The sequence below is a fragment of the Oryzias latipes genome, chromosome 21 (assembly GCF_053564925.1).
Source record: "Oryzias latipes strain Hd-rR chromosome 21, Olatipes_Hd-rR_3.1".
NCBI lineage: Eukaryota > Metazoa > Chordata > Actinopteri > Beloniformes > Adrianichthyidae > Oryzias > Oryzias latipes.
Genome location: NC_136257.1, coordinates 22,872,455 through 23,016,633, shown reverse-complemented (window position 1 = coordinate 23,016,633; position 144,179 = coordinate 22,872,455). Strand labels below are relative to the sequence as shown.

Here is a 144,179-nt window from a genome sequence, read left to right as displayed (position 1 = left end):
GCAAGGGACATTAATTATCACATTCATCTGCTTGCTGTTCCAAACGGAGCTGTAATGGAATGTGCTGTAATAGAGATTGCTCCTGGGGAGGCACACCGTTTATGAATCGCTAGAGGTAGAGCAGCTGCTTTCCCCCTTGAGAGATAGAAATTTATGCCATATACCCTGCTGATTGTTGAGAAGGTAAAGAACCAATAGCAGCATGTTCAGAGGTTTAATTTAAAGTGTGTTTCTCACTAGGCTGCTCACAACACTTAATTAAACTCTGCTGTTTTGGCAATGACAAATGCTGCGGTGCAGGAGAAAGCTGGGCTGCTGTGACTGAGAGGCTTTTGTAATTTCTTTCATGTGCAGCGATGGCCAGATCCAGGTCAGAAACTTTAGAATTAAAGAACTAAACAAGATTTAGACGTAGGGAATAGGAGGGCAGGGAGGTGGGCGGTTACAGCCATTTCTTTCAGTAGGATACATCTATTTTTCCCTTTTTCTTTATGTCCTCGTTCTCGTTTTTTGGAAAGTTTTGTCATAGATTTATGAGGTTTGAGCTTCTGGGTTCAGTTTTCTGCACTCAGTGCCTTCCACGCTGTCGTTTCCTACGGCATGTGTCTCCTTGATGGAGGCTTCAACATTTTACTGAAATAAAATGAATTGTAGGGTTTTGCACGGCTTATTGCCCCTATCATTTCTTGATTTTTCTGTTAGGTCTCTCACTATGACTCGTGATTTACCTTTTTTTTTCTTCCTTTTTTTTAGCCATCGGAAGCAATACATTTAAAATATGCAACTAACTGTGAAATTTAACTTCAGAAGTCTAACACAAAAAAGTCAAACTCAGAGCAGTCAGCAAACTGACAGGGAGTGACTAATAGCTTTTTTTTTCTGGGTATAAATCCAATTCATTCCAAACAAAAATCTTATTTTGTTTCTGTAATAGTATGACTGTATTACTGTGCATTTCATGAGATTCATTTAAAAAGGTGGAGCCAGTGTAGCACAGAGCCACTGGAAAGCCTTGCTTGCTGATGTGTTATAGAGTGCAGAAGTCTGGCTGTACTAGCAGGAAAATAACCTCATAGATGCCTGCGAGGCATAAACAGGAGCTGGAGCATTTCATTCAATAATGTAATCCATACTTTTAGGTAAAAGACCTAAAGTCTTATGTGATTTTTTATTACTAGAGTGAATGATACCAGACAGGTTTTTCCCTTTCACATGCCAATCTTTTTGCACAGAGCTTACCATAACAACATACAATAAATAAGTCATTATTTCAGGGGCTGTGCAGCCTAAGAAATACAAACTCACTGCTCCTAATCTGAAAAGCTGTTCCCTGCAATTCAATTATACACGATACATTTACAGACTTCTTATTTTATATCAATATTTTTCGTTTCATTTAGCTTTTACTTATTTTGTAAGAATGTAATAAGCATTCCAGATATAGATTAATTACTTTACATTTTATAATAATTTGACAAACCCATAATGTTGTGTTAAGGCACAATATCTGTTTCTTTAAAAATATATATACACAAATAGAATGTATTTTTATCTTGAGTATCTTGTAAGAAAAAAAAAATCTTAAGCAGTAATTATGAATTTAGAACAAATTCTCCCAAAGGTGAAAAATGTTTATGCTGTGTGCCTAATGATGAAAAGCAAAACTATAGGAACATATAGTGCACCTTAAAATATAAAGAAGAAAAAAGGTGTTTATACTGTTTTATATAGGGGATGCAAACAGCTCTGTATGTATTTTGGTGTTCTGTAAATGCCAGGGAGACACAGCATTATCCGTTGGAGTTAACGGTGCAGCACTTTTGTGTTCAGTAGCACAAATCATTAATCATGAGGCCGGCCATATTCTTGTAGTGCCTGTGCTTTCATTACTGGGCCTAATTAAACAGTTCTGTGAACTGGAATCTCAGATTCCTCTGTTACAGATTATCATTAATTATGGTGAAAGTGCTCAGAGATGTTGGACTCAATTATATTCTGCTCAACCCTGGCAGCAGGGTGATTCATTGTTCTGAGCTCTCCACAGCCATACTGTCTCTGCTTATCACCAACCTCCACTTTTGTAAATTGGGCTCTGCCAGCCAACAAACTAAGAATTATGTGCTTCTTTTTTCATTACAAACATGTTGGAGGAGCACAGACCAATTAAGGGTGGGATATTTTGTGTGGAGTGATGAGGCAGGCATTGGTGTAAGGAGTTGGGGGTTTGATGATGGTGCTATGGGAAGGAGCTCACCACCGTGAATATGTTTCCTACCATGAGTGGTGTAGCCCTCCACCAGGTTCACCAATGTGCTCAGAGCACTTCTTCAGTATCTCAAAGCTCAATATTGTAACAGTAAAATTAGAATTTAGAAAGATATTATATTGAGATTTCTCTGCAAGATGTCTATACAAACACAGAATTCCTGTGTTATAGCGGAAGCTTTAAAAGGAGCTCTCTATCATGCTGGCAGCTTGCAGTGTGTGTAGCTCGGAAGAGAGCGTTAACTTTTCATAATATTTGTGTATGACGTGCAACTTTTAATGCAGCGGAACAATGTCAATATTACCAGAATGGGCTTATGTAGGGTATATGGAGGTCTTTGAAAGAAACAGTGTGTGAATGAGATTACTGGTCACCTCTCTTTAGGGTCAGGAAATCGAGAGGAAAATCGGAATTAAAAGAGAAGCAGATATTTCAATAGTAAGCTTAGGCCTTAGTGGTTTGTAAAATTTCATATGCCCTGGAAGACAGGTTTTTTTTTAATATATATGAAAATCAGGCAGAACTGTGTGCATTTGTCTCATAATACCAGCAGTGGGATTCTGCCTTACAAAGGAGGCGTTGCTTTCACCTTCCGCTACAATGTTGGTTTATTTCACCACAAATGTATTGAAAATGGACTAAAACTATCTTAATTCCACTTTCTAATATAGTTTGAAGTTTAAAATAACATGTAAAAGAAACAGCGAAAAGTGGACTGCAAAATTAAAATGATTACTTAAAAAATGTTTTTGTTTGTTTCAATTATTTAACCTACAATTGATCTAATCCCACAATTCAGAGCCAAGGGGGTGGGAGGCAAAAAAATGGGATTTCTCTCCTTCTGGTGACATAGCAGCAGCTCATTGAAAATGTAATGCACCACTTCCTAGTCACAGGTCAGCTGGCAATCTGAATTTTAAAAGGACTGCGAATAATATTCTGTTTTTCTTTTTTCTTTTTTTTTCTTCTAAAAATGAACTTTGTGGCCTCCATCATGAATCCAATATATGTCTTAATCTTCTGTGTTCTTGAAGCCCACATTGCTGGAAGAAGGCCTTTGACTCCTGAACCTAATAAGGAAATCACTTGTTTTCACACATCTGTCTTTCCACAGTCATTTCTTCCTGAAGTATTCAATCGACCATAACATTCTTGTGAAATAATTTTGATGATTCCTAATACAACAAAAGATTCTTTAAAGGATTGAAAGAAAATAAATAGACTGTATATGAAACACCGATACAAATTCTGAATAAGTCAAATGGATGTTTTACACAGTTTTCATCCTGAAGATGAAAGGATTAACATTCATTGTTATTCTGAACTGAACATGGCTGACAGTGGCAGTGAATCTCAGCGTTAATTACGCACTAACCTTTTCAGAATGAATATTTAGACGTGTTGTGTCCTGTGACTCCCAATGTTCCAGAAATGAAAACATCCCGCGACCAATCAGTATCTACTCACATTAGCATAGTCTTTTAAAGCCGAGTGCCCTAAAACATGCCATGGAAATCCTCTCCTATTTATCTTAAAATAGCCACTTAACTTTGACTGACACTAATTCTTACTACATGAAACTGTAGAAACCCCTCCGATTCCCCCTTCTGTTACTGTCAGGAAATTACAAAAGACAGAGTTTGGGATGTCCCCTGTGTGCAAATCCTTTTATTCTGTCAGATTACAGCATTTGATATGACGTAGTGCGGCATTCTGGCTTCACATGCCTGCCAGAAAGAGGAAACCCGTCAGCAGCAGAGGAGAGCAGTGCAGCTCATCACTCTAACTGATCCACGGGTCTCGAGACTGTCATCTCTTCTGACTGTACAAGTCAACACAAATAAAAGCGAGGAAGCAAAAGCCATAATGACTGGGAGAGATCCAGGCTCATTGTGGCCATTACTTTTATTCAAACCTTACAGATGACATGATGTGAAAAATGAGCCTGTGTCTAGTCGGGTGCCCATTAGTGAGTGAGCACATTATCTCCCCTTTTTCACATTGAATCCCTTCCCTGCATGCAGTGGCAGATGCTCCCAAGGAGTCAGTCACTTTTATGGGCTTTTGACTGCAATACTCTTTTAAATACAGGGGCCTGCACCAGCCTGAGATGATGTATGGCTGTCAGTGCTCTTTACCTCACTGACAGATGCCTTCAGTGGATTCCTCTTTAAACCCTCTGTCTAAAATTAAGGGGGACAGCTAACCCCTTCCCTCATGAAGCAGTCAAGGATGTTTCAGATTGATGGCAAAAAATAGGGATTTCTGAAAATCTCTATTGCAAGATGATGAGAAATTAAGTTTATTCTTAAATTTATCAGCTAATTTCCTGTAAAATGTAAGAAGAAACTAAAAAAAATAATAATCTACAGTATATATTTTAGGATGTATTGTCTTTCTAATAGTATTATTATTGTATATATTTTTGGATTTTGCTTTGGAAAAAAAAAACCCGCTCAGAGGTTTTATCCCATTCAAACAACATGAAGTTTTCTGGCATAAAAAAAATAAAGCTCTCTAACTCCCCAAAACAAAGCTCATGTTCTTTCCAGTGTGGTCAGTCAGCCTTTGCTGTGAATTAAACTGCGGTCTAATCTCAGACAAGAAACATGAAACTTGTGAGGCATCTCTCCAGAGCTCTTTTTCTCCTCCAAAAACTGTGAGCAGTTCTGTTCAGACCATTAGATCTACTGTAGCTGTCAAGGGAGTAACATGCTTACATTTACTTTACTTATTTGATTCACTCGTCTCTGTTTTTCTCCCCGTGTTGGCTTCCTCCTGGTTCACATACTCAAAACCTTCTCGAAAAAAGAAAAATACACAACATACTGAATATCATTTGTGACTAAGCTTAGTGCTCTGCAGTCCAAAGAGTATAAAGATGATTTGTTGAATTGAATTCATAGTTAAATAACTTTCCCAAAAGACAGACTTTGCAAGTACAAATGTATTTAAATCAACAACAATGCACAGAAAAAGGTGGGACACTATTAAATGTAGGTTCTGTAGTCTGGGATTCTATTGGTTATGCTGTTTAGCATTTTATAAACTAATAACAGCAAAGAATTAAATGTCAGTTAGTTATCTTTTATCATATACAACCTAACAATTCTGCTGAAAACTACACCACATGTTATAGTTTTAGATCAAAATTAGTTACTTGTACTGGCTGCAGGGTTGTAGTTATGGGTTTTAAAAATCCATGCTGATCATTTTTTTAAATCTATTTTGAAAGTGTTGATTATGCTGTTTTTAGCCAAAATCTAAAACCCTGTGTCATTATCTAGCACATAATTTATGAGAGGCTGCATTCGAAACTTGGAATAGTGGGCAGGACCGTTGCCTCACAGTAACCCCACCCCTCAAGGTCAATTTCTTTCCCTAATCCAAAATTTACAACAATGCAGATAAAAAAAAACACTCAGAAATGCAATTTTGAGCTAAATTGTCTTTATACATGTTGGCCATCATCAGAAAAAAGCCACAACAACATATTGAAAACACAAAAACCACAAGTTTCATCGAAGCGGATCTTTATGGAACATGTATGGTAAATAGCCGACGAAGTGTGCATTATCAGAATTTAACGCACGCTGTGGAAGCCTGAAAAATCTGACGCAAAGTGTAGGATAGTTGCTTCCGCAAAGTGCATTTATTCTGATAATGCACATTTCGAAGGCCATTAACCCGCTTATACCATGGTCACTTACAAAAGAAATAAATATTCAACCAGTTTTTAGAACTTTATTCTTGTTATATTTTCGTTTTAGATTGCTTTTTTTCACAAAAAGCTGTCTATTTGTTACGTGGTGCGGCGCGTTGTCACGGTAACATGAAATGCGCCGCTCCGATCTCGGATCTCGACTGCAGCAGCAAAGGAAAGTAATATATACTGTATATATGCTGGTTGTCACAATGTGTTAGTTGTGCATCAGTTCAGAGAGAAAGTTCACCTCTTACTGCTTGTTTTTGTAAAGATGATGAAGCAAAAGTTTGTTGTAAAGAAGCCTGCACAGTGAAAATTTAAGCTATATGACCCGAACTTCTTTTTTAGGCATGCATGCAACTGTGCATTATCACTTTTTAAAGCACAACCAGCAGCCAATCAGAATCGAGAATTCACCCGGACCATGGTCCAAAAATAATCAGCTTTAGTAAACAACGTTTTTTTTACCTCGAGCTTTTGGAAAACATTTGATCAGTCTGAACAGTGCTCGCCAAAATGTAACATTTTTGCACTAAATAAATAATTAGTTTTAAAACTTTCATTCAAATTTGCAAATACAACTACACAAAGATTTAACTTTATACATTTACTTTAAAACCATACATCTATAGGGAACAAAGACCCTTTAAATTGATTACCAAATAAACTTGACTAGAAAAAAAGTATTATATAATATTTACCCTAAAGTTAAAAAAAAGGAACAAATCTTATCAGCGTGTGATTTTAAGAAACTCAGAAAAAACGGAATATGATTTAAGAAAAACCTGCAAAATGTGTTCAAGACAAACTGCTGATTGTTCACCCAGCTTTTGCTGACAGTTTATCCAAACATACTAAATTCTAGTGATTCCACAAGGATCTGAGGCATGATTGTGTTAATCACCTGCCGCACCTGATTTCCCGTTTCATTTTCTCCATTCATCTTAAGCAAATGTAGCGACAGCTTGCAATCTGTTTATGTAGAGTTGTTAAAAAGGAACTGAAGGCATGTATCAACATGGAATAAGTGCTTCAGCAAGATGTCTTAAGCTGCGCAAGATATGATGAATTACAATCATATGCTAATCAGTTGAAGTTGCTGTAATGGGCCGTTTACTCTGCGTTCCATCACAAATCCTCTTGGACTGTTGTATACTGTAGATATGGATTGGTGAGCAGATAGGACACTGCTGTTTGGAATACTAATGAGCAGACTTAAAATTTTGTGCTGTCTGTTCAGATTTGCTTCTCAGCATCACAAATAAAACTGAAAATTTGATTTATCAAGCTTTTATTTCATCAACTGTCAATTTTCCCATTTACCTCACCATTTTGTGTCAATAGTTTAGCATTACTGTTTGTTAGCAACATCCTATGTCATTAAGAAGGTCCTGGTTCAAATTCTGGTTAGGTCATCTATGTGTGGAGTTTGCATGTCCTCCCCGTGCATGTGTGGGTTTTTTCCAGGCCCTCCAGCTCTTTCCCACGGTGCAAAAACATGCTTCGTGAGTTAAAAATATTATGTTTTTATTATTTTTTTATGTTGAGAGTTTTATGATGATATAGATGTGATTAGTAGGAGTGGATTGTGAAGTGTATCAAAAGCAGGGTGTGGGCTTGAATAGGCTTGGCTCCTAAACTGCTTTGTCAGTCATTAATATTATTATTATATTTTGTTATTTTTTTTGTTTAAACTCTGTTGTTAAGATATTTTTCTTACATTTTAGCTTTTTCATTTGTATGTTGAGAATAAATTATTTTAAAAAGATTTTTAAAAGCGTGTGCTCATCCAACCATAGTATAGGGTAACGTTTATTAGCAATTTCTAAAAACATTATTTTAATATGAAGGACAAAACAGCATTGAAAATTGAGGTTTAAGTCTAGAGAATAAAAAAAATATTTTAATTTATAAGCTACTGTGCATGTAAAGAAATTCACTTAAACAAAACACTAAAAATGAGATTTTTAATCCTTTAAAGGGTAGCATTTATCTCCGCGTGTACTTTTAACCAGGAGTACAATTTAATAAAACAACTTTTAAAAATTGAATGTTGTGCATTTTGATCATTTAATTATTTGTGACTGAAATAACATCATAATGGGTGACATTAGGTTTTGACAAAATATCTATACTTTTTGAGCAATAAAATGCTGCTTCTAGGTGCTTTTTACAACACAAAAAAATTTGCCTTTCAAAAAAAAAACTGTTTTCTCGAACATTTGTGGCTCTTTTGTTCAAGTCTCCTGGCTTCACCATGGTGGCTGTCAATACATCCAATGTAGCTCTGATAACCTAACAAAGGTGATTATTCTTTTCTATCCCTTACTGCATTTCCGATGAACATGCAAGTAATTTTGTCCTGTATGGTTGTGTGTGTGTGTATATGTGTGTACATATACATCTGCAGAAGGTTGGCCACAGAGCAAACAGCAGTGGGTCCAGTAACAAGGTCAATAATAATATAAGAACCTTTTTATTTACCCAACCACCCACTGTGTCGGATCCTGCAGTTTGTCCAGTAAACTTACAAATGACTTTAATGGTCTCACCTCTTCACTACCACTTTTCTTAGCTACAGGTGGGTGAAAAAGGTAGGATTTGTCTGGTTTATGATCCTCACGGTAATAGAAAAACAAATATGAACTCAATTTATAACTTTGAATCAGGTCATAATGGAAAGTTTCTGCTTTCCCCCTTACAATTTTTCTTTTTTGGGGATCAATTACTAAATGTAAAAAAAGTGTAAAGCTTTTTGTATATTTCAAAGCATTTGAACAACAATGAGTTGGGGTTTTCACTCCTGTAATGTAAATACTAAGCAAACCAACAAAAAAAAAGGCCAAAGCACCTTTTTTTGATTGAGGATCATAGTCAATCTCATTCTAAGTGCTTCACGCTAAACACTCAAAGGTCTGCTTTAAGTCTCTGTCCATTGAATGTAGCAGGAGCACAAGCAAAACCAGAAAAACCTTTTATATAAAATCAAAAAAACTATTCATAAAGCAGTTTTCACAAAGCAGCAAAATGTTCTTCAGAGGAAAATTAGTTTTCACACTGTCTGAAACTAAAAAGGTACAAAAGCATGATGAGTAAATACAAATCAACCAAAGTTGAAAATGTTCTGCTCACTGTAGCAGTAGACGGTCTATGATCAGAATGAGTAACTGAGTCTGAAATCAACAACAGCAACAAGAGAAATCTCTTTTCATACTCTTTTTGGAAAAGTAGGAAAAGTCTAAACACAGCAGTAAAGCTTCTCCAAGTCCACAAAAAAGCTGAGTAGATATCGTTCAAGGGTTGTGACCAGTAATTCTGTGCAGCATTCAGGTAAAACCTTTACAAAGGAGATGATAAGTATGGCCGTCCTGTGGCTTAACATTTATGTTGGTTCATCTGGTGAAACACTGAGAATTGCACCATAATCTGATTATCCTGGTTTTGTCTTAAACATCTCACTCACAGACTGATGACCAGGAAAACCAAACAGCCATCCCCATTCTCTATGTCCCCCTGATAGATGTCTCTCAGTAGACTATTACTGGATTCTGAGATGCATCGGACCTTTCAGATGCGTTTACCTCTGACCGGATCCATCGTGTGATTGAAAATACAGCTCTCCTTTGACCAGAATTTTCAAACAAATATTCAGCGATGCAACAACAAAATAAGCGACAAAACATCCAAGGATGTTGTCTTAAAGACCCATTCTGATGAAAATTGTGTTTTTGGTGTTTTTAACAAGTAATTTCAGCATTTTTCTCGTGATGGAAGGGCATATCTTGTAAAAAAAATAAGCTTAAAACTGCATTTCTGAGAGTTTTTTTATATTTTTTATATAAATAAAATAAACTATTGTAAATCATCAATCAGGAGCGGACAATTTTCTTTTTTTGTGTCCAACACTGAACGACTGGATTGCTCCAATCGCCATATTTGTTGGTAACAACAGTCCCACCCATAACTGTCCTAGAAAAAAAAATTTTTTTTGGCAAAAAGAAACTACATAATCATAATTAAAATACCACTTTTAAAATAGATTTTAAAAATGACTGAAGTGGAACTTTATACTCAGCATGTTTTTTTGATGAATATCATTATATTGCTAAATAAATTGAAATGTAATTAAAGCTATAAGCAGACATCAAATGAAAATCAAGAGATAATAGGAAATAGCAAACACATATAGACTTATAAACTACTTTACAACAAAATTGGCTCCGCACTCCTTCCTCACTCAATATGTGATTTAAAGAACCCAGTGGTGGCAATATTCCTCTGGTATGATGTTTAGTTTTAATAGGAACCTTCAGCTCAAATATGAGCTGACAAACACAGAAAGACAAACACAGCCTCTCTCCGGCAATGAAATATACACTATCAAATAGACCCTTTTTGAATCCGCTGTGTGGGAGAAACTAAAGCGCAGAACAAACAGCATCCTGATATGGCTTTGAGGGTGATAACAGCATCTGACAGGGTGGAGAGAGGCGCCTTTGGGCTCGGTGCAAAAAACACAACCTGTGATTGACACGATTCCCTGGCCTCGGAGAAGTTTACCTTTTAATGAGACTCAGAGAGGCCCACCCAAGAAGCTGGTGGAGGCCTGCACTAACAGCAGGGAACGTCCGGGGGTGTGTATTTATGTGTGTTAGGGTTATTTGTGCTCTTGCCTGCATATGTATTGATGCTCTTGTGCAGATGAGCAACCACATCTTTGACCACATGTAACAGATTTCCATCAAGGATTACAGCTACACTCAAACATCCCTTCTCTTTTGGGCCGAGATGTTTGAAGAAAATGAGTGGAATCAGGATCAAAAGCCTTTCTGGAGGAATTTAAGTCTGTTTGAGGATTATGACTTCTTCATCCTGTAAAAAGCCTGCAGAGAGAGCTATATGCTAGTCCGTGGAGGCTGGGTTTAGCAGTGTATCCCAGCCTGCAATGGAGAGTTGATAAAGCCTCAAGAAAACATCACAGTTTTGGATCTTCAAAAAAATAAGTAAATAGAAATGATTTCGAATTTTCTCAAGAGGGTTGATGATAAACTCAAAAAGAAATTCTCTGAGCTCCGCTATACTATTCATAAAAATCTTTTTCTTAAGCCAATAAAAAAGAGTGCCTGCTTGCTTTTAATTGTTTTGCATAATCTATTCAAATTTTTTTACAAATCAGATTTTTTTTCTGTGATCTAGAAACAGCTGCAAACGCCACACCTCCTGTCATCAGACTTATGAATTACAATTAGCACACCAACACATTCCTTGCCAGCCTTGATCTGCATCTTGCGGTTTCAGCCAGGCGTCCAGGGACATTGACCGCAAGCATGATCTGCTGCTGGGGGACACCACCATTGACCTGGCCCCCACAGCCAATCCAAAGTGAGTGCTGTGGCCACTTTCCACACACTTCAGATGATGGGTGAACTCTATCAGCAGCCAGCTCCATCTGCATCATCTTCTGTTTAAATCTGTCATCATTCCCCCTGTTTACAGCATCAGCTGAGAGGGAAAATAAAGAAGAATCAATGGAAATGGGGACAAATTACTGTAAACATCAATATTTAAGACAGCTGAGAAAAACGGCTCTGTGCTTGTTATAGATTCTTTTCATTTACCTTACGCTTATTGAGCAGAAGGTTTGTCAGTTGCTGATAAGCTCATTAGTCTGTTGTTGATAAAACAATTTAGTATAATTATTTCTCTAAAAATAACAAATGAACACTGTTTGTTGATAAAATGTGCACACAACCACACTTCAGTACTTTTCGGAATGTACTTTCTGTCCGATGGAAACGTCAATGTGCAGCTACAAAAACCCAGATATTTAAATTTTTGTCCAGAAAATCTGCTATAATGCTGTTTAAGGTACAAATAAATATTTTCTTTTTTTTCAAACTACAAGGATGTCAATGTTCCATCATCTAAATGTGACCAAAATCATTATTTGCATTGTTTTAGACCAAAAAGTCCTGCAAAAAAAATGGCAAAATGAAATTATTTAATGCTGGTTAATTGCTCACATAATACTGAATAAATTTGGTCTGTCAGCTTCCACTTGTGTTTGTCCGCTCTTTGTTAAGGAGATTGATAAAAAGGTTTGGCTTTACTATAATATCTTTTTTTATTTGTCACCTGGTTCCAAACAAAATGTGCCCAAACAGACGTGGCTGATCTTCCAGGGCAAACGCAGCAACACCAACGAGCAGAATCTCCAGCAGACAGCCGCAGCAGGGAGCGGACTAACTATAGCCACATCAATGACTAGCTCTCACAGCAAGGACACCTCCCTTCACTTTGAAAAGAAAATAAATTAAACAACAAAGGGGGCGTCGCACTGACATTCAGCGCCTTTCAGGATATTGTGCAAAATAAGAGTTTGCCATGCGTCCGGCACAGGATCATTGTTGAGCCAAAGAGGTGTGGGTGAAATGTAAAATCCTTTAAAGAAAGTTTGCTTTGCAGCTCCGGCGATGACTGCTGAAGGAATTCCTAGCTGAAGCAGTTAAAGTTTGATATGGTCATTCCAGCTGAGGAGGACACCTTTCTCTGTTCTTCTTCATGCATCGCACACACAATCAATAATGGAAAAATATACACTGGAAAAGGCCTTCGTCCTGCTGCCTACAAGAAGCATTGATTAATGATTTTGTGCCAGTTATGACAGCAAGGTGCATGCAGTGAGGAGAGTGGAAGGCCTTTTTAATAGCGCAAAGAGAGAATTAAATCAAACCCAGGAGGGCCTCCACTGGAAAGGAGAGATGCTGCATCTCTGCGCTCTAAATCACAGCTCCACTTAAGCCCAGCCTTCTCTTTCCCCATTTTTCTACATTATCAAAGGAAACCTGTCACTGCTGTCTATGAGAAAGTTTACAAATGATGATTTATCAGAGAGAGGATCTTTAAACACCTGTGTGAGCTCATGTCCATCATTATTATTTATAAGCAAAACACTTTTTTGCTTCCTCTATACAACAAGTTAAAAAGGTGTTTGGAATTTTACTATCATTGAGGTTGAAAAAAGTACCTTTTTAAGATGTATTTTGCTGACATGATGATAAAAAGTGAATGCACTTCTTCTTATAATGTCCCCAATTTTTTTCAATAAAGATCATTTATTTTAGATTTTGATTGATTTTAGAAAGGTATATAATGATTTAGATTTTCAGAATTTATTTTATTGTAAAAAAAAAAAAAGGAATCCTGAATCAGAAAGTAATGACAGCAAAATGAGGGTTAATCAAGACTTTCTAGAGTATTATTTTAAACATTGGAGCTTTCAAATTTTCTTTGGAAATCTCTTATCAAAACAAAAACAAAAAAATACTTGACAGGAAACTTTATGACTGAAAAACCATTAAACCACAACCCAGTTTCAAGCAACTTTGTGTAGTCAAAGCTGACAAAGCCACTGCAGCTGGGGAGAGAAAATCCGTCTTACTGGCCGCCGAAGCCAGTCGCTACCGTTTTATCCAGTAATACTGCAGAAGAAAACCACAGAGTGAAAATCATGCAAGGAAAGAAATGAACCCAGAGTGATTGGCATTGGGTTTGCTTTCTTTGTTTATGATGCTGGACTTTTCTGGACAGAAGCTATTTTGTGTTGAATGCAAAACCCAGAACAGTCACAAAGGAGAAAACTGAGGAAAATGTATCAAGAAAAATTCACAGAAAACATCGAAAAAATACAAAACTATAAAATAAACTAGTATCTCCAGACTTGGAAAAAGTAAATCCAGAAATAAAAACCAAAATGAATGAAAACAATCAAACAAAAATATGTAAGTTGAGTAAAACTGATAAGTTATTCAGTGTTTTATTTCAATTTGAAATCTCACATGTCTTACTCCAAAAGTAAGAAACCTGAATGAGTGTCTAAACAAATTCTAAAAAAATAATAATAATAATTTGCGTTTTAAAAGCGAAAAAGAGAAAATAATTGTCAATTGCCAATTGAAAAAATTAGACATATTATTTTGATTAATTTCAATTAAAAGTCAATATTTTTGGTGAAAAAAAAACATTTTTATTTTAATATTAAAATAATAATTAAAAAAACAATGTTTTTTATTATTAAAAAATTGATTAAAATTCAATTTTTATTCGTCCTCAGTAGGATAAACAACAACAACAAAAAAGCCACACAGACGCAGACACCCTGAAACATGCTTAATGCTCTGAGGGAAGTTCAGGCTGTAAATGTGCACAATATTCCACATTATATACATGTCATTTCAGAGTGCACTCTAAGTGACACAGTGTCAAATCTGTGTGACAGATTTAGGTGAACGCTGGTGATGGGAGCCCTGCGCGGAGACAGCAGCTTAGGGGTGACTCAAGAAGCTTGTACAAGATCTCCAGCAGGCAGAAAGGAGCGCTGCTCAGTGCAGAGCTGCTGCTTGTCCAGCCCACCAACACTGACAGCCATGCAGGAACCTGACACCATTGCCATTTTCGCACCACACTCAGTAGTGAGCATTGCATACTCAGACTTGAACACAGAAAAAATAAATAAAAGGAAACATAAAAAAAAATTAATTATCTTTTTTGAGATTCAATTCCTTTTTTTTTTTTGGTGACCAAAATAAGTTAACAGCATTTCCCTCAATACTGACATGCCATGCAAAATTTTAGAACAGAAACATGCTATGTGTTATATGGTACAGCTTGAGTAAGACCAGGCTTGCCATTTTCAGCATTTTAATGCAATATCACCCTCTATTGGTGTACGTGATATCCATACATGTTTTGGAATACTTTAATAAGTCCCATCTTAAAAGAATTAAAGCACTTAAATATTTACATTCAGTGACAATGTATTTTTATTCTGAACAGTCTTTTTCATCATGTGTGTAATGATTTTTGATATTTTAAATGATATTCTAAAACAACAAGAATCATCATTAAGAGGATTTCTTTAAGTTTTTAAATATATGTATTTTTAATTTTCCTGATTTTGGATTGGATTCATGATATTTGAGTTATCTAATTCAAAGATCCAACGTGTGGTTTCCACAGAGAAAAGTGTTTACAAAAGTTTGTAAATGCTGACATCTAGTGGACAAAACATAAACTTGTTCCTGACTCAGATTTTCCAGGACACTAAAAATATTTGTTGACAGCCAAAAAATAGTTACTATGGGTGTGAACCCAACACAGTTTCATAAAATTTAAGATTTTTTTGTACAACCAGCAAAGAGCTTCTTTTTTTTTTACTTATCTGCTTTTTCATGGCTAAGTTGTTTCATGCACAACCAAGCCAGGTTTTTTATGCAAAGATAACCTCTTTTGTTTTGATCTAACTTTTGTGTAATTAAAAACGTTGAATTTCAGCACTAATGTGTTTTTATATTTGTCAGTAATGCAACTATTGTAACTGTATTTATATGATTTGGATGTTTTAGCATTATTTATAGGGGTTTGACAACTAATTAATAATTGATTTCTATTCCTAAGATTAAACCAGATCGATGTTTTTGAGGCAAGTTGCTAATCGAATCAAATTGACCTACACCATTAAAAAATCCATTAAAATTAGATAAATCGATAATCGATATTGAAAAAATTTCATTTGGAATAAGGCACGGTAGGTTTACTTTACTATAATGTAAAAATGACCCAGTGCATCACAGCGGGGACACACCTGTGATGGCAAAAAAAAAATGATCAAGCCATTATTACAGTCTAATGTGTTGAAACACTTAGCAGACATGGATGTGACCATACAGTGTGGTAGAATGTTCTATTAATGTTCCCTTTGGATTTTTTTGATGTGGAAAAATAACTGTGGGCTGAACTTGATGACACTAAAATGTGAACGGATTTCACATTAATTCTTGTTTCATTGTTTGTTTGCACACATATTTAATTTACACTTGATTATCTTGCAAGAAATACAAGTAATCTGTAAAACTCCCAGTAATGTACTTTATTAGATGAATCACTTCAGAAATCAGAAATTATAATATGAATCGAATTGTTAAATTAAAATGTTACACCCCTATATATTTTTCATCAGAGGTATAGACACATTTTTAAGAAAATATTTTACAGTTAAAAAACAGAAATTAGATGCTGTTTTTATAGTTTAATAAGTCAAACTAAAATCAACTATCAAATAAATGTGGGAAGATAATTATAAATCAACCTTATATTTACTTTCAGTAGTAAATAAAAGCAATACGAATTATTCACAAAATAAGTTACCTTAATCACACAAGCAACCTTTTTATACTGTTGAAAGAACTCAGAGTTTGTGATTTGGTAGAATACTGTACAGGTAAAAAAATATTCAAAGCAGAAAACAATTGATCAAACATATCAGTTTGCAACAGGAAGTGATTTCAGCTGTCAGAATTCTTAGGATTTATGTCTAAAGGATTTATGTTTCTAACTTATTTATGTACTTAATAAGTTAAAATCCTGTTTATAATATTTCTAATGAATAAATGTGAATAATTGGCCTGTGGGAGGGGCTAAGCCTTTATAACGGGCATTTTTTTTCCAGTTAGGGAGAGAACCTCAACGCTGTGTGCCATCTGCCATAAAACACCAGAAGAAGAAGTTAAGAAGAGAGCAGTCTTGGTTGCAGTGGTGGCAAAAAACTCTACTCTCTGTATTCTCTCTTTGTTGGTTTGGGAACTCATGTCAAAAGACAGATCTCTGGACGCAGAGAGATATCAGGGAAAGAGCTGGAACATACACAGCACAAAAATGCAAAGCATGTTTAATTTTCAGAAACGGATTGTGCACTAAATTATTGTTTACACTCTATTTTCTGAAATATGCCTTATAGTTCACAATGTGCAAAACCCCAAAACAAATGATTTAACATTCCACCTTTGTTTCAGAAGACTTTCTCTTGTGTATTTAGAAACAAATCTACTTATAACAGTTGGATTTATGATTTTCTTTTTTTTTTTTTAAAGTATTTTTTGAGACCTTTGGTTGAAAAACTGAAAGTTTTACTTATAATTAACAGTTTTTTTATGGAAAAGAGAAAACTGATCGTCCTGTTACTTTTTTCTTTCAATCGCTTTAGTAAAGCTTAAGGATAATTTCAATAAGGAGGATCAATAACACTTCCTAAAATTCCAGGCTGTTGTTAATTCTGCACACCACTCATGATCACTTTTTAATTCTGAACCAAAAGCTAAATTGCCTGCCTTTTCTTCTCAGCAAATCTCCATCACTTTTTTGCCTCATATATGTGGAAGTTTATCTCTCCTGCATTCCAGATGGTTTTGCCAGTCAATCCTCCACGCCGTTATTTACCAGATATAATGCTTTGGAATGATCTGCCCTTTTAACAACCATCAACGTCTAGCTTTGGAGTTTATTCACCTATGATCTGAGCTTATCCCCTGAATCTAAGACATCACAGGTGCAGAGCATAACCCCCAAAGATTTATGGACCAATTCTCTCTATATTTTTATGTGTCAAAAATGAATCATTCTTGTGTTCCTAAGATCTTTCCTTATTGAAATTCATGTTTAACTTTGTTTATGCATTCCATGTTATCTGTCCTGGAAATAAAGACAGACATTTTAAACTGTGAACTGTAGACAGACTATGCAAATGCTACATCATTAACCTGACATTATGAATAAAAACGTTCTAACATTTAAAAGAAAAACTGACAAATATTAACAAAATGAGATCCAGCAAATTTAGAGCTTATATACTAATCCTCAATTGTGAAACTTTTAATTGAAAACATTTCATTTTTTTAACCCCAAGGGTTTTGGCAAAAGATAAAATAATTACTATTACATGAATATATTTGTTATAAAGTTTTACAGAGCAGAGAAAGAAAACATCACAGCTGTTCAAGTCCACATTGCACAGGAGAAAAGGTTGGAAAAGAGAACCAGCAACAACAGAAAAGGATCTCTGTGAAGCAAGCAAAGCTTGTGTTGATGATGATTAAAGTAAATTTGTATTTTTAAATAGCAAAACTAAAAATATGACTCATTTTTATTGCTGTTTTGTTATCATTGTGTTCACTATGAGTGCTTCTTTTTGGACATGTTTTCCTGTTTACTCCTTGTTTTGCAATGACAACAAAAAAAGTGGGTCAGGGTCCCAGATGCTGCCTTTAGACTGTGAAATGCACAAGCGTGTTTTTCCGGGGTTTTTTTTTCCTCCAGCAACGACAAAAACAACTTAAAATAAGAAAACTCAAACATCTGCGACCTTTTTTTTTTTTTTTTACAGCATTTAGGTTGAAAGAAGAGTTTTAAAATGAGACACATTTCTCTGTGCTGTCAACTTTAGTGCAAAGTGAACAAACATAATTTAAAATAAAAACATACCAGAGTCTTAGGTGATCCCAAGTGAAATCAATGTTGTATTTTGAACACTATTTATTGCACACACCAACAACAAAAACCCCTAATGATGTGATAAAAACCCAAGCCACCCCTCATAATTGTACTCCCATCAAATAATCAATAACATCATGATGGACAAAGCAACTAAGTCAATGCATTTTAAGATTGATTTCAACATTCTGTCTTTGTTAGGTTTTCTCCTCCTAACACTATCAAACAATATTCTAATGTCAGATCTTTGAAATTTGTACTTAAAATGTTTTTGCATATACTACAAATACTAAGAAATTGCTAATTTATCGTGTGAATATTGGGAAGCTAAGACTTAAATAAAGATACATTGTTCTGCATGTTACACAAAAATAACTCTCATAATTGGTAGATCTTTAAAATGATTTTCTATGTAAAAGGTCCCATATACAGTAGCTGGTGGCAGGCAAAAGTTGGGTTTATCTTGTGACCACATGATGGCAGTAGAGATTAAGTAAAGAGTAAGTCAACAAATATAGAATCAGATTGGTTTCTACATGAGGTCAAACCAAAAAGGCCTATTCCTATTTAACATTTTCCCCAAATTTATCTAAATCTGCACTAGTGAGCACTTCTACTTTTTTTAGTTTATTTACCCACCATACCTGTATAAGACCCTGCATAGACTTTAGACTATACGGAAGTTTTATATCTTTCAGTTCAGCAACAAGAAAGTGAAGTGTTTGTTTTGTTGTTGCTTATGCACAGATCATTTCTTAAAGAAATAAAACAAAAAAAAGATAACGGTTTGAAACTTAAAAAGAAAAAAGCCTTTTGGATTTTTGGCATTTCATGGAAGCCATCTGGTTTCAATGCTCAATTAAACTTTGGAGAATGTGACAACCTTAAAAATATTTGATTAATTTCTAACTTAGGTATGTTACCTTGGACAATATAAAAACATTAAGAAAAGCATGACAGCACAAGCTTCAAAAACATTTGAACAGATAATAAAAATTTAAAGTTAGAGCAAAACTTGTCATGGCACCTCTGTCAGCCCCGCCCCTCTGCTCTGCTCCTGACTCCACCAGCTGTGACCAATTCATCCTCATCAACTCTGCCCTTCTTAAGGAGACCCAGCTCCACAACTCATCGCCAGATCATTACCCCTTATGGTGACTAACCTGGTCTCAGTCTTGCTTATGTTTATGCATCCTATGCTGATCTTGCAACTAACCTTATTATTCCTGTCTCAGGATTCCTGCTCACCAGTGTCACCTGTGTAGAAGTCAGTTCGAGCCCCCCTGCTGTTCTGGAAACATCACTCTCCGCTAGCCGCGTTACTACCTCCAGCCACGCCTCAATCTTCGCTCCTCTCTGGATCACATTCACGCTAGCACCATCTTCCTGGAAGGAAAGAATAAAAACTAGGGATGGGAATCGAAGCCCCATGAAGCTCTCATGGGGCTTCGTGTAAATGTGCCAGAAAAATGAATGAAGCATTTGGGGCTTCGAAACCACACAGAACAGCGGCATCTGGTGGCAGACAGGACATATATCATCTACTCCACTAAGTTCCTTGCCCTTGTAACACTTCAGTGTGGAAATAAAACAAAGACAATGTTTGAAGATTTGTGAGAAGTGCTTGTGTTACATTGTGAATGCCATGTATAAAGTGAGAATGAGTGATTGTGAACCAGGGTCTAACATGACTGGGTGGGATACATGTTATAGATTTTTATTTAAAAACAGAATTTTCTCCACTGTGCTGGGCTTCAGCCTGTTTCGTCTTTGGCTGACGATTTCGCCAGCCTTGGAGAAGATCCTCTCACAAGGCACAGATGAAGCTGGTGTGCATAAAAACTTCATTGCCAGCTTGTAGAGATGTGGGTATAAAACCTTGTGGGTAACCCAGTATCTCAGTGGGTCCTGAGTCCTTGGGATGTGAGGTTCCTTTAAGTACCTAGAAGGACATTAATAGCCTATTGTCATGCACCAGTCTAAAATGAGCAGAAGTTATGATGAGGATTCTAATCTTTACTGTACCTCTGAACCTCCACTGTTGCACTGGCAGTTGGGCTGGTCACCTGCTGTTGAACCCCCACATGCCTGTCCAGCAGGGCCCAGAGACCACCATCTTCCTGCTGACTTGAAGGACCTTCTCTAGGTGGCGACTGTGGCTGTGCCTCTGGAAGTAGCGCCTGCATTGTTGCAGCACACTCTTTAGTGAGTCGCTCTATGGCCGTGTGGGCAGAGCCTTGGCTGCAGAACCCCAGCTCTTTAAACCTTGGGTCCAACAAGGTTGCCATTGACAGAGCAGTGACCTTCTCCAGAGCTGAAAACCTCTCATGGAGATTGTTCTTCAAGTTAGTGGCCAGTTTTTCACCAAGTGGGTGTGTGATCTGACCACACCTGCTTGAGATGTAATGTTTCAGCATTTTGACCATGGGAATGACTTTGGATGCTGACACTCGTTTTTCTGTCGAAAGCTCAACTGTGGCCTCTTGAAACGGTGAAAGAACGCTCAAGCAGTGGTGTATGGCCTGGTAGTCCTCTGAGGTGAGTGGAGGAAGGTCTGTATGGAGGGTGGCCAGAGCTGCCCCCAGTGGCTCTCTCTCCTTAAACAGCCTTTCCAACATATTAAATGTGCTGTTCCATCTTGTTTCCACCTAAGATAAGACAGCAAGCACATTTTAAAGGAGAGAAGAAAGTAACACAATAAACAACTGCAAAAACATGTAAAATCTTAGATTTAAAAAAAAGAAAATGTTTCACCTCTTATTAATTTGTGCTCTGGCCTGGCCAGCTGTCGCTGCATCTCTGACAGCTTCTCCTTCGCTGTGGTGCTGGATTTTAAAAGACCGACAATCCTACGCCCCTTACTTCGGATATCCTCTAGTTCAGGGGTTTGGGCAAGGGACTTTTTCACCACCAAATTAAGCATATGTGCAAAACACATTATGTGCCGAAGCAGTAATATATTAGCACATGCAACCATGTTGGGAGCACAGTCTGTAACCAGGCCTGTCACCTGGAAGAAAGATTACATGTTCACAAATCATGTATATTAGGTATTGGGAGGCCATATTGATGAATGATTTTGTACTTTATTGATCTGGCTCGCACCTTCCCTTTAATTCTCCATTCTTCCATGAGAAGATTTTTGGCCTCAGCCAAGTGAGCTGCAGTGTGGGTTTGGGGAAACTTCAGAACCCCCAAGACCACAGAGGCCAGCTCCACCTAGAATGAACCAAGTCAAACTGAGATACATAAACCAAAGCATTGCACAAAGCAGGGGATACCTACCTCCTCGGTGATAAAATGGCATGTTACAGCCAAGTAAGAGTCCATGTTAATGGATGTCCACATGTCTGCTGTAAGGCTGACAGCAGAGGCCCTGCTAACCACATCTAAAGCCTTCTCCTTTTTGGCTTTGTACTTCTCCTCCACCATTGTCCTCAAGGCCTTCCTATTAGGAATTATGTAGGATGGGTCCAAAAGGTTGACAAAAGCCTAATAGTGACAAATAAAATACAGCTTATTATGTACACAAAAACATAAATAATGTAAATGCTATATAATATTAGCCACCTTACCTTGAAGCCTTTGTCTTCAACAATTGAAAATGGTTGTGCATCCATTACAATCATATCCACCAATGCAGAATCAAGTTCTTGCTTTCTTGACACTGCAAAATATACATAAGAAAAAAAAAATATTAATTGAAGCTGAGCCTCGAACCCGGAACCTCAGCATTCACATGTCACTGAATTTTCCACTGAGCTATCTGTTTCAGTTCTTAGTATGCCATTAGTTGGATATATTGTTATTACCAATACAAGGTGGATTGAAGGCTTGATTTGCCGACTGCGGAGTTTCAACATGATGAACGGAGCGGAGATGTCGCATCATGGAGGATGTACTATCATTAAATGCAAATTCATGTTTGCAAATCAAACATTGCACCTAAAAAAAAATGGAAAGAATAAAAATGATTCCTTTCAACTGACAGACATACCTATAAAACTGACATAATCAGCAATGGCTACTAATAAAATAACGTTAATAGTGTATTACCTTATTTGGAGAAATCAAGTTGAAATGATCCCAAGCCACAGAACGTTTTTTACCGGGTGCCATGACGTTGATTCTTACGATACACGGGAAACAACAGAACTGGTCGGGAAACGTTGTTTGGGATTCATCTGTATTTATAGACAACAGCGCGCCCTTCTGATCAAACACACCTGCGATTTGAAACCTGGTTCAGGTGAGTGATGCATTTGGCGCGTCATACGTCATCAATCACGTGATCTGCGCTGGTTGACACACGCTTTGAAACATTGTGCCGAAACACTCTGTTTCATGAAGGTGAACCGCGCGCCGAAGCCCCGTGTCAAACGGGCCATCCCTAATAAAAACCCTTTCTTACCTCTCATCTACCTGGGTCCTCATTCTGGGTTCCAGCATCTGGGTCTACCGCTCCTCCGAATCATGACAAAACTACAAATAAGATATTGAAACATTTCCGATTATTACTAAATATTTTAAACAGTTATGTTAATTAGACTAACATTGCATGTTAAAATGTATTTATGCAAATTAGACATATTTATTAATGCAATAATAAAAACATTCAAATGATGTCTAAAAAAAATGTCAAATTGAATAAACAAAGCTTTGCACCTTCAGAATACCTTAGAAGAAACATTTAATTCATTTAACAAATCAATTATAGAGAATTGTAAGTTATTGAAGTGTTGAATTGCCAAGAAGAAAAAATAGCATTTGGGGAGGGGTCAACCAATACACTGACTTATTTATTAAAAGGATTTTTTTTTAAATAATTGAAAGGAAAAACTGTGTTCAATTGTTCAGACTGCTGTACCATGACACAGAATTTTATGTGCGGAGCATAAAAAAGTAGCTAAATTTGTACAACCTCAGGTAAAAAGAAAAATAAACTTCTCTGACAGTTCTCTGGCAAGACCAATAGCCGTGGATCACATCACATCTGAGCCTGGGTGTCCGTGGCCTGCGTTGTAGGCTCTGGTCCCTGCCCCGAAGCGCCGACATTCTCCAAAAGTCCAACTGGGTTAGCCTGGTCGGGCCATGTTTACAATATTCCTTGTGGACCCCCTCTCATGGGTGTCCTCCTCCTGGGCAGGGGTGGCCTGCCCCTGCCTTGCTCTCTCCTGGACCAACCGTGGACTGGGTGGGTGGCTACCTGGAGCGTGGGGTGGGTCTCCCTTGGGACCCCGGCTCGCGCCTGGGGTTGGCGTGGGGGGGGGGGGGGTGCTCATAACTCCTGGGTGGTGGTGGGCTGCTCATCTGGGGCTGGGGGTGCCCTCCCGACGCAGCGAGGGGGGGACTGCTCTTCTGGTTGGGCTGGAGCTTGCACTTTCTGTCCCCCCATGTCTTCCTGCTCTCTGGCGTGGGGGGCCCCTGTGGTGGTTCTGCTGGCCCTAGTCCTGGGTGGCAGATTAGGCTGCCCGTTGGATGGTTTTCCTCTATCTGCCACCGTGTCGGGGGTTGAGGGGGTCCTGGCTGCCGCTGCTGCTGCGGCGGGGGTCTTGGTGTGGGGATGACTGGGTACTCTCCCTCCTTCATTTTACATTCCATCATCCATCCCCGGAGGAACAAGAACACTCACTCGAGCACAGGTGTTAGCTCACCTTTACGCAAATAGTTTGCGTGCTGAATGACATATTTTACGTGTTGGTCTGAATGCATGTGTGAATAGTAGTTGTATTGTGAAGATGTTGACATCTATGTATGTGAACATTTTTTGAGATATGTTATGTTATGTTTGTAACATTTGAGTGTCTGCTTGGACAGGCCCCGCCCCTTTTAGATTTGTCCATCCATCCATCTTCCTTCACTTATCTGGGACTGGGTCGTGGGGGCAGCAGTCTTAGCAAAGATCCCCAGACTTCCCTGGCCTCGGCCACTTCCTCCTCTGGGGGGACCCTGAGACGTTCCCAGACCAACCGAGAGACGTAGTCTCTCCAGCGTGTCCTGGGTCTCCCCCGGGGTCTCCGCCCAGTGGGATATGCCCGGAACACCACGTCCAGGAGGCGTCTGGACTTGATGCCCGAGCCACCACAACCCCCCCCCCCCCCCTTCTATAATCACCCTCCTACCCCCTCCTCTCTAACATCCCTCTCTCTTCTTCCCTCCTTTTCTTCTCCGTCCTCTTAAAAAAGGGGTTTATTCAAATATACCTCTGGTATTTCAGAAGATTCATAGCCCCTGTTCTAACAGTAAAGTATGTCCAAAACAAGAGGCCTTCAGCTCTAGTCTGTTTGCTCAGCTGTTGGACAGGACAAGTAAAAAAAAATATATATATATATATATATATATATATATGTATTTTATTATTTTTTCATAAACAAACTTCATCTGATTCACTTCAAATCTAAATGTTTGATTAAAAGTTTGTGACTTAATTAAGGTGCATTATTACTGCATCATAAAAAGACTGTTCACGTTTGTGTCATAAACTGTGAAAAACGCATCATCATTTCAGCACAAAAGCTTTAGACCACAATAGTGTCAGTCAGCACACAGTTAAAGTTCTCTGCAGCGCCTTCTGCATGACCTTAAGTACATCTGTCAGCATTCAGTATACTTTAACCCTTGTGCTAGCCTAGGAACTTTAACATTGGGAGTTGGGTCATCTAGACCCCACAAGACAGTGCGCTGAACCTTTTTTCTTCCATAATTTGTGATCTTCACTGGTTTCCATGGATTACATGAAATCCTCTTTACCTTTATCCACCTTTGTCATGGTAGGGAGAACACGTCAATGTAAGGGTGAGGTCATAGGATAGCACAAGGGTTAAATCCCTTAATATTTGAAAAAGGTAACTAAAAATACATGCTGAGTTTCACCTAAGTAGACAGCAGAGGAAGAATCCATTAAAATATTGATTGATTTGGTCTATTTTAAGTAATTTCAACATTTAATAAAACAACGAATCAAGACACTAAAAAGAGACCAATTCTGCTTTTGTAAACATGTAGGTACAGAAATACAAATGAAGCTAGACATTAGTTTCCAGTTGACCTTCTCAGGTGACCTTTATTTGATCTGAAATCATTCTTTGAGTTTTAAAAAAGGAGGAAACAGAGTAGAATTTCTGATTCAATTCATCTAAGCCATCTAAGTATGCTAATAAAGTGAATAATTATAAAGGCTGCCAGACAAAACCATATTCTTTTTTTTTAAACTCATGTTATAAAGTTTATACACTAAGAACAAAGTTGTCAATCATCTAACTTATCATGTTGTCTGTAGAATATTATTTTGAGCCATCCCACTGGCTTTAAATCTTTTAGTGCACTGAGAGAGATTTAAGACTGTGGGCTTTATTAACATCGTGCTGATGTCACAAACCGAGTATCTTTAATTAAATTGACTGAGGTTCAGAGGAAGCTTATACTGACAAGAAAAAGACCATTGTTAGTCATTAAAAATGCAGCACATGGCTTGAAGAAAAGATATTTAAAAAATGATTATAATTTAGTTCAAGCAATAAGTTTCAACTCCAAAGTGAAGTTGATTGCTTTTATCTGAACACTAGATGGCACTACTGTTTTTGTAGTAAAGGGAAATTGTGGGATAGTTTGTTCGATTTTCTCAGGTTTTACTAAATCTCAGTGACATGCTTTGTTCATAATAAGGATACAGGGCTTCTGATCTTTTTGCAAACAATGTTTTAGTTATATTCTTTAGGGTTCTGTTTTGAAGGTAAATGACGAAACGTCTTTTTAGAGTTATACTTATTAATGCCTGTTTCATTTACGCAATTCCACACTAATAATGGGAGTATATTATACATAAAATGATAAGACTTTTTAATGTAATCATCAACTTTAAAACTTCAGTAACATTTATATCTTGACAAAACTTGGATAAAAGTTTTCGTTTAAAGACAATTCTATGCATTTATCATCTATAATGATGGCAGATCTAATGTCTCAGAGTTTTAAATTTAAGAAAAACATTCTCATTCAATGATTTTCAATCATTCAATGAATTTACTGCTGGAAAGATATAGCACTCTATCTGTCACCTCTGGCTTTAGGGTTTGAAGTACCCGTGGATTTCTATAACAGAAATGTACAAAGTTGTTTTATTTTTCCCATCAGCATTATGATATATCATAAATAATCTCTTTTTTTATAATGTGCTTTGCTTACTTTTTTGTTGTTATTCACAAAGGAACAAGCTGTGGAAAACACAAAGAACAGCAACCCCAGTTTCTCTCTCAGGTAAAGAGAATTGCAAAAACTGTTTGTTGTGGACAAAGTACCAAAAAAAATGACAAAACTTGAAAAATACATTGACAGTTTTCAGAGAGATTCAAAATGAAAAAGAAGAATCTACAGCGAATAAAATGAAAGGTAAATCATTTACAAGTATAATTTGTGCTCATTTTTATAACTAGATGAAAAAGAAAAACAGTGAAATTATTTTTAAAAATTGAGACTGATTTTTAATGCAAAAAAAAAACGGGAAAAAAAACAGTAGCACTATCATTACTCCTGAGGTTATATGCACACTGTGTCAAAATGAAAAATCTCCTGCACCTGACAGAGCTCATCCGACCTGAGAGCAGAGTGTCATTACGCATGACTCATTATACACTCCAGTTGAAGGTTGTGTGAGGCTTTCCTTGTGCATTAGATCTTCGGTGCGCCTGTGATTGAAACATTTTTCCACTGAGAGCACATTGCAATTACAAAGTCATCATGTTTAATACAAATATATACAATGCAGCCACCAGAAACAAAGTCTGAATCTAACTAATTTTTTGACCTTTACTGTTGTGACAGCTCACGTCCTCACGTGAAATGAAATGATGTCCTTTTACAAATGCTGACAGGTGTACGCCTCACCTGTAATCTTGTCAGATCTCGCCGCGTCTCACGTGTGCTGGTGAAAACTGTTCCCAATCCCCAATCCACCCATTTGAGTAGGTGGCGTGGGAAATAAAAATATAACATTTTTTAGTGGAGTAGCTGTGAGAATCTTGTGAATTAGCATAATTGCGTTGACCATGTGGACTGAGATTACTGTGTGGCTGCTAGGCTGTCTGTTCTATTGTAGCTCCTCTTAGAGCTTGTGGATTGCTCATTGACTCACCCAGCAGTAGCGTTTCCTAGCAACGCCTCTTGAATGTACTGTACAGTACTTCCCCATCTCATGGGCACCTTTAATAATCTGCTATCCTATTTCCATGTAAGCTTTGTAAAAAATGATTTATGTGGCATTCCAAACTGTGCCTGTCTTGCACCTTTTCCTTTGGTGTACAGACGGAAACTGTGTAAATCAATACAAGAAATAAATGGGCATTTCGATGCAGGTCTTTCTCTGAGAGAAAAACACTGATGTAAAAGTATAAAGATGTTACAGAAAAAGAAGTTAAACTCATTTGCATTCATTGCTCAGAAAAAGGAATTAGACGGCACTTACATGTCAAAGAATGTATATGACCTCGCCAATTTCATTAACTGTACCACATGCCTGAATGACAGTTCTAATAAGAGAGGATAATGTCTCTGGAGGAGCTCATTGTCACCATGAAGCTCCCTGAATGCAAACTTCAGCGTTACACAAATGTAACTGTGCTGTTGTGTTAATCGTTTATATTCTACAGCAGAAGTACCACACAATTTAGCTGATAACTAAACGTAATAGACCAGAAAAAAAATGAAAACAAGGGGGTGTCTGAGCTTAGCAGAGAGCAGCAGCAACTGAGAGGAGTAATGGGTTTGTAGGTGATCAATCCTGGCATCAGAAGTATTGTTGCTTTGTGAGTCCAGCTGCAAAATTTATGGCCCATATAAGGCCTCCTCATCATGTTGCTGACAGACAGTATGTATTGTCCATGACAGGAAATCATGACTCTTGCAGCCTTGTGAAATTGCAACTCAGATCCCTCTAAATCATTACAAAACAAATTTGTCCGCATGCATGTAGATGTTTAGACTGTAAGACTTAGCAATTTACATGACATTTCAGCCAGGAGAATTGTACGAGGTTATTTATTAATACATTTCAATCATTATTTATATATATATATATATATATATATATATATATATATATATATATATATATATATATATATATATATGTATAATTTCTCCCCTTATAAGCTAACTTTGCAACATGATGGATGGGTTGATACACTTGAAATCTTTGAGTCATTCAAACCCAGATCCTCTAATTTTGTTATATTTTTTTTTACTCTTCCCCTTCCCTTGTTTTTGTTCGCTGTTTTCCACTGCAGTGATGAAGATGTTGTGTCCCATCTGGCTGACTTTCCAGAAAACACACGAGCTGTTGTATCTTTCAGATAAACAACCAAATCCTCTTATTTATGTGAATTTTTTGTCTTTTTCTAGCCAGATTAAAAATAAAAAAAGCTTTTTCATTCACCCTGGTATTACTAACCTTTAATACTATGTTAAGAAAATTCTTAAGTATTAAAAAATTTCAGAAAGTGCAGAACTGTATTGTTTTGTTTTTTTTTTGTTTTTTTTTTTGCTCTCATCTCACATGTTTAATCCCTCTTTTGCATCAGTAACTGCTGTGAGGAAATCACACACTGATATTAGCCCACTGAGAAAAGATCCTTCGGCAACAGTTATACAAGAGCTTCATGTGAGCAATACATTAGCTGCAGGCATTTAGCTTTAGCAAATGTTTTTCCTAAAATATTCCCCAAACACACTCCTTAAAATGCACTTCTCAATGTTCTCTTTCCATTCAAATGGCATTTTTTTTTTACTTGAGAGCAAATGAACTTAGAAGTGATTGAATTCAAAAGTCTACTGTATGTTTGATGCCTTTAAGCCCACATTGTGACACAATTAGACCAGGAGGTAGCAGGATCCCAGACGTGTTCAAATCTGTCGTAGCACCTCAGCTTCCTGGCGTGCCGGATTTCAGTCTTGTGTGGTTCTCTTTGGACCAGGATCAAATAGAAAACATGACATCTGAGACAGGAAAAATAATTTATTGCCAGGTCATTAAAGATGGTACTGAAGGCCTTTTCTGCAGGGCAAAAGATGAAGAAAATGCTTCATCAAAGCCCTTCTTGTTTGATGTGGACACAACCAGCTGGATGTCCAGAATAACTGTTTCTCTGTCAGGGATCAGAATTCAAAATATCCATTTTAAATAGTTTTTTTATAAGAGCTGTTATCATTAAAGGATAAAAAGAAAGCACACAGAAAGCATTAAAAACTCCAAAATGCTTTTTATTTATGGTCTCATTTAAACCCTTCTGCTATCTTAGATGACCCCCACCCTTACATTGACGAGTTCTCCCTACCATGACAAAGGTGGATAAAGGTGGAAAGATTTCATGTAATCCATGGACACCAGTGAGGATCACAAATCATTGAAGAAAAAAGGTTCAGCGCACTGCCTAGTGGGTCTAGATGACCGAACTCCCAACGTTAAGGTGCCTAGGATAGCACAAGGGTTACGTAAACATGGGGGTTTTTCCAGAGAAGTTGTATTTAGCTAATTTACAACCTTAAGAAGGACATTAATACTATGCTGGACTATAGAACTAAAAGGGCACGCTTTGCTTTAGCTACACCACTGAAAGTGTGGGAGTAAAATGTTACAAGCTTAAAGGCAGATTACCCGTTCCTCTTTCATATGTCACAGACGGTAAAATCTCATAGAGAAAAATTGCATTTGACACACAAAACACAGAAAACCTCTGGGTAACACGATGGATAGGACGATGCAACTGTGTATTAATATATTCATCTATTCATTCATTTGTAAAGTTTTTTGTTTTTTTTTCTGATAAATTTCAGTTCAGCCTTACAGTTTACTGCACAAGGAAGATGCTCCAATTTCCGATAAACATGAACCACAAATTGGACACCAGGATAGCATGAAACAGATGGTAAGCATATTTTGAGCAGAGCCGGACTGGAGAATTTCCTCCAATGATATCATAACATTGCCAGCTACATCTTTCTAAATGCCCAAAACATTAAAGGACCTTTTCAAATGACAGAGTTTAAAATTTGTTTTTAAGAGGCAAAACAAGAGCAGTACTATGTTAAAGCATACTTCTTGTTTAAGTTCTTTGTTTATTTCTTATCATAGAAATTGTTGATCTTGGGTCTAAATTTAGTTAATGAGATGTTTGTGTCTGTGACATTCAACTTTTACGGACGTTCCTTAGTCCTTGAGGGGACAGCTGCTCTTAGACCTTCTTGTCAATTTCAATAAGAGCTGATGTCTTGTCTGTAGTGCATACAGTAAACAATGTACTTCTTAAACTTTTATTTTAACTCTTTCTGTTTTTTTTGGTACATTATTTTAGTACATTACCAGACACATGTTTCTGTTGATTTAAAACGAAATAAGCATTATTTTTAAATCCCCCTTTAAAACACATGTGATTTAAAAGGTTAACCCAACCCGTCTCGATCACTGAAAAAACAACGTTTTTCAAATCAGAACATAAGAGCCATGTAGCATGAGAGCCTAACATATTTTATTATATATTTTTATTTAAACAGTAGACAAAATAAACTTAATATTTGATTAAACAACCAAAACAGATTTTTTTCCCCCAAAAGCAAAAAAAGATCTAGTGTTGCTTTCTCGATCAAACAGTAAAAAAGGTACATTACTGGACAACTCCAACAGAATCTTCAATAATATCTTTTCTGTTATAGTGATGCTTGTTTCTACATCCTCTTTACATTTACTGCAATGGGAAAGTGGGTGTTGAACGTTTGCTTCAGTCTCTACAGATGTTCGCTTGAAAAATTGTATGCAAAACAAAAAAGAAACCACGCCATACAATGTTTTCCAAACTATTTAAGGATAAATGATTAGCGTTAAAGCTGATATATAATGGTGTGTTCTAAGATCTGCTCAAAGTATTTTGGTTCAACTGTGTATTTTGAGACATTTAAGTTGATGTTTCCTTCTGACTTGTTGATTTTCTTCCTGCGTGTGTAATTTCTGACTCAGCAGCGTTCCATTTCAATGAATGAACCAAAACGTCTGCTTTGGTTTCAGACTCCTCACATTTCAAATCAGGTCAATAGAGAGACCTGCTTTTTTTTAACTTTCATTGTACTACGTTCTGTCAACAAACAATCTTTAAAGAAGAAGAAGAAGAAAAAAAAGCAGGATAAGAGCATTAAGATCTTTTGTGCTTTAAAGACCACCACCAGAGGAGGACAAAAGGGAAAAAAAACTAATTCAGCAAGTCATTTAGTGCAATCAGTTTCCTGAGTCTGAACTCCAAGGAAGACTGCACCTGTGCTAGTGGAAAGTGGACACTTGTACTTCAACACTGAAGTAGACTATGAATTACATGCAAGGGTGCACCCAACAGATTCATACAGTCTTGGCACAAGAATCTGGAAAACACATTTTTCACTGTGACTATAACACTTTACAATATACTAATGCTTCATTCAGTCAGGTGTGAAAAAAAGCAAAGTAGATAGACTGTCTTTATTTTTATGTGGTCCAAAAAAGAAATGCTAGCATAAAATATCCCAAATGTATAACATGATTCTGAGATTCTTCTGCTGTACGTCTGATTTACACGAAAAACTGCTTAAAGTCCCACTCTGATTGTTTTTGGTTCTATTGCAAAAGCTTCCCGGTGGTCTTTTAATTATGGTTATACAATTTTCAGGCAGAATCAAAAAACGCGTTGTTTCCTAGGACAGTGTTTTTCAACCAGTGTGCCACGGTAGTGTGCCGTGGGAGATGGTCAGGTGTGCCGTGGGAAATTGCCCTCATTAACTGATCCAAAAACATACCATCTCCAGGATATCAGCTCTTTGTTCATCCAAACTGGTCCTGATAAAACACTGAGTAGTTAGGAATATGAAAGATCGTAAAATACTTTTTCCTTTGTGTTTATTTGATTCTATTAAATACACTTTGATAAAAATGACGGTACCGCAATTTAGCTGCAGCTACAGCTGTTTTAAGAAAAGTCCCGCCCCTTTAACTGTCTCCACCAATCATTCTTGGAGGTTTAATCACATTTCTGACCAATCAAAAGTGGTTAAAGTCTTCACTTCCTTGTTCTGATTCTGCTCATGAAGTCGCTCAGTTCCAACAAAAATACCAGCTAAAGCTCGTCTTTAGCGGTGTAGTTTTCCACAGAATCCGGTATCAGACCGTGGAACAAGTGAACAAAACCATGAAGCTCAGAGACGCTAGTCTTTCTGCCTTTGGCGGCTATTTGCACTACATCTCCCATGATGCATTGGGTTAAAATGACAACGTCTCAGCGCACAATGTGTTTTTCCTCTTAAACGTCTTGAAACAACAACGAACACACATCAAACAGTTTTTAAATCTTCTAACTTAACTTTTATTTCATCTTTTAGAAAAAACAGCTGCAACTTCCAGCTTTTTCTGCCACAATTATCACAAAACTGCATGTGAGATTGCGGAGGGGCTGTAGATCAATACAGACTATGAGTTTCTCCTTCTTTTTTTTCTTTTTCTTTTTTTTTAGGATGCTGGTGTGCCGCGGGATTTTTGTCAAGGGTAAAGTGCGCCGTGGCTCAAAAAAGGTTGAAAAACACTGTTCTAGGATTTAGTTTCTGCAGAGAAAAAGTTTCTGAACACGATCTCCTGCTGGGTTACAGCCTCTTATAATCTAACATAACACTACTGTTGAAACAGCAATATTGGAGCAATATAGGAGCTATCCTGCCAAAAAGTCTTGAGCAACGCTCCAGCTTAGACAAAGAATGTGAAGATGTATAAAGATCTACATGTATTTGTTTACAAGTGTATGCATCGGAATGGAGCGGAGCAAGGAGATAATGAACCACCCACTGTAGTACCTACATCACTGCAACAGGGTTTTTCGAATGTCATTTTTTTCATTCTCACCTGATTCAAAATGATTTGAATAAAGAAATACTCAGAAACACAGTTTAAAGCTAAAATTTCTGTATATGCGTCCCCCGTAATGGGAAAAAAGCTCCAAGAATGTGTTGAAATCACCAAAAATGTAAATGGTGTATACTTATATAGCGCTTTCTACCCTCTTTCGAAGGCCCAAAGTGCTTTACAGTCACAGTCTCATTCACCCATGCACACACACATTCACACACTGATGGCGGCTCCGCTGCCGAAGACTGGCGTCAACCTCCCACTAGAGGCAAGGTGGGGTTCAGTGTCTTGCCCAAGGACACTTCGACAAGGACACTTCGACACATGGACGTGCAAGGCGGGAATCGAGCCTGCAATCTTACGATCATGGGTCGACCGCCCTAAAGCTGCACCACGGCCGTGATTTTCATCAAAGTGGGTCTTTTAACACATTTGCAAATAAAGCAAAAAAAAAAGACAAAGAGAAGACAATGTTGAATATATACAGCATATATATAAATATATATATATTGTAACTATAAACAAAAAAAGAATTTAGTCTAGTACCAGGATATTTTGTTAGTTGTTGTTTTTTTTTTCCTTCCCTTAATCAAAACCTTTCTAACTACAGGGCTAAAATATTCCTAATCACATTCAAGCTAAATTTATTTTAGTATTTCTGTACACTTTACCCATGGTTAAGTGACACATAATTAGCTGGAAGTATTTTTCAAGCCATAAATAACTGCACTGTAAAATGGTTTGTTCATCTATATATAGATCTTTTACTCTTTGAGCACTTTTTGCTTTAAAAATACACCTCTCAAGCAATCACTGGTGCTCCAACTTTTTCTATTGCGGTTTTAGTGTCTATTGAATTGACAAAGAAATTAGCAATAAAAATTGATAAAGTCCACAGTACAAAGAAATATAAAAGAAATAGTTCAAATCAACAGAAGCACATAGGCCAAATGTCAAAAAAAATCCGACTAAACCCAAAATTAAAGTAAAGCTAAATAATATAATATTGAATGTTTAACTGAAAATCGTTTAGAATAATAAGAAAGTATTTATTAAAGCCGTCTAATAAAATTTAACAGGGAAACCATGCAGGTCCAAAGAACATAAATCTCAAGCAAATACTTATAAATAAATAATTGCAAAAGCCTAAATCAGAACCGTTTCAATCAGAAGTTTTTCATTTTTTCAGATTCACACCTCAGAAAATCACACTGCAATTTGCACATGGGATTGGACTTAAGTTTACAGCAGATGCTCTTTCTGACCCAAGACAGACCCGAAACAGAAAAAAGAAGCGTTAAGAAAAGGAAAAAATAACAAAAACAGAGTTGTGTCAAAGGAAGCAACCCTCACCACACTCAAATTCTAATTTTTAATATCATTATTTTTTTTTGAATATTAATTTGAAATTAGCTGCATTTGCAAAATGTGCCTCTTTTTTTTTATATAATTCTGAATTATTGTGCCCTGCGACAGACTGGCGACCTATCCAGGGTGCCCCTTGCCGGCATACACTCTAGCATCTTCGTGACCCCGTAAGGGACAAAACGGAAGAAGATGAATGTATAAAAGAATTATTGTTGAAAGACAAAAATTAATGTGAAACCTTTTGTACATTCACCAAATGTCCTTGGAGCGAACCAGGATTTTATTTGTGATGCAATTTACCTTTTTTTGTAGGTTACATAATTACATAATTGAATCAAAGCTTTGGTTCACAGTAAAGTCATATATATGTTTAGGTCAAATCATTTATGTGTTCTGTATAGCATTGAAAATGTCAGTTGAAAATGTACTTTAAATTTTGTTAAGATTTAAAAAAAAATATTTATCATACTTATTACAAAAAAGAGAAATATGAAGTACTGACACAAAACCAAATAAAATATTATTACATCAAAACTAAAGATACATAAAATAAAGGCAGCTAGATTTTAACTAAAGAGATTCCAGTAATGGTGGTTAGATCTTCGCAGTTTTTCTTTTTTAACTGTCTATCTCATCACATTGCTAGACTTTTCTCACTGAGCAACAGTAAAAACATTAAGTAAAAATATAATCTTCAATTAAAAAAAAATGTTTTGCAACAGAGAGCATGCCCATGGTGTGGTTACATTTCTAAACTAAATCAGATCAAAGAAAATGCATCTTGAAAAAAATCGATTTACTGTTGAATCCAATGCAAAGTACAAATCGGCTAATTGTGGACACAAATTTAAGCACATATTTATTTCGTTTGTGAATACTTTGAAATGAACTGAAAATGTTTGCAAATTTCCAAAAATACATTTGTTGATTAATGAAAGCTTGATTTTAAAAGCAGAACATCTGGGTTTTTAAATAAGCATATGACCTGAACATTCAGCTGTTCAGCTTCCCAACTGACCACAAGAGATGTTGAAGGATGTCTGGCTTGATAGACCCTTTCAGTTCACCGCAGTCATTCTGCCCTTTTTCTTATGAAAATACAATGGAGTAACAGTCGAAAATCATTTCGTGTTTAGGGCTAAACATCTAACAATAAACCAAGGAAAGATCCATTTTTTTTATTAATAGTGTGATATTTTGCATCCTGATTAGCTAATGAGAGGTGGCACACGGATTGGCTGCTGACAGAACAAAGACTCTGATTGGTTGATCCGTTTGGGAATATTTGTGTTTGAGGTTTTGACATAAGTTTGTCTTTGCCGTAGGTGCCTTTTGGGGGACCAATAATGTTTTTATAACAATAAATGTTTTCACAAGTGTCAAATTATCATAACAGATTTTAATCTTTTTGATACATTCTGATTCAATGATTGTTTACATGCATCTTAGCAATTAAAAAAACATTGCAGGACAGTTTAGCGTGGAGTTTCAGATTAACTCTTATTAACATGTGTGTTTTTTATGATTGTTTACATGAATTTAAGCAAGACAGTTTGAATGACATTTTTCAAAGTATTTTTACAGATGCTAATCGTTTTTTCACGAAGACACTTGTAATTTTTAACAAATGTGAACATTGTTTCTAGCAAATACAAAACTTCTTCTTTAATGAACATCCTCCTTTCAACTATTTGCTTATGAAAGAATATAAAAATGCCAGAAGCATGGATGGGCAAGCAAAAAGGAAGATTTTACATCTGGTGTAATACATGTCACGTGCAAATAGTGGAGTGATTTACTATGGTGACCCTGAAAAGGGTAGCTGAAAGGAGAAAATGAATTCAAAGGATGTTCAGTCTAGGCTGTTATCAATTTACCTGTCATTCCAACTGTAGAGTGACTGTTATGTCATTCCGTACACGGTTTACTTTGACGGTAAAAATGAAAACCCACATATCCAGGTTCACTTAAACAGGCCATTTTGTCACTCCTGCAACAATTAAAATATTTGCTGACTACTTGAAACTTACTTTTGAAATTGACTTAATTTGTTTTGCGAATTTTGATTTGTCCCTTTTTTTTAAAAAAACGTTGTTTGGTGTTTTACGTCTGGTACATGGAGGTTTGTGCAACCCAACAAAAAAAACTTGGGCCAGAAGAAGGCCTACTGCTGTTCTTGTTTGGACAAAAGTCATTGTTCTTTTTAGTTTTTTTGCTGTTTTTTAAATGTAACCTTTATTTTTCCATGCATGACAGAATAAGAACAAATCTTACTATTTTGCTGTGGCCTAGCAAAAACGGAAGACCTTCATTAAAAGGTCTTACAGGAAACAAAAAACATCAGCAACAACACAAGAAGGCCTAAAATCGACTTTGTCTTTATAATAATAACAACTTTTTTACTCTTTTGTCTGTGTGTTGCAAATGTTTTGTTCTTTATCTCATTGTGTTGTGGTGCCTACTGACCAAATCGTGACTTAACAATGACAAAACTACTTAAATTTCTGTGTTTAAAGAAATTATGGCAAGGGAGAAACAAGACTTTTATGTCACTTTTTTATTCAAAATTTGTAAATTACTATGGAGAATTAGCAAGTGATTAGTTTTACCATATAACTGTAATAAATAAAGCAATTAAAACAAGTAAAAATAGTGTTGATCTGAATGACATAGTGCTGCTTGAACAACATTTCAAATTCTCCAGGTTGCTGCAGAGGATCATTGGTTTCACCTGTCTGCACTTCACACTTGTGTCCACTTAGTTTAACTAGGTAAAGCAAAAACCTTTAAAAAGGTTTCACAGGGCCATCATAGTTTACTTTCTGACTTTTCAACTGTCTGATCTGGAAAAACAGCTGGCTGATTTGACTGAGTTAGTTGTTGTAATTGCCCTAAAGTTATGGGGTTTATCTTTAGGTAAGTTCTAAACTTTAACACCAGTGTGACTCTAATAGTATTTTTTTTTTCCCTTCATAATATTTTGTTCTTTCATTTTTCTAGATTGGTGCTCTTATCCTTGCTTGTGGTTGGAGAAAACCAAGCATACAGTCTAAAGTCTTCTGGCAGTCCAAGAAATGAGGAAACTTTGGCTTATGATAATCAATTAGTGCCCTACATGCCTTCAACACCTGAGCAAACTCATGGAGTTAAAGCTCCTAAGGCCTTTCAGCAGGGCTACCCATCATGGAAGCCCAACCAACCTCAAGAGCCTCAGAATTATGGCTACCCTCCACTGAATCCCAGCATACCAATGGAGCCGCAGAAAAATGACTTCCTACAACACCACAACGTTCCCAGTGGCCCCCAGCACCATGGTTATCCTCCCCAGCAGCATGGTGCTCCCCAGCATCATGGTTATCCTCCCCAGCAGCACGTTTATCCTCCCAACCAGCACGGCGCCCCCCAGCAGCACGGTCATCCTCCCAACCAGCACGGCGCCCCCCAGCAGCACGGTCATCCTCCCAACCAGCACGGCGCCCCCCAGCAGCACGGTCATCCTCCCAACCAGCACGGCGCCCCCCAGCAGCACGGTCATCCTCCCAACCAGCACGGCGCCCCCCAGCAGCACGGTCATCCTCCCCAGCAGCACGGCGCCCCCCAGCAGCACGGTTATCCTTCCCAGCAGCACGGCGCCCCCCAGCAGCACGGTTATCCTTCCCAGCAGCACGGCGCCCCCCAGCAGCACGGTTATCCTTCCCAGCAGCACGGCGCCCCCCAGCAGCACGGTTATCCTTCCCAGCAGCACGGCGCCCCCCAGCAGCACGGTTATCCTTCCCAGCAGCACGGCACCCCCCAGCAGCACAGTGTCCACCAGCAACACCATGTTCCCCACCAGCATGGTTATACTCAGCACCACATCCCCAATGTCCCCCACCAGGATGGTTACCCTCAACACCCACAGGGTTACCCCTGGCAAAATAAGATGCTCCAGCATTACACTTACCCTCCACAGCAACAAAAAGTCCCAGGGGTTCCCCAGCAACCTGGCTACCCATATGGACACCCCAAGATGCCTCAGAAATATATGTACCCATTACAACATCCTGGTGTCCCAATGGTTGTACGGCAACCCAACTTCCTCCTGCGGCAGACCAGGGTGTCCCTGCAACCTGACTCTCTTCCTCAACAGCACAAGGTATCCTCAAAACAAGACTACCCTCCACAACAGCCCATGCACAAGGGTCCAGAGAAGCCAGACTACCCTCCCCAGAAGCCCATCTCAAAGGGGCAGCAAAAACCAGGCTACCCTCCCCAACAGCCCATGTCCAAGGGACTGCAGAAACCAGGCTACCCTCCACAACAGCCCAAGGTGACCCAGGAGCCCAGCATGCCACCGAAGGTGCCCCAAGAACCAGATCTGCCACCCCAGCACCCCAAGGTGCTTCAGGAGCCCAGCCTGCCACTTCAACAGCCTAAGGTGCCCCAGCAACCCAAACTTCCCCAAGAGCCCGGGCTGCCGTCCCAACAGCCCAAAGTGCCCCAGGAGCCCAGCTTGCCACCAAAGGTCTCACAGGAGCAGCAGCAGCATGGCTCTTTGTCCAGGCGACGTTACAAAGCCAGGCAACCCGGCTTTTCTTCTCGGTTTCCTCAGAAGCCAAACTACCCATCAAACCCAACTAAGAAGATAACAAAGGTCAGAGACTAGGATCTTATCCATATTTGATCCACTGTTAAACTGTAAAGTTCATGTTTTTCTCCCAAAAGGTCAATTACTGAAGTAAAGAACTTAACATTCCACCTGTCTCAAATAAAAACAATTGCTACAATTTACTCATGGTGATTATTGATTAACTTTGATTTTATTAAGTTGTAAAACTTGTTTTTGCTTGACAAATTTCACCTTCCATTTTTCACAATGTAACTTCTAACTACGTCAAACTTTAAAACTTCGGTCTCTGCCCGCAATAACACTGGAGCTGCCAGATGTTTTTTGGAAAACTGAAAATTGGACTAAACTATGAAGCAAAACTAATCTGGCAACATGCCAGATGCCCACCCTAACATGGAATTTGACCTTCTGAACATGCACCCTGTTGGCACAAGTCCATTGCTGCGCTCACTGCTCCTTGATCTTTTTTTTTTTTTTTTTTTTCTTTTTTTTTTTTTAACTTGTCCTGTCCAACAGCTAGGCAAACAGATGAGAGCTGAGGGCCTCTTGTGTTGGACATATTTTATTCTAACAAGAGGGGTTATTCATCTTCAGACAAACCAAAGGTATGTCTGAATAAACCCCTTTTGTAATTGAGGCCAAACTTTATTAATTTCAATCATGTTTGAAAATCTTTGGTGTTGGACCGGACTGAAAAGGAAAGAGGGGAACAAGAGAGAGGGACGTTAGAGAGAGGGGGGGGTAGGAGGGTGATAATAGGAGGGGAAGGGGGGTAAGACCATGAAGCAGCATAGAGCAGGCAGGTTTACTGGTTGTTTATCGTTACGGTACGGTTCAAATGTAGTACAAAAAGGGCGGGGCCTGTTCACACACACTCAAATATTATCAACACACCTGCTAGCCGCAGAAATGTCCACATGTCAACATGCACACAAAACAGATAGTGTTCACGAACGCATACTTATGCCTTTAAACCAACTAGTGTGAAATCTTTCATTCATTCAATCATGCAAACTATTAGTGCAAAGGTGAGCTAACACCTGTGCTCAGGTGAGTGTTTATGTTCTTCTAAAATGGATGGTGGAATGTGAAAAGAAGGAGGAGGAGCGCCCAGCCACCCCCACACCCATACCCCCGCCGCAGCAGCAGCGGCAGCCGGAATTCCCCCAGCGCCACACGGGAACAGGCAGGGAACAACCGCCCCCCGGGCGACCAAGACCGCCACCCAGGCCAGGGCCAGCAGGACCGCCGCGAGGCCCCCAGAGCCAGAGAGCAGGGAGGCGCAGAGGGAAAGAGAGCGCCGCCCCAGCCCAGCCAGGAAAGCAGCCCCCCGCCGCGCCGGAAGAGCCCAACGCAGGGCCCCACCGGAGAGGGACGCCCACAGCCCCAGACGAGCACCCCACCACCACCCAGGAGTTCCGGGCATCCCCCCGCCCCGACCCCAGGTACGAGCCGGGACCCCCCAAGGGAGACCCGCTCCGCACTCCAGGCAGCCACCCACCCGGCCCACGGTTGGTCCAGGTAGGAGCAAGGCAGGGGCCCGCCGCCCCCGCCCAGGAGGGGGGAACCCCGGGGAAAAAAGGGCGGCCCATAAGGGATGTTATAAATATGGCCCGACCAGGCTCGGCCATGTTGGAAGTTTGGCGGGGCCCAGCGCCCAGGGGCAAGGACCAGGACCCACCCCCCAGGGACACGAACACCCCCGGCTCAGGTGTAATATGAACCCCCCCACCGTGCGGAGAGAGCACCGCCGGGCCCAGGGAGCCGGCACCCAAGGGACACGGCCGCCATCGCCAAGGGGCCCGCACCCCCCACCAGGGACGGGGTAGGGGACAGATGGACCCAGGTCCCACCTTCCTTGTAAAATGTGTGTGCGTGTATGGGTGTTTGAGAGGGTCTGTGTGTGCATGTGTGTGTGTTTATGTTTGAATGTATATATTGAAGGGGGAGGGGTGTGTGTACTAAGGGGGGTGCAGTTAAAATTGGCGAGTAGGGCACTAAGGGGACATCTCCTGATTACTCACAGTGATGTCCCCTCACCCTCCACACCAAGGGGCCCTAAATGTCTAAGGTGCGGTTAAAATTGGCGGGTAGGGTGCCAGGAGGACATCTGCTGCTTGCTGGCAGTGATGTCCAAGCACCCCCCCTACCAAGGACCCTACGTGTCTAAGGTGCAAATAAAACCGAAAGAGGGGGGGCCCACTCCATACGGCAACCATAGGAGGGGGGCCACTCCCAAGTAGCCCCCCCCCAAGGCGCATCGCAGGCTAAACCCCCCACCCCCTCACCCTAATATGAGGTTATATAAGGAAGGGGGTAAGTTGGGGACAGCTGGTAGACTGTCCCCCGGTGGTCAAACAGCCGTCCCCCAGCCCACCCCCAGCAAAGGGGCCAGGGCCACCCAGCCCAGGGGCCCACCCCCGGAGGCGCCGACACCCCAGGCCCGGCACCACCCACCCCACACAGAGAGAGAGGAGCCAGAAAGCGTCGCCCCCCCCCGGAGCAAGCCCAGGCCCCCACCCCCAGACGCCGGCCCTAGAAGAGCTCTGGTCAGGCCTCGACGGGACCGAGGAGGCCAACCGGCCGAGGCAACCACTGATTGCCTCAGCGGAGACCCCGACCCGCTAGCCCCCCCGACCCGTACTAATAATGGGCCCCCCCCTCCCCCCCAGAACGCCCCCCCACAGGACAGGGCCGACAAGCCCCCCACCCCACCCCACCCCAGACCCCGCAGCCGAAGCGGGTGACACCCAGAGCGACCGGGGGCCCCGAGAGGGTTGTCCCGTCCCGTCCCAGAGCCAGGGAAGGGCCGATCCCAGCCCCAGGTGCAGATGGGCAGCCCATCCGGCGCCGCTGGGCCCCCCCCACCCGAGCAGGGCCCCCTGCTCCTTGATCTTGTTAGTATGCAGAGATTAGGAATTTTCCATTGTGACCTGTTCAATTCTGTGCACCTTGGGAGGCTACACAATTTTGACCAATGGCGGCTTTTCTGTAGGTATGACAAACTCCTGAGTTAAAGCTGTGCCTAGGATTTTTATTTAAGTGGCACAGGTACTTCTAATCAGATCACTGGTTTAGTTCCTGCTCAGTGTCCCTGTGCTGAATTAAACCACACATTGATCCCATTGTTGTGCCACCGTACAGCAGCTATACCATTCATGTGGGAATATAAGTGTGAGATTGTGGCTGTAAAGCTCACAAGGTAAAAGGTAATTATTGCTTACAGAAATGGGTTATTTGACTTGAAGCTCAAACCTGAGTTTCACTTGGTTTTCAAGGCAGTCATGACTTGAGGCTTGACCTCAATTGAAGACTTGAGGCTGAGGACTTGATATTTTCATTGATTCATTCTTGATCTGTAACGAATATTGCAGTCAAGTGTAAAAAGTAGAGCTATCTTTACAATGTTTTTGCATTAGGAGTATAAAACTGCTTGATACTAACTCAAAGTTGTTTCAAGAATTTTAATGACAAAATGCCACCATATTAAATTTAGTCTTTAGGACTTAAACTACAATGAAAAGATTTCACTCAATTTAAACTTGCAAAACATTGGTTTTGAGTGACTTTAAATATGCAAATCTTCTGTATATATGATGGAAAATAAATTCCTATATGTGCAGCCATCTGCTGTAGCAAACTCATCAAAGCCTGTAATGGTTCGAAAAGATAGCCTTGGAACCTGCAGAAGCCCTAAGAAAAAATGCATATTCGGTGGAAAAGTGTCCAATTTTATACTGTGGAAAATTAGCCTACCTTCAGTCACAAAAATAGAATTGAAACGAACCCAAAGACCATTGTTTGCATCCTTTATAAAATATGTTTTGTTTTTAATAGTTTACATTTAATTTGTACAGACAAATTTAACCCCTTCATGCCTGAATTAATTTCCAATTATATCAAATATTCAGGGTTTTTTTTCTATTCGAGGTAATGCTAAATTAAGTGGAGTCCTGTATTTTATACGTTTCGAATGGGCAACATATGGCACAAAGAGGTTGAAATTGCATGTTCTTTTTTCAAAAACCTACATTTTAATTAATATATATTCACTTCCAGCAACACATAAATGCTGGGTGTTCTGGTAGCAGTTGCTAGGTAACAAGTTTTTAATGTAAATCCTTCCCAGGAAGTAATCAGAATACATCTTTAATTGATTTAATTAAAATGTTTGACCATGTATTTGGAACTACTTTAAATAAGCAAACGCTGATCTGAATTGAGGATAAGAGGCCAAGTTTTTTTCACACAGTAGTCAAATTTGTCAGTGAAATGCATGTTTTTAAATGTACTATTTATGTTACTTGCAGAGGCCCACATATACAGCCATGTCTCACAACTGAGGCAGTTCCAAACAATTGTCTTTACTGATAGATGCAGCAAAAAATCTGCTTCCCTCGTCTAGGCAGTGTTATTTTTAGCAAATATGGATAGAGAGAGAACATTTTATTTTAGCCTTGAATGTTGGGTTGAAAGCACCAGAATTGCCAGTGTTTGCTACTTTTCAGTTCACAATAATTTCCCCCAAGTACATGCACACTACGGGTAGACACACACTGATGTGTTAAATTGTTATATCATTAATTAATGAGGGAGAGTTCAGAATTAAGAGAATAATTTCAGTGGCTTCATTTGTCTTGTATTTGAAATCGTGGGGCAGCAACGGTGCAAAATAATTTCCATAACCAACAGACCACGTTAATCTGAAAATCATCTTGCGGTGCCAAAGCAGTAACCAGCCTTGCATCATGCTCTGCAGAGAATCCTTTTTCAGATGAATGCCATGCAGTGGCCTCCCATGGTTAATAAAAATGGATCCTGCACTTCCTTTGCTTGCAAAGAAATACATTTGGCAAAAGAGGGTGACAGTTGCTCACTGATCCTGAGTAAATGTGAAATGGAAGGGAGCAGATAAAGCAAGCATGGGGCAGACTAGGCTCAGTACTCTTTTGAAAGAGTGGGCTCGCTGTGATGAGTCCTACTCAGCTCTTTATGTATTTTTTTTTTTTTTTTCCTTGCACTGTTGGCGACTAAGGCAGAGATGAATTTTGACTCAGGTGCAAACTGAGTTGTTTTGCAAACGCCCACACCAGCCGGTTATCTTACAAATACAATACACCAGAGACTAGGCATCTGTTGTTGCTCGTTTGTGTTTCTCATGAAAAGGATACTGAGGGACGTGTCTGTGCTTCCAATAACAATAAGACATGTTTAACATCGCAAATTTATTTTAAACATTTAAAAAATTTATTTTAGAAAAGAAAAAGAAAAAAATCCGGGTTTGGGTAACCATCAGCACTGGTCCAACAGCAGTGCCATCAGATTGTTCCATCTGTTTCAACATTGCGTTATCAGATGCATTTGTGTGGCTGAGAAAAGGCTCTAGCATAAAGAGGTGAAGTGAAAATTTAAAACGAGTCATAACAGGATCTGACAAGTGACAGAAATATCATCCAGCCCCCTCTGGAATTGCCTTTTATATTCTCCCCGCATTTTAATCTTCTCCCTAATATCATCCTTTCCTGACTCAACTTTAATCACCATCAGTGTTTTAACTTGCAGTACTGGGATCAGACAACTATTGGGATCAGACAACTATATTATTCATCTCTAGCTCCTTATTTTTTGCGCCCATTCACTTTATTATTAAAAAGTAACAATCCACAGGGATTTATGGGATACAATGTGGAAAAAAGGAAAAAGGCTACAACTTCTCTTAACCTTTTGTTTTTATATCAATATTAAGCCATTGATACATTGTTTCAACCTTTACATTTCATGACATTTTTTATGCCAAATTAGTTTTTTTACGTATCACTTGTTTTTTTTCTTTCATTTTGAATTAAATTATTTATTTATGTATTTATTTATTTTTTAGTTAGCTTTTTTAAATATATGGCTCTTTTTTAATGATACGGGACTTTCTATGAAAGTCTGCTACACATTTGTCAAACTTCAGAACATTATATTAATTTATTTTTTATTCTACAGCATATTGATACATAAATCCATAACACACCCATAAATTGTTTCCTGGACTAAATCCAAATTCTGGACTCAGCTCTTCCTGTTTATTTTTTTATTTTATTTTTTTAAGTTACATTTGCAAAGGTGACTTTTTTGAGTACAATTACAGGTGAATTGTTCATTGTCTATCCATTCAACATTTTCATCTGTTCTTGCTTGTCTTTAGGCCACTGCAGGAGAGACGAAAGGAAATTGGAGTTTAGTTTCTAGAGAACGATTAGAATTATCCTTATGTCTGTTTTTTAATGAAGTTGTGGACTCCTATTAAAATATATCCAGTGCCTCCTCTAAAAAAAAGTGCAATTAATCTTAGTAATCTCACTATCATAAACAAATTAAACAAATGGTGTTAAATGCAACCCTGACTGATGATCTGTGTTTTTTGGGTCCAATGCAAAGAAATGATTTCAACTGATTGAGATTGGTCAGGTTTTACATTTCATCTTGTGTTTTTGAAGATATTTAATACATTTTGATATGTTTATAACCCTTGTGCTATCTTAGATGACCCCCCCCCCCCCTTACATTGACGTGTTCTCCCTACCATGACAAAGGTGGATAAAGGTGGAAAGATTTCATGTAATCATGGATACCAGTGAAGATAACAAATCATTGAAGAAAAAGGTTCAGAGTACTGTCTAGATGACCCAACTCCCAACGGTAAAGTGCCAAGGATAGCACAAGGGTTAAAGATCTAATATAGAAATTGCTCACAGTCCCAGGAAAAAGGGTGAAGAAAAAAAATTAAAAAAAACAAATAATCAAGAGAAAAGTAATTTTTTGTTTTAAAAAACTGACGCTATAGTTTTTTACCATTACTCATTATCTATACGAATAGTCATTCTTTTTTTTTTTTACTAACTACATGAACAATCCAACCTTTTTTTTCTCTAAAATATTAATTTACAACAGGCTGCTTAACTACTACTTTCATGTATTAAAAAGAAGAAAAAAAATGTTTCACATTGTAAAAACATATCAAATAAAAGGTTTGGAGATTCCTGCAATTCAGCTGAAACCTAAATTTTTGAATTTCCTCGCTTGATCACTGCAACCTATAATTAACAAAAGGAACATTTGAATAGCACAATAATTTAATTTTTTGAGTGAATTGATTGATTAAAAGAGGAATTTTAAAAAGTTACAAAAATCGTTTGCGACAAATAGGACTGATGCATGTTACTCTGGAATCCCTAAAACAGTTTGCATTATATACATTATGTGAAGCCACCTTCAGAAATCTATTCAGACAAGGTCTTGTGAGAACAAGCTCATCTCAACTGGACAAAAACACAGCGATCAGGGGTTCTGTGTTTGTATGAGTCAGTGTTTGAGGAAAAACAGATGTGGATTTCTGTCAGATAGAGATGAGACGGACAATCCTGGCAGTTATCAGTGAAAGGTGCCACAGCCAGCATCTCTGATAGTTGGGATGCACAAGTGTTCATGCTTTTTCCGACCGTGTAGCAGATGCATGGGCATTCACGGCAATTTAGAGAATGCAAATTATACCATCAAAGTGAGTCTGTGGTTATTTCAGTAGGTCTATGCCAGACCTCATTTCTCACAACCTGCAGCAGCAAAACATCACTAAGAGTCCATGGAAAAAAGAGACCAGTGATACAGAAGGAACTAATAAAGCTGTTTTCTGAAAATGCAACCGCTCACATTTTGGTTCCAAAACGTTGATGGGACAAGAATTACATTAAGACTTTGATGTTTTTTATGCTGTGAAATATATATATATATTTTATTTTAATAATGTGCTAAATCACAGATGACATTGTTTCAATATTTAAGTTGATGTACTTATAAGTACGATTTAGACATCCGATTATATAATTTTCTTTTCTTCTAAAGCGTTGACAAGAATTTAACTATCCACAGCCCAGTATTTGTGTTTTTAACATAAGAAATATTCAAACAGACCTCTTTAAAGCCTTACATATTTGACACATTTTTGATGTACCTTGGCCATCAAAAGTACATATTTGGAACAGAATTTAACAGAAGAGCATTGCTAATATTTCTAAAGTCTTTCACAAAGAAAACAGTTTAAGATAGATATATGCAGTCACTGACTATCATTTTGTCCAAACTCATAAATAAAGGCCTTTGACAGTGGTTTTGATATGCAAGATCAACATCTTTAACACATTTTGGAGGGGCTTGATAATCATGATGCTCAATGTTGATTATCATTTAAAAATACTAAATTTGAATTCTCCCCACACTTTAGGCTACCTAGGAAAAAAAACAAGTAACTGCCAAAGGAGTACTAACCAATGCATTGTTATTTCTTATACAAACTAAATACTAATTACTTAGTCTAGACCGTACTGTTGTTAGCACTGTCAACTTATGGCAAGTCGGCTCTGGTTCAAAACCAGACTGAGAGTTTGCATGTTCTCCAGGTGCATGCGTGGGTTTTCTCCGAGCAGCGCAGCTTCCTCCTACAGTCCAAGAACATCCTTCACAGGTTCATTGATATCTCCAAATTGACCCTAGATGTTCCTTTGTGTGTGAGTTTGTGTGGCCCTGCAACAGACTGGCGAGCTCTTCAGGGTTTACCAGTCCTTTGCCCAGCCATAGTAAGGTCAACTCCAGCAACCCCATGACCTCAAAAAGGATTATTTCTTGTGTGTTAGTAAAACATCTCGTTCTAACAAATTGCACTCCCAAAATAAATGGCTGTTTATTAGTAGGTTTACTCTTTTTTCCTTCTTAACTTAATGTTATTTTTATTAAACAAAACTGATTTATAAGTTTCCCAGTAAATAAAAAATGCATTGTTCATCACTACCAAACTTTGTAAAAAAAAAGAAAGAAAAAAAACTTGGTAAAATGTTTCTCCACAACAATATGTATCTATTGTTTTTACCAACCTTTGATGAGGTAAATGATGATTCCTGTAAAAGTAGCAAAAATAATAAGCAGTTATGTTAGATCTTTATTCCTGAAGAGATTGGGTACCATACAATGTGTTTGATTCATTTAGAGAAAACCGGAAACAGAATGAATCGGGGGGTTGTCGTTGTAAATCCAGTGGCTTCAGATTATATTTATATTATTATTGCTTTCATTACAGAGGAGGCGTATATTGTATATTGGGCCCTTAGAATAAATATATAGAATGTCTTACAGACCTACTATATCTAGCCAGTAACACCTAAGTTAAAAGTCTAATAGAGGCTGTTGTAAGTACAGACGTACTTTAACTTTTGTGCTATACCAGGCAACAAAATGCCCATAAATACCTCCCAGCATCACAGGAAAATACACAACGATTAATTTGTGCTTATCAATTTGGATTACACAATTTTACATTAATGAGAAAGTGAATGTTGCATTGTGCCCAGTTCCTCTGATGCTAATAATGCATTTGTAAACATGTAGTGCATCATCTAGCAACATGGTCCATATTTGATCATTTAATAAATTCATGAACTTGCACATGGTAAAATAGTTTTGTATATTAAATACCAAAAATACAGCTGGAAACCAACATGAAAATGGAATTAAGGTAATATAGTTAAGGCTAAACATATTTGTCTATTACCTTTGTATAGCTAAGTCAGTAAAAGGAGCATGCAGTCAACATAACTTTGCCACGATTTACATTAAACACCCAAAGCAATAAACTCAAAACAAATGTATGTATTTGTCACTACAAAATAGAGCAATGTCATTTAGGCTTTTCAATACAGTAAATCATATGGCTTGTGCAATTTTCCTTCCGTCTTCAAACTCACAGAAGAAATTCTTCTCTGCAAAATAAATTATAACAAATGTCATGCCAGAAATTAAGATTTACATTTACATGCGCAGTTTCATGCCAGATTGTGCTAATTGTACATCATACTATTTTTTTTTAAAAAAGGAACAAAAATATCTGAGGTCTTTCATTGTAGCACATATGTGCTCATTTCCAACACCCTATTTTATATAAGGTTATTTGTGCACGTAGTCTTTATTTCTTTAGATACAAGATTGCAGTCCATTGGTAAATTTTACAAGAAGTACTCTGGTTTGGAAAGGGTAAAAGGAGCTATCAGGAGTCACAATTTGTGGTCTGCTCTATGTAAAGCGATCTGAATTCATCTTTCTGAGTTTAGGCGGCAGGTGTCCATCCATCCTGCCCCCTCCTCCCCCAGCTAGTCGCTGCAGCTTTGGAGGTAAGTCTGCCACTGACTTACTCATGGGCTCTGTGCTGATCTTGGAGGCCTTACCAGCCTGCTTATCATCAGAGACACCTGGAACAGAACTGATCCGCTGCAACTTCATGGGCAGTTCTCCAAAGTTGTAAGTCATCTCTGAGGTGGTGGAGCTCATCCTTAGCAGCTTCTTAGGTAAGCCATCCCGCCCTGTGATCTTCTGGAGTTTGGTAGGCAGTTTAGTTGTGCTGTCATTGTCCTCCAGGGTCTGCAGGCAGTCCAGAGAGCTGTTTTTGTCCCCACTGTTGCACAGGGATGGAGCCATGAGGGGTGAGGAGAGCAGTAGAGCCTCCTCCTGTTCCTTCACACTGTAAGGAGTGGTGGGAACCTCAAATGTAGCATGGAATTGAGAGTAGTCCACCTTGAAAAAGCCTTCCTCTAAGGAGATGACTGGGAAGAAGCGGTGTCCCCACAGAACCTCGTCCTCAGTGTACGATGTCCTCGCTTGGCATGTCATTCCTGTCATGGAAACACGAAAACTATTGTTACCCAGATACTCAACCCCTTCAGACCACAAATCAAACAATACTAACACAACAGTCTAAGTTAACAGGTTTACACTGTGCAACAGAGTCAGCCAGCAAAAAAAAAAAGGCTTTTACTTTTTGAAACTTCATGTTTACAAGCGATTCTTGAGCATTTTTTGAGAACAAATACTTTGTGAATTCTTTGATAAATACACATTGAATAACCATGTTGGCTATTATATGATGTTTTAAAGAAAGTATAAATCTTTTCTTATAATATATTGATAGTATTTTTATAATATTTTTAAAAAAACAAACAGGGCTTTAGGAAAGTTGATTGTGATCTATGCTTGAGCAGCAGTGGTTCCATTAACTTTAAAAAGTTTAAAATTAAGAGTAACTTAGACTACAAAGAATTATACTGTTAAAAATGACTTATTTGTAGAGCCAAAATTCACATTTGGTGATGCCTGACAGTCAATTTCCTTGGCTACAGTGACCAAAAAGATAAGTTATTCATTTTTAAGTGGTGTTTTGAGAAGTGTACTACCAATCATTGTCTTAGCTGCAGCTGACAGCTGTCAGAGGATTTCAGTTTGGAAAATCAGAATGCATTAATGAAGGGTAAGACCCAAGATAAGCATCAGCCTAAATTAAACCCTTAAAAGAGCAAACTTTTTATTCAAGATATGCAAGAAAAATAAAATGTCATGGCAATTTCAGCCAGCAATATATGGCTGTTTATTTCATTGCATATCTTTTGCATCATACATTTTTATTTAGTTCACTAGTAGCCTACAGCTTCAAAAGCACAGTTGCATGTTATGCCCTTCCTTACAAAACATCATTAGCCTTATTTTTCACAAAGTTTTAAGAAGATGGTGTTGTGTGCAACATTATTCTCTAAAGCTTAAAATATGCTGGATGATGTTTACTGCAGGTAAAACTCTAAAGCGCTTTTCAAAGTCTGACTGAAAAAAAAGACGAGTACATCTTTAGAAAAGTCAATATTACATCATTGCAGAGATTTAACAACTGCAGGATAGACTTAGAAAGTTCAGCTTTTGTTTTTAATGATGTTGCACATCACTTGCTTGCACAGTTTTCTTGAGACACATCTAAACATGTTTTTGGGATGAAGCAAACATTCCTTACTCTGAATAAAACCAGGCTAAAATATGTGATTTGTGGGAATGCAAGACTGAATGAAAAATTCAACTTAGATATCAGTAATTCCAAATAAACTGAAATTGTGTCTTTGGGCTTGAATGTCTGAGGGATGGTAGAATGTATATTCACCATGTAACATTTTGGTATGTGATACCTGTATGATTCTTCCCTTAAGTAGTATTTTTCTCTTTTGGTGCCTCAGTTCTCTTAGATCCTTTTTGCTAACATCTCCAGGCTTCCAACATTTTACTTCTGAATTGTCACTCACATTGTTTTGCTTGGGAAAGGACTGTACATTAAAGAAAAATACCAAATGTATGCAAATATAACATACTGCAATAAATTAGAATGACTCAATAGGATTATTAGGTATTCCATTCATTACTATTTTCTGTTTATGAAGTGATCTAAGTGGTCCGGAAGGCAGAAAGAACTGAATGAAACCATCTTTCTGAATACCCACCTCCACCAGGAGGTGCTGTTACAAACCAGACAAACAATCTGAAACCGAGACAATGGTGATTTGATCTCCACCTATACTGAGCTTTGATTTGATCTCCAGCTGTTTAGAACTGGCCATTCAAACAACAAATGTAATTTCTCTAAGGTAAAAATAATCCTGAACTCTGGGATTAATAACATAAAGCATGTGTTTCCTGAATTTACAAAAGCACTGCATTTGCTGAACCCAGCAACTTTACAAACAGCCATGATCTTAAAGACCACTTTTAACAAGACTAGCTTAAGTTCCGATGTTTTTTTAAGCTAAAACCTGATCGTTTTTCATTTGACAATTTAAAAAATATATAATTTTGTACATTTTGACAAAACCTGCAGCGTTTATTGAACACCTGACTGCAAAAAACAAAACAAAAAAAAGCATACAATTTGAGGAGAGAGAAGATCTCTTTTTGCATGTGATCATATACATTTCCTAATCCCTTTTCTGTGAACAAATTACACATGCAGAAGAAAAATTACTATGTCTTAATTACTTTAGCAATCTCAACAAAATGCCAAATCGAATGGCACATTAGGACAAGTCTAGATTCAAGAATTTGAGATTGGACAGTATATAAAACCCTGCTTCATAACTCCTTTTGCAAAAACACAAACTAATAACATTAGAAAAGTCTGAATTACATAATATTATTCAGTTAATGATGTTAAAACATTACAAGTGATTACTCATAATTTAGTAGCTGCTACTTCAATTAACTCCTTTTCACTGCATGTCCTCATTTGTTTCATAACATTAACATTCAGGTTCAGCTAATATTTAAGTTTCCTGTAGAAAGTTACGACAAATTCTCTTTAATTAGCAGCATATCTAAAACAATGACCCAAATGAGTAGATTTCTGATTATATCACAGAAGACCTTTGGGGATGTTCATGTTAAAACTTGTTGAAGCTATTAGGAGATCTCTTATTGCTGCTGGTTGTCATGTGTATTAATTAACAGCTTAAATCTGCTCAGGCAAAGAGGTTTGGGTCTGAAATCAGAGAAGCACACTCTCCTGGTGAGGCACTGCTGCTGATAGCCATGATATCATGGTCTGAACTAGATGCATCTGTGATTCCCAAGGTCATGAAATGATTCACTGATTACCACTCTGTACACAGCCACAGATGTGCAAGACACTGAACATCAAGTGCGTTTAGGGTATTCATAGAATTACTTCTGCTCTATTGCTTCAAAGTCCCAGAGCCTTGAAGCACATGGAAGTGAGTTGCAGTGAATGAAGTGGGCAAAGAAAATGTGAACTTAAGGGCCAAAGCAATTGAGGCTAAGCTGAATGGAAATCTTGCATAGTGACCCTGTCAAACTGCCTCCAACCAAAACAACATCACCATCAACTGCCATATTACAGAAATTGTGATGTCAATTGCTTTAAGTCAGCCATTTAACTACCACCAGAGGTCATCTTCTAAACTAAGCTCTTTCATTTTGCAGTAATCATTGTAAATACGTTGATTAGAATTTTACTGGTGCTTGAAAAATACTTAAAAAAGCTAGACCGGTTGATTTTTTTTCCCCCCTCTAAAATGAAGATTGACTACAGTAATCTACTAGTGTCTGCAAGCTGATGAACACTTCAAGCCTTGGGCTCAATCCTCATTCATCCACTAAACCCTTTCTCTGAAGCTGAGCAGCCCACAGCGATGAAATCTCAACATGTGGATCGGCTGCGCCATCCCTCGAAAACCAACTCATGACACCAGCCTTAATCACTGTTTAATTTACCTATTCTTTACATACATTATTCAAAGATTGATGCCCGAGTCTTTGCGTAATTATAGACACAGTTGCATCACATATGTTCAATTGTTGCTGAAGACCTGCTGTTCTGCAACGCCCACATTAACATGACACACTGTGCGAGAGACACGGCAATGATCCTGAACAGCACACCTCAAAGCTCAGTGAGCCTCTAAAACATTTCACTATCTAATGGGAATCAAAGCATTATTAAATTAATGCCATCGTTTCAAAAATACACATTCAGATTATAACAGCAGGGCACATTCAAAAAGACCAAAATAGAACCAGTAGGAAGAAAATAAATAATTTTTATTTCCTGCTGTTGTTGAGTATGGGTGCTAAAATAGGAATCCAGTCAAATGAGAAATCCCACATCAGATTGTAAGAAGTATTACTGGCAAAGTCTTATGTAAGTCTAAAATACATGCTTGCCCAGCTCTCAGTGTTTCTATGGAAACAAAACTGTATTATTGCTTGTGTGCAACAGCCATAAACCCTTTCCCCACTGAGTGTAGTCAAAAGTAACAGTGACAGGATACAAAGTGAAGATGTCCTCCCAAGATTATGACAGAGGCTAAAGGATATTCTAGAGAGTGAAGGGTCAGATCATCCATAAGGCTTTCGAGCCCGAACTGTTTTACTGTCACAGACATGTGACCTTTCACAGCACAAAACTGCAGCAAAGAAAAAAATTATCATTCTTTCTTCTTGGTCATTGGAAGTGAACTAGTCGTATATTTTGGTGACGTCTCATCTGTGAGACCCTGAGCTCTTATTACAAATGTCATCTTTAATAAAGCCCAGAGCAAGTCTCCTTCTTTCCTCATTTATCACACTCACATTGTATTGTACATTTTTACACTTCTGTGATTGTCGTGATGTTCATATTTGTGTTGCTAAATGAAATAAATGCAAAGCAAAAACAGAGAGAAAAAAACACGACTCAGAAATAACTGTAATAAACCAGCAGTATTTCATCTGTAGTTTAGTGGGTAGAGCCACACACTGTAACACTATGAATCTGACGCAAAAACTTCACTCTGACGAGTAGAGGGGCTGCAAAGCTGCACCACGACTGTGTGCTCAACATTCAACTTGTTTGTGCTCGTTTCTTCAAGAATAACTTCAATTAGTGCTCCAGCCTGTCATTGACTACATTTACTTACACAAATATATCCTTGAACAAGTTATGCCTAATGCCTTAGTCATACATGCCCCTACAGGTGGATACAGGCGGTCTTTGGGTAAAAATGGGCAAACTTGTATGGGAAACACAGGTGGCCCGCACAAAAGCAGACTATTCGGTGAGCCTGTAGAGTGAAGATATACATGCACATATGCATAAGTAAGGGGAAAGTAGGTGAAATCGATTTGTAGCACTGATTTTTCCTTTTTTTAACCCCCCCAAACCCTGTACAGTGTGCTGGGGGCCTCTTAGTCCTGTTCGAATGAGAAGTTTGCTCCGTGTGCGCCCGTTGCATTTCTCTAGCACTTTGCATGCAGTCTGACTGTTACGCTACGTTCACACTGGGCTCGGAAGCGACCACTTCCAATGAAAAGTCTATGTCCATTTGCACGTTTCAGCATTCCACCTTCAAAACTCTCGCACTCAAGTTTTTAAGACAGTTTTCGGGCAATATGCAAGGCCATTGACCAATCAGAGACTTGGAATTTGTAGCGTTGTATGGGTAGCATCTGTTTTAATTCATGAAAGTGCCAACCGTTTGATAGGTGATTATGAAGGAGAAATTAATAAGTGTGATCAGAGCCCAGCCAAAATTATATGACTCTAAGTCTTTCATATGTCGGAATGGAGCAAGATTCATGATATTTGCACCACTTTGACATTTCTTAAACGCGCATACCCCGTGCATGCAGCATTTGCGTGCGGTCAATAGGCAGCCAGTACAAGCACCTAATGACTGGTGTGTGGCATAAGGGCACCATACGACAGCATCACCTGTATGTCATAAATGTGTGTAACTTACATTATCAAATCCTTCACTTACCAAATGCACAACAATTCTACATTCCATTTTCTGAACAATTTTTCTTCAATGATTTGTGATCTTCACTGGTGTCCATGGATTACATGAAATTTTTCAACCTTTATCCACCTTTGTCATGGTAGGAATAACACGTCAAAGTAAGGGTGGGGTCATCTAAGATAGCACAAGGGTTAAGGGAACTGCAAGACCCACCTGCGCTCCCCTTTATAATGTCCTGTCAACTCCCCTCTATGGGCCTGGAAAACCCCAAACCCTCAGCACCCGTACAGATGCATGTGGCTAAGACCTTAGATTCACAAAAATGCCTGGTGCAGCAACAGAACTATCCCAATTAACATGCTTCTAAGAATGCTGTGGAGAATGATTTACTCTTAGCGACAGATGATGTTCCAACCCAGTCAATAAGTTTAAGGCAACATCTCTCATCCTTTGTTTGGTTTCAGTCATAGCCGAATAATCTCTCTAAGTTAGGAAATGCTTACCATCATGTTTTCTTATGATACTGCAGTATTACTGTCAATCTTTCGTTTTAGCACAAGCACACATATCTTTTAGTCTGATAAGTGCAAATTGAGCTGTGAAATTTGCCATCTCACCATTATTTTCTACATTGTCCAAGGGAGTTAGTTCAATAGTTAGTTAGCCTTTTTCCTATGCAATTTAACATCATATGACTGATGTTCATGTTTGAAGGGATTTTGCCTTTAAGAAATCAAACTTCTAAGTTGCATCCAGTGCAGTTCAAAGTAGAGTGGAGATGACATAGATGTTAAACTGCTCTGCTTGCAGTGTGCCTCTTCACAGTTTGAGAGCTCTAATAACACGTGTTCAGAAGTGCTAATAAAAGAGATTCCCACATATGTGTTTAGTGACCACATGCTATGGGATCTCCGTTACTCATTCTATACTCAGAAACACAAACAGCTTTCTAATAAGCACTGAATCATCTAAAGTTTGATCAAGGACTTCTTTCCTGACCATAACTGTTGGGTTTCACTTTTTAAACCCAAATAATGATCAGAATTAGTTTCAGATTTCTGCTCTCCTCTCCAGGCCCCTTTTTTATACATACTTAAAAAGACAAAACAATGATCAGTGTCAGCTTTAGCATATAAACTCTGTAAGTTCTGTTGATAGACACACAAACGTCAACTTTGAAACTCTTCCGTCTAAACAAAATCCAAAACAAACGCTTAAAAAAGGAAAACGACTGCCAACTCTCATGGCCAATGAAAAACAATTGATTTGGAATTATTGTTTTCATGGTAAAAAAAATGTTTCTCACAATTGCCCCATCCACAGCAAAGAATTGACTACAAAAGAAAATATTTTGCTAGATAAAAAATTGATTCAAAATGTCAAATAAAATGACTTACGGCAGCTTCTCATCATTAACTCATTAGGAAAAAAGCTGTGGATCAATTGCATTTATCCTCATATCAGTAAATGCTAATTTCCCACCTCTGTTATCTGGTAAACTGAAGTAATCCATTGTTTTTATTATAATAGTAAAGCAGCACAAGAAAACATATAATTAACAACTTGACAACTATTGATGCCTATATGCATCAAACCAATTTGGCTCCAGAATTACCTAAATCTGGTATGAAAGCAAAAATAGGTGATTTTTTTATAGCTGGAAATAAATTCAGGGGTTAACAAAAGTTTATTGGAATACAAAATTAGCCATAGTTGCTGTTTTTCCAAACTTTGAGCAAAGTGCCCTTTTTCTCTTTTATTCTCTATGGCCCGTAACAGTTATGCAAACATATTATTTTCAAAGGTAGCATGAAAAACAAAAAACACTCAGATACACACTCAACGTGGCTCCAAATTGTTTTTATTGTAACTGAAATGTTTATAATTATTATAATTGCTTTTATTATTTGATTTGATTTGATTTTTACTGCACCTTTAAGCAAAATTTGGTCCCCTCCACTTCCTCAAAACTCACCAAATTAACTTTGGTTACTTCTCTGATGCTGTTAGTAACTGCGTCTATGTCTGTGGCAATTCAAGAAACCCTAAACACCAGGAAGGAAATGTTAACATACCCTGTGATTATATGAAAACATTTTGCTGGTTACAATGCGATCCGCAGCAGATATGATAACAGAACAACAGAAAAATCATTTTCTTTAATGACTTCAAGAAATACATCAATATTGAATTTTATCCGCGGCCAAATGCCAGAAACATTTATTATAAGAACTAAACTGTTTATCTCGTTGCTGATAAAACATGGAAACAGCCTTTTAGCTCTGCAGGTTACAAGTCAATCTGCTATAATCTGTGACTTTTTATGGCAATAGACAAAAAAATGCAAGTATTGAATAAAATTGTTACAGAAAAATAGAATAAAACTTTGCATTCCGATACTTGTGTATTTTTTGGTGTACCATAATGCTGTGTGTGTTACTTATGAACCGTTCTGACAAACCCAAGTATACTTCATATTAATCCAGAAAAACTGTAAAATCCTCTCAAAACTCCTTCAGTTTCTCTATGGGTGCAGAGCTCACAAGGGTTTGTGATACATTCAGCATGAATGGCAGTCAAATAATCCTTTGCTGAACTACAACTCAGAGCCTCAGCTGAACACACCTTTCCCTGAAAGAAGGTTTTGTTGCCGATTTGTCCGGGGACGCAGAGGACAGATATTTGCAGATGTGTGACATTTTGAGCCTTTATTTTTTTCTTTACCTCAACCCAAACTCAACACATTCTTTAGATTTTTTTGAACCGTTGGAGAGGATGCTGCACTGAGGGAAACAGTTCTCTAGCTGCACGTTAACACATTAGAAATGTTATGGGCTTTACCGAGTGATTACACAGCAGACCAGCAAAAAAACACTAAGGAGGTCCAAGGTGACAAGAAGTAGTGTTGAGGTTTAAATGACAGTGGAATTAGATGGATTTAGAAGCCATCGCTCGCTTAGACTAAATAAATGCTCCTCTCTTGATAAGAAAGAGCTAGCTGCTTCCCTCTGAGAAAGTCAGGTGAGTGGCAGCAAAGATAAAATGGGTTCTTTGGAGGCTGGAATAGAAAAGCACTGTAAACTTTAGAGCAGCCTGTCAATGTTTCTTGATAGTAGATGGGACAGAAAACAAGTGGAGTTCGACATAAACCGTCTAAAGAAGCTTATCCACCTTGGAGAGGTTGACGAATCATATCCGTTTGGTGTCTGGCTTAGTCACTTTCTCAGTTGGATATGCACTTGACCATAAAGAGTACAACGGCAGACCTGAGAGCAGAAACCTTTTTTTTGCAATTTAATGGAAAATCAAAATCATTATTTTATTAAATGAATTAACCTGAGCTGTTTTATGATTAAAGTCCCACTCCAGTCATCTTTTAAACTATTGTAAAAGCATTTTACAATAGTTTTAACTATGATTATGCTGTTTTCAGGCAACAAAATAGCATAATCATAGTTTCTGTGTTATTTTCTAGGACAGTCTCTTCGAAAAAGGCTGCACGGTGGCGCAGTGGTTAGCGCTCTTGCCTCAAAGCAAGAAGGCCCTCGGTTCAAGTCCCAGCTGAGGGACCTGAAACAGAACATCAATGGAGGACCTTTCTGTGTGGAATTTGCATGTTCTCCCCGTGTATGCATGAGTTCTCTCTGGGGTCTCTGGCTTCCTCCCACTGGCCAAAAACATGCTTCATAGGTTAATTGGCAACTCTAAATTGTCCATAGGTGTGAGAGTGAATGGGTGTGTGATTGTGGACATTCTATCCTGCGACAGACTGGCGACCTGTCCAGGTTGTCCCCTGCCTTCGCCCACAAGTGGCCGGGATAGGCTCCGGCAGCCCCGTGACCCCGAAAGGGATAAAACGGAATAGAAAATGAAAAATGAGTCTCTTCGAAAAAGCAGGTGTTCATTAGAAATTCCCCGTGTGGGCAGAAGTAAGCCTACTCCATTTCCCATCATCCCTTTCTTTACACTCTCTCCTATTGGCTTACAGCCCTTCAAAACATTAGTGGTGCCACAAAAACGGGGAGCAGTATTGGAGTTATCTAGACGTCCAGTTTGATGCAGATGCCAGCTTAACAAATACGTACGTGAATCCAGTCGTCTGCGAGTGGATGAATCAGAACGGAGTGGAGCAGGCCTGCCGATTGTACTTGTTACATTACAACAACAAGCTTTTTCTAACGGCATTTTTTCATCTGCTGCTGATTGAAAATTACTTAAATAAAGAAAATATTCACAAAAATAATTTTAAGCTTAATTTTCATTATTTTCTCCTTCATGGGAAAAATTCTACAAAAACTTGCAAAAAACACAGAAAACACATTTTTCATTGGAGTGGGTCTTTCAACATCCCTGAGGTGCCAAGCAATTGATACCCAGAAGTGAGGTTTTTGTGGGAATAAGCGTTTATTCTTAGGACTTCTCCGGCTAAACTTGCAAAGTGAGTAATGGAAGGTGGGAGTCGAAGAGTTCTTAGCCTCATATTTAGCGACAAAATCCCAAATAACCTTCTTATCCCTCACTCGTCCTCTGTCTGGCTTTCTCTTTTGCTCAGTCACTCACATTGCACACGTGCACACACCCAGGCGCACACACAAAGATACAGACTCGCTCACAAGCTCTGTGCTGTCAGCAGAGTCCCCTGACAGTCTATCACAGTTGTGGGAACAGCTCAAGTGTTGTGTATGAGAAAAAATGCCAGCAAAAATAAGCATGAGAATGTGAATGTTACACACAAAGAGCCCCATCACGCTAGATCCACCGTTTCATCTGAGTGCTGCTTCCCATTGTCTGGCATCAAATGCCAGAGCAGCAAAACTGGATTACAAGCTGTAACAATTAATTTCAGGCGATTGTCCTGGTCCCAGTTTTTTTTAAAGCCTGGAGAAACATTTGTCGTATTTTAGGATCTTTGTTAGCAATACTGCAGGGGATTGTGCTGCATTCAAGGATAGGGAGCATAGAAACCGCAAAATAGAAGGATGTTGTTCGCTCGTCTGTGCCTATTGGTAACTGAAAGTTTATGTCACAGGTCTGGATCACACGGCTCTCCCTCTGGGCTTGTTAAAGTTGACTAGCAGTTCTCAATAAAAACAAAAAAAGAATAAATGTAATAATGCTGACAGGCCACTATAAAAGAAAATACTTTAGTGAAGATATAGTCGTAGAGGACACAAGTCGAAGTCATTTGTTTCTATGGTGACCACACTGAGCAGGAGGAAAATCCTGAAGCACTCCGTGACCTGTTTTTCACAGTTTGAGTTTTTTAAAGACGCAAATAAGTCCCCTCCCTTCGTTTAACGCCGTGTGACCATGTGATCTGATCGTGAAGGTGGCTTCCTGTTGTTTGCAGCTCTGAGATGTCATTCCACCCATACAGCAGGAGGATGATGGAGAAAAAAGGCATGGGAAGTGTGCGGCTGTGGGGGAGGGGAGATCCTGGATGCTGAGGCAATTGCTCGAGTGTGGAGGCTGTTGGAAAGGGAAGGAGGAAAAGGGAATAGGAGCAGGGCTGCCAACCATCTCCACGCAAGGTGGGGTGCCGGGCAAGCAAGAGCAGCATATGGCTGTGGGCCATTACCACAACCAGGAGTGCATACATTACCAAGTGGAGGTAGTGTCGAAATGCTACTATAAACAGAGGCAGTAGAACAAAATGTCCATCACTTATTGTTCTTTAGGCTACACAGCTCTTATTGGCAAAACACAAATATTCAAAGTGCGCAAATGGAAAAATTTTCAGCTGAGCAGAAAAGCTGATGTAAAAAATCTAAAAAGAAAAACTGGGTTTAAATAAAAAACTATAATCTCCTACTTGTCACATTATTATATCTTCTTCAGTAAGTCGTGATGAGAAGCCACATTTCTAAGTGGGCAGACAAAAGAGGATTCTTTTTTGGTGCCTTAAGTAATCGCACACTTGTTTGGTATTATGAAAGAGTGAGTCAATGTTAAAGAAGCATCCTTATTGGTTTCTCGAGTTTCTCTTTCGAGAAAGACAACAGATGATTCCAGTAAATTCGAGCAAATCGGAAAGACAAAAACAGAGAAAGAGACTGAGACGTCCCAGGGGAGGCAGTATTAAAAAAAACAACAGTTTCCCATGACTCCGTGTTTAGGCCTCTGGATTGATTTACCTTCACTTCAGGGACCATCGCAGCATCACCAATCAATGCTGTCTGTGACCAACACTACAAGTGCAACAAAACCTTCCTCACAGGCGCAACCTCTTAAGCAAGCAGAGCATATTACTAGCGCAGATATGGCCCTGTAACACTTGTGTTATATTGTCTATGCTCTGTTAGGACCTAGACTCATGTACAGGCTGCAGCCTTCAGTCACAAATCACCTCGGAGGTTACGCCGTTTCAGCAATGGAGATAGTTTTAACACTATGATGTCACAATTCCAGTTCATTCTAGGTCTGCGACTGCACCTCCTCTCCCAGTGATGTACAGCCATCTAAGAGACATTAAAAATCCCGACAGACACAATTACCGTGCCCCCCCATGCAGAAGCCAGAACAATTGAAGGAATCCAGGATGTCATAGCCGGCTCACTGCAATTCTCATTAGGTGGAGTTCATCCCAAGAACAATCATCCTGCTGAGGGTAAATACCTGTGTTTGTTTATCTAAATGAGTGATTTAAGTGTTAAAGAATCTGCACAAATACAGGCTGTCTTTTATGGAGCCTAGTCTGTAGCTGTAAGTAGTACAAAGCAGTTAAACCAATTCAGTTTAACAGCAAATTTTTATGAAGCACAAAAAGTCACGCACAAATAGTGAAAGGTGCCGACTGGTCTCCATGGTAACTTTTAGAGCAGGGACTTTCCTTGTTTTTGCAATGAGAAAATGCAAATATAACCCTAAATACTTGATCCAACACTAAGCCACAGTGAAGTTGGAGCAATAATCAACTCTCCAACTTTAAGCCGAACAATACGCTTCATTAAGTTAGAACTTATTGTGGAGCTGAATTAATGAGGTCAATGCTGTACGAGTTTCATGACACTTTTTATATAATTAAACAAATATAAAACAGACTTTTTTCTTATAAAAAAGAAAATAAGACCATGTTTTCATGGGAAGCAAATGTGCAAAATGATGTTGGAAATCATTGTAATGTGTTCCTGCATCTCTCTGTCTGAAATGTATTTATTTAACTGAGGATTTAATGAAATTTACACAAAAACGTCAAATAAAAGTTAAAAAAACAACAAGTGTTTCCTAAATACAAATGCATTGTGAAATAAGATCATTTATGTTTAATGAAGAAACATATATCTAGTAGAAACAGTAAAAGACACTAAGTAAAAGTTAATATGGGTGCCTTAATTATATCATATTATTAGGGATAAACAATAAATATTTAAATGTGTTAACTTTATTAAATTGTGCTTTTCAGGCTGTTTAAACTTGTAATCAGGGAAAGCAATGAAACTAAAGTGGAATGACCTACTCATTATATATCGCTTAAGTATCCAAAATGTGCCGTTCGTGGCTCAGCAGCGCAGGTGTAGCTCAGCAAGGACGCATACTCCTCTCCAGAGATTTCACCCTGAGCACATTAGATTTAATTGGAAACTCCTGTTCTCACCTCCGCCACAGCTTTTAACTTCCCCACTGAACCCATTTTAACCCCCCGACCAACAGGGCTGCGAAAGAAGCGCGACACTGAGGAGAGAAGACCCACTCTGGCTGGAATGCCTCCAAATGAATTATGGTCAGTTTATTTGCTCTTTCACAGCTTCCTCCGTCTTCAGGTTTCACTTGTGCTAGTGGTTTTTAAAGCTCAGAGGTAAACCCCGGACCTCCAGGGCAACAGCCTCTGACTCATAAGAATGAAATGATCAAGCCTGTGGTGCAACACAGAGCTCTCAGTTTTCATTTCAATTACTGGAGCTGATGATAAAGCACAGATCGAGCCATGACATTGGCTGCTCTTCTAATCAGTGGCAATAAATGTTTCCAATTAATTATGCAGGCTGGCTTTACTCCTAGAAAGAGTCTACATCACAGCAATTATTACTCTTAATTTCATTTTCCAATAGTACTGTTTATGTATATTTGTTGCACAATACCTTAATTAAAACTTTGACATTATTGCACAACAAAACATTTGTTTAACTACACAGACCATTTTCTTTTATTTTAGTTGTGCAAACTGAGTAAAATTCAAATTAATGATATTCTATTATAGAAATTCAGTCGCATAAAATGTAAATATTTAAAGAAAAATCAAAGCAAATACAAAGCACAGGCTAACACAGGCATAACCACTACTTATAGGCTGCAGATGTTCACAAAAGCACATGATTAATCATTACTAGCTAATCAAAATTACAAGTTTCCACCCCTACCACCTACAATCATACAGAAAAGTAGATTGGAGCATTCTAGTTTATATCCTATCGAATAAATTTATGAAAATCAGTGCCCAAGTAAATAAAAAAAAGATATCTAAAACAAAGGAGGAAATGCAATTAATTGTCAATAAATGTAAACTTTATTAGCTGTTTTTCAGAAAATATTTTACTACCAACTTTACTACAGGTATGACTGTGCTGTATCAGCAGAAATTGACACAAATCAGGCGGAAAATTCCTGCAGCGAGCAACTGCCAGCACTTGCAGTAAATATATTCGGCAACTGCAGATTTTATCACCTCGAAAACATCATTCTCATAAATCCCTAAAATATTCCACTTCATTTGCATAAATCATTTCTAATAAATCTTTTTTCTTTTTTGCTGCATTTCTTAAATTTTATTGAATTAACTACTTCACACATTTGCAAGTTAAATCTTTTTGAAAAGAGAAAGTATTTCTGCTGATGGTAGACTTCATGCTCTCTAGATTTTAATAGCTACTGAGTTAAAAAAAAACTCCTTGGAGTTGCAGAGTTTAGGTCTGTTTCTTTTTGTCCTGGTTAGCTCAACTCAAGACTCACAATAACAAGTTTTCATTTCATAAATGATTAGCTTGCTTATATAGATTGTTACCACAAATGTCTTACACTGTGTTTCCCTGAACATTTACAGTGCTACACAGCCTTCACATGAAGTAGAAGAGTTGCATAAATTACTAAATGGATTTAGCTGCTGATTGATTTCATAGACTCTGAAAGCTAAACGTCTGTTACTAGCAGCTACAGTTTATTTTGGGCTCTCAAAAAAATCAGCTTCAGTAATGAACAGATTGCCTGCAGCTTGGTATTTAAGCCTTCATAGTGTTAAACAGCATTGTTGGTGTTAATGGGGCACTTATCAAAACCTCTAATGTATTTTAGGACAACACGTAGTTGCTCCATATCAACTCGTGAGTCAAAGGCAGGCCACCATCTGCTTCTGGCAGATACACGGTCGAAATGATCTGCCATAACACAATCACACGTCGTGCCATTAAAGACAGAGTTTTTGTTATTTGTCACACATGCAAACTGAACTGCGTTGGGACGTTTTTACAAGGATCCCTTGATTTTATTGCTGTACGCCAGCAGATGTTTCATTCCGGTGGGCGAACAAATATGTTTGGGGGGGTTGCTTGCACATACCTGATATAGAACATGCAGGATTCAGTCAAAGCTCATTGGATCACAAACTGTTTCTCACAACAACATGAGAAAAATTAACATTTTGTCAAAGCTTATTGATAACAAGCTTGATGTATTGGGCTCTTTGGGTTCCAACTATTAATTATTCGCGAACATCTACAATGTGTTTCTAGAACATTTTTTTTTTATGAGTCACTAAAGAAACCAGAGCTCAATAAGAGTTGTATTATCATGTTTGCACTTCTTGCTGTTTCTTTCATCTACTGGTTAATTCACTTTCTATTTCATCTTAAATTTAAAGAGAAAAAAGCTTGACTAAAGAACAAAAAAGGGTTTTGATTTTTTTTCTATCAATAAATATTGATTGACAATTTAAAAAAAACTCATGTAAAATCTGTAGGGGTATTAAGAAACATTTAAAAAAAATAACAAAAAAAAGCATATTTTTGACTGATCCGACTGAAAGTTTTGCTTTGGTAAGGCAATATCACATACCAACAGACCAACAAGCCTGATAACATTTTGTTGTACTTGTGATTTTTAAACTGAGGGTTTTTTTTCAATTGACTATATAAGAGAACTGGACTGAGTGCCCCTCTACCTCCCTCACGTTTCAAACAGGAAGGACCCATCAGTTCCAAGAAGCCAAAATCCCATAGACTTGAGATTAAACAGCTATCACTCAGTCATCATATTTGTCAGAATAACCATTTGTGATCTGCTGCTTTATTTAACATGTTCTTGCTAATCCTGTTATTTTTTTTCATTATGTTTTCTTTATTGCAAGTTATTCCAGTTATAACATGACCAATAAGGGGCCTCAATAAAAGTAGGTGGTCTCACATCCAACATTTAAAATGTTTGATTGACGATTCTCCAGAGCCTGTTCCAAGTGGTAGAGGTGTGAACTTCCAAAAAACTCACTCCTGATTAGTGAGAGGGGTTGCCGTAGAAACAGAGACTCAAACCGACTCGCACTAATCACTGCTTACTGACATCGTCTGGTTCCAATATGTTAGCGTCCATAATGTGATAAAAATTTGACTGAATTGACTTCATTTTGTTGGAGCCGGAATTAAGTTTCTACAGATGACGTCACACTCAGTCAGTCCAGTTCGCATTTACAATCTTTGATTTTATCAGGTGATGTGTTTGTTTGAGCTACCAGCAATTATGACAGCAAAATGTAATGACTTCTGGTCCGCCACCTATTAATAATAACCAATGGAACATTAATTTTAAAAAACTGGAGTTTGCAAGCAACCAACAGGAATTTATTTACCGTAGTAAGAATTTGAAGGACTGTGATATTGGACCAAAGGTTTTCATTAAACCTAGTATTTTTGGCATGACATTTTCTGTTTAGCAGGTATTACTGCTCAGTACGACACATTTCAAAGACTACATGCCATTTTGATAAAAAGGTGTACTCAAAATAACTGATCTGGTAAATTAAAGTAAAATAAATAACAAACAAGGCCAGTTTTGCAAACAGATGATTTTTTAGATGATCCATACATTAAATGTACATGCAAGCACTGATATGTATTCAAACAACTATTTAAAAGAATAACAGTGACAAATGTTACTAGAAATGTATGAATGTAGGAGCTCATTTGAAAGGAAGTTTAGAAATCCAGGCTCACCCTCAGGGTCTGAGGGCTGTTTTTAGAGGAAAAATCTGCATGTGGGTCGATTCCTTTTCATTTGGGTCTGGGGGTGGCCCACAAATGCACATCATCAGTCTGCAGTGCAGATCTGCTGTGTCTTTTTACCTGCCTACCACCCAAATGAAAGTAAAATCTGTTTGTGTATGTGTGCCTGGTGGAGGTATCAACATGTATTTTGAAAACTATTATTCGTGTATAATCATTTTGGCCATTATGCAGTACACACTTAGTAGAGCCACACACTCACAATTACTCATCTCCCACACACCACATACAGTTCTACGTATTGTCAGCGTGTGGTTTCATTCATTGTTCTGTCATTTTTTGTGTCTAGATTCTTCATATTTCTTCCGCTTATTATTTTTTGTACTTAGGGAAATGATTGTCATGTCTAACAGACTTTTTGTTGGTATCATTAGATCAATTAAACAGAAGTATAAATTTCCTTTAACTACTTTAAAGCCTGAACAGCTGAAGTTCTCAAGGATTTCTTCACAGGATGAACTATACATGTACATGTGTGTATGTGATGTGACTTTTTATGAAATATATTAGCTTTGACACTGCAATATTGCTAAGAACTTAGGTTATTTATTTCCTTATTTTAGCTTGAAAAGTTCAGTTTAGAAATATATTGTCAGGGGGAAAAAATTTGATTAGAGTCTCAAAACATTAAGGAAAGACTGGCTTCTGATAGGTTTTTTCCTCAACTGTTGATATTTTTAGACTAGAAAATATACTTAGGAAATATTAAACTTTTTTATTTTATTAAAAGTTATCATTTTAGAAAGAAAGATAATTTTCAATATATATTTTAAGCATAAAGTTTTTGTGACTGCAGAACTATTGTACAAAACCCCAAAATCAATCCTCAAAAAATGCGTTTTTCTTTTACAAAACACAACACAAAGGACAACAATGCTCTCCATCCATCACTTCAAATACAGTCAATAATTTTCTAATATTACTTCCTTACATGGCTTTGATGAAAGTTGGAGCAGCAGTATCAATTTTTCTATCAAGCAAATCAATCAAACAAAAGATTGTAAGCTATTTATTAGGTGAGGGCCCTGAGGAAACTGTAGCTAAAACCACAGATTTGAAGGGTGATATGTACTGCAGAAACTTGAAAATCCTGTTTATCTGTTCAGCTATAAATGTTATTAATAATCTTCACAGCATTTTAAGTTTTCTAATGGAGAACTCTTAGTGTTCTAATGAAACCGCCAATTACTTCCGAGTAGCACTTTTTTCTGTGTTGCAGTTTATTTAAACAGAAAAATAATCAAAGTAGTCTTTCATATTAATTTGACATGTAACATAAATCTATTGGTAAAAGTTTATTAACTTATTAAGTTACTATTAGCAACTTATGAACACTTGCTTGGGGGATAAAATGCAAAGACAAATTTCAGAAACTTTGTTTTGTGACTAATTATGCCACTTTTTTACTTACTGCTATTAAATCAATTATGTTTTAGAGCTCAAAGTACTGGTAAATGTACCCCTTGATGCCTATTGATGCAAATATGCACCAAGCCACTTCTGCTCCAAAATTAACATAATTTAGCATCTACTTGGAAGCAAAAACACAAGTGATTTTTTTTCATAGCTGGAAATGATTCAGGCATCAGGTGGTAAAAAAAAAAAAAAAGGTAATATTCTTTTTTTGTTTTTTGCTGATTTGTTTTTTAACCCTTATTCAGAACAGAAGGGGTCAATTAAAACTCAAATGTAAAGACATTTTGGCTTTAGACTTTTGGATTTCCTGCTTGTGCAGAAAAAAGTCAGCAGTGTGAAGTAAACAGTAATCTACACCAAAACAGTGGCTTTAATTATGCTTAATCTCAAGAAAAGAAGATTTATTTTAAGTTGCATGTCACAATTAAAATAAACGCAACACTTCCTGGGAAAGTAAAAACCTCCTAAATGCTTAGTTCATCACTTCCAGCAGCTTATTAGTAAAAGAACATGTCAGCGCCTCTTCAATCTGTATGAGCTTACAGAAAACACTAAATCTAATTAGTACAAATTTTTCCCAAACAAATGTAAAACAACTGCATTTATCGCCGAGTGGTGTTAGGGCAAAACACAAACATCCAAATTAAGCTGGGCTGTAACCACCATCATTTCCACTAGCTGTGTTTAAGATGTTCTGCACACTAACATCTTACTAATGTATTCTTTCACAGCAAAACGCGCAGAAAAGTGAGATGACGAAGAGCAAACAGGCATAATACAACATGCAAATGCTTTCTAAGAGGTGACATGGTTAGATTCCTCTCTGTGGAAGGATGCAGTGTTTTGCTGCTGCAGCTGTGTCAGCTGTCAACTCTATTAGTGATGTGAGGTCATCTCAAGAGTGTAATTTTGTAAGATTCTTTATTCATTAGTATTGCTTTTAAGCGATGTGTAAGAATGACAGCTGCAAAATGGCCAACAACATGAATCTAGGTGAAAATATGGTGCTGTTTGATGTCAGATTTCATTTCTAAGAGGTGAAAACACAAACGCAGGTTGGATCAGCCCCAGCCAATTGGGACATCTCTGAATCAATTGAATCGGTTGGTTCAAAAGGGGCCCAAGTCAACCAATTTTTTCAAAATAGAGATAATATATGTTCTACGGTCTTCAAGGGGAAAAGTACGGTGGCCCAGAAGGGTCACAACACATCACATTAACTTACCCCACAACACATTAACTCACAACACAACCCATTAACTTACCCCACAACACATTAACTCACAACACAACACATTAACTAACATGCTCCCTCCACAGCTCACTGTGACGTTACTTTCTGTAAGCGTAGTTAGCCGCTCAGCCAGTTGAAATTTCAGAATAAAAGCACTTCTATTGCAGCTTTACTTCCGTTGTGAGTTAATGTGTTGTGTTGTGAGTTAATGTGTTGTGTTGTGAGTTAATGTGTTGTGTTGTGAGTTATTGTGTTGTGTTGTGAGTTATTGTGTTGTGTTGTGAGTTAATGTGTTGTGTTGTGAGTTATTGTGTTGTGTTGTGAGTTAATGTGTTGTGAGTTATTGTGTTTTGTTGTGAGTTAATGTGTTGTGGGGTAAGTTAATGTGTTGTGTTGTGAGTTAATGTGTTGTGGGGTAGGTTAATGTGTTGTGTTGTGAGTTAATGTGTTGTGGGGTAAGTTAATGTGTTGTATTGTGAGTTAACGTGTTGTGGGGTGAGTTAATGTGTTGTGTTGTGACCCTTCTGGGCCACCGTAGAAAAGCTATCTGATTATGTGCAAAAAATTCCCAAGCCCGTTGTAATGTATTGACTATGCTTGACATTTAAAATGCATTAAGTGCAAAATTCCTGGACTTGGGTCTCTCTTGCATTGGTTTTGCTTTATCCCATAGATGGCAGCACTAGTTATCCAATATGGCAGCCGCCCCTGTTTAATTCAAGAAGGGCCCAAGTCCAGAGACTTAAGTTTGCTAATCCTCTGAAATTATAAAAAGGAGGTACTTCATTTTATAGCATTTGTAAGCTATGAACTGGTGCTAAATCTCGGTAAAGTGTTAACCATTTGGTGTAGCCTCCCTTTAAGCTATGCAATTAAAATCATTTCCTGGAAAAACAAACCTCTTGGACTTGGGTCCCTTTTGAACTAACCGATGTAACCCTTGTGCTATCCTAGGCACTTTAACGTTGGGAGTTGGGTCATTTAGACCCACTAGACAATGCTCTGAACAATTTTTCTTCAATAATTTGTGATCCTCACTGGTGTCCATGGATTACATGAAATCTTTCCACCTTTATCCACCTTTGTCAGGGTAGGAATAACACATCAAATAAGGGTGGGGTCATCTAAGATAGCACAAGGGTTAATTGAAGTGCCCTAAATCTCAGTGTGCTATCTCAGTTAGACAAAGGTTACCATTGTCAAAAAGTGTAACCTGTTGTGTGTGTTCCAGCAGTGAGAACAGCATGCTGCTGATGGTGAGTCTGTGCTCTACAGTGAAGAGTATTTTAACTTGGGATCCAGACTGTGGATTTTTTTTTTGTTCCCACACATAACACTATTAGCTGGGAAGCTTTTTCCCTCGTAAACACCAAGCAGCCTCATAAATATTTCACCTTATTCTTTCTCTTCTGTATCACCTGTTCTGGCTAGCACTTTTTGGTACAGTACCGCCCTCCATGAGCTTCTCATATCTCAAAGGGGATCCTCTCGAACGCCAGCCGATGCAGCCAACATACCAATCTCGTTTGGTGTTCGGCATCACGTTTGCCCGATTTATTCTGGAAATTGTGTTTCAATTCCTATACCATTGAAATAAAAAACCTAAGTTTAGTGCAGTGCTGCAAGCCTGAATACTCAAGGAGAGGTTGCCATGGAAACAGAGTTACATTGGCCAGAAATGAAAGCGACCAAGGATTTAGGCTTTCACTGTACATCAATTTTTAACTATAGATTGTTTCTGCATCAGCATTTCCACCGAGTTCACATAACCACAACTGCTTCTGCATGCAGGCATTTCTGAGTAGTTCAAATGTACAGAAAATAAAAAAAAACAAAAGAAAAGAATGAAAGGGGAAATATCTTATGCCCTGAAACTAGGAAAAACAAGAAACAGGTGCCAAATCTTTTTAATATGCCAAACTTAATATTTAACACCCTGAAACTGTGCAAAGGTGTACAAAGTGTTAAATAAAATGGGATAATCTGAAAATTGACCCAACACGTATGCAGCAGGTAGATTTTGATCTTCTTTACAAAATATTTCACTCTGAATTAACTGCATTGTCAACTTGACTCAGACTGGCTGCACATTATAGGGTAGAATATCAAAATCATTAAATAATGCACAGCTACTTTCTTGATGTGTCTGGTCTCATTAGACTGATACGGTATAAATGCTGCATGTCCTGAGCTGATGGGTCCTCCCTTAAGTTAGATCCCACTCATCTCCAGCACTTCAATAAATGTGCAATAGATTTGTATTATAATTATCAATCAGAAACAGAAAGTTCTCACTAATAACCATCTGCAGAGATAGCCTTTAAGCCTCCGTGTCACATCTCCATATGTGTTCTTCTCCCAACCAGTCTATTACAGCTGCTCCTCTGCACCGTGTATAACACAGAGGAGCTCTCCTCATACCACTTTATCAAGTGTGTCAAATAAACGGTTGAATTTAAAATGACCACAGTGAATGATTTCACTTGTGGCATTCCTCATCCTGGAAATGAAATTCCACAATTCTAAAGGGACCATGAAGAGTAAATCAGTATGCCCTCTGAGAACCACAGCCAAAAGGAAAGCACCATTCAGGCACAATGAGCGGGGAATATAATTGACTTCAAATGAAAAAAAAAGAAAAATGCAAGTCGCCCGGGCCTGACCTGAGTGAGTTACAGAAATTGGTCCTCGTGGTTGCCTGACAAACCGTCCTAACTTCCACAAATACGGTGCACAACAAAACATGTTAAAGTATTCTGTTTAGGACTTAAACCTGATCATCTGTTATTAAAAAATGCTAACAACTTTGATTGTCAGCAGCACTTTGTGGTCACCGCAAAAATAAAAATCAATAAAATGCAATCAGGTGTTCAATATTAAGCCCGCTTGCTAGTGAGCGATTAGGACCCATGAAACAGCTCAATATTACCTACAAGAGTGTTGCAAAAACACATAACAACTGGATCATTAAAGCACTTCTCTACTGTACCTACATGTAGCCTGGAGCCCAAACATGTAAAACAGATTTTCTCTCTGTCTTTCTTCGACTATGTTTAGACACAGCTGGTCATGGAGAATGTTGTTGTTACTCACCTGTGGTCTCTACGATGCCCTCCAGTATCACCACAATTTCAAACTGCTCTGTTTGCATGGACCTCTGCGAAAGGTCGTAGAAGGGGCTTTTGGTGTCAATCACGTGGCAGATTGTGAGAGGTGAGACGAGAAAGAGCTGATCTGCCCCAGTGCTGAAGCCCACGTCCAGCTCCAGCTGATCCAGCGGCAGAAACTCACCTTCAGGCGTCTGACGAGACTGAAAGAAAGAAAGAACTGTTTCACAGGAACAAAGAAAGTGGTTCACGGGCTCATAGATGGCTGACTGCTAGTCAATGTGTCAATGTTTCCCATTTGAAATGTATTCAAAAGGAATTAGCAGCCAGTCAGGAAATTTAGACTACAATAGTTTTACTCTTAGCTCCAATAATTTAACAAAAAAGGATATCAAATAGAAAGGAACATGGGTTCATTTTTATGAGGCAGGTGGGTTAATCATCTGCAACAAGAAATCAGAAGCATAAAGACGGCTAATTAGAATAAGAGTTTAGGGATTTTTTTTCCAACATTTTTTTCCTTTAATCTGCTTCAGGCAAATACAAAAGTGTAATTGCAAATAAAAAGTCAAAGCAATCATTTAGTTTATAACAAAGAAAAATAAATGTCAATATCTTATCTTTATTGCTAATTTTTAATAAAGTAGAAAAATAGACCTGAGAAGGAAATCTTAAACTAAAGCTGGTCTGATGATATAGTATAGTCTTAAACAAAAACAAAAAATGCTGTAGTGTAAGGATTAATTGATTAACTAATTTAAATCCCTATGATTGAACCAAATCGATCTGTCTGAGACAAGTTCTTAACCGAATTGATCGATAACATAAAAAAGTTGTTACAAAATCAAAAAAATCAACTTTAATCAATATTAGAAAATATATTACTGTATGTTTACTTTATTATAACTGAGTCTTCACAGTGGACAACACACATGTAATGGCATCAGAAAAAAGATCAAGCTGTCATTAAAGTCCAATGTGTCGAAACATTTTGAATTTTGCAAAGATGTGGCCATGTCAGAATGTTCTAATGTTTTGTTTGGATTCTTTTGATGTGGAAAAGTGACAGTGGGCTGCACTTCAAGAAATTCAATGTTAATGGATTTGACACTCATTCATGTTTACTTGTTTGTTTGTACACATATTTAGTTTACACTTAATTATCTAGCAAGAAATAAAAGGAATCTGGAAAATTTCACCTGCACTGTTCAGTACCCAGGTACTTATCTCTGAGTCACACTGGTTGAAGTTTTGGCTAAAGATTTTCTGGATCGGATTCGATCAAATCAGAATGAACCAAAATTAAAAATGAATCAATCAACAAGTATAATTATGATATGAATCAAATCGTTGTAAAAATGAATAGTTAAATCCCTATAATAATATGCTTAAAAATGCTTTTCATTGTCTAAAATTCCTAATTTTGTCTCAACTTGTGCCCTTAAGTGCAGTCAATATTGCTTTTTTACCCGTTTGTGTTGGGGAGGGGGAGAAACAGAATGAACTCAGCAGAGACATTTAACAAATGCATCACGTCATTGTAGCCATTTAGTAGAAGGTTTGCATTCATTTGTGCCGGCCTTTATCAGTTTATTAAACTGGAGACAGACCTGAGCAGACAAGACTTTTCACCTTGAGCAGCCAACACTTACTTTCAGCAGTTTGCAGCGGATCTGCGCAGACACCATATGGCTGTTACGCAAGTTGCCGACCCTGAACATGAGAGTGAGTTTTCCATCTCTCATGGAAATCGCGGCGTGCTCGCTGAACATCAGAGTCTCTGCCCTCTTCTTGGGCTGAGACATCTTGATGAACATGCAGCCGATCAGAAATGCATCGACGATAGAGCCGAGGATGGACTGGAAAAGAAAGAGAATGATCCCCTCGGGGCATTTGTCTGTAATGTATCTGTAACCATATCCTATCGTGGCCTCGGTCTCTATGAAGAAGAGGAAAGCTGATGGAAAGTTATAGACGTTGGCCACACATGGAGTGTACTTGTCATTATGGGCTCTGTTGAGGTCTCCTCTGATGTATGCGATGAACCACCACATAGAGGCCATGAAGAGCCAAGCCACCGTGTAGGTGAGGATGAAAATAAAGAGATTCCAGCGCCATTTCAAATCTACCAGTGTTGTGAACAAGTCGGACAGGTATCTGCTTGTTTCACCACCCAGGTTCCCATGCTGGACGTTGCATCGCCCGTTCTTGTCCACGAATCTTTGTCTCTTCTTCTTTTTCTCCGGAGGAGGCTGATTGAATCCAGACCCGCTGGACGAGGTGGTCACTACCTGATAATCGTCCCCAAATTTCTTTCGAAGTGCAGACATACTACGATGACAGCAGCGAAAGAAATAACAAAGGATTCAGTGTTGGAGGGGGAAAAAAAGAAAAGAAAAGAAAAAAGTCCAGTGTGTACTTGCTGCAGTCCGTGCGTAATGGTTGTTCCTGTTAGAGAAAGAAGGCTATAAAAGTGCGATGTCTTCGCCCCACTTAGACTTGCACCGTTCTTTTTCGCCGCGCACTACTGTTGCTGCACTCTACAGCCATGAAATATGAATAATGCAAGGGTTATCTGCACGCCCAAAGATAGAAGCCATGTGAAAGAAAGAGGGGAAAAAAGAAACTAGGCGACGCTCGGGGTGCCCAAACGCACAATCGGGTTTCACCGGTTCCTTAGTGCCTGCGTCGTGGATTACTCATTACTGGGGTTATTTTGTGACACACTCAACTGTACTCACAGAATAAGTTTCATTGAAAAGTTTCAAAGTCCATCGGTGGTGCGTAAAATAAATCTTCCTTTGCGTAATTATTCCCCGGGAACTGTTTCAAGCGGCAAAAAAATCTCTCCGTGCGCTCTGTGTTGGAGATGATTCGGTTTCCAGTCTTTCCTGGCAGCGCGAGCTGCAAACATAGGAGATATAAAATTGCAGCCCAGTATATGACAGTAATGACGAGCCGGAGGCAGAAATCATAAGGCCACTGCCGTCATTATTTGGGCGCATCGACGCTGGTTGCTCTTATCTGGCAGCTTCTTCACTCGGAGAATAATCGACTGATCTCTGATGGCTCAGAGATCCCACAGATGCTTCAAGCTCCTTAGACTTCTCTTTTCCTTGTTTCACCAGCTCGGCTCCGGTGCACTTTTTCAGCGCCCACTGTTGCCTGGTGGTACTACAAAGATGGATCTTGGAAGAGGAGGAGGAGGCGGGAAGAGGGCTTGCCTGATCTGACAGGCTTCTTTTAACTGCTGGCCAAACACGTGAAAGTGCAGCAAAAATGATGACTTTCTAATGTTGACAGTGAAGAGAATATTGTGGACTAAGAATAATCAGGGTTGCTGCATTGCTGCACTCTGACAGCAAGGCTGAATGGTAGCTTAAAAAGAGAAGACATTTAACACAATCATTAATATTTTAGCCAACACAGTTACAATTAAACAGGAAATAAAAAAAATGTTTTGTAGAAATGCAAAAATCCCACATGCTTCAGACCCAGGAGTTTTCCTGCATGAACATTTGAAGTTGCTGGCAGGTTATTCCTCTGTGTCACCTCTGCTAACACCACTTATCGCCCTTTCTTTTTCTTCTTCTCTGTGCTTCTGCACACAGACTCACAGAAAAACTGTTAAATCCCGACAAAAACCTGAAGTCAATTTATCATTTCAGGAAAACTGTAGCCACAGAGGAATACACCCACACTGTTGCTGCCCTGGCTCACACAGGCACTCAAACACAGGGGGGCAGGAGGACCAAAACATTCTCTTTGTTCCTTTTTCCTCCTTTAGATTTTGCAGATGGCACGATTAGCACTTTGGCCAAAATGGAAAAAATGTGGAATATGAACAAATGAACACATGCATTAAGCAAAATAATGTTTAAACAGGATAATACTGTCCTAAATATTGGTGTTTTTTTTCTTTCTGCATCATTTTGATTTCTTAAAGTGAAGTAAAGGTCTGGTACAGCATTTTGTCTCTTATTTTCATCCTTTCTTGATCAACTGAGCTCACGGGGATCGATGTGCTGTTGAATTAGTCTGATTTAAGGCTAAATCTACCACCTTCTCCTCCTGTAGCTCCTTGTGGCTTACAGCACCAAAGTCTATTTCTAGAGTGAATCCTGCACTGTGCAAGAGGAAGCTTCCAAAAACAGCACCAAGACCTGACATAACCATTTCCAAATGAATGACTGCATGGCAGCCCAGTGCAAAGTTGAGATGGCTCCAAGCGTTCCCTGCTAGGCTTTGTGATGCAGCCCTCTTGAGGGGAACAGACAGGAAACCATTTCCCCATCAGTCACTAGGCCATCATATTTTCCAGGTGAACATTAGCTATCCTGCCTCTGCAGGTCTGTGCTTTTATAATGAGCACAGGGAGACACAGGTCATCCAATCTATGTATTCTGCTCCTCATTAGGGGAAGAGACTATTCACATGTTTGCAAAGAGAAAATAAGACTATTAATTTGGGCTGTCCAGCAGCCTGCCATCACTATGAGCTAAAACTTTTTAATTGCTGTATTTCACACATGCGGTCACTTTAACAAAAGTTATAACAGAACTTTTGTTAAAGTGTCTCTCATGCATATACTTTTAGGAACAGTAATTAAATGGAGGATGCGCAGACCCTCTGCAAAAGTAATGCAGGCTCCTAAATTTTAAATGTTCCTGTCTGGTTTCGAATCAAAGTATTTTCTGATGGGAGGAGTCTGTTCCATGGTAAATTTAGCTGGTGCTGTCACTACGAATGCTCTACATTTCCTCACTCATCCGCCTTTAGTTTGCAGATTCAAAGTTGAAAAGAGGTTCAGAGCTTTTTTAAAAATTACTTTTATGAGATACTGTATAATTGGATATAAAATCCATTGTTTGGAGGGATTTTGTCATGATGTGACACAGGACCTACAACAGCAGGCCACAAGCTCCCTGCTCCGCTCCATTCTGATGCATCTGCTTTTGGACAAATGGATCCAGGTCTTCGTTGAGGCAATCGGCGGTCGCCCCGCGGGTTGGCTGCCTCGGTCCCGTCGAGGCCTGACCAGAGCTTTCCCAGGGGCGGCGCCTTGGTGCGGCGGATTGGACTTGTTGGGGGGGGGGGGGGGGGGGGGGGGAGACACACTTTCTGGCTCCCCTTTCTCTGTTGTGTGGTGGGGCCTGGGGAGTTAGCACTTCGGGGGATGGGACCCCTGGGCTGAGGGGACCTGGGCCCTATGCTGGGGGGGGCTGTTTGACCACCTGGGGGCAGTCTACCAGCTGTCCCCAACTTACCCCCTTCCTCAAATAATCTGTTATTAGGGTGATGGGGGGCGGGGAGTTCAGCCTGCGACGCACCTTGGGGGGAGGAGCTACTTACAAAAGGGGTTTATTCAGACATACCTCTGGTTTGTCAGAAGATACATAACCCCTGTTGTTAAAGTAAAATATGTAAAATAAGTCCCACAAGGCCTTCAGCTCTCATCTGTTTGCCCAGCTGTTGGACAGGACAAGAAAAAAATCAAAATAAATAAAAGACAAATAGATCCACGTAGGTCTTTGTTTTCCTTGTCCGAGCTGGCATCATGGCTCAAAACTGTCCCTGCCATTTTTGTTGCAGCCCTAATATTAGGTTGGAGGTGTGAGGGGCTAGAAGCTAGCAGAAGAGCATGTAAACAGATGGATAATGGAAAATGGGGTGGGCTTACTCCACATCAAGGGTCCCACAACTCAGCAGGACATTTCTAATGAACTTCTAATGAACTACAGTATATCCTAGAAGACAATGCAGCTTCTTTGATTTTGGTTAAAAAGGCTTAATTATAATTAAAAGACCACTGGGAACACTTTTACAATACATCAAAAGATGATTAGACCTTACTGTGATTTAAATACCCTTAGGTGCAAAAATACTATTACTGCAGTTTATTTTAGTCTATTTTGTAGGAATTGTTTTCGTTATGGTGTTTACCAGACTTCTTTACCTACACCCCATGTAAATTATTTGTATTCAGATCATTTTTTCAAACGCTACCTAAAATGCATTTAAAGATCCTCTCCTGCACAGAAAAGTCCAAATCCTGAAGGAAGGAGTGAACTGTGGATAGTTTAAACACAGCTGTTAAAAGAGAAACATTTCACTGTTATCAACATAACAAAACATCCAATGGTTTAAGTCCCTTTTTCATGCAGGTACTGCAATATATTTTAGGCAACACCATCTAAATTATTTAGAGATTATTTTGAGCATGGTGTAGTTGTGTTCTGAAATAATTCCGATAACTCAACTGAGCTTTGCTCTAAGAAAAAAAACAAAAATAATAATCAAATGTGTTTTTTAATTACTTTTAGAATATTAGTGATGCCACTGCAAGAAAATTTATAGTTTAAGCAGTTAACTTCCTAAAAAGGGTATTTTTTTACACATCAGAACATACACATCAGCATTTGTAAGAACAAATAAAGCATAAAGAAATGTGATTTGAATTTGTTTTCTAAAAGAGATAACTAAGTAAGGAAAATAACACATATTTCGTTGCTTCATTTAAATGTGCCTAAGCCCACAGCAACACTACTCTATTCCTGCTGATCACGCAGGCTTTGTCAGTGACAGCCAGGAACGAGGAAGAGGTTAAGGTCCCAGCTTGTTCTTGTCACACATCAGGAGGCAGCTGATGTGAAACATGGTCTGCTAAATTAGAATTTATTCAGATTAGGTCTTGTCTACTGATGAGCTGATTTTGTAAAGCTGCACTTTTGTTCCTGTAGTACCAATGTTCTTAGCCCCTGGAAAAAAAATTTTTTTTTTTTTTTGTTACTATCTTATGGTGAGATAACTTCCAAAAACAGCTCATGTCGAACTTCAGTTGGTGATTGGTCCGAAGTACTTTGATGGTCTTCTGTAACCCATTTCTTAAAAATAGCCTGGGCAAAACCTTTGGAGTGGGAGGAGATGGGATTGATTTATTAATCCAATCAGACCAAAGTAGGACACTAAATGCATTTGCCCCTCTTCAAATCAGCTAGAATAGCCCTTGAAGATGAGACGATTTTGCCTAATTTCTTATCTTTCTTTATAATCTTTACAATCAGAGATGGAGCAGGGATAGCCGCTGCAGCTTTGATATTGGCTGTGATTGATTTGTTCGTCCATGCCCCCCCACAATTTACGTCTTCCCCGCAAAAAATTCTCTGTAATCTCATTCTGCTGTTACAACATTGATTTTTGTATTTGCACAAACAATCCTGTTCACAGTGAAGACATGCACTGTTATTTTTACCCATCTGCACAGAATAGAGTTTAGCAGGATCTCAAGCATGCTCGCTCACTGCTGGGAGTCTTAACAGGCTTTTCTCCATGGTATGTGAGAAAAAAACATGCTGTGGATGAACAAAATATAAAAATAACTGGGTCAAAATATGGAGCTTTGCTGAGACAAATACAAGTGTCAATATTTCAAGGTGAAAGAAATTTGCATAATACATGCTCAAGAGTGGTTGAAAGAATGACCATGTTGTCATTGATGTGGAGAGAATGTACGTTTAGAGGACTGGACAGTCTATTTTTAGTCTGAAGCAATAATTGCCAATATTATTCAGGTTTCCTCTTATTTTTTGTTCCTTTGTCAAAATTAAGACCCTATTAGTTGCTGGGGTCAAAAATAGCAAATGAACAGGAGTGCTTTGGAGAACGGCTTCTGGAGATTGTTGATTGATTACTACACAATTACTGCTGAAAGCAGCAGGGCCCCTCCTCCTAATCACTGCTTTCGTTGCTAAAAGGAGATTATCACATCGGAGCTGCTTGTTCGAGCCACTTCCTCCCTGAAAATCAATAAAAATTACTTGAGAAAATGTAAGCATACATCAGAAAAGTCTCAGCTGAATCCTTGACTTGCTTTGTGCATGTACAGACAGGCAGTGTATATTATTGTCAGTGTGCGTGGGTGTTTGTGTGCCTCCTGTGGCAGCGAAGCTGACCCCCTCTGAGATACTGGCCTCAAACCATGTCTAATTAAAGCAGCTTTTCAATGCAGACGCTTTGGAAGTTCAGGTCCCTTCAACAATTAAGCTCAGGATTTCTCGTTTGGTCTCAAGTGAAGAGAAAAGGCACATCCAGAGGGGTTGATTATCCCCTCTCCCTCTCCCCCTCCCCCCCACCCCACCCCACCCTCCCTCCGCCCATTATTGAATTCACTCCTCTAATGGAACCCTATATATACTGAGCAGGGGGAGCCAGTCAGATGGGCACACAATCAAGCCCGCCAGTGACACGGGGAGAAATGGGACTGCAAATGCACAGGGATTATATTTGACGGTGAGGCACCAAAGTGTTGAGAGGTTCTTGCCGTGATGGTCTAATGGAAGCTGGATGGAGAGATGATCACATGTAGGAAAGATAAGAAATGAAGTTCCAATATGGTGAAGTTACTTATGACCAAAAAGCAATTTGAAAAAATAATAAACTTTAATTACCGGTAAATAGAGCATTTTCTCCTTTTACCAATAACAATAAAATATATCGTTTTTGGTTGTGTATGAATTAGTAAAAACTACATTAACAAAGACATTGCACCATTCAGGTCACATGTACTGTTCTGTAATGATCAAAATATTTGCCTGGTTTAGTTTAATCAGATTGAGGTTGAGAAAACATTTAAAGACCCACTCCAATATAAATCCTCTTTTGGTGTTTTTGGCATGTTATTGTGGCTTTTTCCTTATGATAGAGATACAAAGACAATTAAGCTTAAAATTGATTTTCTGAGTGTTTCTTTTTTCAAAACATTATGAATCAGGAAAAAGCTTGCCCATTTTTGTGGCATCGGTAATGTTAGGTTGGGATTGTAAGGGGCTGTAAATTAGCGGGAGAGAGTGTTAACAAAGGGTTGATGGGAAATCAACCCTTTGTTTGTCCACGGCAACAGCCTCGCCAACAACTCAGAGGCAAATTTCCACTACTGCCGCTCTGCAGAAACTATGTCCTAGAAAACAACACTTTCTTTATTTTTTATTTTGGGGGCATAATCATAATCATAGACCAATGTGGACACTTTTAAACTCTTAGGACCTGGTATCCACATGTGTGGATATAACACTTTGGGTTATATTATCAGAGTAGGTAATTCTGCTTAACTGGAGCCCTGTGACAACGTTTTCAAAGGGTTAGCTCGAATATTAGCTCAGGTCTTGAGAGGTTAAAATAGATCAAAAGAAGATTGGAGTGGGACTTTAAGCAGCTCAGGACAAAAACTTCCAATAACATACTTGAAGGTTAAAACATACCTGTCAAACTCCAAATTACACAGCCCAGAAGTATAAATCCCAATACTGCATTGTTGTCATGGCAACATAGCTCTATGAACTGAAATGATCTTGTTGAGCTCTGACCTCTTAGCTGGTCATAGTCAGTCTGGTTCTAAAAAGAAGTTGTTTGCTTGGCACTAAAGTAGCAATCATCATTTTCTATTTTCAGGTTACATTTCTTTTCATCTGTTCTTTCAAAGGAGCTTCAAAAAGGCTCAAACAGACTCATGTTTTCCAGTGACACTGCACTATCACTTGCGTGACCTGAGCCATGCTCTCTTTTGTGCCGTTTACACTGATTTGATTATTTCTGGACGAAAATGATCAGTAAATAATTAGAACAATTTTAAAACTTTTGTTTGTACAGATATTCCAAAGTTTCTAAGTGTGAAAAATAAATGATTTGGGAATTTCAGGAAAGACTAAAGTTAAAGTTAAAATAAGCAGAAAGGGGGGGTTTTGTACCTCTGAGCAAAGCCGTAGTTTTACATTTCCTGATCCTCAATAAGCCCACGTTTTAAATAACTCAGAACTATAAAGCCTCTGTGGTGAACATGCTTCGTCTTTCGGCAAGTGTGAGCCACAGATAGAGACAGATAGGGCGCCCATTAGAGGTAGTATTCAAAGGCATCTCACTCTTTAATGGACCTCTCTCGCCTGGCCAGACCAATCTTATCCTCACAGGCCCAGTTAACTAGCCTGTGTTTGGTTTCCTTTAGGTGTGAAACTGCCTAAAACCTCAGACAGTCCTCAGAGGCCGCCAGTCAAGGGCGCAGTGAGACACTGGTGTGCCGTCAGCTCTAAAACAACCGTAAAAACTCGGCTGGAAGGACCGCTCAGAGGCTAACTAAATAAATGTTACAAAGACAATAAAGACATTAAAATTAGAATTTTTTTATGAAGAAAGTAAATATATGAAAAAGTTTTTCTTTGTTGTGGGATGAACAAAGTGCTTTACCATCAGGCCTGCAAGGGAAATAGAAAAACACAAAAGGCTGAGGGATGAAACTATTTTCAGTGAAAACAACACCATCTTTCATCATTCTGATGCATCCACTTGTAGATGACTAGATCATCTCTACAAGAACATCTTTGTTTTCCTCGTTTGAGCTCAAAACTGTACGACATGATAAGATCAATGTTGCTCGCCATTTTTGTGATACCCGTTAAGTTAGGTTGGGAGTGTGAATGGCTGTAAGCTAGCAGGAGAGAGTGTAAATATATGGATGATGGCAAGGGGGTAGGTTTACTCTGCAAACAGTCTCGCCTAAAACTTTGAGTTGAATTTCTAATGAACAACTGCTGCTCTGCATAAACAATGTCCGAGAAAACAACATAACATTTTGATTTGGGCTAAAATTGCATTATCATAATAAAAAACACCACTGGGTCTTTTAACGTTGCAGCTTTTACAATAGATCAAAGATGATCGAGATGGGACTTTATGACTTACTAAAGTCAGACTCTATAACAGGAACACATTGGTAAAGTCTGCTTACCGGTAATTAGTTTGAATTTTTTTCTGCAAAGGAAGGTTCTGAATTAAACGAAATGATCCAAGAATGCACATGGCTAACTGGAGCTGGTGGAATTTGCTAAAGAAGTGTCAGTTCTTCTGTTACCTCTATTATTAAAGAAACAAAACTTAGTTAACTTTTTCGACATTACCTTTAACTTATCTACTCAAATCAGTTACAAGAAGCATTCTGGAAATGATTTCCCTGACACTCAGTACAAGAACAGAAAGAGCAAGAAAAAAAAAAGGAAAAAAAATTGTTTGGGTATTGGAACAGGGTTTAGTCCAAGGATTTCCTTTAATCCTGCCATGCTGAGATTTAATACTGGATAAAAAAAGGAAAATGTAAAGCTCTTTTTAACTTTAAAAATAAAAATTAAAAAATCTCAAAATCAACAGATGAGAATTCATCAACTGCTGTGACTGATTCATAAGAAAAAAATAGCTAAACTTGTGACAAAAGTTCTCGTCTATGTAAATCCTGGACCACAGTTCAATGCAGCTGCACTATTCTATGCAACATCTGTAAATTGTATTCAGTTTGAGTGTTACTAGCCTTTGAAAAGAATGCATTGTCACTGCTTTCCTTATTTTCCTTAGTAAAAATATCTTCTTGTCCACAAGAAGTAGAAATTCATTTGGTTTCATTTACAAGATATCAAAAACAATATGCTTTCCAACATCTATTTGCAATAACCTCTACAATTTTTCAATTAACATATTGATACTTTCAAACTAGATAAAAGAAATCTGTCAGGAAAAGGAATGCATAAGCCTTTTATTTAGGATTTTCTGTTTATCTGCACGCTTTGGGGGGGGGGGGGTGAAGTAGCCTCTAGGCAGGCATTATGCTAATGTATGTCATGATGGTGCTGTTATGTAAAGTAAAAAAAAAAAAAGGATGGACTGCATTAGAGTTGCTTCAGGCCGGTGAGAAGTATCATCCTCCAGTGAATCAGAAAACCCTTTTTTTGTTCTTTTGTGTTGGAAAAACCTGCAGACCCGTTTTGTATACCAAAAGCAGCAGAGCGCTGTGATTCTAGTCAAAAAGAATATTAACGTCTTTAAAATAGTGATGAGCTCTATATTAGTCGTCCTGTTCAATGGTCAGCTGGACTTTTTTTTTCATTTGCTCTTTTTTTCATCAGTTCTGTTCACAAAGAGTCGTTTTTGCCTCAGACTTTAATAAAGCAAAGTCCTCTGAAAGGTCAGGCTTTCTTAGTTAAAGTGTACACAGAATAATAACCCGTGGCAGGCGTACCTTCATCTGTTGACAATGGCAGACTCCTTACTCATACTGGACAAAAGCAGAATATAACAGTCATTTTAAGGTGATTCTTTGCCAGCCCATTGCATGGCTTTCACCGTCTCTCATTGTAAAAAATGCAGACTAAATGAAGCCTGGTAATAAGTGTGTGTGTGTGGGTGTGAGTGTGTGTGTGCGCGCGCATGTGTGTTAGCGTGGGCTGAAGATTTCATTCTGATTTCATGTTTTGACGTTTTATTTTCTTTTTTTCCTACAAAAAGGCAAATATACAAATATCAACCAGCACAAACATTACATTCCCACTTCAATAACATGCACTTTAAAATAGAGCAAAAACAATCAATGAATATGCATAATATCAAACAGGTAATCAAATTTTAATTTGAATGCCAAGCAGGCACTTGGCAAGGATTCAGTATTCTAGTAGCATTTGCGTTATTTTGTTTTTTCACTGCGTCGTGTTTCCATATCTGAGGTCAGATAATTGCTCAGAGTGATGTTCATTATTAATAAACAGTCTTTTTTTTTACATTTTCATTCAAAAAGAACAGTATTATTTGTTTTACAGTGTCTGCATCTGTATCATTTAGTGCAACAGCAGCGGCACTACAAAGTCCTCTGTGGTGTTCTGAACAACCGTCTGGCCCAACGAACGTTCCAGTCAAAAAAGTATGTCATGAGCGCCTGCTGAATCAAAAATGTATCATGTGACTTATGCAACTTTAATGAGATTTAACTGGGATGGAGAATTTAGCCAGAAATGTAAACAAAAACTCACATTTACCATAAATTCCATGAATCAGTGATCAAAAACAAATAAAGCACTCTGAAGGCACAAAGTGACCCCTCTACTATTATCGAGATTGTCCAAAATGTGGTTTGTCCAGATTTTACAGGGAGGTTCTCAAATTTATAACTATTTGATGGACTTTTTCCACATAATTATAAATTAGAAAAATACATTTATATAACCATTTTCCTTCGTCATCTTAAACTATCCACATCACTTCTTATAAAAAAATGCAACTTATCTTGTGTAAACCATTTTTAAAACTAATCACCTAAAATAGCCAAAATGAAGACAACACTTAAATAATGGTACAAATTTTAGTTTTTATAGTTTAAGGATTTTTTAATTTCTAAACAGTAAACATCAAATTACATTTAGGCGGTTTGCCAGTCGACAGGTCAGCAAAAATGAGTTTTATCCCTTAAGAATTGTGCAATCATCAGAACCATCCTGTGAGTGACATTTATCAAAGGATAACAGATAAAAAAGATAAAAATGTTTACATGCTAAGTCATGTCAAGTCTGAGATAAAAACAAATCCTTTACTTCAAAGAAAGAAAGAAAAAGTTAAATATCTTACCAGACTTCAAACTACAGCATTATGTTTGAAAACCAACTGCCTTTGAAATAATTTAGTGAAAGAAATCAAGAATGCTTCCTTTTTTTGAAACTGTATGTGATATGCTAAATTTGATTTATGTCGTGAGTGTGTGGGGGGAAAAAAAGGAAATACATGTTCTCACTGCTTACCATTTCCCCTTTGAGCTGCAATCATTGCAGTGCTAACTTTATTATTTTTGTTACCTGGACTTATCAGGGCCTTTCAATCATTTCCTCAAGCTGAATGTTTTAAATTGCACCGTTGTGTTTTTTGATGTTCCACACATTTCCATTAGGTCAATTATAAGGGCTTGTAGTAGCAGAAGCGGACTTTTTGTCTGAGGTGTGAGCAATGACTACGTTTACACCCAAACCAGAATCCAAAGTGAATCCATTGTCTGGAAGCTACACTCTATATAGAATGTAGATATGTATTTGCAGCTGCACAAATATTTGTCTTTCTAACCAAAACAATGTTACAGGTTAATTACTTTTTTTGGAAACAAATTTCATTACAGGTGGAGACCATCTTCCAGCTCACGCTAAATAGCAACATACTTATGAGGATCCATGAAGTTTCTTATAGTTTACGATCATATTCTCCTGTAAGATTTGGTTTATATTTTGAGCAGTCCTTTATATGCTTCTCATTCATATTCTTTGAAATTCAGCTTCCATGTCACTGAAGCAAACTGAAATGAAACTTCAAAAATGCTCAGTTAATATTCATCAGGCCTTACTAACTGGTTTAGTGGAAAACACAGTATTTTAAGCTCAGAAAAAAAACACAATATATTCCCAGTGGTTTTAAATTATGATTAGTGTCTGTTATTAAAATCAACACCTGTGTCATTTTCTAGGACATGGTTCCTGCAGAGCGGCAGTAGTTCATCAGAAATTCACCCCTCCTCATAGTTGAGAGATCTGTTTACGTTCTCTGTCACTAACTTGCAGCCTCTCACACCCCCAACCTAACAATACCTGTGCACAAAGTGGCGAGCAATCTTGGAGATATCCAACCGTAAAGTTTTATGCCAAAAACCAGCTCGGATGATTTTCAGACAAAAACACTGTTTTCATTAGAGCGTGTCTTTTAACTGAAAAATGACTCAAAAAAAATGTGGCCTTTGTGAGCTAAAGCAACTAGAAAAGTGTTCACATTTCTTTCCAATCTCAGTTGACGAGGATCAAAAAGTTCCTTTAAAAGTTTAAAAAAGAACAACAGTTATGTTCATTTACATACGGAAGCTCTGCGCAGAAATATATTTTAAAATAAAACATTTGGAGAAAAGTGAAAAAGATGGGTTAAAAATAGAAGATAAATTTATATAAGAAATAATGTTAATCATTGAGTTATTTCTGTGAGATGCAGACTTTTCAGTTCAGTTAAATTGGAAACCTAATGGCTGCAGCTAACTTTAACAGGCAAATTGTAACATTTTTTCAGAAAACCAGCCTTATATTTAGGACTTTATATTTTATGAAAACTATTTTATGAGAAATTTGTAGCCGACTGTCTTGTATGTAGGGTCCATAACTCTTAATAGCTCAATCTGTTTTAAAACAAATACTTACTTCACTGTGCTTTTTATTTGGATTATAGAGGAATTTGAAGTTACTCGACAAGTATGTAAAATTAAATCAATTTATTTAATTAAATAGATGATCCAAAAAGAATCACCCCAACCTTATTTTTGCAGTTGATCACATCTTGGCACAGATCCTGTTTAAATATGTCAGCAGCAGTTTCACATAATGGAAGTGATATTTAAAATATGGTGCTCCTCTCCCAACATGCAACACATCATGACAAAAATTCACAATCTCTCTTGAATTTGCAAAAAGTCATTAGAAAAAAATATATTTTGTATTCTCTCTTTTCTGACAAGACTTTGGAATCAAAATGAGATCTGCAAGGACCAGCTTCAGTCCTTGCAAAGAGACCTTGATAGCCGTGGTTTGCTACACTCTCCAAACTGAACTGTAAACCTGTTAAAATAAAAAAATTAAAAAGTAACTTTTGATGCTACAACCTTTTCCTATACAATTAAGTAGCTTCACACCATCTATGACCTTCCTCTCCCAGTTTAGGTACCATAAAATGTGACCTTCTTACGGGTGACAAGCCAGCAGCTGTTGTCATGGGCGATGACACCATGCAGCTTAAAGCATAGCCAGTTCCCAGAAATCCATCCGGCCCCTCTTGAAATTGTAAATAAATAATAACAGCATCAATAAAATTTGAAGGTTAGAGCAACAGAAGTGATGTGCTTTTATTAAAATGCCTTTTTTTTTATTAAAAAAAACCATTATCTTCACAAATCCACCAACAAATTAGTTGACTAGCAACTGATGTGGAAAAGGATGATCGACAAATCCGCAGTGCTGATTCAGTCGGACCGAAGCATCAGTAAAAACACCAATACAATGAACTGATTCACTGACCCCTAAGCATTGTTCTCCCACTTTAGACAATACAGGGATGCCGAGGTTAGGCGAGTGGTCTCAATGCACATGCGGTTCTCCCCAGACCATGGGCTATAGCAGTAAGAGGATCCACCTCTGAAGTGAAACATAAGCCGCTGCATTCTGGATCTCTGTTGTCCAGGCTGTAACAAGAAGAGGTGCATGTTGTGTCTAGTCGGAGCCACCTGGGGAGGGAGATGACGGCAAGGTTAGAAGGAGGTCAGAACCATAGAGGGAGCCGACGAGTCGAGAGATCAGACGCTAAGGGTCATGTTTCTGAGTAGCCACTGCTGGGAGCGGCTGCCGTTGCAGTCTCTCAGGGTGGGGACCATCTTGTCCTCCTCAGACGGCATGTCCAGACATTGGTTGCTGTTCACGTGCAACAGGGTGAGTCGCTGTGAAGAGAAGAAGAAAAGCAAACAGTTAGCCCAAGTATAATGTGCAAAAGAGGCTCAAATATTTGCAGCCAGCAAATATGGTATAATTCCGGTTTGTGGAGCTAATTTTATTTAAATCAGTTGTCTACATTCACTTAATGGTTTTCCATCTCAGAGAATAGATCTTATCCTTTGTCAGGTGGAAGATAAATCTATCTCAATGCAACTGTGTGGGATTTTACCCAGCAGCAAACCAAAATGTACACAATGACCAAATCTAAATATTAAATATTATTTTTTGTTTCAGAAAAAAAAAAGAAATTCCACTACAATGACGTGTCCAAATTCAGCAAATTAGACAGAGGTCTAAATCTTTAGAAAGAAAATAAAGAAAGTGAAATTTGTCCAACAAATCCTTAGGACCAATATTATGTACGGGCGACAAAGCACAAAAACTGATGGAAATTCATGCACATTGCTACATTGCCCGTAAGTATTTCAACCCTAACCATAACCATAACCATAACCATAATCCCTCCCTAATTATGTGCAAATAGTTTTTTTTTTTTCCACAACTTTTTATTTAAAGAATTAGTCATAACAACACAGCAACTTCAATAATACCAGTTACGTTTTCCTTATAAAAAGACAAAAAGCAAAAAGGAAATAAAATAATAAAAAAAATAAAAATAAAAAAAATAAACTGTATTGTATGACATTTCACTCAAAACAAATATCTGCACTCAAACAAATAAAAATAATTACATAAAACAAAACTTAACAACGAACACTGCTTCTCTTACATGATACCATCACAGCTCTCCTTTTCAAAAGCTTTTAAACTGTGGTTGCAAAATTCTGTGCAGTTGAGATCAAAAATCTGTTGAATCATCTATTAGTTCTAATTTTTGAATATAATTAATAAAGGGTCCCCAAATTTCCTCAAATAGGTGTTGTTTGCTTTTATGGATATACATTATTCTTTCCAAAGGAAGGCAATACAACATTTGTTTTAGCCACTGATTTATGCTAGGTCTGCTCATGTTTTTCCAAGCCTGTGCAATACACCTTTTAGCCGTTAAGAAACTGATATCAATAAATGTACTCTCTGTATTACTAAAATTATGTTTCACTGGATATATATTCAAAAGAAATAGGGTAGGGCTCAATGTAAGTTGTTTTGAGATTATTTTTTCTATTGTAATTTTAACTTCTTCCAAAAAGATTTGTATTTGGTGACATTCCCACATGCAATGCTTCAATGTGCCTTTAAATCCACATTTTGCACAAACATCTGGTATGTTCTTATTATATTTATTTAGTTGCACTGGTGTTGTATATAAACGCATTAACCATTTAAATTGTAGTATTCTCAGTCGACTGTTAATAGACATAGAATGAATCTTACAACATGCCCTTGTCCAATCATTTTCATTAATATTGAGTGATAAGTCATCATTCCATGATTTTAATTTACCATTTGAGTTCTCTGATATATTAGATGTCAATAAGTTATAGAGGTCTGAAATTATGCCTTTTCTTAATTTGTTTTTCATCATCTGGGTTTCCAGCTGTGAAAAAGGAATTTTGTTAAGACTCTTTTGGTTTGCATTCACAAAGCTTCTTAACTGAAGATATTTAAAGTAGTGTTTTTTATCCAGGTCGTACATAGATTTTAGCTCCTCAAAGGACATAAAGGTATCAGACTGTGGGGGGTACAAATCTCTAATTGTTCTAAGTCCTTTGGATGCCCACGTTTTAAACGTTGTATCCATTCTTCCTGGTAAAAAAAACTGGTTACCCCAGATTGGGCTGAATTGTGATAAAGAATTTACTTCTTTTAAATAGTTTTTGACCTCAAACCAGACCTTTATCATATGTTTCAAGAAAGGATTTTTGATTTGTCTTTGTAACTTTCTTATTTTTTCGGAGTATAAGAACGACGGTAAAGGTATTTTTAAATTGTGGGACTCCATTTCCACCCAATGTGGATTATTCTCATTAGAGAAGTAAAACATAATGGAGCGCAGATGTGTAGCCCAGAAGTAATGCTTAAAATTAGGGCATTTTAGCCCCCCTCTATCAAATGGTAAGTATAGTAAAGTAAGACGGAGTTTAGGTTTTCTGTTGTTCCATATAAAGGCTACTGTGATTTTCTTTAACCAAGCAAATAATTCTAGAGGGGGTGCCAGAGGGATATTTTGGAACAAGTATAGCAGTTTTGGCAATACGTTCATTTTTAGGATATTTATTCTTCCCATTATAGTTATGGGCAGCTTCATCCATCTGTCTATTGAATCTTTGATTTTTTCTTTTAAGTAATCATAGTTACGTTGGACAACTTCTTCCAGCTTTGGTACAATTACCACTCCTAAGTATTCAAAATGTTCAACTACTTTAAAGTGAGATGTTTTGGAAGTGGGGTTTTGCCTTTCCATAGAATTTAGCATTAAAATTGAGGATTTTGCATTATTCACTTTATATCCTGAAATACTTCCAAATATTTGAATCACTTCCAGCACTGCTGGGATTGATGAAGTAAGGTTACTCAAATATAAAATGACATCGTCTGCAAACAAAGAAATTTTGTGTTCAGTGGGTCCTACTGTGATTCCAGTTATCTGTGTATGTGCACGAATCGCTGCTGCAAATGGTTCTATTGCTAAAGTAAAAAGCAAAGGAGAGAGAGGACATCCTTGCCGACATCCTCTCTTAATTTTAATTGGCTTAGAGAAATTTCTATTTGTTAAAACTTCCGCTGTCGGGTCTTTATACAAAATCTTGATCCATTTTATAAAGTTGGATCCGCATCCAAATCTTTCCAAGATACTGAAAAGATAGGGCCACTCAACCCTATCAAATGCTTTTTCTGCATCTAATGACAGGAGAGCAGTATCTCTGTTTTCTTTTTTATGATGAATGATATTTAAAACTCTTCTCACATTATGAGATCCTAGTCTTCCAGCAACAAAGCCATTCTGATCTCTATTTATTATATGTGGCAGAACGTTTTGGAGACGCCTTGCTAACAATTTGCAAATAATTTTAAGATCAGAATTCAGTAAACTAATAGGCCTCATATTCTCGCATTTGTTAGGTGGTTTACCTGGTTTTGGCAGTAATGTGATAAGGGCTTGATTCATGGAGAGTGGAAGACATTCTTTTTCAAATGCCTCAGTAAACATTTCCAGTAGGGGTGTTAGCAATTTATCCTTAAATTTTTTATATATTTCAATCGGAATACCATCTGGACCTGGACTTTTTCCTGATTTCATGTTTTCAATAGTTTGTGCGACTTCTATGTTATTAAACTTTAAATTCAAATTGATCTTATTCTCATTTGAGATAACTGGAATATTAAGCCTATTTAGGAAACTATTAATGTCAGTAGGATTGCAGTTCCCTTGAGCGTCATACAGTTTCTGGTAATACTCTCTAAAGGCGTCGTTGATATCTTTTGGATTGACTAAGTTTTGTTCATTTTTTGTGATACATGTGATAGAGGTTTTAGTTTCCAGTTGTTTTATTTGCCATGCCAATAATTTTCCAGCCTTGTCACCTTGTTCATAAAATGTTTGTTTTAACCTTAAAAGGCTTGATGCAGCCCTGTTACTGGACTGTTTGTCATATTCTGCTCTTAGGAGTAATAACTCTTTTTTTGCTTCCAGATCCCCATTTTCATATATTTTTTGTTGTGTGTATTTTATTTTGTTCTCTAGTTGTGCAAAATTTTGTTTGTCTTTCTTATTTTTATAGCTTGTGTAACTAATTATTTTGCCTCTGAGAAATGCCTTAAAGGCATCCCATCTAATGCAGGCTGAAGTTTGATTTGTGTTGAAGTAGAAAAAGTCATCAATTTGTTTTCCTATGTATTTAACAAACTCTCCGTCCTGCAGCCATTTGTGTTGGAATCGCCATCTAGGAGGATCGCTGGATATTTTTTCATCCCTGTATACTAGGCAACATGGAGCATGGTCCGAAATTACAATATTATCATATGTACATTTTTGGATTTTGGACATCAATTCAGAAGAAATTAGGAAATAATCTATACGTGAGTAGGTTTGAAATGTTGCAGAATAGCATGAATAGGCCTTGGTTTGCTGATTTAATTCCCTCCAAATATCTAGCAGTTTTAGTTCTTTCATTGATCTCAGAATACTCAGTCTACAGTTGTTATGAGTTTGGTCAGTTCCTGTGGATCTATCCTGGCTTGGATTTAAGGTACAGTTAAAGTCCCCAGCTATTATAAATTGCCCGGGCAGCGCTGAAAGTGTAAGGAACAGGTCTTCGTAAAACTTAAAATCATCAGAATTAGGACCGTAAATATTAACCAAATTTAATGTTTCCAACAATAATGATCCTTGTATTATTAAATATCTACCCCTCTTGTCTTTAATCACATTACTGACATGGAATGGTACAGATTCATGAATAAGGGTCATCACTCCTCTTGCTCTGGAAGAAAATGCTGAAGCAAATATGCTCCCTCGCCACCTTCTTCTAATTCTTTTTTCGTCTTCCTCTAGAAGATGGGTCTCCTGAAGAAAGACTATTTTGGACCCCATATCTTTTATTTTGTTTATTACTTTTTTGACCTTTTTGAAACGTTGCAATCCCCTGCAATTCCATGTTACAAAGTTTAGATCTACTCCTTGCATTGATTTGGACAGATCAAAGTACTTATTTGCATTTAGAGTAAATTATCTCTTGAAAAAAAAAGAGATCTGTATTTCTTTTCAGCTGCTGTGAAACTTTCACATAATACAATGAACATTTTTTTAAAGAGAAGCCTAACTAACCTGGATATAAGAGAACATATCCAAAACACCAAACTTGAACACCCGTTACCCCATTTACCCAACTGAATGGGTTTCCCTCCCCCCACATTGTGTCTCCCGCCATGGCACGTGCCTGATCCTCTCTCTGGGAGGAGCAGTCTGCCCATGTCGCTAAAATCGAACATTAACGCCACTGCTGGTCGTGCCTTGACCAAAATATTTTTACTACGCTGCTAATTTTCACATAATGTATACAGTTGTAGAAATTGTTTCAAAAAATATTATTAATTAAGAAAAAGAAAAATAAGGTTAGAAGAAAAAAAAGTCACTCAGATGTTTCCATATTGGAATGTCAATTTTACCGTCCCGTTACCTGTTTCTCACAACTGTTGAGAGAATAGTATGTCAGATCAGAATCACTTTCACTCGGAGTTCTTCTGGATCTTCTTGAGAAACTCTCGACCCTCTGTCGGTGTTTTAAAGGCGTGCGTCTTCCCCTCGTAGGTCACCAGTAACTTTGCTGGGTGGATCACTCCGTGCTTTATCCCCAATCTGCGCAGATCCTCTCGAACCGAGTCGAACTGTTTCTGAAGCTGGTGCACTCCCGCCGCGAGGTCCGGGTAGAATCGGATCCGCTGCTCCTTGTAGCGAAGATCCTTTTTGGCCCGCGCCGCAGAGACAACAGCCAGCTTATCCTTATAGTTAAGGAATCTCATGATGAGAGTGCGAGGTGGAGCGTTGCCGTCTCTCCGCGGTCCGATTCGGTGCGCTCTTTCTATGGTCAGCGGAGTCTGAAGCATTTCGGTGCCGAGCGCCTCTGGAAGCCACTTTTCCAAGAACAGGCACGGGTCCTGTCCTTCAGCTCCTTCTGGCAAATTAACAAGTCTTAAATTGTTCCGCCTTGATCTTGATTCCAAATCTAAGACTTTGTCCTCCAGAACTTTTCCTTTTGCTTCCAGTGCGCTCACCTTGGCCTGCAAAACGCTGATGTCGTCCTCCGTGTTGGAAATGCGCACCTCCGTTTGTGTCACTCGTTCAGCGCAATCATTCAGTTCCCGTTTTATGTCTTCGACTGCCAATAAAAGTTTGTCAAATCTTGTAGAAAAGTCTGTCTTCATGGAGGTCACAACAGACAGTATTTTATCCACCTTGCTGCTTTCCTCCTCGCGCGTCTCCGCCATTTGGACAGTGGCAGCGTTAGCCTTCTGCGCTTCCCCTCGAAGACGAAACTCCGTTAACTTGGGTTGCTTAGAATTTTCAGTTGTTTCTTTTCCAGTTTTAGGTTTTTTAGGCATTATTCCTTCATTCCTCTTGTAATTTAGTTTTGGATAGCAGCAAGTAAAGTTCCTGGTATAGCACGAGCTGCAGAGCGGCAGAAAACACGACTTTTCACATGGCCGCCATAACCGGAAGTCCTATGTGCAAATAGTTATTTCCAATCCTAAAAGCTAAACCTTTCCAATGGAGCAACATGCAACCAAAATCTGAAGCTACTACAAATTCCCTATCTGCCACCTTTAAAAAAAATAAAAATGAAAAAAATAACAGAAAATGTTACCCGTCTAAGCATAAACACTGACAGATTGAAATCGATCCTTCCAACTGTCATTGTACTGACAGTGTCAAGAAAATGGTGCTAATGCTGGACAACAGCATACCGGCACTCATCTACAAAATAGCCCGTTTATTTAGCTGTAGGGTTGATGCATTTCTGTGTAAGTCTAGTCTATAGGTTTCAACAGAGAGAAAAACTTGTCACACTTTCTCTGTCAATACCAGACAGATTTTTTTTTATTATTCTTGTTTTCAGCTTCCGGCACCTTCAGGTGCTGACAATCAAATGCTTAATTGGCACCTGATTGTCAGCACCTGTGAGTCATGGGTTCAGATTCTGCCTGTGGCTGTTGAAATGTCTGAGTAAGAATGTGGAAAAAAAAAGAAAATAACATATGCAGAGGGTTATCAAGATAAACCATCAAACTCAGAGGTGTTGTTATTTTTTGAGCAGGAGGTGCATGTGTAAAGAGTATTAATAGAAAAAAAAACTTGAGGTGAAGAAGGACTTCACGTTACATTGAATAAATAAATTCTTTATACAGTAATTAAAAATAAAAGTTTGTGATAAGTTGCTAAAAAACACGGATTTGTGAATTAGGTTACATTTTGTTAAATGTAGAAATGCAATGTAATAAACCACAATAGAAAAAAAAGACTAACTTAAATGAATGTCTGACACCAGAGCAGCCTCATCTCAACAGTCTGGAATCAAACTTTGCCCTCCAAGATGACCATGCTCACTCCCACAGTGCAGGTTTATTAGAAAAAAAAAAAAAAATCGTACGTTCCATTTTCATGAGATCTCTTGCTGTAGTCACACGAGCCTCAAGACACACCTGGGGGGTATTCCAGGAAGCATGTTTAAACTACCCTGACTTTAATCCTGAACTCTGGCTGAAATCCGCCTGAACTTGCTTACTCTGGGTATGTCGGTTCCAAAAGACCGGATATGAGTTAGCGTCATTACACTTGACTTGGTCATCCTGGATTAATGCACGTGCACAGCAGGTACAGAAAGACATTCTCAATGGATCGCCGATTTCCGGAGTCACCATGGAAACGTGTGGTGAAAAAAAGAAAGCGCTGTAAGACTTCAGTGAGATGGAGTCTGAGATTTACATGACGGCGTATGAAGATTATACGACCATCAAAAAAGTAATATGGCTGCATCCGCAAAAGAACGAGTTTCTGCTTGTAGTAGAAGAACAGACAAAGTAAACGTATGAGTTTCTGATCTTATTTCCATTTTCCTTGTGACACATATATGTATAACTTATCCAATTTTGCCAACTTAAATGAATTACTTCTATTGTTAACAAGTAATTGAGTTAAATTTATTCAACATAATTTCTTACGTCAGTACAGTAAAACAGCTAAACAACTAAACACATTTGGTCAAAAAGCCACACAAACCCAAATCCGTCCAGACAGGCAAAGGGAATGGTATCCCACAATCCCTTGCGATGTCGATCTAACAGCAGCACCAAAGTTACGCCTACTTAATTGAATTAATTTGAATGAAAGTAAAATGTCTGAAAACTATGTGTTATTTTTAAACTGACATAACAAAAAAAAATGATTCATCTTAACTGAATGTAAAAAAGTTTATTTTTCCAACGTCCATTTTTGGTCTTATCACCCTCTCACGGTGGAAAACCTGCTCCAGACCAGGTTATGTTCAGAGCATGAGTTGCCATGGCAACTTGACCTACCCTGAAACATACCTCCATTTCTAGAACCGAAAGCTGAGGTTATCAACTTCCTTAGCCTCAAACTTACCATGGGAGCTAGCATAACCTGCTTTCTGGTATACCCCCCTGAGCTTCCCTAGAGATACAGCCACACCTGTTTACAACCCTCCATGGTCACAGACAACCCAAAAACCTGCAGCCCCCATACTGGTCCATGTGACCAAGGCTGTATATTTGTTCCAGAGTGCTGTTTTTAAAAGAAAAAAAATATTGTTTGGATGGTGAATTTTTTTGACTTATTTTATTTTTATTAAATTTTATACAAAAACAACTTTAACATTTCAGTATTTCTGAATTAGTGACCTGCTAATAGGCATTTGTGAATTAGTTTCCACCACTGCAGTGCTTATGGTTGTACTCTGCGGTACAGTCGGGGCGTTACTTCACTAAAGATTGCTCTGAACTTTTTTGGTAGATTGCGGTCACAATAATAATAGCAGTTTACACAAAAACTGGCAGATGCTTGTAGCGGTGGGACGCTAATGCAGAACTATTTTTCTTTTAAATGTCAAAATGTATTAGTCCTTTAAAATTATAAACATGCACTTATTTATTGAATTTATTAATACATGTTGCTAGCGTCACCCTCAAATAATTGGCATTTTTTAAGCATTATGGCCCAAAAGAGGAACAATGAAATGTGGCCATTTCACAAGTTGTTCCGGGATCTGCTAAAGCCAACTCAAGCTACAAAAAGTCATTGAGAAGCTCAATTTATGACACACATCTTCAGAAAATGAAAGATGGCTGAAATAATAAAGTTGCTTGAGATTGAGGGATCTGACTTTGTGTGGTTTTGCAAAAAGTCACAATGATGAGAGCTAACTCAGGAAAGAGCAGAACAGGGTCATCGTCAAGATAATTACTGAGTTTTTCCTCCTGCTGATTTTCCCTTCTCACCTGCCAAGCCACCCTGTGCACTGTTCTGCCACATGGTGCGCGAGCCAAAAAGAGACAGATCTGAAAAACACACCTGTTGCGAGGTGTGTTTTGTAGGTTCAGCCAGTCTTTGGGGTGTATTCAAGCACCAAACAGAAAATGCGAACACCAAAAGAGAATTATTTGCATCTGCCACAGCAATAAAGGCCGCATCCCTCTTTAACAACTAAATAAGAAATCTCAATAGGCTTGATTAACCATTTAAGCCCTCAGAATGATCATGCTTCCTCAAATTCACTCATCACTTGGAATAGTTTCCTTGTCCTAATGATCACATGCAGAGGAGCAGAGGGGTTGGTCTTTAAGAGGATGCAGAGTCATTGATAAGAAACAAAATAAGGGGAAAAATAAGTCCCACAATAACACACATTGTTGTAATTTACCAAAAACCATATAGCTTTTCAGAAAAACCAAAGCACGCACTCCAGACAACCTTAATTTTCCATTATGTAGTATGCAAGACCTCATTAATAATAATAAATAATACAGTTTATTTAAAAGTGACTTTCAAGGCTCTCAAGGTCACTTCGCAATAAAAACATAAAACACAAAGGAAACAACATAAAAACTACGGCATTGGTACAAGACTTAAGACAGAAGGTGCTTTTGGTTTTTTGAATGGGAAAGTTTTGAGTTGGGATTTGAATGTTGCAGTAGTCCACGGGAGAGAAGCTATTATAATAGCTAATAGCCAATATAATATGACATACAAATACCTACAGTAGAATTCAATCTGCATTTTGGAAATAAAAAGTTCATTATTTTTAACAAATTCAGCCCAATTTTGATTAAAATGAGACTTAGAAGCTTAGAATGAGCTTTAGCTGATGACAAAGAAAATCCAGACTAATGAGCTCGTGGAGATGCTCGGGCCATGTTTGATCCTGAGCTATAAAACACAAGGTTCTGACATTCTCTGCCTGGAAACAAAGGAGCGCTCAATCACGCTGGCACACACACATGCAGGGTTTTTTTCTGAAGTGCCCTGCAGACTGTCATAGGAGGCACATTTGTTCAAACAAAGTGAGAACAAAGAGCAGGTGGCACACAATCTTGTGCACCTGCCAAAAGACAAGAGAAGGCAACAAAAGGGTTGCTTTTTTTAGAGAAAGAGCAAATAAATAATAAACCAAAACTGCCTTCGTCATCCAGCCACATGGATCTACAGGTCTGATAAAGGTTTAACCAATTATATACTAATTTTGTCTTTACTTTTGAGAACCAAGTCCACTGTGTTTGACATGAAACGACAAAAGGGTAGGTTCAGTGCAGACTGTAGGAGAAAAAAAAAAATTCACATTTAATCAAATTACTAGAAGTGAGGAAGTCCCGTCCTTTGCTAACAATTATTTCATGCCAGCTTTAGGTAAGAGAAAAACTCTTAGCCTCCAAGCAAACGGAGCGGCACCTCTAGAGCAAGTTTCTGAGTGTGTGCACAGCTGAGGCCAGCTAATTAAATGAGGAAGGATTCTGACCACAAGCTCCAGTCAAGGAATTGCATCCTCTTCATCATCGGGCAGCACATCGGACCTGCAGCAAGTCCATGAAGATGTGGTACTTTTCTTCTTCCACTCATTTCAAGACAGTAAGTCAGCCAGCACTAGTTTCATTTGCTGCGACTGAGTCTTGCTCATGTGCATGTTCTCTGCACTTGTCGGGGCGATGCTAAAAGGAAAGCTAAATGTGTACAGCAAATCAGGCCATCTAACAGCAGGTCACTTCACCGCTGACAGACGCCAGCAGGTTTGCCAGCTCCTAACCTAATTTTGCCTGCTTGGACACATAAGCTGTCATATCCTACACACACTCTTTATAGTGTTTGGAAAAATACAAATATAAAGTCCTCTCAAGTGTAAATTCAGACTCCTCAGCAAAACAGAAAGGACTGGAGAGAAAATGACAGGCGCAAATATCTGGGGAAAGCAGAAACAGCAAGAAAAAAAAGCCTGAAATGGACAAAAGTGCTGAGCAAAAGAGCATTTCTGAAACAGAGCTAAGCGCTCTATAAGTAGGCTGAGTGAGGCAAAAGCCCTGGTGATTGGGATTCATTGGTTTAACATAATATGCACATGATGCACAGTGCGGACAGCTGCCGCAGGTCAATAAGGCCTGAGAGTCCAGGCCCATGAAAGGTAGCCTCACAATGACAGATCACTTCAAAGAAATTGTAAACAATGGCAAGCCCATTTCAATCAGCCCCGCATGTAGATAATCAGCTAAAAATAAACCCGTCCTCCTCCGTCTCAAACATCACTCTCCCTGCGTGGGCTGTCCATGAGACAGCCAGTGAATTTTCACATTGAAATAAAATATTTATGTTGGAAAATAAATGTCAAATGAGATCTAATTTACCATGAAGACTAGCTTAAGGTCTGGCAGATAGCATCTTATACACAGTCTTCTTGATGGGACATCTATCAATGACTAACGTGTCTCTACCCTGCCTTAATGCAATCCTTTTAAAAGGTCACTGGTAAAAGCTTTTTGATGCTTCCCAAAACAACCAACATGTCTTTCTGCCCAAATCTAAGATAAATATTACACCAAGAGCTAAAAGGGACATTCTGGCACAAACCTAAAGTCACAGAACTACACTATTTTCTAACTAAACTACTCCTCTACTGATCCAACTTCCGCTAATATGCTCACCTTACATGACCCTCAAGAGCAGCCACGCCTTTAGAGAAAATAATCTGTGGGACTGAAGTAGAGGTGTCTAGCAACCTCCAGGCGAGTGTAGTTGCGGAGAATCCATGACTGTGCAGGACTGTTGTCACAGTACTCCACGGTGGGGCCGTATGTGCCGTCCTCCAGACGGCTGATGGTCAGACATGACTGGGTGATGATGTGGAGGAAACTGTGTTTCTGCAACCAGTCCGTGGAGGGGAGGGGGGGGGGGGGGGGGGGGGGAGGGACAGATGGTTGTGAAGGTAAGTCACTTTGTCATTGAGCTCTTTTCATGTTTGTGTTTAATCGCCATAATGATTTGAGGTGAAATTCATAGTTTATCAGTAACATTAAGACTTAGTCTTGATAGCCAACTTTAATTTAAATTGTTAACCACATAAAGTTCCCATCAATCGTTATCCCATAATTTAAGACTTTAAATTAAAGGTTCCAAACCCCAGACCTCAGAGACCAGAGTTCTGCTTCTTTTCCACACTGCAAAAGCTGAATCTTAAAATAAAGTACCTTGTTTCTCAAAAATTGTCTTTCTTGTCTTGCAAGAAAGTTTTTCCAATAGTAAAAAATCTTTGTTTTAAGAAAACATGTCTTAGTGACTAAAATGTTTTTTCCTAAAATTAGAACTCTTTGTTGGACAATTTCTTCTGTTTCCCTTTTAAAGAAAATCTACCAATGGAGTAAGAATGTTTGACTTATTTTAAGGGGCCTGTTTTTGCAGTGCATCCTCTTGCCTTTGCTGCTTGTTATTTGTGGAACAAACCTGAATCGTGTAATCAGCAGTCGATGGGAAAGAGGTAGAGCATTGAGAGCATAAAGAGCATTAGCCCTAGTGGACCAAAACTAGACACACTACTTTAAACCCCAAAATGTTAGGACAGTACAATAAATGTCGGGTGACTTTAATGAATAAAAAAGCTAATAATAATCATTTATAAAAAAATTCCTTGAATGAAAAAAGTTTGTAAAAATTTTCAAACAAGGGATCACTATCTACATTTGTCATCAAATATCCAGTTCTGGGTACATTATCTTCTTCAACCAATTCTCATTCATATTTAATTAGTTTTATGTTGTACAGAGTCTAGTAAATAATTAAAAAAAAGCATTTAATGTAATTTCTGAAGAACCTTTCAATGATACTTTCATATTATCCACTTAAAGCTTTATTCTAATCAAAGGTTAAATCTGCTGAAAGTTAAAACAGATCCTTGTATTACTTACTAAAGTAAACACAAAGTTTTAGGAATATATATTGTTAAATAAGTATAGAAAACAAATGAAAAATATATTTTAAAAATCTATATAATTTTGGAATGCTTTTGCGGTGCTAAAAAAAAGATAGCTCAACCTAAAATAACAACTAGGGATATGTTTACCGTAATATGTAAGAAAAACAGCTAAATATGCAAAATGAAGAACTTAATATGTGTGTCAACAAAAAACGACAAAGTTGCCAACTGCAGCAGAGTTTGAACAACTTTCATTTAATAAAAATGTGTTTCTAATTGTCCTTTCACATGCCAATAAAACAAAAACAAAACTTATTATTGGCTGAAACAGCAGCACAAGCAGAAAAGCTGCTGGTGTTGATCCTGCAGCAGTAATAAAAAGTCAGGTGTTTGTGTGGAAGCCAAACTGACCACATGAAACGCTAACGGTACTGCAGTCATGCAGGAGTCACTCCATTCCAGTCACACCTGAGCTAAAAATAAGGCTTGCCTCAGACAGCGGTAAATCCCCACGCTGTTTACAAAAGAGACTATTTATAAATTATTTACCTTTTTCTTTTAGAAAGTACCGACAAAACAAATTCTAGAGTTCGTGCTGTTCTTGAAACGACCTCATCTTGTCAAATCGACATATCAGCGATATGACATCTTCGCCATTCACACATAACACTGCAGTACTTAAGCAGCCTCCCCAGTGACCTAAAAATGCATAAATTATTAACATAAAAATGCTTTTTTAAGTTGTATAACCGTAATGTATTTTGACTTGTAAGCCAGTACAGTTGGAGCAACATACTTTAGTTTTCCGTTGGGATTCAAAATGCTTTTCTGTTTTCCACCTTTGACAGAATACCTAAACCAAATCTTTCATTTCAATGACATTTAAAGTAAAATGAATTCTATGTTAAGTTACAGAATGTACAGTTCTGCAACACATTCATAAAGTTATTTTTAAGTTTTTGTAATTTCTGAAGAGTGAGAAGGATAAAAATGTCTCAAGAAACTCCTGATTTGTATCTTTGCACTGCAGCTGTTTAGTATATAACACATATAATAAATTTAGATTTTTTTTTTATATTAAATGCCTTCCCCCATAAAAAAAAAACAGTGAGTATAAAAACATTAAAGTCACAAGGATTTGATCTAATCTATTGCTTTAATCTCTTATTTCACTTATTTAAAGGATCACTAGAATAAAAGCGCAGGACACAACCTATGGAGAAATAAATCAGGATGAATCACTTTGACAGCTTACCTCCAAATCATACTCCCACTTGCCAACATACTACATGAAATGAGAGAAAATAAGAGGAGACAGCTGCTGGGTGTAAATAGCAACACAACCTCCGTGCTGCCTAAAAAGAAAAGTTCAAAAAAGAAAGAAAAAGGAAGAAAAACACAGCACCATCTTCTGGCAGGAAGGAGGTACTGATGTTTTACTAACATGCAACTCCTCATCAATCACACAGTCAGTAGATACTTCATCTGGTATTTCTCTAGAAATTAGTCGTCAGAACAGAAGCACCTGCAGCAAGGGCCTCCTTCTGGACGTTTGGGTCATGCGGGGATGCTTGAACTTACCTCAGCATCATACTCAAACATCTGGTTGCCCTTCATGTGGTGACACTTGAGCATCACTACAGGTCCATTAAGGCGGGAAACATCCAGACAGAGGTCATCTGTCCGGATTTCTTTGTCCGCTGTGTACGAGAACACCTGGAATAAACAAAATGGATCGGATTGATGGCTTTTACGATAGGATCAATATCAATGTATTCTTAGTAGTGTTTTCTGATTGCAGTGGAATGTGAAAAAAGCTCAGAGGGAGCTTTTTACAAGACTTAATTCTTTAACTTTTTATATATAAAGTATGTTTATTGCTCATTTTCTTCTATTGCAGGATTAAGACTTTCTTTGTGTGTCTAATAATAACAATTTAAGGGGTATGGGGCAAAAACTGGAAAAGAATAAATACAAAGGACGTTTTGTTGGACATTTCCTTTGAAAATTTCTGTTTGAGTGATTATAAAAAATTGCCTTTTTTACAGAAAAAAGAATCAGACTCAGATACGGAATATTCTCTTAATGTTTTAGGCAAAACTAGATTTGTTTTCTGTATTTACATCTTCCAAACAGAAGGACTTGAAGAAAATGTGCTTAACGGCTCAGAAGCTTCTCACTTCGCCCTCGCAGTATTTTCACTCATTCCTCCTGCAGCATATTTATAGCATATAAGATTCTTGAGCTGTCTTATTTGCTCTGCTTCTTTGTCTGTCAACAGAGTGCAGATGTTTGGGTGGAGGGCGGGTGGGGGCCACCAAACCCTTCCGTTTAGCCAAACTGCTCCCTAATTTTTGTTCAGGACAATTATGCTGTCATTGTTGTTCATTTATTGTACTTTTTTTATTTATTTTTTTTAGAATTAGGAATTTTGTTCACTTTTATAGCCATAAGCTAAAGGTTCTATATGACTCAAGTCTGCAAGACTTGCTCTTGAAATGCAGCAGGCGTGTGCAGAAGTTTATTTTTAGGCTTAATATTTACATTTTCATGTGAGGGCTGCAAGAGGATTTTCTTCAAAAGGTAGCTGACATTTACGCAGGTGCATCTCTTCCCTGAATGGTGCATTACCAACCCAGAGACGGTTAAATCTCCAAGGTGTTCTGTTTGATTTATAGCAAATCTACAAGAACTTTTTAAACTCCCTACTGATGGGAACTTCAATTATTTTTAATATTAACAGACTATTTTTAAGGTTAAGTTAGGAGATGATCAGTACATTCACTTTACAGTTAGAATTAACAGCTTAATAACAGTAAAATATTTTAAGTTACTTTCATTATTTAAGAAAAGTCATGACATTCACTTGCTCCAAAAATTGATAAATTGATTCATAATTTTTTCCTAATTTAAAATAATTTTGCACATATTTTTAACTTTTGATACTTGATCAAATTTTGCTATGAAAATCTCTGAAACAGTGTTTTGTCTATTTTACTGATATAATCATATCAATAACTTTTATAAGTAACATAATCTGCAAATATTTTGGATAACTGATCTGAATTTGCATGTTGATTTCTAAAATAGTTATTTTTACATAATAATTAAGTAATTCATCTTTGTCATGTGCTTTATTGATATTTAATGATTCTTAATTCTGTCTGATAAAAGTTATGAACCAGATAATGATAAATCATGATATAAAATGGTTACGGTAGAACAGGGCTGGGATTATATAAGTTTGCTTCCTTTCAAGCAATATTTATTAATATGTCTAATTATCCTAAGTTTGATTCGTCGTTGAATGTATAACTGAAGATTTTATTGTTTTTGTGTATTCTTATTTGATTGCTTGAAATAAACCATTTCAAAAAAAAAAATGTATTCAGGGAACGTTTTTTGAATTTTTAGTTATGGTTTCATCTGGCCCCTACCTGGTTCCCACCCATGCCGTGGCAGTTGAAGAAGCCCACTTTCTCGTTCTCCTTCCTTCCCATGTTGTCCACACACTGATTGGTCTCCACGTTTCTGATCTTCACACAGGTAAGACATCGTTGTTAGGAATTTCTTTCCGAATGAAGCAATATTTTAAATCGAGCATGGCAAAAACAAATTGTAAATTCTGTGCCACATTGAATTTGAATACTGGCATATTTACTTTGCGAAGATCTCAAAAAGTTCCACTAAGTGTTCATGTTCCGCATTGAATTTGATTTTATGTGTACATAATATTTTCATCTTGATTGTTTTTTTTTTCAGATAGTTTGATTAGTGTTTAACAAATCTTCCTTTTTTTTGTACCTAGTTTTTGTCTATTGTCATAATCTGTTTTAGATTTAAGACAAAAGTTTTCCTCTTTTGCTTCTCTTCTTCTATCACCTAAATATAGCTAGGTGATGCATAAAAAAGCAAATATGAGAGAACATATACATTATTCCAGCACTTTGAGTCTTTATGGATCCTTTATGAACAATCACTATTGATTCAAAGTTATGTATTAACATACTTTAACATAAGGTTAAAACAAATCATTTTCCAAAGCTTTAAAAGATTAGACATTTTGTTGTATCCAGATTTTTATTCTTTTTTTATTGATGACATAACCCAAAAAATAAAGTTATTCTGACTATTTACATTGATTGATTTGTTTGCTTGATTACATCCAGACGTTCATGTTTACAACCAGATGTAAATAATGGAAAACTTTAAAGGGGATATTTGACTCTGACAGCTGCATCCTTCACACACAACTGATGAAAAAAAATAGTTCTGTTTTTCTTTGATATACGGGGGGGGGGGGGGGGGGGGGATCACAATTCATTTAGGCACATTTTGTTTTTAGCTGAAATGTTTACAAATCTTCTTGCTTTTTCCAATTTTTTTGTTGCAGTTGGTATGGAGGAGATGAGGTTAAAGACCACTTTCTATGGTGATCATTACTTATTAAACACATTTTGCATTGAGGACATGCTATTAGTTTTTTATTATTTAAATAATTTTCTTACAGGCTCGACTAAAGGACAAAAACCTTTGTGTCCCACCTAAATTGATTACATGTACTTTTTTTCCATCCTTGACCAATAATGGAATGTGCCAAAACCTTAACCTAAACACAGTCATTCCCATATTTTCCATTTTGTAACCAGGTCACAAACCACGTGAAGTTTTACCTGAATATTGGTTTTAGTTTTTTACAGAGCAGATTCATTTACATCTCTTATTTGAAGATTCAGAATTCTTGATGTATATCATTTAATAGTAAAAATGCATTTATAAAAAGAAGTTCTGTTGTGATATAAGATCAAAAAGAAGAAACCCATATTTTTTTTATGTCAGTTTAGCATAGCAGCACTAAGGAAGATTCTCTCACTCGCTGTTGGAGGATTAAAAGCGCTTTCAGAGTAAAATCCCAAACATTACTTTTGAATGGAGGTTATATGCTGAACACAGCATGTCTAAAGTCTGCACTGATTCCCAAAGCCAGTTGATTAAAGTCCATCACAGACTGAGTAAGGGGAAGCTAACTAATCATATGATTATATTGTTTTTATTCCCCTTCTAATTATTATCGTGTTTTTGCTGAACATCATCAGTTTTTGCTTTAAACTGAATGTTTCCTTCTATTCTCCTCCACAATGTAAACTCTAAGTTGACAAAATGTACACACGGGCTTTATCTCCCCCACCCAGCACGCACAGTATAGCTGTGCAAATATGCGAGGGGAGTCAATATTGAGTGGGTGAGCACTCGTGCAGTGCTTTATCATACTGTACATGTCATCTGTGAACAAGAGGGCATGTTTGCCTCCATCTTGTTTAGTTAAGCAATCGCTGAACCCCCAGATTGAGTTTTCCCATCTATCTCCCGACAGCAATCCCTTTCTGTGAACGACCTCTAAGCAACACGGAAATTTCAGGCTGAAAAGGCAGATTGGAGCTGAAAATACACGGCAAACTGTGAAAAGGGAGTACAAGAGCATTCATACTTCACCAAGAGAGTAATATCTTCTGGGGATCTGGGAGTCGGGGTAGATGTTCTCCAAGTACCAAGCAAAGGGTTTGCACTTCAAGGCCTCGCGGAGGGCTTTACGGGAGGAGACGTCTCCGTAGTCCACCCGCATCACGCCTGCAGGTGAAAGTACAACTCAGGGTGGAGCCACTCAAAAACTGCAGTCAGAGCTGAGTTGTTCTTTTCTTCCTGCACCACCAACATCAAACACTGGAGGGACCCTTCGCACAAACACTTTTACTATCCCTCTGGAAAATAAGGGATATGTCATTGATCAGAAAGAGCTTTTCTGTTTATCAATAAAATATGAACCTGACCTCTGTAGTCCCATTTATACACACGCATAGCAATGTGCCCAATCTCTTAAAAACACACAAATGCAACATCTGTGGGCCATGGTGTGATGTATGCATGATATATGTAAGTAAGGTCACAAGAAAGTGCCTGACGTTGTAGCTTTGATGAGAATGAAGATTGGGAAAGGATTACACAGTAACTGGGAACAGACACAAACACATTAGGCAGATGGTTTCTCCCTGGAGTGCCTCTTCAGAGCTCATGGCTTGCATGTAGATAGATGCAGGGTGGTAATTTATCATGAAAGAGCGTGATTGCGATGAGGGAACGAGTATGATTTAAAAAAAAAAACCTTCCTGCATGAATGACCTGCAACACTTAACAGTATAAACCCTTCAAAGGCCGAAAACACAAAGTAAACAACTTTCAGTGAAACCCACAAAGCCTCAACCTGAGAGATAGAAATGTTACGTTAGTGATTAAAGACAATGAGATAAAGGACACTTTTTCTCCCACTGGATTTGCCTCTCTGTTAGGGTCGGAGCGTCACATGCCACATGGACTTAGTATCCTTTTTGATCTTGGCATGCTTTGTGGATCTGAGCCAGAAGGAAGAGGATGCACGACTTGAATGGCTATATGCCACTCTGAGATCAGACTTTGCAGTCTAGTAAGACCCTCTGAGCCAAAAAGCAAGGCCTGGCAGCAGAGCAGATCATCCTCCCTGATGTCCTGGAGGAACAAAAATCATTGTGGGACCACAATGCACAAAAAAAAACACCTCATCCATCACTCCCTCGCTGTGTCTGCCCTCCTGTCTGTGGAGAATACCTTCTGAATGAGAGGAAGAGAAGGTCACAATTCGTGCCGGAAGATGTGCAGATTTACAAAAGATCTTATAATGGAGGTTTTCTGGAGATTTCCGGAAAATCGCTCTGTGCTAAAGGGTAATCACATCACTGAGTCGACAGATGGAGGGGTGCTCTGCTCTCTAGCGGCACAGCTTTGTTGCTTTTGTTTTGAACTTTGTTGGGAACAAAAACCAGCTTTCAAGGACAAATTCCAACAGATAAGTTTGGAAAAGCCCAACTAAAGGGGCTGACAACAGAATTTTTGTTTCCTCCCTTTGAGAGTAATAGGATAATAAAATGTTATTATGAAGTAAAAAAGATTTATGAATTATTGAATGAATGAAAAAATGCAATAAAGAATAACAACTGAGCAGGACTTTCTTCTCTACATCAGTTTGCCAAAAGTAACATCAGCGAGAACAGGGAGCTTGAAGATGTGTCCGATTTTCTTTTGACGATGGGTAAATTCTACGTAAAAACATCCCTTTATACTCCTCAATAATCAATTAATCTTTTAAATTTTGATTAAAAAAATAGTAAGATGCCTTCAATTTACCTGTGATTTAAGAAAAGACAAAGATAAGATGAGCATCTCTCTACCTGGAGATATGATGTAGAAGAAATCTTTGAACTCGTCCATCCAAACTTCAGCTAGACGTCTGTTGTTCTTGTTGATGACCTGACCCGTTCCTCCAGGGAAGCTGTACGGGGTGGCCTTGCGGAAAACATGCCCCACATGTGAGCATGTTACGATTTCCAAGGAGCCACCACACTGCCAGATCTACACACACACACGAGGAGAAAGAAAATTTCCTAAAAGTGAGACATGACACAATATCAGTTTAATATTGTCTGTCTCTCCCACAGATACAAAATTTAAATCCTTTACTGCGAACAAGAGCATCCAGTTACGCTTTCATTATCTGTCAGGTGTTTGAGCTTTGCTAAACCTGCAGGACAGGTACAAACTTTGATGACAGGAAAATTAATTTTCATTCATTAGTATCTGCAATATTATAGCTCCTACCTCTACAACACAGTATTGGAAATATTTTTAGGTATACCATCTTACACCAGAAAGTAAAACATTACCACACATTCTGCAGAACTGGACTGGCAGTGATACATTACACCCACCAAAGAAGAGAGCTGTGCTGATAAGGGAAGAAACGGTTGCCATAGCAGCAGCTTATGCTGCAGCACTTTGCAGAGACTGTGGAAAAAGCTAAGATGCATTCAAAGAAAGTTCATGAGGTGTCAGAAGTAGAAATATGTTAAAAAGGATATCTATGCCCAACACAGAAATACACAAAGACAAACGTGTGTAATTGTTGTGAATGCTTCTTTTTGGACGGATTAGTGGACAAAAGTTATGTTGCTGCTTTTAAACAAGTACAAGTAAAAATTATTTTCAAACCAAATCAGAAAATAAAAAGTCACAGGACTCACTATTGTGAGTAAGTATTTGATGTTTGTGTAAATACAAAATACCGCAAGTTTTTTATTTTGTTGTGGCTAATGGTAAGGTTAACAGCCGTGAAGCTCGTCTGCAGACACCCTTCGTCAAAATGGGTCACCTGCGTTTGCATGACTCCTCTTTAATCCAGAATAAGAGACAATTTCACATCTTAGGAAAATGTTTTTTATATAATTACCACCTAAACAAAATACAAAACAAAATCTACCTTCACAGAAGAAACCAGTCCGATGGAAAGTGCTGAGTTTGTATTATTAACCTTTGAGAAAAGGTAAACCTGAAGAAAATGACAAGACTGAGTGGACCAGCAAGATGCATCTTCTTTATGTATAACAGCATTTTCTAGCAGGAATAAAAACAAACTAAAGTACATTTTTATTTAAATATAAACTTTTATGTGATCTGAGTACACTGCACCATAAGGCTTAGCGCCCGATATGTCCCATACTTTATTTTACTTCAAAACAGAAAGAATTGTTTTAATCTTTTAAAGTGGTTGGCAGCACTACTTATCCAGGCCTTCTGTGAATATTTATAGGGTAAACTGAGTAAAAAAGCAGCCACCATCCAAAGAAAGGCGCTTAAAAGTCTTTTTAAAAAAAAACCTACAGAACTACCTCTTCAAATTGCTTTAAAAATTACAACAAAGCCTGGCTCTTTGGAAGCAAAGCATATGAAATGAGGACTGCAAAAATGAAAAAAGTAAAAGTCAGGAAATTAACATCCAGCACCAAAGTCTAACATCTCTGCCATTGCCGTTTCTGCTACTTACTCGAAAAGACATTTCTAAGTTCTCGCCACCCCATATGTCCATTCCGGGGTCGTAGCTTCCAATTTCCTCAAAATACATCTTGTCTATGGAGAACAATCCTCCTGCCATGGTGGGAGTCCTACACAGAAAAATGGAAATCAGTATTTTGGCAGCAGGGCATGAAAAGACATAAAAATCAAAACTGAAGTGATAGAATTGAACAATTAAAAAATTAAAAAATGAATTAGAATTTTGTAAAATGGAAAAACAAATCAAAGTAAAGTTCAAGACAAAAAACAGAAGGCTGTCAAACACAAATATTGATGAAGGCAATGGAAAAAAGAGAAGTTCGTGTTTTTAAAGCAAAAAGGGAAGGCTGAATATAAACTACGCCACAACTTCAGTCAACATCAACCAAAAAAGATTATTTGCAAGTGTTTAAGAAGATTGGGCTTATTTGGAAAAATATTTTAAATTCAAACTGCCTAATAAACAAAGAGACATAATTAATATTTTAGTTGTAATCCATGAAGAGGACAGTACAGGGGAGAAATAGAGTCTCTTTCTGGTATAAGTAAAACTGCTGTCAATGAGATAACACACCCAGATTTATACACACAGCCCTGCAGTCATGGAGTAGAAGATGAATAAGAAAAATCCATGGTCAAATCAGTTTTGGTGTGTCAAAAAAAACACATATTTCTTTAACATTGCTTTGCATTTATATCTTTTAGTAACTCACGAGCAAATGATGGATTTCAAAACGCAGCTTCCTGAAAGCCTGAATTAAGAAGGATCATTTAAAGCTTTTAGTAAATTAATATAACAATTAGGTATTTTGCTTTTAAACTGGAAATGATTTGCACTCAGATGAGCTGCAATTTGTGAAGCAAAAACAACAAAAGGAAAAAAAAGATTTACCACCACCACAAAGGCAGTAGCTGAAAATGACATTTTTCCTAAGATGAATTTATTCAAAAAAAAAAATCTTTAAAAAGAAAAAACATTCTTCACACATTTGTGTCCAGTCTCCAAAACCAAGAGTGAATTAAAACCATTGATTCTGTTCCCACAGTTTGCCTGTTTTGAAGCCTCATCTGTTGATGGTCCCGGTGGAACCGTTGTCCATGGGGGGGCTCAGAGGAGATGAAGGCTTTTTGATCACAACTCCAAAAGTCTGGAACATTTTGCCACTGCATGCTGGCCAAACATCTTCCCTGGCCACGCTTAAAACATGTCTAAAACCTCAATTTCACAGGTTTTTAACTCTTAACTTCTGCCCTGATCTTATAATTTTTGCTTGTATTGTTTCATCTCTTTTGTTGTAGACTTTGGGTGTATTCAAACGGGGAAAACCGTTTGTTCTGGACCCAGTCCACTTAAGTTGGACTGGGTCCTGAACCTTACATTTGGTCTGTATTCAGACTGCCGTCAAGCTGCCTTTTCATGATTCCTGATTCGAACCAAAGCTAGTAAACAACACAACGTCAATAAAAATCTCTTCACTCATTGATCAACAATTACGAGGGTGGGGCACAGCAAGTGCAGGCAGAAGTTATGGAAGTCGTGTGCTTTGCAGTCCTTGTCAAGGTTAGTTAGTTGAAACTTTATATTTTGCTGAACAGTTTTATTGATGCTTTGGTACGGTAGAGACATGCTCCAAAGCGGTTACTGACAAGAAAACATCTAGGAAAGTACGCTGATAAGTGTTTATGACATAGATTGTGGGGAAAACGGTGAAAAGCAATGTGTGTCACGTTAAAAGCTGTTTTGATGAGCCTGCATTCATCCAACCACAATTCAATGAGTTGCTGTGTCTCATCGTTGTGGTGTTATGGGATTGTTTTAAGAGAATTCTGTTAAGAAACTACAAGGTAGCTTTTAGGATGACATCACAGCAGCGCTTCCCACGTAACAAGACACAGAAAAGCATTTAAAACGGGTTTTTAGCGGTGTTAAAATAAACATTCTGGGCTCTTTTTTTTTTACTTTGATAAAACAAGGATCAATTCTTTACATTTGTCTGTGGTTCATCTGTTGCTACATTCTGACTGTGTTTAGATCATGTGACCACCAGCTATGGTGGCCGTTTTGGTCCAGTTGTTCTGCTCCGAGGACGGATTGTTTTCAGACTGAGGAATCTCACAGCAAACCAAAGTTCAGTCTGATTGGAAACTAACCGAGACCACCTAGATAGATGGGTCAGAGAGCGGTTCTTGGTCCCGGACCAGGGTTCACTTGGGTGTTCCAATTTGTTCCAGATTAACGATCTTTGGGTTATTTTATGCAAACCAAATGTGTCCAGTCTTAATTTACCCTTTAAAAACATAGGGTGTATTAAGACTGGACACTCTTTGTTTTTAAAGTATTTTACTGTACGCACAGGGTGTAGTTTTACTAGCACTTAAATGAAAGTTCATAAATACATTTGAAGCAGTCTTTGTTAAACTACACAGTTTATATTTAGCTTCAGAGTGGACAGTAACTATCTGGTTTTTGTACCTGACAGGAAGCGTTCGATCCCCTTTGCGTCGATCCATTTCCCGCTGGGGAACAGGGTACCAACGGAAATTCAGTTTCCAGTTAAATCCTCCATAGGTCATATCAGAGCCTGCCATGTATTCAAATGTCTCATCACTGATGACATCTATGATGGGGCACACCACTGCAGTCCTAGAAAACAAACATTCAATCGTACTAGAGAATAAGTGTCAAAGCTTGAATTCTACAAAACTTTACAATAAAAGATTATTATTCTACAAAAAATGTTAGTTTTGTGTTCTTCTTCTTTCTCTTTCGGCTTTTCCCATCAGGGGTCGCCACTTTTTTATTCCTTAGTCAGTCTGTCTACAAAATGTATCCCCTCTTGAGGGTGCACATGTTTAGTGTGCTTAAGATGTTATTTGTAACTTAAGATTTCCTGTACAACTACTGAACTACTTTCTCAATGGAAAAACACAGACTGAACATTTTGATTAACCAGCTTCGCCCACATATTCTGTTTATAATTTTGGAAATCTGTTAAAAGGTTCTTTCAATATCAGTAGGATGCACAGCTCAATGCTGTAATTTGTCTAAATTTAAACAGTTTTCCTGAATTTGTTGGCAGTACCTCAAAGCCTGTGGACACTGCAAGCCAAATAATTAAATACAACGCAGGTAACTTTTATTGGATGGTTGTTTATGCTTTTATATATATATATATATATATATATATATATATATATATATATATATATATATATATATATATATAAAGCATAAACAACCAGCCAATAAAGTTACCTGTGTTGTGTGTGTGTGTGTATATATATATATAAAAGCAGAATTGTTTTCAAGAGAAGTCCGCTTTAAGGTTTTTTCCCCAAACAAATCCCAACCATTTGGTGTCTTTCTATTTACATCTTCATCATTTATAATTAAAAAAATATCAAACTCAAAGACAACAAAGGACAACAAAGGCAAAATGAGAATAATGTCTCCATACATAGCTCGTGGGAATTTCTGCAATCGCTTTAAACACCAACCGGGCTTAGTGGGAGACCAATCACATACATCCTTGACAAAATTTATGTATTTTTAATCATAAATTAATTTAAACATGAAATAAAATAATAATAATAAATAATAATAAAATATAGATGAACTACTAAGGAATTGAGGACTTTTTGTTTTTCGCATGAGAAGAATCTGCTGTTGTGAATTAATGGAGATGGAAAAACTCACACAACCGTTCGTGCTTTTCTAAAATCACAAAGCATTTCTGTGCAAATACATCCTTGGATGCTAAAACATCTCCTCTTTTAAGGGTTCTCACTAAGAATGCTGATAAGGTAAGCAAGTGTTTAACCAGCAGCACTGATCTAGCACTCATCCTTCTAATCAAGGTGTGTCCAAACTTTTTGCAGAGGGCCAGAAATGCTGAGGTGCAAAACGGGCCAAACCATTCAGTCTGCATTCTTTGAACCCTTATAACATTAAATGCAAATAAACTGTTTAAATTTAAAACATTGGAATGGGTTCCTTTTCATTTCAGAAATATTTGTAAATAAAGTTCAACCAAAATTATTGTGAATTTCTAATATGAAGACTGGGTTGTTGTCACAGGTATACAGGGGCTTATTATGTAATTAGGCCAATCAGAATCTAGACATTGTTCACAAAGTTCTTAAAAAGTGCTGGGGACTGTGCATTACTGATTTTATGACAGGAGCCTGTGGGCCGGTAAAAATTTGCACGCAGGCTGCATTTGGCCCACGGGTCAGACTTTGGACATGCCTGCTCTAAACATTAGCACTCAAAGGCCTCTTACTGTTTATTTAACATGCCTCATCTTAACATGTTTCAACATTAACACTTGTTGCTACTCTTGATACCAACATAATAAACTTGATTTAGAAGAATGTGTTTGTCTGTTGGTTCTTACCTATCCTCTTTGATGCGTGCCAGCAGAGGCTCCAGCCAACCCTCAGTGCACTCGCAGTGAGCATCCAGGAAGGTGATGACTTGGCCTGTGGTGGCAGCCGCTCCCCTCAACCTGGCTCGGATCAGCCCGGAACGCTGCTCCATTCTCAGGATCTTTACAGGAACCTCCAATGTCCGGACATAACCTTCCAGCTTCTTTTTCAAAAAGTCTAAAAATAACCAGAGCATTTTAAGTTAGAGAAAAAAATATATATATATATCCTACGATAAATAATGGTTTAATAGATGTTTAGGTGTTAGGTTCTGTTCATCTTGTTCATGCAAAAAAATAAAAAAAACATACAAAGGGTTGTCAAATAGTTTTTTGTTAATAGATTAGTTCAATATTAGCAAAAGCATCAAAGGCAAAAGAAGCATGATCATCCTTAAAAAAACGCTTTTGTAAACAAAACATCTTTTTTTAAGGAAACTAAACAGATAGAAGCATGGCCTCAGTAACTTTGGTAAAAGTTTGCAAAAGTATCTAAACAACAAAAAAATTTATTGTATCCTGTATAATATCCAGTTAACACTGACCATGATTTTTTTATTATATATTTATTATTAGGCCTTCCTCTATGTTTTAAACAAGCACAATCTTTATTAAATATGATCCATTCAATAACACGTGTCTAGTTTATACTAAGAAGGAAAAAAAAGGGCCTCAAACTCCTATACATTTTCATTTTGTTATTCTGGGAAAACATTAATGTCAGGTAAACATAGGTTAAGGGGGTCGGTCTTTCATGTATAGGTTAGCACACAGACAACCAACCTCTCTCACTGGCGTCGTCAACCAGCACAATCTCAACTAGCAAGTGTCTGGGCGAGCGGCTGATCACACTGTGGACGGTCCGCAGCAGGGTGCTCCATGCCTCGTTGTGGAAAACTATGACTATGCTGGTGGTCGGTAAATCATCTGCGTAAACTTTGGTTTTACAGCTGAAAGAAAAAAAAAAAACAGATAAATGTTTCTATAAATTTAGGTCACGGACTCCTAATCCGCAGTTATTCTCAAACTCAATTAAATCATGGAAAGATTATATAATGTGTGCTCATTAAAGACCCACTCTGATGAATATTGTGTTTTTAACATGTTCTTGTGGCATTTTTCTTATGATGGAGGACATATATAAAGAAAATTTAGCTTCAAATTGCATTTATGTGTATTTTTCTTTATTCAGATCGTTGTGAATCTGGGGAATCAGAAAAAGCTTGTAGTGGTGACGTAGAAACTACAATCTTCCAAGCTGGCATATAAACATGGATGACGGGAAGTGAAGGCGAGCTTGCTCCACGCAAACGGTCCCACCCACAACAATTTCTAATGAACCACTACCGCTTTGCAAAATTATGTTCTAGAAAACCGCACAGGTTTTTTTTTGTTTGTTTGTTTTTTTGGTAAAAAACAGCATAATCATAATTAAAAGCCACCTGGGAATGCATTTAAAATAAATCCAAAGATGATCAGAGTGTGACTTTAAAACGAAAAAGTTTGAGTATCACTCAGTTGATGAAGCAACATTGTTGTCATGACTGTGCAAAAAGTAGCAGCAATTCTGTTTGCCTAGCTCTTAATGTAGTACCTATTGGAAGCATTTTGGTCAAACTATGACAAACTTTAATAGATGCTACTGAAAAAGAAATTGCCTTATGACAGCCAAATAGCAGTACAGCAAAATAAGGCTGAGAGAACGGAGAAGGGTTTGTCAAAAGTGACACGAGGAGGAAAAAAGGCAGGAGAAGTGACTGTTGCTTGGTCTCTCCTGTCTGTTTAATCTGACTGCACTGACTGACACAACTGGGTCAGGAAAGGGGGAAAAAATGTTATTCCCCTTCAGAGGCAGTGGCTGGCCTTTCTACACACAGTTCTAAATCATTTCCTCAGCACAGCTGCTGAAATTGTGCTGTGTTCAGTCATAGAGCTGTTGAATTATTTATATGAGAGACGATTTGTGCTGTAATGCACAGAAAAATGCATCAAGATTAAATAAGAGCTAAACATTTAATTTATTTGTGAAACAAGCTCTTTTTGCATAAAATAGACAGAAATGTTTCCTATAATAATGGAACTCCAGTTTCCCTAGATAAAAAGCCATTAAGAACATACAGATTTAGCACAATAGCATCTTCTTAGATAATTTTCTACCCATTTTATAGTGAACATTCTAACGTGGGCCACACGTCTGCTGTCTATTAAGCCGGCAGATGTCTGTGCATTTTAGCAGCTTTTAATTTATATCCTCATGTTTCCATACAAATTGCATCCTGGATTATCATTTTGTGCTCTGCTGAATCTTTAATGAATATAAACAAGCCAAGCTGTCATTCAGAAAATCAGCCCCAATACGGGCAGGGCATGTATTCAGCATTGAGACAGAAGCCTATAATTAAAGGTAACTTTCCGCACAGTACGGTAAATAAAACTTGATACAATATCAGCCTTGATTGTTTAAGTCTGCAGCTTGCCTAGCCTTTATTGTAGGAAAAAGTGTCTCACTGGGCTGCGTGCACAGCAGCACGGTGCATGGATGTATGAGGATCTCTACATGTTTGTACACAGTGCTTGTTTCTGACAAAAGGTACAGTGACAGATCCTGGAGGCTTACACACCCATCCAACCTCACGTCCGGTAGACTCCTGTTGAGTGCAATCATGTCACTGGCCATTAGGTTAAACTGGTTTATCTTAAAAAGTTCCTTCATCTTCTCCTGGTCGTCCTTGGCGATGTTTACTGCTTTGCCCATTTCTCCTGGACCCTCATGACTCCGGGATATCACTGCTGGAATAAAGCAAACACCAAGAAGTTTCGAAATGAAAAGAAAAATATGAATCCAAACCAAAATGAAGTAGAACTCACTAATATGAAAAAACAAGTTTTTATTGGATTTTTGAGGGCAGAAAAAGATATTAAAATGTTTCAGTGAACCAATCTTTTTAAGCCAAACACACAAATCCTGACATTTACTGCAGAAGTTTTTTTAAAATAGCACTGGAACATATTTATATGATACATTTACAATTTTACCCCAGTCCTTGCTGGGAAAATATGTCACCATTGGCATTAATTTTGAAAGCTAATGATGCTAAAAACAAAAGTGAAACATCCCAACAAGCTCTTAAACACACAATATCCGTGCTCTTTGTGAGCCTCCTCTTCTTTACTTTGGCTTTAGCTTACTAGAAACTAAGCAGTGTACCATCAACCAGCTTATAGTTCATTTTTATAGATGATCATTTAGAGGATTTTAAAGTTAAAGTCACATTAGCTGTCACAGACATGCATTTGCAAAATCTGCTCGCTGCTTTTTTTTATTTATTTTTTATTTTAAACACAAAATGAAAATAAGCACAAGAATTAAAAAAAAACAGACGGATAAAAGAAAACAATGTGCTTGAAACGGATTGGGTAGAAGAAAACTCTTATATGATCCCACCCCTTTTTACAACATCTTATGTTGTGCACATTTCTATTTACAGTTTTTTTTTCTTAAAAAAATTCAAAGTACCTACTGTATAGCACCAATGCTGGAGAGACATTTGCTCATTTGTTTTTATTGATCATTTCTAGCCATGTACAGCTCCATCAGTGACATTTTTTGCTTTGTTTTTATAAACCTTCATCCAACATGTTCCCTAAATCCACTCCACAAATTGATAAGCATGTTTTCTTTTTTGTAGTACGAATGCACTGCTTTTTTGAAGTTCAGCTGATTTCTTAACTCGTAAAGTACATTTGTTGTACTCAACTGGAAGAAAGTTGTTTCTGGCTTTAAACATGAGTGCTGTTTTAAGTTTCACTAGTTCCCATAATTTCAATAAACTCGCCTTTAAAAACAGTGTATCTGCTTGTGTCCCATAATCCACACCATGAACTATTCAAATAGCTTTCTTTTGTAAAATGTACAAAGACTAAATTTTGACCCAACCCTGGAGTGCTGAGATTGTGGCACATTTCCAGCAATCTCTAAAGGTAAAAATCTGGCTCTGGATTTATAATGGCGACCTCTGCCTCCTTTCTTCTCTCTGATAATCCCTTAAAACAGAGGCAGTGATTTCCATGAAAAAAAAGGAGAAAGGGCACATTTGCACCATGGCCTTAAGAAGATTCCGTGCAACCCTTTTTTCAGACATGACAACTGTGTTGTTATCCTCAATTGATCCTCCTCTTTTCTTTACAGCTCTACTGTTTGGACAGCAGCTCACTTCAGATGGACACTCTCAAAGCTGAGAGGGACGATTCAGCAATGTGTCCATCAAAGAGACGCTCTCGGCTTTTCCAATTCATCACTCCATATGTATGGATGGACACATGTCAAAAAGAGTCTCTCAACTGCAGATCAGGATTCTTGATGAAATGGAAGCAGTTAAACTAGTCTGCAAATCCTGAGCGACATGGACAGCTGGATATTTGCATGAATGTATGGATGGATGGATGGATGAATTGCCCCTTGTGTGTTAATTATGTAAACATTTCTGGTAAGCGTTATCAGTCATGCAGGTTTTCTGTGAAGAATTAGAGCATGTTTTCCCAACAGCCTTGTAGCTTTTCCTTTTAATCTTCGTGCAACAGTTATAGTCTTTCCAAGAACCCATCTGCACGACAGTCATTCTGCACAAACCCTACTTTAATTTTCCATTCTTTCAATGCCGCTTCCATGATGAGATGGCAGAAGTGCACAAACAATGAAGATTTTTCTTTTTGCTTGAGCACACCAAATTTGTACTTTAAGCTGAATATCATGTTGCTCCTTCAGATCTTTGACTCGCTTGCAGCATTTCTTCTCAACTGTCACTTCTAGATGACTAATCCTACCCTGGGATCTTTTTTCTCTCTTTGCTCCTTTGTAGGCATTAATTATCTTCATCTAACGGCATTGGCAAAGTCATTCATGTTACAAAGTGTGACAATCCTTCAGCATCCATTTAAAACAATGGGGGAAAAGAGAGAGAGATTTAAAGAAGCTACAACGTATTTTAGCTTTGTCTGCTGATAAACTTATTTTTTTGTAGATGTTTTTCTATCAAGTTTTCATCATCCAATATTTATCCTGCTTACGACGGGGGCTTGAGTTTGTTGTGGTTGTCATGGCGAAAAAGCTGATTACACCCAGACAGAAAACCAGTCCATCACAGGGCTCTAGACACATAAACAATGAACATTCATTTATCCAGTCCATTAAGAACAAGTAGCCAATCTGCCTTTCATGTGTTTGGTCTTTCCAATTACAGAAAGTCCCCAAACAAACCTACATCATTTTGAAGTAAAAGGGTATTCTGTAAATTATAAATCCTAAATCTATTTGATCCAAATTTCTGTTTGTTTGGAAAGATTTTTTATGTAGAATTAACACAACATTTAAAAACTGAAAAGGTTAGAATTTTAAAATAATATCAAAAGATGTAGTAAGTCAGACTTCTTTGAAATGTTCTTACTTCATCTCCACTGTATAATTTGTATGATAATCTGACAGCATAGCTGGCAGCTCTGCCTCATTCTGACCTTGAAAGCAGATTAGTAAGCCTCTTAAAAACTTAGAAGTCCTGCTTTCTTAAGGGCATGTGAGGAAATGGGCTCTGCTAAAGAAGAACAATGTATTTTGACCTAGGCCAGGTATAAAAATCAAAAAGTAACTTAAGTGGTCAAGGATATAAATTGATCAAATACAGAAATAAAATGGCAAAAAGCACCTTCTGTTGTTCATGCAGATTTTCCAGTGATAATTCAGCAAATGGGATCTCAGTTTGTTCAAAAAACGTTATTTATTGACAGGTTTTGGTAAGTTTAAAAAAAAAGTAGAAAAAAATAACTTGCATGCAATATAATCAAGATAAAAATCTGCATGCTGTTGAATTTACTCACAGTGGGAGCAGGGTTCTTTTTTCATGAGTGAGAGGAGAGAGAACCATAAGCATGGCTTTGAAAAATGGGTCATCTAAGCCAACGGTTCCAAAACAGTTCACAAGGACATTGAATTATATTTGAAATTCTAACAATTTGTTTCTCTCTTATAAATCCAAAGTGTTTGCCTGTTTAGCACTGACCTTGCAGCATCACAAATACGTTTCTCTCTTTATTCATAGACATCAAGGTGAGCTACAACCAGGGGCGTTGCATAGCAACAGACCAGGAAATCAAATGCCTGGGGCCCTTGACCAGAAAGGAACACTGAATCACTATGATTCATCGTACTTTCAAAAGTGTTTTTGAATATCAGAATATCTTTCTTTATTCTTTTAAGTGCCTTGGATATACATTGTGCCAACTCCAACTTTTCAGTGTTTTTTGTCAAAGCTAATTTTTAAAGGTTTTATTAAAAACCAAAATTATTAAATTAGTTTTGTTTTTGTTATTGTTTTGCTTTTTGTTGCACTTTAAAAAGGTCTTTTTTCAAATAACATGTTTGTATGGTTTGATTTGTGTTTATGTTTAAGTTTCAGGGCTGCATGGTGGTGTAGTGGTTCACACCCTCACCTCCCTGGTTCAGGGCCTGGTTCAAATCCCAGCTGGGTCCTTTCTGTTTGGAGTTCTGTGGTTTTTGTCAGGGCACTCCGGCTTCCTTCCATGGTCCAAAAGCATGCTTCATAGGTTAATCCATGACTTTAAATTGTCCCTTAGGTGTGAATGTGAGAATGTGTAGCCCTACGACAGACTGACGACCTGTCCAGAATGTACTCCACCTTCGCCCAACAGTGGCTGGGATAGGAGACTACAGCTACCCTGTGACCCTAAAAGGGATTATGGGATTCCGATTTTATATGTTTTCTACAGATAGATTACCGGTTTTGAAAAATGTAAGTCAGAGGGGCTTCTTTTCCTCAGCACCCCAGAAAAACAAACAGTGCCCCTCTATTGTCACTGACTTCATTTGGAAAGCAGACATCATTGTTGTGAGGGATCCTGGTCATTGTAATGCTTTCTTAGACAAGCTGCTTAGTTTGAAATATTTTATTCAATTTATTATTCAATTATCTTTTTGTGTTTCTATTAAATCAAACAAAAGCAGCATTTATGTTTTTGGAACAAAGCTCATATGTGACCCATGGTGCAATGGTCTGTTACCTTCTCCCTGTATTATTGCATAATTTAGTCGTACACTTTACTTCCTAGTGCTTCAGCAGAACACCTGATGAAGCCACTTGGACGAGCGGCAAAATGTTTCAAGGAAGAAGATATTATGACTCCACTTCAAGACCTGTCAATTTAGAAAAATATTTAACTGTGCATTTTAGTTTTCAGGTAAAAAAAAAATTTTAAAGCACAATATTTTCTTCTTCATTCTAAACTGTAAATGAATGATCCCGCTGTTGACCTCAGCATAAACTCACCTCTGAGGGCTGGGAGCAGAGAGCGGTCCTTTCTGTCATCACATTTGTTGCACTCGCTGAAGTAGAGCAGCAGGAAAGCATCCACCAGCACCCACACCAAGGAGGTGGTCAACACCACCTTACAGTAGACAAAGCGCCGCATCGCCTCTCCCAAGAGCTCAACCAGGCAGACAAGCAGCAAGCTTGTGCTCAGAGAAGCTCAGGCTGCTGGCGAGATGTTAAAAGACTGGAGACAGAGCAGGGGAAAATGCAGCGTGGCCAGACAGGGTGGACCAGGAGGCCTCATCCTAGAAAAGAAGGAAAATAGTAAATGAAGCGAGAGTTTTACAAGAAATGTATAACTGCTTTATCCTTTTACACTTCAAAAACCAAGAATCAGAAAAAACTAAAGTGAATTTTTTACGTTATTTGACAGTACAATAAAAATCCACAAATTAAGTATAACAACATTAACTGGAAACATCTTTTTAAATCAGTTTCTTCAAATTTTGGGTCTCCATATACATTCAGAAGAAGGGTTTATTGAGTTTGTTTTTTTTTTTTTAAAACAACAATGTTTCTATTTGAAAATCGATTCAAAAAGTGACACTTTTCACCATTTTTGACTTATGACTATTCTTGTCGTACATTTTGTTTTTTTCAAACACAAAACAGCTGAAACGTGGTTCCTAAAAATGTTTAACGAAAGTGATGTAATATTTTAATATCAAGAGCTTCAACCATTAAAATTTCATACTCTGAACCCCAAGCATTACTGTCAAATAAACAGTTATTGTTTTGTGTGACAAATTGTGATAAATCTTTGGCATTCCCACTGTCCAAAACAGACAGAGACTGGGTTGAGACATAATGAAGACTTTTCTAATTCCTTCCTTACAGACAACCACCACTTCTTTAGCAGTGCTGCTAAAATCATTAAGGAAGCTCTCAATCCAAAGGGCCTCTGAAAGTGAAATGTAATGGGTATAAAAATGGGTCCTGGTACCTTTTTGCAGAAAAAATTAATCATCTTTTATTTTTTATTTTTTTTGTCAAACTGGATCTTAAAAGATAGATGATTGGTTTTGTTGGCTGAAAGGTGTCAGGAAGTGTCAGTATTATTATAAGTAGTTTTATTTCAGCATTTAAAATATCCATATTTTTGCTGTGACACAGAAAACAAATCAATGTGTTTCCCCCGTTCACCTCCATTAAAGGCTTAAAAAGAAAAACATTGAGGAATTTTTCCTAACAAATGAGTCAATCAGCTTGTTAGTGAAGGTATTGGGTATTTAATAGTATGCAAATAACTAAAAATAAACATTTAAGGATAACGGCAAAAAAATGCTGCATGAAACAACAACAAAAAAAGTATTTCGGAAAATAAGTGCATTTATTCCATAACAAAATTAAGAGCAAAGTATACTCTTGGACAGTTACTTTAACTTTGCATTTCTGCTGTAATCCTCAACTGAACCTCATTTGCTGATTTTTTTCACTGTGACTACAGCTAGCTGATCAAAGGCCATGTCTTATTATGGGATCCACTGTTTTTAGCGTGTTCCAATGTTTAAACCACCTGTAGCAGATAATGCTGGCCCCTGGCTATAAAACCACACACACACGGGAAAGCTTTACATTAAAGAAAACACTGACTGTGGACCTCTGGGTGTTATCCTGCTGTGTGGCTTCAGAGGAAATATTCTTAGCACCTCCTTAAAGCTAATAGACCGATGCTACAGCAACAGCATCCTCCAAAGAGTTGGTTTTATTGATTATTTGGAGGGGAAAAAAATCAACAACCATTTATCAAGAGGATTAAATCTCTTACTTTGAATGTCGTATCTTTTGGAGAAAATGAAGGTTGCAGAGCAATACAATCTTGTACAATATATTTAGCTAAATCAATATTGTTAAGGGAAACCTTTACACAATACTCAGCATCTAGTGTTTGCCCATTCAATAAAAATAAATTACAAAAAGGAGACAAATTTTTTAACAGTCATTTTTTTATTATAATGGTTCACCAACTGATGAGTAAGAATTTAACTAATTTAACTAAGTAATTTAAATATTTTTTTGGCTGCACATCGGGACAGTGGTTAGCGCTCTTGCCTGACAGCAAAAAGGCCCCCAGTTCAAGTCCCGGCTGGGGGACCTGAAACAGTACACCGCTTAGGGACCTGACAAAACGGGTTAAGAAAATGAATAAATGTTTTTTCTTTTTTTGCCGCTTTCATATTATTTTCAACCATTTTAAAGATTATTACTGAAAAAAGGAACATGAAAAGTTTTACTGGTATTTTGTCAACTTTGCCAAGTATGGGCATCTCCAGAAATATTTGAAGTATAAGTTTATCTGTTTGTTGAAAGTTCAGCAGTTCTTCGTAACCCTTGTGCTATCCTAGGCACTTTATCATTGGGAGTTGGGTCATCTAGACCCACTAGACAGTGCTCTGAACCTTTTTTCTTCAATGATTTGTGAACCTCACTGGTGTCCATGGATTACATGAAATTATCTTCACCTTTATCCACCTTTGTCATGGTAGGGAGAACACGTCAATGTAAGGGTGGGGTCATCTAAGATAGCACAAGGGTTAAAGACATTTAAATGGCGCACATTTGTACAACCTAACCCAGAGGCGGCGATTCATGGCTAAAGCAGTGGTCACCAACCTTTTTAATCGCCACGGACCGGTATGTCGTCAGACAGAGTATTCACGGACCGGTCTTCACAATGTGGCGCATTAATATTGTAGCAATGTTACGATAAAGGAGGAACAGAGGCGTGCAAGACAAACTATGAGCTTTTATTTTGACACGCATGACATTGTACATCGCACAGGTGTCATTATCCTCTCCCCTTCCCACACTAATGGTGCAAAAAAGAAGTACTGTCTATTAAATGTAGCTTTCTTTTTATGGAAGTTGAAGGCTCCTCTTTTGTCTCCTGGCTGGGTGTTTTCACCTTGGAAAAGAAACTTTCCAAAGATGTTTGTTTTTTACTCATTTTTCTAGCTCCTGGGTTTATTTTGGCTGTAACATATCAGGTGACCGAGAAGAGCGCCTTGGCCTGCGTCAAGAGTGACATAGATGGATGTAACAGAGAATCGGGCAATTTTTTTAAATAAAACATCTTTCAGATTCTGAAATAAATAAAACGGATGTAATGCAAGTTATTTATTCTTTCTGTGCGGCTCACAGACCGGTACCGGTCCGTGGCCCGGGGGTTGGGGACCACTGGTCTAAAGGATCAGAGTGTCTGCATGTTTTCTAGATACAACTACCTGCTGATTACCTCGTTCAGGTGTGTCCAGCCAATTAGAACATGCCAGAGCAGGGTATGTTGAAAAACAAGCAGGAATGCAGCCCTCTCCACCAGCCCCTCACCTGACCCTCGCCTCATAGGTTAAGGTCCTTGTGCACTCTGGTCCTAAACCTAAGCAGAAGCACTAAAATCAATATTCAACATTAGAACCATTTAAATGTCCAACTAACCCTAGAATTCATTTCTAACAAGGTGAGAATTACTTGCCCACCCCCTATTTCCACCCCCACTCTCTTCTCTCTGAAAGTCCATCATCACCTAACCCTGAGCTACTTCTTACCTCTTTCAAAAACAGGATGGCCTCTGTCTGGCTTCATCCCCACACAGATCACAGAGCACTGATAATCCAAACAACACTCGCTGTTTCCTGAACCATGCAGCTGCATGAAGTACATACCTGCAGATAAATCACTGCAGTCGACAATACGGCTCTGGGAAGACTGCAGAAACACTACGTGCGGCAGAACACTTCCCCTTACGCTGCAAACAGATCAATGATTGCGTTTCATGATGTGTTTGCAGCCCATGCTTCATAATGACAGACTTAAACATGGCTATATATAAAGTATGATATAAAAAAACACATACACACAATGAAGAGCTTCTAAAATCAGACCGATCTGCATAGATGATTACTTCTTTCCTGCAGTTCTAAGCTCTTAAATAATGCCCAAGGTTTATATTTTTCAATATGTCTAAGATTACATCAAAACCCATGGGGCAAGTTAATTTTTTTTTAGGGGGGCAGACTCTAATTCTGACGGGTATGCATGGCACGTTGCTTTAGAGTTTGTAAATAAGCTCTCATAGTCCCATTGTCACACAAGAGCATGACTACTATGTAAAATCATGGCAGATCCTGGTCAAAATACCCAGAATATAAGAAAACACCTACAATGTACGTAACAAAAGGGCTAAAATAAAACTTTCAAGCCACATAAAATGACTCAATGATCTATTACACAACTGCTATCAAAGCACCTAACCATACAGTTCTATAAGAGCGGGTCAATATGTTAGGCAGAGGGGATGAAAAATATGACCACAGAGGGAAGAAGGCCTTTCACTGACGAGAAAACCTCCCTCAGCACGTGTAGCATACATAAATACGGAAGAGGATTAGGGTCATCAGAAAAAAATAAATGAAGAGTCAAAAAGAATTCTGACTTTAATCTTTGAATTATGACTTTGACCTAAGAATTTTACTTTAATCTCTGGATTTTGATGTTTTCTCAGAATTCTGAGAAAAAGGCAGAATTTTTTTTTTCTTCATGCCCCTAATCCTCTTCGTATATAAACATAAAAAAATGAAAAACAAAAAAATCCTCCATTAAAGTGAAATTGATTATTTTCAAGAATGGTTTAAAAAAACTCTATACTGTTTTATTTTGGGACAAAAAAAATGATTTTTTTTTTCTTTAACAAAACAGCTAAGAAAACATTTTATATGATGAAATCGACAACATTGTAGCCTAAAAGCTTTTATAAAGATATGTATTTTTTTTTAAATGCACGTCTTTCATTCCATTTGGTAAGAGAATTTTACAGACTGGGCTGCACAGTGGTGTAGTGGTTAGCCTCTAGCTTCAGAGTGAGAAGACGCTGGTTAAACAATAGTTCTCGAATCCTACCCAAATCATACATTATTATAAACAGTAACACATATCGAAAACAAATGAGTAAAAAATATTTCAGAGGCTGACGTCACTGATATAGCAAAACTGTATAACTGATTTCTTTAAATGTTTTTTAATATTTGCTGTGCTATTGCTCATTTGTGTTTTTTTTTTATTATTATTTGAAGCGAGGACTACATTTTATTTCCTTCAGTAACATAAATCATTGCATTAATTAGATAGTATTCCTAACAAAACTGTAGTGGCATGCTGAAAAAGAGGTCTTTCTAGCATATGAGAGCACAGGGGGCATACAGAACTCTCTTCTGGCTGCAAAGACAGAGCTTAATTCCATTGTGGCTCTCAAGTCACCCCATCTTGTAGAACAGCAGCCTTCATTAACTTTTTAATCAAACAGAAGCTAATTGAGTCATTTGCTGCATCCTTGCTTGGAAAAATGTCTGATGGAGTGCTGCATGCTCAATTCTCAGTTCATATGGTGGAGGTGCATCTAATGTTTTCTCATGCAAGACTGCTTAAACTGAGTGTGCCTTTGATATAACTAACCCAACCTCTTGAGGAGCCTTGACAGTTTGTGCTTAAGAACAAAACAATAATCGGTGAGTGCATTTATTGAAAAAAAAAAAAAACTTAAAAAAAAAACACAAAGGAGCAGGACATAAAATTATTCAAATTATTTGATCTTTTTCTGATTCAGAGTTTGTTGGTCAAAGCTTTAAAGTTTATTACCATGAAGCATAGATTATTTCAACGCAACCAGTGCTTTTATCTTTGCACTATTTGGCCTGGATTTGACAAATGATCCATGGCCACATGGCACCAGTACTGAAAAATACTAATCTATACCCAAAGCCCTCCCCGGAACAGGAGGTGATTATGGAGCTGATCTCTTAAAACCTATTAGGCAAATGACTGGAGCTTGTTTTATATGCTGAACATCACCAAATAATTATTACAGCAAGCCTTAAAACAGTGATCATTTTTTTTCCAATGCCTGTGGACAAACGTTCTTGTGAATAGGTTAGTGATGGGAATACATAATGATGCTTCCATAGCTCCATGCATGTGTCAGAAAGAGGCCTAGAAGATCAGCACATCATCATCATCTCTCTTTCAATTAATCCTATAGAAGAAAAACCACAGCCGGTGTCTTAGCGCCATTGATTGTAATGCAAGGAAGGACTGGCGTTTTTGCAGGTGGAACGTGTGCATAGAAGTGTGGAAAGCCAGAGAAGACTTACTTACCTTCACTAGGCGTGTCAAAACTAACACCGACATACCAGCCGTGCAAGCTGATCATGTTCCCAACGGACAGCTAAGTTAGAGTCCATCACTGAGCGTAACACTGACAGCAGCGTTCAGCACGCTCCAGCCTCCACCTCTGCGAATTCAGACGGTTCTGGAGAAAGAGCCGCAGCAGGACAGCGGCATTCTGGGAAGGTCTAAACGGAAGCTCCTCTTCTTCTTCCAGAAAGCACCGCGTTCTCCGAAACAGACGCACCTGTCCTGCAAATAAACATTGGAACGACAGGAGGGCAGTAGGCGTTATAATAATAATGCTCAATCTAACCTCAGCTCAGCCTGACCCGCACGTGTCGCCAAGGTCCTCTCTGATTGGCTGAGAGGGACGCCGCTCATGGGAATCTTAAAGCGAGCTCTTCCACCGGCTGAGCCACCTCTGAATGAAATGATCTAATACAGAAATGATCATACTTATATTATTACAATTAATCTAAAACCTAAAAAACGCAACACAAAATACATTTTTTGTTGATCTGTTTTAGCCTAATATTTGCATTATTATTATTAGCATACTTGTAAAAATGTACTTTATTATTAAACTATTTCTAAGGATGTTTTTCTTTTCCAATTTGTATTTATTCTTTATCATTTAATGTGCTATAGTATTTTATTTTACATGATTAAACTAATTCATTAAGTTAAATCTATTAAAATAAGGGCCCGGTTTACTAGACGCTCCTCTTTTAATTCAATTAAAACATAGAATAGAATAGAATAGAATAGAATAGAATAGAATAGAACAGAATAAATAAAATATAACTTTATTGTCACTGTCACTTGTACAATGAAATTCAAAAAGTGCTTCCTGGTTAGTTTAACGCACATTAAAACAATTTCAACAAAGAATTATAAATTATATGTTAGAATGTGTAAAAAGTGTATACTTTGGTTACAAGTTAAAGTTATGTTATTGCTTGATAAAAGTGCAATATTCACTAAAAAAAACAAGATACACAACTAAGAAATTTAAAAAATAAAAAAAAATTTAAAGATCTAAAATAAAACACCACAAGACCACATACCCATGAATTTAAAAAAGAAATTCCCCTGTTGCACAGTTCAAGCACTCTAGAAGAAGAAGTCCAGATTTAATTACAAAGCTTCCGTGTTTAACACATTTATTGCAGTCGTGTAAAAACTTTTCTGATGCATTTTTGTCCTTACTTTGCTTGACCTGTAGTGTTTGTCTGAAGGAAAGACATAATACTGGAAACGTCCTGGGTATGAAGTGTCTCTGTTTATGTTTTGCACACATCAACATTTACATTAAAATGTAAAAATCAGTTTAATTACTGTGGCTTTTTCTGTCATATCCCTTTATTTTATCTGCTAATTTATTTTACATTTTGCCTTTAGAGAAAGTGTTAAAGATTCAGTTGCTCCACCCACCTACTACTAAACACCAGCAAGCCATGAATGTGTGCAGGATGGGTGGATAGATGTACTTACATGTGGAAAGGTTCTTGCTGAACAATGCTGCCATCTGCTGATGTACAGTGTTGCTTTTGCCTCTGGGTGGGCAACAAAAGTCCAGACCATGCCTAGAATTTAATTTAAATTTCATTTAAATTTCATAGGTCACAATACCTACACTTACAAGTTTTGCGTTTGTCAGTAGTGTTTTTCATATTTTCTTTGTGAAGGGCTTAAACCTACAGCGTTCTACAACCTTCTAAGGCCCAAAGCGCTACACAGTCTCAGTCCCACACATTCGCACACTGATGGCGGCTCCACTGCCAAACACTGGCGCCAACCTGTAACCACCGGGAGCTCTGTGGGGTTCAGGGTCTTGCCAAAGGACACTTTAACATGAGCTGGCAGGGCAGGAACTGAACCTGCGATCTTCCAATCAAAGATTGGCTGCTTTACCTCTGAACCCTTTGAACTTTGCATAATAGAAGAACACCTGAAACTTTGGGTTTCTGCCCCTAAATATTATAAGCAGATGAGAAAGTGTTACTTTACTTTAAAATCATCCAGCAGATGTCAGTACATACTATAGAAAAAGGTGGATACATTTGTCCATCTGGTTTGGAAATTCGCAAAACAAATAAAGGCTAAGAAATGAAAAAAACATGAATGCTCTAAATAATGACTTATCCAGACAAAACTGGAACTCTGTGTACAGAGTAAAAGATGTCGATATTGCTTATAAATGTTTTTTAGAAATATTTAGCTCACTTTACAATAAGAACTGTCCAATTTATAAATTCAAGAACAAATTTGCCAAATGCCCTTGGTTAACAACCGGTCTACAAAATGCTTGTAAAAAGAAAAATAACCTCTATAAAAAATTCTTAAAACAGAGGACAAGAGAAACTGAACAAAGATATAAGTCATATAAAAATAAACTAACTGAAATAACACGTTACAGTAAAAAAGTGCACTTCAATAATCTACTGAATGAAAATAAATACAACGTAAAGCGAGTTTGGGAAATATTAAATAACATCATTAAAAATGGGACAAAAAAGCGAACTTATCCAGATTACTTTACAGATGAGAATGGTCAAAGCTATGACATCAATGTAGCAGCAAACGGTTTCAATAACTACTTTGTAAACGTGGGTCCAGAGTTGGCAGCGGAAATTCCAAAATGCAAAACTAGCAAAGACAATAATCCACCCATCGACAGGATCCCACACTCAATCTTTCTCTCTGATGTAACCGAAAATGCGCTGACATCAATTGTGAATAATTTCAAGAGTAAAAACTCAAAAGATTGTGAAGATATAGATATGAAGGTGGTGAAAAAAGTCATTTATATTGTATCTAAGCCTCTAACATACTTATGTAACTTATCATTACGAACTGGGTGATTCCCAAACCAAATGAAAATAGCCAAAGTGATTCCTATCTATAAGAGTGGAGACAAACACCAATTTACAAACTATGGACCTGTTTCTCTTCTTCCACAATTCTCAAAAATTTTAGAAAAAATATTCAATGATAAATTAGATTTATTTATTGAAAAACATAACATTATAAATATAAACCAATTTGGTTTTAGAGAAAATAGATCAACCTCATTGGCTATCATTGATGCTGTGGAGGAAATCACAAACGCTCTGGACAAAAAGAAATATGCAGCTGGAATTTTCATTGACTTAAAAAAGCATTTGACACTCTCAATCATGACATCCTACTTGACAAACTGGAAGAGTATGGGATCAGAGGACTAGCGCTAACTTGGGTCAGAGGCTATTTAACGGGAAGAAAACAATTTGTCAAGATTGATGAATATACATCAGAAACCAAAGAGATAAGTTGTGGTGTCCCACAAGGATCAATTCTGGGCCCGCTGCTATTCAATATTTACATAAATGATATATTCATTGTTTCAAAGCTTATGAAACTCATATTATTTGCTGATGACACAAATATTTATTTATTCTACAGACAATCATAGGGAACTTATCAAGGTGGTGAACACAGAGTTAAACAAAATAAAATTATGGATGGATTACAACAAATTATCTTTGAACCTAGATAAAACCAAAGTGATGTTTTTTGGAAACTACAATGCAAATAAAGAGCTCTCAATTGAAATAAATAATGTCTTAATCGAAAGTGTTACAGAAATAAAATTCTTAGGGGTTTTTATCGATGACAAACTAAGTTGGAAGCCACACATCAGACACATACAAACTAAAATCTCAAAAAGTTTTTCAATCGTAAATGAATCGAAACATATATTAGGATACAACAGTAGATATTTATTGTACTGCTCCTTAATGTTACCATATTTCACCTACTGTATAGAAATTTGGGGGAATAATTACAAGAGCTCACTACATCCTCTCTTTCTACTTCAAAAACGAGCCGTCAGAATTGTACATAAAGCCGGATATCTCGATCATACAAACAATCTATTTTATCAATCAAGACTTTTAAAACTGCATGACCTTGTGGATTTTTACACTGCACAACTTTTATACAGAGCCAGTTGGAAATCGTTACCATTCAATATCCAAAAACAGTTCTTAGAAAATGAAGGAGGCTACAGACTGAGGGGATGTAGGAACTTCAAGATCGAATTGATAAGAACCACAAAGAAAAGTTTCTGTGTGTCGGTGTGTGGCACTAAACTTTGGAACGGTTTAAGGAATGAGCTCAAGAAATGTTCAAATATTCAAGAAAAGGTATAAAGAAACTCTTATCTCAGGATATGAAGATAAGAGGATTTAAGGATCAACAGGTGTTTGAATAATTCCAAATACATGTGTGAACTTGATTGTGGTGAAATAATCAAAGCTATATTAATTACAACCACTGAGTGTTACATTGTAATGTGCAATAATGATTACTGAAATGTTTAAATTACAATCAATAAGCTATTGATTTTGTTTACTTGATCTGCAATATGTAGCAATAATTTCTGGTTTAATGTTATGATGTATTCTAATGATAATCAATTATTATTACATATCGGTACCGTTACTGTTTACTGAAATCATGAATGAATGTTTTCTGAAGATCATCAATCATTTCTGGGCACTGGATTTTGTTATTTCAAGAGAACCTATCTGATCAGAACCGTATTTAAAACACTGTAAAACTATCAAATGAATGAACTCAGTAGGGGTGGGATTATATAAGCTTGCTTCTTCCCACTCCTTTTCAAGCAATGAATTAAACTCTACTTATACTTTAGTTAATGATCACTGTATTTAATTAAGCAAATGTGATTCAAGTGAAGTTTTTGTTTTGTTTTATTTTCTGTCTTTTTAATCTATGCATTTCATCATTTCTGTAATGAGTTTGATAAATATGTGTAAATTCTTTATTGCTTTGACTACAATGCTTGAAATAAATGAATAAATTAAAATCAAAATCAATATTATACTGAATAAAAACAAAAAATATATATATATTTTTAAATCATTACATTTGCCTGAAATAATACTGACATAGAACAACAAATATACCAGTTATCAAACTCCACAAATGATTGGTTTAAAACTTCAAAAGTAGCTTCCTGTCAAAATATTACAAAGGCAAATCAGCGCTCCACGACAGCATAACATCTTAAAAGAAACTTTTTTTTTTTTTTTTTTTTTTTTACAAATTTGTCATTAAGGCAATTAAATGTCCTACTTTTACCACCAATTTTTTAACGGTTTAGTAAGCCTAGTTTCCAAGACAGAGTGACATCTATCTCAGCGAAACCATTAAAAACACATGATTTATGATACTGGATTTTCCAATTAAAATCCTGGTAAATACCATGGTTTGCTGGGATATTTTGACTCATAAATCTAAATGACAGAATGAACAATATCTCCTGCAGTTGAACGGCTGCTTGTCCTTATCAATGTAGCTTTATTTCATGGCAGCTGTGTTGAACCTGAGTACAATTTTTACAAAAGATATATATATATATATGGTATATATATATATGGTATATATATATATGGTATATATATATGGTATATATATGGTATATATATATATGGTATATATATATGGTATATATATGGTATATATATATATATATATATATATATATATATATATATATATATATATATATATATATATATATGGTATATATATATGGTATATATATGGTATATATATATATATATATATATATATATCCATCATCCTACCCAATTAATGACAAGTGCTCTGTCCTTTAGGGAGTAACAACTTTTTGATATACATGCATTACTAGATTAATTAGACATATTCGGACTTATGAGGCAACAGTATAAACAAATGACAGGTTGGTCCCATTAACCCTTCTTTTAAAAAATATTTAAAAGAAGTTAAAAATCTTAAATATTATATACTGTCACCTATTTTTTTATTTTTAACCCTTGTGCTATCTTAGATGACCCCATCCATACCCTGACAAATGTGGATAAAGGTGGAAAGATTTCATGTAATCCATGGACACCAGTGAGATTCATAAATCATTGAAGAAAAAAGGTTCAGCGCACTGTCTAGTGGGTCTATATGACCCAACTTCCCACGTTAAAGTGCCTACGGCACAAGGGTTAACAGGCTGTAGAGTGTAGAGCAGGCCTACTCATTTTATTTGAATGTTCCTTTTTGCCTTAAATTTCTGCATTTTTACAAGTTCCATGACATACTAAAAAACACATTTGCACCATGCTGGAGCAGATAAAAGTGTGTTTATGGGTAAATGAAAAAGGGTTGGGATAACATTAAAGGATGCAGGAGGATGCGCCGGTTGGTGGCGCTCTTGCTGTATCCGCCTGAACAGGTGGAGTGTAAACATCTCTGGCCGCTGGGTCGGGCTCTCATTCGGCTCTGAAACCGCTAACGGCGCACAGGAACTCTCCGGTAATGCGAGGCCGCCGCCGCCGCTTTCTCAACTCCAGCGCTGCGCCGTCGGATGCAGCCGAACTTCGTCCGTCCGCCGCGCCGGTCCGTCCGCTCCTCTCCACCGATGAGACTGGCTTTTTCCTCTCCTCTCCCTCTCCGCCCTCCACTCCCGCTTTTTAAAAGTTTGATTTCACCCGACTGTAGAGATGAATCACACTACGCTGAACCAAACAGAGAGCGGGCTCTTCAGCAACAAGACGGGCGAGTTTCTCTGCTGTAACTTTTCCTCCGTGGTGACGGACAACGGCTTTGTGGCCGCCGCTCCGGATGAGAGGAGCCTCTTCATCATGAGGGTGGTCCAGATCGCCGTCATGTGCGTCCTGTCCCTCACAGTGGTGTTTGGCATCTTTTTCTTGGGCTGCAACCTCCTCATCAAGTCAGAAGGGATGATCAACTTTTTGGTAACGGACAGGAGACCGTCCAAAGAGGTGGACGCAGTAGTTGTGGGAGCCTACTGAAGAAAAAAAAGTACGACGGACATTTACACTTTGTTTCTGGGATGGAGAAGATGGAGATGCGCGCAAAAATCCGGAGCTGCACGAGCCCATCCTAACTCCAGGATGAAGCTCCTGAGCCTCACAGGGGTTTGCTTCACTTTTTCTGGCTTTTTTATGCCAACAATGATGAAACATTTAGCATATAAATGAATTACTTAACCAAATTCTGTACATAAACCAAGAAAATCAATTGTAGCACTTTAGACAAACAGCATGATTTGTCAAAGACTTTCATTTAGCTGTTTTCAATGGTTTTCCTGATGATAAATGTGTAACATTTTTAATGTTAATAAATTGTTTTCGTCTTAAGTTTACTGTTTTGTCACACATTGATACTTCATTTTTGTTGATATTTTTAAAATTAAAAGGGCTTATTCCACAAAATGTCAAAACAAATCCATCGGCACCAATTGATGCAAACTTCAGGTCCAAAATTAATTGATTTTTTAAAAATTAATCATTTCTGGAAAGAAATTCAGACATCAAGGGTTTCATAAAAGAAATCAACAATTAAAATTTTATGAGACTTAAATGTTACTTCATCTAAGTGAACCCCTTCTATGTCGCTTATCTACCATTAAATGCAGGATTCCACTTAATTTAGCATCACCTTTAATAGAAAAAAACACAAAAGAATAACTTTTTATATAACTAAATGTAAATTTTGGCATGACGGAGTTATTTAGCACTGTAGCGGGTGAAACCATTTTTTATAGGTATTGATCAAATTTGGTAGAGTACAGCAGAGTTTCTACAGTAAAATATACAGAATCTCATTATCTGTGAGTTTCCTCTAAGTCCGATTTCTATTTACGCATCCTACCTCCTTCTGCCAAAGCATCTGTGATGCTCTGCCCCCCGAGCTTCAGAAATTACTTGTCATGTCAAGTCGGGGAGGATGAAGCTACCATGCAATATGTTGTTGCCTCATTGCCCACCTGTGCTCCACACAGTTAAACAGAGTCAGCCTACTGTCTCTAAAAATGTCCTTCAACCATGCACCCACCGGTACATCCTTTTCCCTTCTTAATCCATGTGTTTTAATTGCCACATTTTCTATTCTAACCCCCTGATGGACCATATCTTGAAACAGAAAAAACTTTTTTCAATAAAAAAAAAAAAATTCCAACTACTTTTTTAGATCACTTCAAAGCCCAAATTGTGGATGATCAAGTACTGGTAATCAAAACAATCTATCAATCTATTTATCTTTATTTTTAAGTTTAGCCTAATGCAATAATTAAAAAAAAAGATTTGACTAAAAAACATCAATAAGTACCTTGTACACATTCCCCAAAGAGTAACTGCTTCAATTTCCTGTTTGATGTTAAATAAATATGCTTCGTTTTTATAATAGTTTCAAAAAGCACCTACTCAAACAAGTGCTTAAATGAAGAGTTATTATTTTTTGCGAAGTTATAAATGCAAAGAAAAATATTTTAGTATAACACACAGCTCAAAACTTTTGTTAAATTGATACCAAATATGAGTTCCTCTGAAACTCCAGTGTTACTCTCATATAGAAATGAGAGCTTACAAAAGCAGTGCAGCAGGGACTTCTGTACTTCACAATAAAATGTTTACTTTCACACTGTGTGACTGCTTTCATTAGGGCATAATAGCAATTGCTCCGAGAAAGACTTTGTGGCAGTTATCTATCCAGCAGAGAACAATCTTCTGTCTGCAGCCGAAACACCGTTAATTCACCCCCCAGAGTCTATTGCACATTTACTTCAACCAAAGTCTGAAAAAGAATATCCTATATGCAAATAGTTTTGCAGTATCATGCAACTATAGTTTTGTGACTGGCATTATGAACTGATCTATAGAGTTGCACATGAGAAATGTAGCAGGCAGAGATTATTGCTGTTCAGCTAAACTTGCAGCTGCTCATTTGCATTCCTTGACAGTAAATTCAGAAAACTGTGCAAATCAAAAGGGAGAAATAAAGACATACATGCCCACATTTTTTTCCAAAAAGGCAGACAAAATTATAGGGTCATTTATAACTCAGTTTTTCATCATATACCAGTCGTCAGGATGATAGAGAAGAAAAAAAACCTACATATCAGTAGTGTGGTGTGGGGTAATACAGCATCGGTTGTTTTTCGTCCCAAGCGGACTAAGAATGGACTTAGCTCAACCGTGACAGCATCCACAGGGTGTTGATTGTGGGCTAAAACAGGCCTCTGGTGCTGACTTGCTCTCATGTGATTGGCTGGTGAGTGGAAGTTGAGTCGATGTACTGGATAATGACTAAAAGCTCCAAATAGCAGCAAAGCAAGCACAGTCAGTCGTCTGCTGCTTTCACTCCTATTGTACTAAAGCTCAGCCTACATCTCCTGCTTGGTGACTGGAGGGACAGATTTGTCACTGTGTTTAACTCAATGGAGAGGTAGTTTTTAATCAAACCTTCTTCCATTTTGTTATCATAAAATAACATTGGGTTAGTGTCAAAGTCAGTAGAATCTGTCAACTTTTAAACCTGGCACAATAGAATTTGTAAAAGAAACAGAAACAAGTCATGGCACCTTCATCAGGTATTTATCATCTGCTTAAATTTCCTGTACTTGTGATGAAACTGGAAATCATGCTATGGCTAATCCACGCCAACGCTTTTAAAAACTATTTAATTTCCTCAAGTCTCAGCTTCCATTTATGTGTTGAACAGGGGATCTCTTTTACTGCTGATTGTTTCACAAGGAAGCATCACTTGGTTTTCACGTCTGAACAATTCTGCCTCTCAATGTACGAGTGTGGAGTGTGTAGCAAATGAAAGTGTCTTCTCCTGTCATTTTATATGTCTCATTAAAAAATTGAACCGTATCTTATCACTTTTCAGACTTACAAAAAAAGTCCAAAAATGTAAAAAAAATTCTATTCTAACCACAAATTTGGTAAATCACTTTTAAACATACACTGAAGCCACAAATGAAAATAATTTCTCCTCCATATAAAAACATTATAGAAACAAAAGCTATCATATTATTGTTGAGCATCCCTGTTTAGCATCTGGTTTTAGGATGGTGTGATTATTCCTGCTAACTTCCCCACAAATATGCCATTTTCATGTCATCTTTTCAATTCAATTATTTAAACAATCCAATATTACAACAGAGTATACTTAATGGGCTTTATACTGGTATCTGTATAAAAACATGAAATCCGTCAAAAAATATAATTGGTAATTGCTAAACTAAACTAAACAGACTTAACTAAACTAGGCATCCCTGCTCTTAGACCCTCCTTCTCGGTAAGGAAAAACTCCTAATAAAATGCAGATTCCGGGAAAAAAAAGGAAACCTCAGGGGTCTCCGCATTAAGGAGGGATCTTCTACCAGGATGAACAGGCAATGTACCAGAACTTTTAGGGTGTATTCAGACTGTACACATTTGGCCCACTTTAAGTAAACTACAAGGCAGTTCGCTTAGAGTTTGTTTCCCCTGATTATCCGGAACACATTTTTAGTCTGAAAACACCCAAGCGAACCCTGGTCCGGGACCAGGAACCGCTCTCTAACCCATCTTTCGAGGTGGTGTCTGTTCGTTTCCACTTCTATTCGCTCTGAGATTCTTCTGTCTGAATACAATCCGTTCTAAGTTCCAGTTCCAGCAACTGAACCAAAACAGCTAATGTCGCCAGTGGTCATGTGTTGTAAACATGCGAGCAACAGATGAGTCATAGACTTTATCAAAGGTCCAACTTCCTTGTTAGAACACATTTTTTATACCGTCAAAAACATGTCTTACACTGCTTTTCTGTCTCTCATTACACGGCAGGCGCCTGGCGCTGCTGTGATGTCACACACACCTAAAAGCTACCTTGTAGTTTCCTTAACAGAACCACAACCTTGAAACACAGCAACTTCTTGAAATGTGATCGGATGAATGCATGTTTACCATCAAAACAACCTTTAAACGTGATATATATTTGTTTCTCACACTGTTTCCCGACAATCTATATGTCATAAATAAATAGCAGCCTACCTTCAAACCTGACATCTCCTCATCACTGCATTTGCTAGCATCTTCTGAGTGAAAGCTCACACATCATGTCTCCTTGTCAGTAACCACCTTGCAGGATGCCTCCGCCATACTAAAGTAAGAATTAGCTCATCTAACTCTACAACTACGTGTTTGAATAGTGTAGCAGATGGGCTTCACGCAAATGGAATTGGGGGACAGCTGTGGGCGCGAGACGATCCAGAGGCTAGGTCCACGGCCAAGTACAGTTACAGGAGCACAGAGGAGCCAGAGGCGAGGTCCACAAACGAACCAATTGGAATCACTCCTGCTCCCCCGGACGGGAGAGGAAGCGTTAGGTTCACATGAATGGCACTCTTTCAAACACAGGCATGAAGAACTAAATGATAAATAAATGACAAAGAATAGAGGAGAGGAGAAGTAAATGAGAATATCTAATATTCCTGAGGAACAGTAAGTGCTGTACATGCAGTACAAAGTTAAATGGAATCAATATGAAGATGGGAAAACTGGATATTTTTTACCTTGATCGTGATCTGCAAAAAAATCCAAACAGCTAAAAAGTTACAAACAAAAAACAATGGCAGGTTTGAACTTTTTTCCTAAATACATGTTGGTTCTCATGAAATTGTCTTTTTTATTTGACTTTAATTGTCACAACTCACATCCAGGTTGTAAAACAGTTGGGTTTTGGATCCGTTTCTCTGATAAAACATTATTGTTCAGCCATGTCCAAGCTGATTGAGTAGAAAAAAATCATCACATACCATACAGTGTACTTCATCAAAATGGTAGTTGGGGGGGGGGGCTAATGGCTTGAGAACAAACTGAAGCATAAATCAGGGTCAGATCCAGGAGACAGTTACACAGAAATTCTAAAGTAGTGCAAGCTTCTGTAAAATGAAAATTTACAGTCCACTGAACTGAAAAGCAGAAGGATGCAGCTAGAGACAGAGGATTGTTGATCAATTCTCAAACTACTGTTTCTGGTACCTATAGTCCAGATAGTTGGCAGAATGTAAATGAATGATTGGAATGCAATAGTGGCCAAATCTTTCAGCATTGCTGTATACCTATGGACTATATAGTTAGTCAGCAAAGCTGTCACAATGTCCCCCTCTATCCTTTGATTTTATGGTTGAACTTAGCCCAGCAAAGTTTAATGATTATGCTGTAACATAAACATTAAATGTAGATGGCATGAATGATGAAGATCTGTTTTTGCTTCAGTCATAAAAATTTTATAGTGCTCATTAATTTAAAGTAATGATTGTGATGAAGCGATATCGACCCTGTAATCCGTTTCAGCTCCTCTGTAAACACGTTTCATGGTTTATTGACCTTCTGATCGTGACTCTCCCTGACAGCGACATCAGCTTCTGACCAGCTCTGTCTCTGAGAGAAAAATAAAGAATTATCTTTGCATAAAAGTTTTCTGAATGGGAATCAAAAAGTCTTTTAAGAGGACAAGAAAAAATAGAAACTGAATTTCTCGGGGTTCTTTGTTTTAAGTATTTGAATAAAAGGATAGATATAATTTTAATAAATTGATATCAGTCACTTTAATTTTATTATCTATGAAATTTACTTCAACACACTTTATCTTGACTACAGTTGCTGTTAACTCATTTTTTATAATCTTCTTTAAAGATTAAAACTTTAATCATCTGTGCCAAATCTTGAAGACAGACATCAATAGGGGTTTTTTATATAATCATCAAAAAATGAAATTCTAACTTTTAAAGTGTGGTTTTATACAATCAGACATGTTGTTCCCCTTTTTGTGTAGTTCAGAGCCTTTCGGGTAGATCATACCACGCACCTTACAGATAAGCTGAACTGAGCTTTTTGTAGAGTCAAAAAATGACAAATAAAATGCAAAACGTGTTATGCTAAACTATTGCATTTATTTCAGAGTGGAATATTCTGTCTTTAAATTACCATTAAAACTATGTATTTTATTTCTTGTAATTCTTGAGTTTTTTGCGACAACAGTTATTAGTTTTTCGTTGTTAACTATTGTGTTATTTGAAATACATGTCTTTGTAAGAAAGTCAATATTTTTTGCTTTTGTCATGCAGTCTGCATGTTTATTGTTCAAACCAAATTGTTTATAGCTTTCTTCAGAACAGCTGAATGAAATATCCCCTATTGCAGTGCTTCCATTATTTTTTGTCTGGGGTATTTGGAAGGTATTTTAATGGAAATATACATTATTTAGCTTCCTGGAGATTTCTGCACAACCAATTTGTGTCTGACTATTTAGTTCATGAATGACTGATTACAATTTGTTCTGCTCTTTAAGAGAATGTGCGTTATTGTTTTATGTCAAATTACTGAGGGGCTTAAAAAAAGCACAAAGTTCAAGCTTGAGAGATACTAAGAAAACTAAAGCTCTAAGACACTTTAGTATAAAAATAAAATGCATAAAATAGTAGAAGCCTGTAAGAAAAGAGAATTATGAAAATAACCTAACAGCTGAAGAAGACTTTTCTTTACCCTAAACAAAAATACCATAAAATAAAGATTAGTAATCCATTTAGCTAATTTGCTATCTGTTCCTTGGACACTTTTTTCTTTTGCTTCATTCTTCCCACGATCATATTTTAGCAGAAATTAGACCTTGAAGAAATCTGGTGTTTACTAGGCTGCATAATGTTAGAGATGTAGATATAAACACCATGCTTATTCAGTCATTTTGGACTAAGAGAGGATATCAAACGTTATTGCCCATACCAAAACACTAAACTGATTTAATTAGTATTTTACATTTTTTTTTAGTCGTAGTTCTTTTTTACTTATTTTTTTATTTTGTGAACCTTTTTTTATCTCTTGGCTGAGCAAAGATACAGTGATAAGAACGGATTCCTTCACTCTTAACTGTAGAAATCCGCTATGACAGTTTGGGCTTGCCTGCCAAGCAGCAGTGTCCTCCATGCCTGTGTGGTGCTCTCTCGTGCCCCAGCTGTCAGTTGCATTCAGCCATTGTAGCGATTACCTTTGGTCAAGCCAACTTATACCAGAGCATTTAGCATGTCATCAACTGATCCTTCAAATCCCCGCTGGATAACTGTTGCTTCTGTCACTTGGAACTTTATGCACAGTGATCTCTTTAAATGTGCTGAAAAACAACTTATTTAAATCATTATTTGTGGTTTATTTTCCTTGCTCTTACAAATTCAAGTACAACATAACTTATCTCATCATTCATACTCTCAGGAGTATGGAGTGCGACTTAGGTCTAACTTTAGAGAAAAACAAAGTGCCTCATGCTTTAGATCTCTTGCTGGACCTTGGGAATTCGTGTTTAATGATGCACTTCCTGGTTCTTTCACATTACATGAAAGCAAGCTAGAGTGCTGTAAGATAGAACCTCTACAGGGTCATGACTTATTGAGCTACCTCAAATTGCTTCTTACAGTGCTGCAAGCTTGCCTGGCTCCATTATCACCCCCGCTCTGTCTGCTGGTGCTCCACCGCCACAGCACTGACTTCCTCAATTTAAAATATTCTGCAGTTAAGTACTGAAACGAAAGTTAAGGCACTAGCTTGCTTTGACGGAGAATTCAGCAATGAAAACACAAAAACAACACTTGTGTTAAGGATTACGGCAGCCTTTTTTTTTAAAAACCCACAAAACTGAAGCATTTTCTCTGAAATGGAAGTTTCAGAAAATCTAACGATTATGTGATATTTTTTAGTATTTCTTTATTCAAATCATTGTGAGTCATGAGAGATGAAAAAACGTAGTTTAAAAAATTGTATTTTTGACGTAGAAAACACGTTGTGCTCCTTGCTCTGCTACATTCTGAAGCATTCACTTGAAGTCAAATAGATCCATGTACGTCTGTGTTTTCTCTCGTTTGAGCTGACATTTGGTTCAAAACTGCACGGCTGGATAATTTCAGTATTGCTCGCCATCTTTGTTGCACCGCTAATGTAAGGGGCTGTAAGCAAGCATGAGAGCGTGTAGATCAATAATGGGAAGGGGGTGCGCTTGCCTTGCACCAACAGTTCCGCCCAAAACTCAGATGTGAATTTCCTATAAACTCCTGATGCTCTGCAGAAAACATATTCTAGAAAAGGATTCCATTTTTTTTAAATTTTACAATAGATCTAAAGATGATAGAGGTGGGACTTTGAAGGAAATAAATATTATCAAAAGAAAATCAGTCAGTTTCAATGCAGTCAACTTTATAAACCATGTGACTTGGAACAAAATTACATATATAGATAGATATTTCTCTGTTTGAACAAACAATTTTAAAAAGTTACATTACAGCTAAATGGACCAAAATAGCAAATGATCTGGAAAATTGATTTTGACTGCCACCACCTTGATAGCATTCTCTTTTCAAGTGCCATTGTCCAGCCTGAAGCTTGAGCAGCACAGCGTTGTCTCTGCCTTGTGGTGCACGTCTCCATATATGTGGCACCTGTCTCTAGTACTCATGTTCTGTAAGCGGCAGCATCACAGGTGCAGCAGCGACCACGCTGAGGTTTCTGATGCAGTTTGTGTGTGAAACCCAGCACAACCCACACCTTGCAGCCCCCCATTCTGTCGCAAAAGATCAGCTTCCAGCCAGGTACTCTCCAGGAGCCGCTTTCTGAAAGACCTCTGCTGTGCTTATTCTTATAAATGAAAGGTCAGCCCCATCATATGACTAATAAACTCCAGCTTGCTTGACTGTCATCCTGCATCAGCTTGGATTTCCCAAAAGAGCCTCAAATGTAGTTCATGGGTTAACACTGAAATGATGCCATAAGGTAAAATTTGGATTTTTACATTTAGATTTTGAGGCAATAATCAGAATCAGAATTCTTTTATTGTCATTGAACATGGTGAAACAATG

At 37.7% G+C, this 144,179-nt stretch overlaps 6 protein-coding genes and 1 long non-coding RNA gene across 14 annotated transcripts; 3 read left to right on the top strand and 4 right to left on the bottom strand.

Annotated features, from left to right (window-relative positions):
• Positions 1–19,016: 19,016 nt before the first annotated feature.
• Positions 19,017–19,904, top strand: LOC110017455 (uncharacterized). The gene is made up of 2 exons (XR_002292865.3): positions 19,017–19,450; positions 19,532–19,904. It is a non-coding gene; the product is annotated as an uncharacterized LOC110017455 (long non-coding RNA).
• Positions 19,905–19,997: 93 nt separating this feature from the next.
• On the bottom strand, positions 19,998–21,037 carry LOC144988726 (E3 SUMO-protein ligase ZBED1-like). Its single transcript, XM_078939591.1, has 2 exons — positions 20,322–21,037; positions 19,998–20,238 (listed from the first exon to the last, which is right to left on the bottom strand). The coding sequence occupies exons 1-2, from the start codon at positions 20,912–20,914 to the stop codon at positions 20,004–20,006; spliced, it is 828 nt and encodes a 275-aa protein (XP_078795717.1). The 5' UTR covers positions 20,915–21,037; the 3' UTR covers positions 19,998–20,003.
• LOC144988725 (E3 SUMO-protein ligase ZBED1-like) lies at positions 19,998–22,706 on the bottom strand. The gene is made up of 6 exons (XM_078939590.1): positions 22,353–22,706; positions 22,109–22,241; positions 21,872–21,963; positions 21,582–21,788; positions 21,402–21,515; positions 19,998–21,306 (listed from the first exon to the last, which is right to left on the bottom strand). The coding sequence occupies exons 1-6, from the start codon at positions 22,413–22,415 to the stop codon at positions 21,028–21,030; spliced, it is 888 nt and encodes a 295-aa protein (XP_078795716.1). The 5' UTR covers positions 22,416–22,706; the 3' UTR covers positions 19,998–21,027.
• A 14,648-nt stretch (positions 22,707–37,354) lies between these two features.
• Positions 37,355–39,339, top strand: LOC101172775 (uncharacterized). The gene is made up of 2 exons (XM_023951161.2): positions 37,355–37,485; positions 37,570–39,339. The coding sequence occupies exons 1-2, from the start codon at positions 37,469–37,471 to the stop codon at positions 39,212–39,214; spliced, it is 1,662 nt and encodes a 553-aa protein (XP_023806929.1). The 5' UTR covers positions 37,355–37,468; the 3' UTR covers positions 39,215–39,339.
• Positions 39,340–48,142: 8,803 nt separating this feature from the next.
• kcnj3a (potassium inwardly rectifying channel subfamily J member 3a) lies at positions 48,143–76,524 on the bottom strand. Its single transcript, XM_004081721.5, has 3 exons — positions 73,982–76,524; positions 72,316–72,532; positions 48,143–49,878 (listed from the first exon to the last, which is right to left on the bottom strand). The coding sequence occupies exons 1-3, from the start codon at positions 74,657–74,659 to the stop codon at positions 49,283–49,285; spliced, it is 1,491 nt and encodes a 496-aa protein (XP_004081769.1). The 5' UTR covers positions 74,660–76,524; the 3' UTR covers positions 48,143–49,282.
• An 8,072-nt stretch (positions 76,525–84,596) lies between these two features.
• On the bottom strand, positions 84,597–128,801 carry galnt13 (polypeptide N-acetylgalactosaminyltransferase 13). 8 transcript variants are annotated; one of them, XM_078939968.1, is made up of 15 exons: positions 128,435–128,697; positions 125,950–126,032; positions 125,523–125,663; positions 122,246–122,532; positions 117,530–117,698; positions 115,692–115,858; positions 114,879–115,086; positions 112,955–113,125; positions 110,474–110,591; positions 108,825–109,005; positions 107,054–107,193; positions 105,003–105,101; positions 103,147–103,281; positions 100,301–100,516; positions 87,412–88,641 (listed from the first exon to the last, which is right to left on the bottom strand). In XM_078939968.1, exons 4-14 carry the CDS (start codon positions 122,385–122,387, stop codon positions 100,331–100,333), a joined length of 1,716 nt encoding a protein of 571 aa, XP_078796094.1. In that variant the 5' UTR covers positions 122,388–122,532; positions 125,523–125,663; positions 125,950–126,032; positions 128,435–128,697; the 3' UTR covers positions 87,412–88,641; positions 100,301–100,330. The 8 variants fall into 8 exon arrangements, 6 of the variants coding, with proteins under 6 accessions (XP_078796098.1, XP_078796099.1, XP_078796097.1 ...); XM_078939972.1 differs by lacking the exon at positions 100,301–100,516 and having other exon boundaries at positions 84,597–88,641; positions 128,435–128,700; XM_078939967.1 differs by lacking the exons at positions 125,523–125,663; positions 125,950–126,032 and having other exon boundaries at positions 128,435–128,762.
• Positions 128,802–134,715: 5,914 nt separating this feature from the next.
• On the top strand, positions 134,716–135,656 carry rprma (reprimo, TP53 dependent G2 arrest mediator candidate a). The gene has a single exon (XM_004081717.5). The coding sequence runs from the start codon at positions 134,992–134,994 to the stop codon at positions 135,301–135,303; it is 312 nt and encodes a 103-aa protein (XP_004081765.1). The 5' UTR covers positions 134,716–134,991; the 3' UTR covers positions 135,304–135,656.
• The last annotated feature ends 8,523 nt before the right edge of the window (positions 135,657–144,179 follow it).

Coding starts and splice junctions, on each gene's coding strand:
- LOC144988725 (XM_078939590.1), bottom strand. CDS start 22,415: ATGGCACCCGGTAAAAAACGTTCTGTGGCTTGGGATCATTTCAACTTG. Junction 21,789..21,871: donor TTGAAGACAAAGGCTTCAAG/GTAAGGTGGCTA, acceptor TGTCACTATTAG/GCTTTTGTCAACCTTTTGGA. Junction 21,307..21,401: donor AATGGAGAATTAAAGGGAAG/GTGCGAGCCAGA, acceptor TCTTTCTTCCAG/GTGACAGGCCTGGTTACAGA.
- LOC144988726 (XM_078939591.1), bottom strand. CDS start 20,914: ATGTTGGAAAGGCTGTTTAAGGAGAGAGAGCCACTGGGGGCAGCTCTG. Junction 20,239..20,321: donor GCAACAGTGGAGGTTCAGAG/GTACAGTAAAGA, acceptor ATGTCCTTCTAG/GTACTTAAAGGAACCTCACA.
- galnt13 (XM_078939967.1), bottom strand. CDS start 122,387: ATGCGGCGCTTTGTCTACTGTAAGGTGGTGTTGACCACCTCCTTGGTG. Junction 115,087..115,691: donor TGACGACGCCAGTGAGAGAG/GTTGGTTGTCTG, acceptor GGTTATTTTTAG/ACTTTTTGAAAAAGAAGCTG. Junction 107,194..108,824: donor CTTCTACATCATATCTCCAG/GTAGAGAGATGC, acceptor TTTCACCTGCAG/GCGTGATGCGGGTGGACTAC.
- kcnj3a (XM_004081721.5), bottom strand. CDS start 74,659: ATGTCTGCACTTCGAAAGAAATTTGGGGACGATTATCAGGTAGTGACC. Junction 72,533..73,981: donor TCCGCTGCAAACTGCTGAAA/GTAAGTGTTGGC, acceptor TCTTTCTTTCAG/TCTCGTCAGACGCCTGAAGG. Junction 49,879..72,315: donor GGGCATCGTAGAGACCACAG/GTGAGTAACAAC, acceptor TTTCCATGACAG/GAATGACATGCCAAGCGAGG.
- rprma (XM_004081717.5), top strand. CDS start 134,992: ATGAATCACACTACGCTGAACCAAACAGAGAGCGGGCTCTTCAGCAAC.